Source organism: Salvelinus fontinalis, chromosome 2 (assembly GCF_029448725.1).
Source record: "Salvelinus fontinalis isolate EN_2023a chromosome 2, ASM2944872v1, whole genome shotgun sequence".
In the NCBI taxonomy this organism is placed as follows: Eukaryota; Metazoa; Chordata; class Actinopteri; order Salmoniformes; family Salmonidae; genus Salvelinus; species Salvelinus fontinalis.
Genome location: NC_074666.1, coordinates 6,218,196 through 6,362,374, shown reverse-complemented (window position 1 = coordinate 6,362,374; position 144,179 = coordinate 6,218,196). Strand labels below are relative to the sequence as shown.

At 44.0% G+C, this 144,179-nt stretch overlaps 4 protein-coding genes and 1 pseudogene across 12 annotated transcripts in view; 2 read left to right on the top strand and 3 right to left on the bottom strand.

The window, feature by feature from the left end:
- The window catches only part of LOC129810887 (GTP:AMP phosphotransferase AK3, mitochondrial-like), an 11,522-nt gene extending 4,067 nt beyond the window's left edge, over positions 1–7,455 (bottom strand). Inside the window, exons 1-2 of the mRNA XM_055861860.1 lie at positions 6,975–7,455; positions 3,589–3,708 (exon numbers count right to left, since the gene is read on the bottom strand). Of these exons, the coding sequence (XP_055717835.1) occupies positions 3,589–3,708; positions 6,975–7,122 (268 nt within the window). The 5' untranslated portion in view covers positions 7,123–7,455. The remainder of the gene's footprint in view (positions 1–3,588; positions 3,709–6,974) is intronic.
- An 8,191-nt stretch (positions 7,456–15,646) lies between these two features.
- LOC129810842 (uncharacterized) lies at positions 15,647–37,068 on the top strand. 8 transcript variants are annotated; one of them, XM_055861789.1, is made up of 5 exons: positions 15,647–16,900; positions 18,413–18,587; positions 32,973–33,038; positions 33,825–34,370; positions 35,053–37,068. In XM_055861789.1, the coding sequence occupies exons 2-4, from the start codon at positions 18,513–18,515 to the stop codon at positions 34,365–34,367; spliced, it is 684 nt and encodes a 227-aa protein (XP_055717764.1). In that variant the 5' UTR covers positions 15,647–16,900; positions 18,413–18,512; the 3' UTR covers positions 34,368–34,370; positions 35,053–37,068. The 8 variants fall into 8 exon arrangements, 4 of the variants coding, with proteins under 4 accessions (XP_055717764.1, XP_055717773.1, XP_055717755.1 ...); XR_008752792.1 differs by lacking the exon at positions 33,825–34,370 and having other exon boundaries at positions 15,942–16,900; XR_008752790.1 differs by lacking the exons at positions 32,973–33,038; positions 33,825–34,370; positions 35,053–37,068 and adding exons at positions 26,870–26,944; positions 27,061–27,160 and having other exon boundaries at positions 16,500–16,900.
- A 22,421-nt stretch (positions 37,069–59,489) lies between these two features.
- Positions 59,490–128,646, top strand: LOC129810819 (tyrosine-protein kinase JAK2-like). 2 transcript variants are annotated; one of them, XM_055861750.1, is made up of 24 exons: positions 59,491–59,770; positions 80,369–80,596; positions 100,343–100,466; positions 100,705–100,816; positions 104,305–104,450; positions 106,614–106,905; positions 107,198–107,317; positions 107,574–107,731; positions 109,738–109,849; positions 110,069–110,255; positions 112,816–112,940; positions 113,353–113,487; positions 113,707–113,794; positions 116,844–116,965; positions 117,510–117,648; positions 117,931–118,082; positions 118,588–118,738; positions 119,008–119,141; positions 121,586–121,775; positions 122,620–122,744; positions 123,582–123,754; positions 123,950–124,061; positions 124,915–125,028; positions 125,097–128,646. In XM_055861750.1, the coding sequence occupies exons 1-24, from the start codon at positions 59,710–59,712 to the stop codon at positions 125,202–125,204; spliced, it is 3,408 nt and encodes a 1,135-aa protein (XP_055717725.1). In that variant the 5' UTR covers positions 59,491–59,709; the 3' UTR covers positions 125,205–128,646. The 2 variants fall into 2 exon arrangements, with proteins under 2 accessions (XP_055717732.1, XP_055717725.1); XM_055861757.1 differs by lacking the exons at positions 123,950–124,061; positions 124,915–125,028; positions 125,097–128,646 and having other exon boundaries at positions 59,490–59,770; positions 122,620–122,806; positions 123,582–123,745.
- Positions 128,647–129,400: 754 nt separating this feature from the next.
- Positions 129,401–131,413, bottom strand: LOC129810832 (relaxin-3-like). Its single transcript, XM_055861770.1, has 2 exons — positions 131,037–131,413; positions 129,401–130,235 (listed from the first exon to the last, which is right to left on the bottom strand). Exons 1-2 carry the CDS (start codon positions 131,212–131,214, stop codon positions 129,886–129,888), a joined length of 528 nt encoding a protein of 175 aa, XP_055717745.1. The 5' UTR covers positions 131,215–131,413; the 3' UTR covers positions 129,401–129,885.
- A 2,545-nt stretch (positions 131,414–133,958) lies between these two features.
- On the bottom strand, positions 133,959–138,083 carry LOC129868585 (plasminogen receptor (KT)-like; annotated as a pseudogene).
- Between the last annotated feature and the right edge of the window lie 6,096 nt (positions 138,084–144,179).

Below are 144,179 nucleotides of genomic sequence, written 5' to 3'. Positions count from 1 at the left end.
CTTCTTCTCCAATATGTTTCAAGTTCTTTGGTGTCCACATCACCAACAAACTGTCACAAAACACACCAAGCCAGTCGTGAAAAGGGCACGACAACGCCTTTTCCCCCTCAGGAGACTGAAAAGATTTGTCATGGGTCCCCAGAACCTCAAAAAGTTCTACAGCTGCACCCTCTAGAGCATCCTGACCAGTTGCATCACCGCCTGGTATGGCAACTGCTCGGCATCCGACCGTAAGGCGCTACAGAGGGTAGTGCGTACAGCCCAGTACGTGACTGGGGCCAAGCTTCCTGCCATCCAGGACCTATATACTAGGCGGTGTCAGAGGAAGGCCCGAAAATGGTCAAAGACTCCAGTCAACTTAGACTGTTCTCTCTGCTACCGCAAGTCCAAAAGGCTCCTAAACAGCTTCTACCCCCAAGCTATGCGACTGCTGAACAATTATTAAAATGTTATTCGCTGTTAATTATCTATGCATAGTCACTTTACCCCTACTTGCAGTGCCTTCAGAAAGTATTCAGACCCCTTGACTTTTTCCACATTTTGTTACGTTACAGCCTTATTCTGAAATAGATTAGTTTTTTTTTTTATCCTCAGCAATATACAGAGGGTACTGTCACATGTGCTCCTTCTTTGGCCTCTAGGTCACCAAGCTGCTCGTTATGGCACACACCTGTCACCAGCGTTACACGCATAATGACACTCACCTGGACTCCATCATCTCCTTGATTACCTGTCCTATATATGTCACTCCCTTTGGTTTCTTCCCCAGTCGTCATTGTTGCTGTTTCATGTCGGTGCGCTGTTCGTGTTTCTTGTTTTGTTCATATATTTATTAAATGTAGTCACTCTCTGAACTTGCTTCCCGACTCTCAGAGTACATTGATACATTGCGTCTCTCTTCAACAGCACACTGGAGAGGCGCGCTGGGAATGAACAATAGCAATATTTTGCGGCCTTGCCTTTGTGGGCACTGCTTATCATAGGGCGGCATCAGCACTCACCTGAAAAGCCCATATGCCACTGGTTAAGAGAAAGGTGTGTCTTGGTCGGTTTAGCGACCACCTAATCCTGCTTAATGAGCAGGCCGTCCCTGGACACAGAGACATAAAAATGGTATCCAATAGTTCATCTGACTCTGGGGTACTAGATGAAGGGCCTCATTACCAAAATCCCAAAGTATCCATTTAACATGACGCATGCATGACTGTACTATTTGCCATTATCTCCCACTTTGACAGCTATTTTGAAATGGAAAAACACAAATTGATCTGATAGTGCATCCGCCTAGCATCACATATCAGTTGTGATATTAGTGGCCGAAGGTTATTTAAACCTTTAAAAGCAATTTTGATAAATAGTAGTTGTGAATAGTCTGGGTGGCTATTTGATTAATTGTTCAGCATTCTTATAGCTTGGGGGTAGAAGCTGTTCGGGAGCCTTTTGGACATAGACTTGGCGCTCCGGTACCTCTTGTCGTGCGTTAGCAGAGAGAACAGTCTATGACTTGAGTGACTAGAGTCTGACAATTTTTTCAGCCTTCCTCCTACCCCGGTCAACAGCCCTGCACCCCCCACAGCAACTTGCCCAAGTCTCCCTCATTTCTCCTTCACCCAAATCCAGATAGCCGATGTTCTGAAAGAGCTGCAAAATCTGGATCCCTACAAATCAGCCGGGCTAGACAATCTGGACCCTCTCTTTCTAAAAATTATCCGCTGCAATTGTTGCAACCCCTATTACTAGCCTGTTCAACCTCTCTTTCGTATCGTCTGAGATCCCCAAAGATTGCAAAGCTGCTGCGGTCATCCCCCTCTTCAAAGTGGGTGACACTCTAGACCCAAACTGTTACAGACCTATATCTATCTTAGCCTGCCTTTCTAAGGTCTTCGAAAGCCAAGTTAACAAACTGAACACAGACGATTTCGAATCCCACCGTACCTTCTCCGCTATGCAATCTGGTTTCCGAGCTGGTCATGGGTGCACCTCAGCCACGCTCAAGGTCCAAGACGATATCATAACCGCCATCGATAAGAGACAATACTGTGCAGCTGTATTCATCAACCTGGCCAAGGCTTTCGACTCTGTCAATCACCAAATTCTTATTGGCAGACTCAACAGCCTTGGTTTCTCAAATGACTGCCTCGCCTGGTTCACCAACTACTTCTCAGACAGAGTTCAGTGTGTCAAATCAGAGGGCCTGTTGTCCGGACCTCTGGCAGTCTCTATGGGGGTGCCACAGTGTTCAATTATTTTCTCTGTATACATCAATGATGTCGCTCTTGCTGCTTTCCCTTTGTAGTCTATAATAGTTTGCAAGCCATGCCACATCTGACAAGTGACAGAACCAGTGTAGTAGGATTCAATTTTAGTCCTGTATTGACGCTTTGCCTGTTTGATGGTTCGTCGGAGGGCATAGCGAGATTTCTTATATAGGTCCGGATTAGTGTCCCGCTCCTTGAAAGCGGCAGCTCTAGCCTTTAGCTCGGTGCAGATGTCGGCTGTAATCCATGACTTCTGGTTGGGATTTGTACATACAGTCACTGTGGGGATGCCGTCGTCAATACACTTAATGATGAAGCTGGTGACTGAGGTGGTCTTATAGCCAGCATCAGTTTGTGGTGGTAAATAGACGGCTATGAATGATATAGATGAGATCTCTCTTGGTAGAACTTATCATGAGGTAATCTACCTCAGACGAGCAATACCTAGAAACTTCTTTAACATTAGACATCGCGCACCAGCAGTTATTGACAAATAGACACACACCCCCGCTCCTCTTCTTACCAGACGTAGCTGCTTTGTCCAACCGATGCACGGAAAACCCAGCCAGCTCTATATTATCCATGTCGTTGTGCAGCCACAACTCAGTAAAACATAAGATATTACAGTTGTTTATGTCCCGTAGATAAGATAAGCTCGACCGTAGATCATCAAGTTTGTTTTCCAGTGATTTCACTTTGGCCAATAGAATCGTAATGGCAATTTACTCACTCGCCTACAAATCCTAACCACGCACCCCGAAAGAAGTATATCCTTTGTGTCGGACTCATTAAAGAAAAAATCTTTGTCCAGTTCGTGGTGAGTAATCGCTGTTCTGATGTCCAGAAGCTCTTTTCGGTCATAAGAGACGGTAGCAGCAAATTTATGTACAAAATAAGTTGCAAACAATGCAAAGAACATTTTTAAAAAATAGCACAGTTGGTTAGGAGCCCGTAAAACGACAGCCATCCCCTCCGGCACCATTATCAAGAATAGCTTAATGAGTGCAGGTGCTGTTTACTGTTCAAATAATGTAAATGTTTCTTAGAAACAAATCCAAAGCATATTCCTACTCACTTGAAGGTGTCTGGAGTGTACTGAATGCCTTTTTAAAACATATGCCTATTGCCTTGTCTATGTTGATGTGTCTAAATCTGAGTAATGGGTGGCCTGGCTGGTCTAGCGGTAATGCTGCAGCCTCCGACACACTTCATTGTTTAAGTCCGACCTATATTGCCCTTTGATACAACCTTTCTCTATCTTTCCCCATTGTCATCCTCCCTCTCGCTCTCTGTTGGCGTAATGCGTATGGTGCAGGTGCTTACTGCTTACCATCCAGCAGCCAGCTGCTCTGCTCTATGCTCCTCATCTCTGTCAGGATGAGACGGGAGATGACGTCATCAGGTACCAGCTGACCCTGATCGATGCATGACTTCATCAGAAGACCCAGCTCTGCAAGAATTCACGGTGGAACATAAAGATCAGAGCGGTCATCTTTAGTATTTAAACATGTACACATTATGCACTTCATCAGAAGACCCAGCTCTGCCGGGAGAGGAGATACACAGAGCAACATAAAGCTAAGACCCAGCTCTGCCAGGAGAGGAGATACACAGAGCAACATAAAGCTAAGACCCAGCTCTGCCAGGAGAGGAGATACACAGAGCAACATAAAGCTAAGACCCAGCTCTGCCAGGAGAGGAGATACACAGAGCAACATAAAGCTAAGACCCAGCTCTGCCAGGAGAGGAGATACACAGAGCAACATAAAGCTAAGACCCAGCTCTGCCAGGAGAGGAGATACACAGAGCAACATAAAGCTAAGACCCAGCTCTGCCAGGAGGGGAGATACACAGAGCAACATAAAGCGAAGACCCAGCTCTGCCAGGAGTGGATGCAGAATAACACAAGGATCAGAGCTGTGATCTTAGCTTTTTATTATCTCAGAAGACCCAGTTCTGAAAGGATAAGACACAAAGCTGTTATATTTTCCTGCTCTGCCAGAAGAAGAGATACAGGAACACAAAGAGCTCAGCTCTGTCATCTTTATTATGCATTCTCTAGTGAGAACATATTCTACCAGATCTTATCCTGTCCAGAATATAGTTTATATCTTATATAACATGTATATTAAAGACAAAAATATCCTGTATCTTTACCAAGTCAAGAAAAGACTGACAAAATCACCCCAATGGATTGCGATATGTACTCAAATAAACTATATTTCTGATAGGTTTATAAAAACTTTAGTAGATTATTTCCAGGACAGAATTATTTTTCTCCTTTCCCCTTAATTCAGGGGTTCTCAAAGTGGGGCCTGACGTATTTATTGTTTTCCTCTTTAGTTAACTAGGCAAGTCAGTTAAGAACAAAGTAGGTTAACTGCCTTGTTCAGGGGCAGAGCGACCATTTTTTTCCTTGGCAGTTTGGGGAATCGATCTAGCAACCTTCGGTTATTGGCCCAACGCTCTAACCACTGGGCTACCTGCCTCCCAAATTGCAGGAGGTCCCCGGCCAGGTCTCAAAATATATATATATTTTTTTATAATACTTTTCCATTTACATAATTATTTTAAATGAATATGACTAACAACAACTTAAAATGTTTTGGCCAAGCGATCTGTGGAATAAGTTTAAAGTGTAATAGAATACAATGTAATATTATGAATCCACAATTTATGGTCTAGGAGGCTCACATGAATATTGGTATCCACAGTACTCCACCAATTGTATCTTTTTAAACTGAATACTTCATGTATTCTCCCAAAATTATTATTATTATTATTTTTTTTTTACATAAATGCACTGTAATTTAAGCTTTAAATTAGCTTTGGGGGCTCCCGAGTGACGCAGCGGTCTAAGGCACAGCATCTCAGTGCTAGAGGCGTCACTACAGACACCCTGGTTCGATTCCGGGTTAGGCCGTCATTGTAAATAAGAATTTATTCTTTACTGACTTGCCTAGTTAAATAAAGGTTAAATAAAAAATAAAATAAATGATTAAAACTGCAAAGTTCTCTGCCTCATGTAAAAATGTGTAGAACTGCAGGAAATGAGCTTGGAAAGTACAAAATGTTCTCTCCAATGCAAAGAGGCGGGCCTTTAAAATGTTAATTCCCAGGGCCCGAGGGCAATGCACTGCCGAAGTCATAACTCCTTGTATGCTATTTTTTAAATCTCACTCGAGTTGTGTTCTGATTATGAGGGAGTCCTTGACCAGTTTGCTATCATAAAAGCGGTCACCGGCCCCAAAAAGGTTTGAGTCTGTCTGACTCCAACAGCAGAAAATAATTTCTGTAACAGTCGAGGGAGGAGGTTTTGCAGGCCTGGGCCATATAAGGAGCAGCATAGAATGCTAGCCTACTGTGCACAGTGGAGCTCATCTCAGGCTACAACAAAGAAGCTACACACCACACTGAAAAAAATACAGGCTTGCATTCTTTTAACTATTACATTCTTTGAGGACTTGGCACACAGCAAGCCATGTGCCTAGTGTGCACGTACTTTTAAAAAAAAGGTACTATTAAACTGATAACTAGATCACAGATTGTATGGGCAATAAAACTAAGTCTTTCGTCATGTTTTAAATGTGGGTGTTCTGAAAGAACTCTGTAGTCCTTTATGTGTTTCATATCATTCCAGTGTGGGGGGAAAATGAGCAAGGGGATGTGGGAACAAAGTCCTTGAAAGTCAGTGGTCTGCTATAGGCTACTCCTCCGTTTATGATGGTCCTCACATCTGATGGGACTTCAGTCAAGATAAGAGCTAGAGCAGTGTGATAACAAATTGCAGTTACATACCAGACCACATGACCTTCACTGTAAAAAGCTCAGGTGGCAGGTAGTTCAGATATCAGGTTACCTGTGCACAGGTCTACTATAGCTGTAGATCTGCTGTATAAATTGTTTCAAAATAAACTTTTTTTTTGTTGGAACAACTCTTCTTTCCACTCAATAATATGAGATCGGGGTCTTGTCAGCTCTCCAGTCAGGCTCGACCTTTTTGCAGCAAGATAAGAATATGATTGTGGAACTGGACTGAACTGTTTCTCTTATCATAGCCAGACCAGAAAAACACTTTTTTTGTTACTGCTGGGGAGAATTTTGTTTGCAAGGTATCGGTATATTACCATCTCTGTAATCTTTGAAGAAGAAAAAAATGATAATAATCTTGATCTTTCTCCCAAGTGGAGTCGGGTAATGGCCAACCACCATCGTCGTTTTCAAGACATCGCATGCTTCATTGCATCATCTTGTGGATAACAATTTGTTTATTCTGTTACATTTTGTGCATAACATCCAAAAGAATCTGAATGCATCCGATATTTTCATATTCATTTTAATTTGTGAATGATTATTTTTACAAGTATTAATATCACACATCTACAATTTATCCACTGGTTGAATCAACGTTGTTTTCCACGTAATTTCATTAAAATGACGTTGAACCAACGTGGAATAGACGTTGAATTGACGTCCGTGTCCAGTGGGTCTGAACATGGTAGCAACGTCTACGCTATCTAATGTGTCAACTGCTGCTGTTCATGCATGATAAAAAACCTAACACAAGCAAGTGGGAACAATCTGACTACTTCGAGAAAACTGACAAGGCTATGCATTACTTCAAATTCTGCTTATTTTCATCATCAGCCATATCAGCCATTTCCATTATCTGCTTTGTGTGGAGAGGTTAAGAACTGCACCATGGTCTAATCTTACCTGTTTGGGCTTTAATGTTGGCTCTCAAAAGGTCTCCACTTGAAAGATGCGTTAATCCGAAACGTTTTACTACGCGCCCCGACACTGTGCCCTTCCCTGAACCTGGAGGTCCCATGATAACCACCCGGAATATCCTTTGTAGAACCATTTTCCAATGTTATTGTTGTAATCAGCACGTCCTTCCCATGAAGCTGTAATTTGTGCGTTTAAACAAGAGAACTTCTGTTCGAGCGGAATTCTCCATGCACCCTTGATGGCCAAGTCTATCCACTGTGTGCAAAAGTGCAATCGCCTACTGTGGACGACTCCTGTAGCAGTTCTAGTTTGGCTCTTGAAATCAGCTCTTTTTCGAAGACCTTGAGGAGGAAGAAGTTCATAACGAGAAAACCGCTTCGTCTTGCTACTCCGTGAGGACGCTCGCATCCACACAGCCCCAATCTTAACGACGTCAGGAATAATAGCGCACTCTGGCGGATTTTGGGTCCGACATCCACCAAGACGTGCACTGTTTCGCCGGCTGCTTACCATCTCGCACGGTTTTATATCAGAATTAGACGTTAACCCATGTTTCTCAAAGGTCAAATTTCGAAGTTGTTCCATTGACTTGTATAACGGGTGACCTGGCTTGAATAGCCAGCCCACTATAGCCTATTTCCTGCCTTGTCCTTATTCCTTAATCAGTTCCAGTGATAATAAAGCACATTACATGAAGAAGAAGAAAAATATCATAGTAGGAAATGTGTCCTTTGCATCGTATAACACTCTTATGTAATTCGTATGGTGCTTGGGTTAAATAGAAAAGCGTGTTGGCAAGTGTTAATACTGCCTGGCTGGCTGCAATTGAATCGCTCATCAGATTTAAACTTCAAATACTGTACATTGGACCTGCTGAAACCAGGAAGGTGCGCAGTAGACGGACTATTGTCCGTTACAGAGCTGGCTGTAGTAGCCTAATCCCCATCACAATTTCCCAGATATCTGTGCATTTGGTGAAATACGAGTTTTTATTGCCTACTTTGTAGGAATTAAATTAATATTACCCTTTGCCCTAGAAATGCACCACGTTGTTTTCTGTTGTTTGGTGCTTTCTAAATAAGGATATGCTATGTTTTTTTTGTGTGGATTTATAGCCTTTTATTTAGACCAAAATAGTCGTAGGCCTATTGTTCTTTAGTCATAGTGTTCCTAGTTTAAATTTGTGTTGCTGTTCTGGTCCATTAGTGTTCTTTATTTTGTCATGTTTTGTGTGGACCCCAGGATGAATAGCTGCTGCTTCAGCTACTGAGGATCCGAATAAAAATCACAATAACATAAAATACCATTTGGAGAGATAATGGGTAGGTTCAAGCGATGACCATATGCTTCCCAGTAGAAACACTTCAGAAGAGTTCGTGCATAAATTTTGACGACCTTTTTTGACGTTTTTGTTCGTTTTGGACTTCGGTAAGGGTTTTTTCGGCTGTTCTGTCACACAACATTTTTTCTCATGGCAAACAGAAGTTCCGGAGCCGAAGTGTACGCCCCTTCGTCAATGATTGGTCAACTGTAGGTATTCTTCAATAAAGTCTTTGTTGTCATTCAACAATAGACAACTTGTTTTCATGTATGTGGGTATGTTTAAATCAGCGAATGAAGTCGGGGGAGATGCATCTATGACAGCCGGAAGTCAGGCACTGTAGCTGTTCTCCAACAGCAAAGATCAGATCAACATGGCAGTGTCAACATAGATCAAATCAAATAACATTTTATTGGTCACATACACATGGTTAGCAGATGTTATTGCGAGTGTAGCGAAATGCTTGTGCTTCTAGTTCTGACCGTGCAGTAATATCTAACAAGTAATCTAACAATTTCGCAACAACTACCTTATACACACAAGTGTAAAGGAATGAATAAGAATATGTACATATAAATATATGGATGAACGATGGCCGAACGGCATAGGCAAGATGCAGTAGATGGTATAGAGTACAGTATATATATATGAGATGAGTAATGTAGGGTATGTAAACATTATATAAAGTGGCATTGTTTAAAGTGGCTAGTGATACATTTATTACATCCAACGTTTAATTGTTGAAGTGGCTAGAGATTTGAGTCAGTATATTATATATACATTTAAATATTATTTTAAACAATTTAAATATAATACATAGAAATGTTGTGGGACTATAGTAGATGAGTAATCAATATTTTTTAGATTGAGTATTTATTGGGTGATTATGTTAGTATATTATGTATGTTTGTAATAGTGTGTTATATGTGAAAATGTGTTTGTATTATAAATTGTATTTTAATTTTTAAGGACTCTTGGAAGATTAGTCCAAATGGGAACTAAAAGAGATCCAAATCAAATCAAATCCCTACTACTGTCCCGTCGATGTGGATAGGGGGGTGGTTCCCTCTGCTGTTTCCTGAAGTGCACGATCATCTCCTTTGTTTTGTTGACGTTGAGTGTAAGGTTATTTTCCTGACACCACACTCCGAGGGCCCTCACCTCCTCCCTGTAGGCCGTCTCGTCGTTGTTGGTAATCAAGCCTACCACTGTAGTGTCGTCTGCAAACTTGATGATTGAGTTGGAGGCGTGCATGGCCACGCAGTTGTGGGTGAACAGGGAGTACAGGAGAGAGCTGAGAATGCACCCTTGTGGGACCCCAGTGTTGAGGATCAGCAGGCTGGAGATGTTGTTTCCTACCCTTACCACCTGGGGGGCGGCACGTCAGAAAGTCCAGGACCCAGTTGCACAGGGCGTGGTCGAGACCCAGGGTCTCGAGCTTAATGAGGAGTTTGCAGGGTACTATGGTGTTAAATGCTGAGCTGTAATCGATGAACAGCATTCTCACATAGGTATTCCTCTTGTCCAGATGGGTTAGGGCAGTGTGCAGTGTGATTGCGATTTCGTCTGTGGACCTATTGGGGCGGTAAGCAAATTGGAGTGGGTCTAGGGTGTCAGGTAGGGTGGAGGTGATATGGTCCTTGACTAGTCTCTGAAAGCACTTCATGATGACGGAAGTGAGTGCTACGGGGCGATAGTTGTTTAGCTCAGTTACCTTAGCTTTCTTGGGAACAGGAACAATGGTGGCCCTTTTGAAGCATGTGGGAACAGCAGACTGGGATAGGGATTGATTGAATATGTCCGTAAACATACCAGCCAGCTGGTCTGCGCATGCTCTGAGGACGCGGCTAGGGATGCCGTTTGGGCCGGCAGCCTTGCGAGGGTTAACACGTTTAAATATATGTTCCGCACTGCGTCCAGCAACAACATTGAAGAATATGCTGATTCGGTGAGCGAGTTCATTAGGAAGTGCATTGACGATGTCGTACCCACAGCAACGATTAAAACATTCCCAAACCAGAAACCGTGGATTGACGGCAGCATTCGCGTGAAACTGAAAGCGCGAACCACTGCTTTTAACCAGGGCAAGGTGACCGGAAACATGACCGAATACACACAGTGTAGCTATTCTCTCCGCAAAGCTATCAAACAGGCTAAGTCCCAGTACAGAGACAAAATTGAATCGCAATTCAACAGCTCAGACACAAGAGGTATGTGGCAGGGTCTACAGTCTATCACGGATTACAAAAAGAAAACCAGCCCCGTCGCGGACCAGGATGTCTTGCTCCCAGACAGGCTAAATACCTTTTTTGCCCGCTTTGAGGACAATACAGTGCCACTGACACGGCCCGCTACCAAAACCTGCGGGCTCTCCTTCACTGCAGCTGAGGTGAGTAAAACATTTAAACGTGTTAACCCTCGCAAGGCTGCAGGCCCAGACGGCATTCCCAGCCGCGTCCTCAGAGCATGCGCAGACCAGCTGGCTGGTGTGTTTACGGACATATTCAATCAATCCTTATCCCAGTCTGCTGTTCCCACATGCTTCAAGAGGGCCACCATTGTTCCTGTTCCCAAGAAAGCTAAGGTAACTGAGCTAAACGACTACCGCCCCGTAGCACTCACTTCCGTCATCATGAAGTGCTTTGAGAGACTAGTCAAGGACCATATCACCTCCACCCTACCGGACACCCTAGACCCACTCCAATTTGCTTACCGACCCAATAGGTCCACAGACGACGCAATCGCAACCACACTGCACACTGCCCTAACCCATCTGGACAAGAGGAATACCTATGTGAGAATGCTGTTCATCGACTACAGCTCAGCATTTAACACCATAGTACCCTCCAAACTCGTCATCAAGCTCGAGACCCTGGGTCTCGACCCCGCCCTGTGCAACTGGGTCCTGGACTTCCTGACGGGCCGCCCCCAGGTGGTGAGGGTAGGTAACAACATCTCCACCCCGCTGATCCTCAACACTGGGGCCCCACAAGGGTGCGTTCTGAGCCCTCTCCTGTACTCCCTGTTCACCCACGACTGCGTGGCCATGCACGCCTCCAACTCAATCATCAAGTTTGCGGACGACACTACAGTGGTAGGCTTGATTACCAACAACGACGAGACGGCCTACAGGGAGGAGGTGAGGGCCCTCGGAGTGTGGTGTCAGGAAAATAACCTCACACTCAACGTCAACAAAACAAAGGAGATGATTGTGGACTTCAGGAAACAGCAGAGGGAGCACCCCCCTATCCACATCGACGGGTCAGTAGTGGAGAAGGTGGAAAGTTTTAAGTTCCTCGGTGTACACATCACGGACAAACTGAATTGGTCCACCCACACAGACAGCGTGGTGAAGATGGCGCAGCAGCGCCTCTTCAACCTCAGGAGGCTGAAGAAATTCGGCTTGTCACCAAAAGCACTCACAAACTTCTACAGATGCACAATCGAGAGCATCCTGTCGGGCTGTATCACCGCCTGGTACGGCAACTGCTCCGCACACAACCGTAAGGCTCTCCAGAGGGTAGTGAGGTCGGCAGAACGCATCACCCGGGGCAAACTACCTGCCCTCCAGGACACCTACACCACCCGATGTCACAGGAAGGCCATAAAGATCATCAAGGACAACAACCACCCAAGCCACTGCCTGTTCACCCCGCTATCATCCAGAAGGCGAGGTCAGTACAGGTGCATCCAAGCAGGGACCGAGAGACTGAAAAACAGCTTCTATCTCAAGGCCATCAGACTGTTAAACAGCCACCACTAACATTTAGCGGCCGCTGCCAACATACTGACTCAACTCCAGCCACTTTAAAAATGGGAATTGATGGAAATTATGTAAAAATGTACCACCAGCCACTTTAAACAATGCCACCTAATATAATGTTTACATACCCTACATTACACATCTCTTATGTATATGTATATACTGTACTCTATATCATCTACTGCATCTTGCCATCTTATGTAATACATGGACCACTAGCCACTTTAAACTATGCCACTTTATGTTTACATACCCTACAGTACTCATCTCATAGGTATTTACCGTACTCTATACCATGTACTGCACCTTGCCTATGCCGTTCTGTACCATCACTCATTCATATATCTTTATGTACATATTCTTTATCCCTTTACACTTGCGTGTATAAGGTAGTAGTTGCGGAATTGTTAGGTTAGATTACTTGTTGTTATTACTGCATTGTCGGAACTAGAAGCACAAGCATTTCGCTACACTCGCATTAACATCTGCTAACCATGTGTATGTGACTAATAAAATTTGATTTGATTTGATTTGAAATGTTTTACTCACGTTGGCTGCGGTGAAGGAGAGCCCGCAGGTTTTGTTAGCGGGCCGTGTCGGTGGCAATGTATTGTCCTCAAAGCGAGCAAAGAAGTTGTTTAGTTTGTCTGGGAGCAAGACATCGGGGTCCGCGCCGGGGCTGGTTTTCTTTTGTAGTCCGTGATTGACTGTAGACTCTGCCACATACCTCTCGTGTCTGAGCCGTTGAATTGCGACTCTACTTTGTCTCTATACTGATACTTAGCTTGTTTGATTGCCTTGCGGAGGGAATAGCTACACTGTTTGTATTCGGTCATGTTTCAGGTCGCCTTGACTTGATTAAAAGCAGTGGTTAGCGCTTTCAGTTTTGCGCGAATGCTGCCATCAATCCACGGTTTCTGGTTGGGGAAGGTTTTAATAGTCGCCGTGGGTACAACATCACCGATGCACTTGCTAATAAACTCGCTCACCGAATCAGCGTATACATCAATGTTGTTGTCCGACTCTATCCGTGACATATCCCAGTCCACGTGATCGAGGCAATCTTGAAGCGTGAAATCAGATTGGTCGGACCAGCGTTGAACAGACCTGAGCACGGGCGTTTCCTGTTTTAGTTTCTGTCTATAGGCTGGGAGCAGCAAAATGGAGTCGTGGTCAGATTTGCCGAAAGGAGGGCGAGGGAGGGCTTTGTATGCGTCGCGGAAGTTAGAGTAACAATGATCCAGAATTTTGCCAGCCAGGGTCGCGCATTCGATATGCTGATAAAATTTAGGGAGCCTCGTTTTCAGATTAGCCTTGTTAAAATCCCCAGCCACAATAAATGCAGCCTCAGGATATGTGGTTTCCAGTTTACATAGAGTCCAATGAAGTTCTTTCAGGGCCGTCGAGGTGTCTGCTTGGGGGGGATATACACGACTGTGATTATAATCGAAGAGAATTCTCTTGGTAGATAATGCGGTCGGCATTTGATTGTAAGTAATTCTAGGTCAGGTGAACAACAGGACTTGTTCCGGTATGTTGTTATGATCACACCACGACTCGTTAAACATAAGCCATACACCCCCGCCCTTCTTTTTACCAGAGAGATGTTTGTTTCTGTTGGCGCGATGCGGGAAGAAACCAGATGCTATTGTTTATAAAACGTTTCTATAGGCTATCCCCATATCCCATACACACAAACTGAAAACATAACATGTGTTGGCTACAATTCATTGAGGTCTCAAATATCACTTTGATTTGTGTCCCCTGTAGCTAAAATGCAGCAAAGTTGGTTCCTGTTTCAGTCAAGTCTTTGGCCAGGTTCATGTGATTGGTAGACAAAAAAGTGCCTCATACAATAGTTCGCACAGTGGATGTGTCATAATAGCGGTAAAACCAGGTAATGGTTTCAATAGTTTTTTCACCATATATTTATATTTTAGAACTACTTCATATATGGTCTGTGATTCGTGTAGGCTTACCCTGGCGTGAGATTTTGATAACCGTGTAATTCTCTTTCAGACAAGGTGTCACGATCGTCATGGGAAGAAGTGGACCAAAGCACAGTGTGGTACGGATTCATTCTATTTATTTCTTTAATGAACACCAACAACAACAACAACAAAACAAATACGAATGTGACGTTCTGCAGGGCAAAATAACAACCAATGCAAAAATAAGAACCCACAAATGAAAGAGGGAAAAAGGACTGCCTAAGTATGATTCCCAATCAGAGACAACGATAGACAGCTGCCTCTGATTGGGAACCACACTCGGCCAAAAACAAAGAAATAGAAAACATACAAATGAAGAAACTAGAATGCCCACCCTAGTCACACCCTGGCCTAACTAAACCTATCGATGTTACATTGAACTGGGTGAATGGAATATGAATGACAGTCATCCAATATGCTGTAATAGAAATAAGGACATGCTCATGAAACATTTTCGCGTCCTCCCTGATCTTTTATCGGCACCGACCGCCACTGGTGTAGCTATTAAGTTAAGTTTGAGCGTCTTAGCAGTACAATGTGTTCTATGCAGCTGTCAACATTCTACAAGGATAAAGCCACTTAATCCATTATATAATCATTAACCAGTTTATCCCAGATACCAGACTTCGATGAGTGATAACTCAGTTCTAGAATGTTGCCATTGATGAGAATGAATCTAAAATATTCTATTGACATTCAGAATTGCCTTTGTTTAGACATCCAGCCTGTTTTGTAGTTTCATGACCAGAGACAAATCTTCAGAGGCACAGTATTTATTTATCCAGAGTGGTACATGAATTCACACTGTCTTGATTTATTGGATCCTTCCCACTATATGATTGATATGTCAAGTGATAAAATCCCAAATTATCAATTAAAAGTTTATGAAAACACTGCACTTGTCCTCATGTGAAAATGACAGTTTATTCAATATTCTATAGCTCTAATGTCACCAATCAAATCAAACTTTATTTATATAGCTCATTTCTTACAACGCACGCATTTCAAGGTGTTCAAAGTCATGCATTGAAAGGCATGAGGCACTTAATATCCTTCCTCTTGGCAGGTCTTTATAGGTGACCAGGGGATTCTCTCTACCACATGAAAATGCCTCCTTGGAGCTCATAAGTGTAGCCATGCAGCCTATTTTGGCAGTTCACAATATCGGCCGTACGTATGTGGAATGCTAGTGGAGGAAGCCAGCCGTGCACAACCAGTTGCAGTGAGTGGAGGACCTGTACCCGGCCGAAGACTACAACCCTCTGACCCGAGAGTCCACAGAGGAGGATCTTCAGTGTCTAAGGAACAGTCTCTGAGGCAGGTTTAGTGGAATGGCATGTCTCCTTAACCTGAGGCAGAACAACTGCTAACCTCCCTGTCTGTACTGGACATTGTTAAAAAACAAGGGCACTTGTGCTACAACCGGCCGTGGCCTTGAGTCCCATAGGACGGCGCACAATTGGCCCAGCGCCGTCTGGGTTGACCGGCAGGGCTTTACTTGGCTCATTGCGCTCTAGTGACTCCTTGTGGTGGGCCCCCCAAAAAATGGGGAGAAAAAGGGGGTAAAATACAATTTTGGGGCATGCAGGCATCTTGGCTGGCATGGCATTGTTGTTGGAGCAGCAGGCGGCTATACGGCAGGCAACAGTTGGACAGCACACCAACCCCAACTGGCACACCATGAGGAGAGGGAAGTTGACGGCCAGCATTTACGGCACAGTGGATGGTGTAAAAACGATTGGAACCCTTTCTGGGTGGTTTTACTGCTAGTTTTTATGGTTATAAGGACTCACACTGGGGTACTTAATGCAGGTGATGGCTGCATGGTGCAGTTTATGAGAAGCAACGGGAGCGACTTCATCAAAATCTGCATCCAGTTAACATATTTTGTGCTTTCAAGAGAACTGGGAACTCTGAAAAATAACTTGGTCAAATCCTGACATCAGTGATCTCCAGGTCATAAAGTCGGAGCTCTAGAAATATGCCCGCGTTTCTGACTTGGAATTCCGAGTTGAATGACCATTCAAAACGATTTCCCCAGTCTGAGCTTATTTTTTTTCAGAGTTGCCAGTTGTATTGAACGCAGTGAAGTCGGAAGTCAGAGATTTCCAAGTTCCCAGTTGTCTTGAACGCGGCCGTAGCCTAGTCGCAAGTGGGAAGATTTTTATAACCATAATGCAACACACTTTGAAGACTTGACAAAAGTGATCCGCTCGAACGCGCCCAATGATTTAGGCTACATAAATGAATGAACAATTGCTGATATTTTCTTACCCCTTGCACGGTCAACAGGTTTGTTAATATTGTGAGAAAGCATTTCGGTCACCGTGTGAGCAGCGTTGACGCTCTCTTACTGAACCTTGTGCGCTATGCAGTTTGATAAAGCCTGCCTATGGTCGTATAAAATAATGATAATAAAGAAGTGTTGGAGCGCCACCTGGAGAAATACTGCATCATCGTCTTGCTTTTGGGTTGTCAGTAGTTACCCCAGCCACGAAGTCAAAGGTGTATATCGTAAAAATGTATTAATACAAATAATAGTTTTCTGGTCTTAATTTAAGGTTAGGATTAGATTCGCAGTGTGGTTAGGGTTAAAGTCAGGGTTGGGTTTAAAGTCTTATTTTAAGAAAAATTTTAGAAGTTGGCGGGGGTCAGCCAATTGTGTTTTTGTGGTTGTGGTAACTAGTGACGACCGTCAACATGTGTGGAAATAACAACACGGCGAGCCTGAGGCTCACCTACGATGGTTGTAATCTTTTCAGACAAACACCACCAGTGTTATCAACGCTAACATGCAAAAGCATACGATCTAAAGAGGATAACCCAGGACTCAGAGGTAAGTGGGCTACAAAACATCGTCGCAGTATTACACGCTAGCTAGCTGTTACTACGCAGTTACAAGTTCATCCATGCCAGCACGCCCAAGTAGACTAAATTGTTGCTTGTTGGCACAAAAAACATAGAAATTAGTCAACCGGACAAGTTATTGAACAACATTTTATGCAGGATGAATAAAGAACATAATAATAAATATGTATGTGATCCTTTTTGATGACATGTCGTTTGTACTCTAGTTTATAATCTGTTTTGTTTGTGTCCAACCAAAGACTAACGATGTCAATGCTCTTTGGTAGAATATGCTTTTATCACCACATACACCTTTAATCCTGCAAATTAGCCCTTAGTTATTTGTAGACGCACAGTCAATTTAATGCTGCATATGCCATAGACAGGATGTGGTTGTCTCTGGGGTGGAGCTAAACCTTTATTGACTGATTGTAATGACTCTTATCTTCTAGATTTTGTAGCCAGCTTCATCAGGACCAAAATTGAAATCAAGTCATGAGAGGATGAATACAGTGTTGCCAACTCCTCCGTAAGGGAAGTAGCTATTGGCTGTCCTAAAAGTCGCTAAATGACGCCATCGCCAGATTTGCATAATTGGCCATGTGCATGTAATTGTGATGGACGCTGTAGGAATAATGTCGTGGGAGAGACAAAAAGTGAGTTAAAAACACCCTAAATATGTTTAGAACTGCAAATTAACTTCTGTCATTCCTGTTTTTTTAAATGTCACAATTCCATCTAAATGGACCAAAAAGAGACAATAGAAAAAAAATGTCAATAGCATTGTGAGAAAATTATGGTAACTAGTCTGGCCCTAATTCGTTTAAAAAATTTTTTTTAATGTAAGCCAAGCAACGGCTTCCCGCATGCGCGATTCATTTGCAGTCTGGACGCGAAGGAGTTAACATCTCCTGCTCTGACTGCTGTGTGAGTACTGGGCCGTCTGTGAGTGCTTTGGGACGGGGGTGGGGCCCACGGCAGCATATATAGCGACAGAGTCGCTAAATTGGCAACACTGTATGAATGGCTACAGCCAGTGCATATCACACCCCCCAAAGACTGATGTCATTGGTGTTGTTTGTACTCTGCAGCCACATGTATGTACATCAAACTGTCCATGGCAGTTCACACTTCAGTGTCACACACAGGCATGAACTCATCAGCCCTTCAAGGATAATTAACATATTGGTATTACTAAAACATGCATAATAATTAGTAGCCCTGTAATATTATTGATTATTCGTAATGATCTCTCCTTGTAACATGAATGTTGCCCTCCAGCTCTTGAATGTATTTTAAGTTGGGAAATGTTTCCAATCTATTTTGGAGGCCTTGGACCCCCTCACATTGTCATAGATGTTGAAACACAGCATTTGCAAGGCACATGCTAGTGTGGGTATAGTTGCGTCTGTGGACACAGATTAAGTTGAAGTGGAACCTCCCTGTTTCAAAAATGTTTCTCCCTACTGAACACAACCGTATCGTGATTCTGCCCCTGTAGGAACGTTGCTGTTCTACCAGCTAGGCCTGCTGTATGACGGCGTGGTGGAACATGACTTACACCCAGCGCTCTCTGGGATATTAACCTGGTTTCCCTGCTTATGCTGGCACCCTTCATGAAGCACCCTTTGAAGGCTGTGCTGAAGGGGGTCACCAACGATCCCATGGACTTCTCGGTGATACCATGTTCCTTTCCTACCTTAAGTACTTTGTGAAAACTGCTGGTGTAAAAATGTCTTTATAAATAGATATGACTGATTATATCTGCCTGCTGAAAGGATGATATTGGTTGTGTTCCAATTCTTCCCCCTTCTCTCAGAAGTGTGCGCTCGTAGAGAATCGGATTGCAGCTATTATTTTTGCTCTGTCCCGCAACGAGAAAATTGTTTAGAGATGATTCGTTGAGGAAACTTCTGTAGCCTGGTGTCCTTGATCAACCATATTTAAACTAAATTTGACCTTGAAGGCCTGATTCACGCAGTCTCTTCTGAACAGTTGATGTTGAGATGTGTCTGTTACTTGAACTCTGTGAAGCATTTATTTGGGCTGCAATTTCTGAGTCTGGTAACTCTAATGAACTTGTCCTCTGCAGCAGAGGTAACTCTGGGTCTTACATTCCTGTGGCAGTCCTCATGAGAGCCAGTTTCATCATTGTGCTTGATGGTTTTTGCGACTGCACTTGTAGAAACTTTCAAAGTTCTTGAAATGTTCCGGATTGACTGACCTTCATGTCTTAATGTAATGATGGACTGTCATTTCTCTTTGCTTATTTGAACTGCTGTTGCCATAATATGGACTTGGTCTTTTACTAAATAGGGCTATCTTCTGTATTCCAAATACAATGCTATTTCTCTGTAAACAAATTTAACAGACTTTCAGCATGCTTATAGAGAAGGGCACTCAACATGTACTACACTGACACAAATGACTGATGATTGGTTAAAATAAATTGATAATAAGAAGATTGTGGGAGCTGTACTGTTAGATTTCAGTGCAGCCTTTGACATCATTGACCATAACCTGTTGTTGAAAAAAACGTATGTGTTATGGCTTTTCAATCTCTGCGATATCGTGGATTCAGAGCTATCTATCTAATAGAACTCAAATGGTTTTCTTTAAGGGAAACTTCTCTGTCAAACATGTAAAGTGTGGTGTACCGCAGGGCAGCTCTCAAGGCACTCTACTCTTTTCTGTTTTTACCAATGACCTGCCACTGGCATTAAACAAAGCATGTGCGTCCTGTATGCTGATAATTCAACCATATACACATCAGCAACCACAGCTAAGGAAGTCACAGAAACTTTTAACAAATAATGTTTTGGAATGGATGGCCAGTAATAAACTGGTCCTGAACATCTCTTAAACTAAGAGCATTGTATTTGGTACAAATCATTCCCTAAGTTCTAGACCTCAGCTGAATCATCTGATAATGAATGGTGTGGCTGTTGAACAAATTAAGGAGACTAAATGATTTGGTGTTACCTTCGATTGTAAACTGTCATGGTCAAAACGTATAGATTAAATGGTTGTAAAGATGGGGAGAGGTCTGGCCGTAATGAAGAGATGCTCTGCTTTTTTGACACCACACTCCAAAAAGCAAGTTCTGCAGGCTCTAGTTTTATCTAATCTTGATTATTGTCCAGTCGTGTGGTCCAGTGCTGCAAAGAAAGACATAGTTAAGCTGCATCTGGCCCAGAACAGAGCTGCACATCTTGATCTATAGTGATCAGAGGGCTGATATAAATACTATGCATGGCAGTCTCTCTTAGCTAAGAGTTGAGAAGAGACTGACTGCATCACTTCTTCTTTTTATAAGAAATATTGTGTTAAATCCCAAATTGTTTGCTTTGTCAACTTACATACAGCTCTGACACACACATTTATCCCACCAGACATGCCACCAGGGGTCTTTTCACAATCCCCAAATCCAGAACGAATTCAAGAAAGCGTACGGTATTAAATAGAGCCCTTATTGCATGAACTTCCTTCCATCTCATATTACTCAAATAAAAATCAAACCTGGTTTCAAAAAACAGATCAAGCAACACCTCACGGCACAACGCCTCTCCCCTATTTGACCTAGATAGTTTATGTATGCATTGATATGTATGATACATGTGCCTTTCATTTTTTTTTAATGTAGTTCTGTCCTTGAGTTGTTTTTGTCTATTGATATTCTATATTATGTTTCATGTTTTGTGTGGAACCCAGGAAGAGTAGATGCCGCTTTTGCAACAGCTAATGGGGATCCTAATAAAATACAAAATTCCACTACCTTGTCACAACACAACTGATTGGCTCAAACACATTAAGAAGGAAAGAAATTCCACAAATGAACTTTTAACAAGGCACACATGTTAAATGCATTCCAGGTGACTACCTTGTGAAGCTGGTTGAGAGAATGCCAAGCGTGTGCAAAGCTGTCATCAAGTCAAAGGGTAGCTACTTTGAAGAATCTCAAATATAAAATATTTTGATTTGTTTAACAATTTTGGTTAATACATGATTCCATGTGTTATTTCATAGTTTTAATGACTTCACTATTATTCTACAATGTAGAAAATAGTAAAAAAATAATAGTTGAATAGGAATGAATAGTTTTTCCAAACTTTTGATTGGTACTGTAAGTATTCACACACCTGAGTCAATACATGTTAGATTCACCTTTGACATCAACAAAATCTGTGTGTCTTTTTGGGTAAGTCTCTAAGAGCTTTACACACCTGGATTGTACAATAGTTAAATACATTTTTAAAATGTCCCTTTTTAAAAAAAAAAGTTTAAGCTCAGTCAAGTTGGTTATTGATAATTGCTAAACAGCCAGTATTTCCATACATTTTGAAGTATATTTAAGTCAAAACTAACTAGGCTACTCAGTGTCATTCAATTTCGTCTTCGTAAGAAAATCCTGTGTATATTTCAATCAGTCAATCAAATGTATTATTAAGATCATTTTACATCAGCCAATGTCACAAAGTGCTATACAGAAACCCAGCCTAAAACCCCAAACAGCAAGCAATGCAGAAGCACGGTGGCTAGGAAAAGCTCCCTAGAAAGGCAGGAAACTAGGAAGAAACCTAGAGATGAACCAGGCTCTGAGGTGTGGCCAGTCCTCTTCTGGCTGTGCCGGGTGGAGATTATAACAGTACATGGCCAAGATTTTCAAACGTTTATAGATGGCCAGCAGGGTCAAATAATAATAATCACAGTGGTTGTAGAGGGTGCAACAGGTCTGTATCTCAGGAGTAAATGTCAGTTGGCGTTTCATAGCCGAGCATTCAGAGTTAGAAACAGCAGGTGTGGTAGAGAGAGAGAGTCAAAAACAACAGGTCCGGGACACGGTAGCATGTCCGGTGAACAGGTCATGATTCCATAGCCGCAGGCAGAACAGTTGAAACTGGAGCAGCAGCACGACCTGGTGGACTGGGGACAGCAAGGAGTCATCAGGCCAGGTAGTCCTGAGACATGGTCCTAGGGTCAGGTCCTCCGAGAGAAGAGAGAGAGAGAATTGGAGGGAGCATACTTAAATTCACACAGGACATCGGATAAGACAGGAGAAATACTCCAGATATAACAGACTGACCCTAGCCCCCCGACGCATAAACAATTGCAGCGAGACTGTGGCCACGTCCGACTATACCCCCAGACAGGGCCAACCGGGCAGGATATAACCCCACGCACTTTGCCAAAGCACAGCCAACCAGCACACCTATCTTCAACCACCAACTTACTACCCTGAGACAAGGCCGAGTATAGCCCACGAAGATCTCCCCCACGGCACGAACCCGAGGCGGGCGCCAACCAGGAAGATCATGTCAGTGACTCAACCCACTCATGTGACGCTCCCCTCCTAGGGACACCATGGAAGAGCACCAGTAATCCAGTGATTTGAGACAGAGAATCCCAGTGGAGAGAGGGGAACCGACCAGGCAGAGACAGCAAGGGTTGTTCATCGCTCCAGTGCCTTTCCGTTCACCTTCACACCCCTGGGCCAGACTACAGTCAATCATAGGACCTACTGACGAGATGAGTCTTCAATAAAGACTTAAAGGTCGAGACCGAGTCTGCGTCTCCATAAAAATGGAGCTCCATAGGAGAAAGCCCTGCCTCCAGCTGTTTGCTTAGAAATTCTAGCGACAATAAGGAGGCCTGCATCTTGTGACCGTAGCATACGTGTAGGTATGTACGGCAGGACCAAATCGAAAAGATGGATAGGAGCAAGCCCATGTAATGCTTTGTAGGTTGACAGTAAAACCTTCGTTTGATCCCTAGCCTTAACAGGAAGCCAGTGTAAAGAGGTTAGCACTGGAGTAATATTATTTTAAAAATCTGGTTCTCGTCAAGATTCTAGCAGGTCGATGTTTGGCCTTTTCAAGAGAGGCTTTATTACTGCCACTTTCAGTGAGTTTAGTACACATCCGGTAGATAGGGAGCCGTTTATTATGTTCAACATAGGAGGGCCAAGCATAAGAAGCAGCTCTTTAAGTAGTTTAGTTGGAATCATGTCCAGTATGCAGCTTAAAGGTTTAGAGGCCAAGACAATTTTCATCAATGTGTCAAGAGATAGATAAAAAACTTGAGTGTCTCCCTTGTTCCTAGGTCCTGGCAGTGTTGTGCAGACTCAGGACAACTGAGCTTTGGAGAAATACGCAGCTTTCTAATGATCATGATCTTTTCGTCAAAGAAGTTCACAAATTTATCACTGCTGAAGTGAAAGCCATCCTCTCTTGGGGAATGCTTCGTTTTAGTTAGCTTTGTGACAGTATCAAAAATAAATGTAGGATTGTTCTTATTTCCCTCAATTAAGTTGGAAAATAGGATGATCAAATAGCAGTGAGGGCTCTTCGATACTGCACGGTACTGTCTTTCCAAGCTAGTCGGAAGACTTCCAATTTGGTGTAGCGCCATTTCCGTTCCAATTTTCTGGAAGCTTGCTTCAGGGCTCGGGTATTTTCTGTATACCAGGGAGCTAGTTTCTTATGACAAATGTTTTTAGGGGTGCGGCTGCATCTAGAGTATTACGCAAGGTTAAATGTAGTTCCTCAGTTAGGTGGTTAACCGATTGTTTTACTCTGACGTCCTTGGGTAGGTGGAGGGAGTCTGGAAGGGCATCTAGGAATCTTTGGGTTGTGTAGTGGCTTCCTTTCCTCTTTACCATAGCCACTGCCCAAGCCTGAAGCGGGGTTGTTTCGGACGCATACAGTCCACACTCAATGTTTCCAAACGGCCAAACATTCAATGATATCCAGGGATATGGTGCAACAAAAATGTTTATTCTTCTTATCTAACAAAAAGGTATTCTCCAATCAACTTAAAGCAGAGATTACTTGAAATGCAAATACATAATATAATATGACCTGTCTGTCTGTATTTCTGTATGTATGTCTATATGCCTGTATGTCTGTATGGTCAAAAAACTATACCGCTCCCGCATCTAGCAAGGACTCCTCCCCCCAAAGGCCCAACTTCCTGCCTTTATACTAACACAATTAACACAGTAATTTTTCATCATATACATTAATATTTAATATATTTACACAAATGTACATGGAGCTCAGTATGTTCAGTCTTTTATACAAATATGCCCAAATCGTCTCTAACAGGTTGTCTGAGAATTTATAGCACGGCTTTTGAGGATCCTTGGTTGGGGTCTGAGCAGATTATTTGTTGTGATTTCAAACGTAATAAAATGGTGGTCCGATAGTCCAGGATTATGAGGAAAAACATTTAGATACACAATATTTATACCACGGGACAAAACTAGGTCCAGAGTATGACTGTGGCGGTGAGTAGGTCCGGAGACATGTTGGACAAAACCCACAATACGGGACTTGCTAAATGTACAGTAGCCCTTATCCAGCTATCCAGTTAGCTAAACACTCATTCAAATAACTCTGTGGGAAGCAGGGTGCCGTTTTGGAAGTTTACTTGAAACACATTGTGAAACTGTAACAAACACAAAAGTACATGTTTTCAGTTACAATAGTGTAGAGCGCATAATGTCTTCCACAATAACTGCACTAAATGTATGAAATTAGTAATAAGAGTACTCAATCTGAAGCCAAATATAAAATAAAGTTACTAGAATGCAACTGTATGCTTGATATTACTCAGCTAGATATCCCTATGGAGAAATAGCATTGAAGCTAATGCAAAGTAGCGAACAGCTAACTCAATTATTAATCTTTTACAGAAACATGAAAATTATGTGATAAACATTTATCTTGTGTTAATAAACAAATGTACTTACAGACATTGCATCATACAAAGTTTATAAAGATAGATTGTAACTACTCTCACATCTTATACATTGCTTTACTTCTGAAACTGCTTCCTGTCACATGACACAACAGGTAAATTCTAGACTGCTGAACTTAAACTGCCACTAGGGGGTGCTAAACAACTAACAGGTCCAGAACACCCACTGAGTCGATGATGGCTCCGAAAGCCTTTTGGAGTGGGTCTGTGTACTTTTCCATGTGAATATTAAAGTCACCAAAAATTTTAATATTATCTGCCATGACTACAAGGTCCAATAGGAATTCAGGGAACTCAGTGAAGAATGCTGTATACGGCCCAGGAGGCCTGTAAACTGTAGCCATAAAAAGTGATTGAATAGGCTGCATAGATTTCATGACTAGAAGCTCAAAAGACAAACGTAGTAATTTTTTGGTGTAAATTGAAATTTGGCATCGTAAATGTTAGCAACACCTCCGCCTTTGCGGGATGCACGGGGGATATGGTCACCAGTGTAACCAGGAGGAGAGGCCTCATTTAACACAGTAAATTCATCAGGCTTAAGCCATAGTTCAGTCAGGCCAATCACATCAAGATTATGATCAGTGATTAGTTCATTGACTATAACTGTCTTGGAAGTGAGGGATCTAACATTAATTAGCCCTATTTTGAGATGTGAGATATCACAATCTCTTTCAATAATGACAGGAATGGAGGAGGTCTTTAGTCCAGTGAGATTACTAAAGCGAACACCGCCATATTTAATTTTGCCCAACCTACATCGAGGCACAGACACGGTCTCAATGGTGATAGCTGAGCTGACTACACTGACTGTGCTAGTGGCAGTCTCCACTAAGCTGGCAGGCTGCACCCTATCTCTATTTGGCCTTGTGTTCTAGATTATTGTCCTGCTGAAAGGTGAATTTGTCTCCCAGTGTCTGTTGGAAAGCAGACTGAACCAGGTTTTCCTCTAGGATTTTGCCTGTGCTTAGCTCTATTCTGTTTCTTTGTATCCCCTAAAAATCCCTAGTCCTTTCCAATGACAAGCATACCCAAAACACGATGCACCCTCCACTATGCTTGGAAATATGAAGAGTGGTACTCAGTGATGTGGTGTGTTCGATTTGCCCCAAACATAACGCTTTGTATTCAGGACATAAAGTTAATTTATTTTTCAGTTTTACTTTAGAGCCTTATTTCGAACAGGACGCATGTTTTGTAATAATTTTTTTCCACACAGGCTTCCTTCTTTTCACTTTGTCAGTTAGGTTAGTATTGTGGTGTAACTACAATGTTGTTGATCCATCCTCAGTAACTGTTTTAAAGTCACTATTGGCCTCATGGTGAAATCCCTGAGCAGTTTCCGTTCTCTCCAGCGACTTAGTTAGGAAGGATGTCTGTATCTTTGTAGTAACTGATACACCATCCGAAGTGTAATTAATAACTTCACCATGCTCAAAGGGATATTCAATGTCTGCTTTTTTAATTTTTACCCATCTACCAATAGGTGCCTTTCTTTGCGAGGCATTGGAAAACCTCCCCGGTCTTTGTGGTTGAATCTGTGTTGGAAATTCACTGCTCGACTGACGGACATTACAGATTATTTTATGTGTGGGATAAAGAGATGAGATAGTCATTCAACAATCATTTTAAACACTATTATTGCACACAGAGTGAGTCCATGCAACTTATTATGTGACTTGTTAAGCACCTTTTTTTACTCCTGAACTTATTTAGGCGTTTCCATAACAAAGGGGTTGAATACTTATTGACTCGGGACATTTCAGCTTTACATTTTTTTTATTAATTTGTTAAAATGTCTCAACATAATTCCACTTTGACATTATGAGGTATTGTGTGTAGTCCAGTGACACAAAATATAAATCTAATACATGTTAAATTCAGGCTGTAACACAACAATGTGGAAAAAGTCATGGGGTGTGAATACTTTCTGAAGGCGCTGTAATGGCCAGGTCATAATCTAGCCTGGAAGAACCTGATCCCTGTGTTCATCATTCTATTTCACGTCACATTTTATGATATTTGAAGTGAAATAGAAAGGTGAACACAGAGATCAGGTTGGTTTCACCAGGCTGATCATAACCACCATTGATAATGTAATCAGTGCTGTGTGTGTGTGTGTGTGTGTGTGTGTGTGTGTCCAACCAGTATCTTTGATGGGGGGCCAGGAGCTGATCTATGCTGTTATTCCCATCAATAGGGCTCTGACAAAGACCTCACCTCCAGCCTCACCTCTTGCCTGCTCACCAATGGTCGTCGATGACAACAGAAATAGGTAGGTTTAGTCTGACCTGTTCAAATTTCAACATAGTACCTGTTTGTGTGTCAGATATGACCTATCCTAACTGCCTTTGGTAATAGAACAGTGACTGTGTGTGTATGCATTCACAGAAACATGTATGGAGCCAGCACATGGAGACAGGCGGACTTGATACTGATGTCTCTAAATGGAGAGAGACCTGGCACTCGGCATTAAAATTTTACTAGACAACTTTTACTTGTATTGTCTTTTTTTATTATTAAATTTATCAGTCAATATGAGGAGTGGGAAATCCTGTGTATTTGCACCAGGATCAGGGCACTCTTGTTGTATACAGGAAACCACACAGGAAGGTATGACCACTGACATGTTTGATAATGTAGCCCCATTACCACCAGACAGTTCTGGTAGACATTCCTGCAATCAGCATGCCAATTGCACACTCCCTTAACTTGAGACATCTGCGGCATTGTGTTGTGTAACAAAACTGCACATTTGAAGGGCATGTTATTGTCCCCCAGCACAAGGTGCACCTGTGTAATGCTCATGCTGTTTAATCAGCTTCTTGATATTCCACACCTGTCAGGTGGATGGATTATCTTAGTAAAGGACAAATACTCAATAACAGGGATATAAACATTTTTTTTAAAGGGATATATATATGCACAAAATCTGAGAGAAATAAGCTTTTTTTATGCATATGGACATTTCTGTGATCTTTTATTTCAACTCATGAAACATGGGACTTACATGTTGTGTTTATATTTTTGTTCAGTATAGTTTTACAATGCAGAAGAATGGCATTCGCAAACCTTAATGGAAGTGTGGAGGCCCATCAGAAAGATGTGTGGCTGAGGTTAACAAAATGTTCAGAGACAGAATAATTAGCAAGACTCCCCTAAACAGGCTGTTCAAGGGAAAATGCTAAGTTTCGAAACACTCAAACTAACCATCATTTAGTCATGACCTGTCTTGAGGGGGAACAGAAAGCAGAAGCGTTGGCCTCTTGTGAAAGAAGTGTGTGTTCACCTGAAAGATGTTATGGATGACATGGAAAAACTCTCTCACAGGGGAAATGCGATTTATGATTGAGGAATCTTCCCGCCTTGCCAGCCAACTTCACGAACGTGTGCAGAATGTGGAGGATCTGGTGTGTCTTGGGACCCAGTTTGAGAAGGACTGGAAGCCCCACCTCTAAACTCAACCTTGTTCCCTCATCCCGATATCCCAACAACTTTCCTGGGGCTAAACCGTCTCAACAGTTTGTGCCCAAGAACCAAGACAAGAGTCCAGTGATGTGCTGGAGGTGTAAGGTCCAACATCCTCCAGGTTCCTCCCTCTCTATGGCCAGCGTTAGGATACAGAAAAAGGTCAAAGGACAGAAGACCGACAGGCATGGGGGCTTCCATTCAATTGGGTCGGTCTCAATGCCATCCATGAAGCCTTCAGACCGCTAGCTGTCTTATTCCTATTCCTCAACAACTGTTGGTCCCCTTGACTGTTAGGAACTGGAGAAGGAAAGCCATAATGGACACAGGGTCAACTTACACCCTGATGCAGGAGCCTCTCTGGAGAAAGATGGTATTACTGCATGAGGAGCTTCGAACCTGGGTGGAAAGACCATTGTACTTGGCCGATGGAGAACCGACCAATCCCTAGGGCTGGATTGATATGGAGATAAAGCTGCATGATGAGATTATCACCCTTCCTGTGACTATTCCAGATCCGTGCCTTGCATTTGCTGTGGTCCTTGGCCTGAACTTTATGTTCTTCATTGGACTGACCAGTTCGATGTCAGAACCATCCCATTGGCTGCGCTCTGACCTTTTCAACCTGGAAATGCACTGATTTCAGGCTGAAGCGATGACTTTCCTCTACCGAACATCAATGTCATAGAGGAATCTCTGGCTGGAGCAACTATTTTCAGTCATCTGGATCTGAACAGCGGATATTGACAGGTGGCATGGATCCCGTCAGTCAGGACAAGACTGCCTTCGTCTGCCTGTTAAGCACTTGTTTACTCCTGAGTGTATTTAGGCTTGCAGTAACAAAGGAGTTGAACACTTATTGACTTGACATTTTCAGCTTTTAAATGTTTTATTAATTTGTAAACATAATTTCACTTTGACATTATGAGGTATAGTGTGTAGGTTAGTGACACAATTTCAATGGATTCCATTTTAAATTCCGGCTGTAACACAACAACATGTTGGAAAGGTCAAGTGGTGTGTATGAGTTACTGTGTCCAACACACTCCATCCACATCAAATCAAAGTTTATGTCACGTGCGCCGAATACAACAGGTGTAGACCTTACAGTGAAATGCTTACTTACAGGCTCTAACCAATAGTGCAACAAAATGTATTAGGTGAACAATAGGTAAGTAAAGAAATAAAACAACAGTAAAATGACAGGCTATATACAGTGGCAAGGCTATAAAAGTAGCAAGGCTACATACAGACACTGGTTAGTCAGGCGGATTGAGGTAGTATGTGGATATGGAGTTGGGGTTATGTTGGGTACCTACTGACCCCTTGCCACGTTAAATAAAAAAGACCCGAAAAACATTTATAATTTTATTTTATTTTATCAATGACATGAATTTCTAAATACATGTTTAGGGAAATACAGGCAGGCACCACGTTACTACAATACAAAACAGCTCAATCAATCAAGCATGATGGTCTTGTTAGTATAAAAGCAAATCTTGTTTTCTAAAAATAAAAAGTTTGAAAAGGTAGTGGAATGGGATTAGTGTGGTGTACGTGTGAAGATTACATTATTGTGGGAGCACCTCCTCCAAGAGTATGAATTAGGCTGTTTTGAGAATGTTTGAATCCTAAACAACCTGCCTACACATTGTTTGAAGTAACACAGCTACTGTAGTAGGTGAAAGCTGTGTGGTGGAAAACCTTGGTAGAGCATGGCTGCATGGCTGGAGTAGTATGGCTGGAGTAGTAGGCATTGTGGTGCTCATGTGAATTTCCTTCGTTTTCCCCCCGCTTCAGACCAATGCCTATTTCGCATTTTTATAATTAGAATTGAAAGTTAATTCACTGCATCTATTTGGTGATATGATAACGATGTGAATGTGATGCAGAACTCTCCTCTTTTAAGAGTCAAAATGCACTTTAATAAAAAAATTATTAAACTAGCTACTGAGTCTGACACCAATTTACTCCTGACTCCCACTGGTCACCCCCTTCATAAGAGCATGTGAGTCCAGTTATCCAGGAGAATTTGATGAATCATTTTGAATGCCCAGTATTGTTGTTCTCTTTTCTACTAAACGAGGCCCGTGGAGAGAGTCTGCTCATTGGCCGAGAGGAGGGAAGGAGAAGACTAGGCGATAGAGGAGTCACTGGGGTCTCCTGGGAATGGTTAATATTTGAAGCATATAAGGTTTATTTTTGAGGCCTCTGTGTGTTTGTTCAGTGGCTAATGAGTAGTACTGGCAGCAGGTCGGCAGGCGGGCAGCTAGCTTAGCGGTCGTAGTAAACCGGAGCTATGTTACCATCACTGCATTTAGGAGCGCCCGGTGAGGAGAGCTGATGTACGTAATGGTGGACTATTTATGTGAGTTATTTATCTGTTGAAAGTTGACTCAATTTAGTGGATTTAGCAAATTGTTAAATATGATATGAAGTATGTGAGCTTGAACTTTTCGGTTTGAAGTTATCTGACAGTATCTGGATGTTTGTTGTATGTCTCGTTGAAGACCGATTGCAAGTTTGTTACGTCCAGTAATTGGCCATATGTTACCTTATGGCACATGTCTCCTTGCGCTTCTGATGATTTTTCTATGCATGATGACAGACCAACATAGTGGAATACTTTTTTTTAAAGTTCATATTCCTTGTTGTTTAGAGACAACTACGCTTCTTGGGCAGGGGATTATACCACTCCCTTGGCATCCTTATTTCTTGGCAAAATTATTTATCAATGTAATGGCTTCCAATGTGAACTAATTCAATTTTACAATTTCACATCTGCCAGGTCAGGAGATGCCAAATATAATGGCAATGGCTTGAATTGAGAACAACACCCCCCCCCCCCCCCCCCCCCTTTCTTTCCACTCACTCATTGTAGTGTGTAATGTCTAGGTCACAGGGTCTGATCATTTGAAAGGCGAGAATGGCTGCAACTGAAAACATATTAGAGTTGTGGATTCTAGGCATTTCCCCTCAGGTCTCACCCAATGACAGTTGAGAACAGGGCCATGTTTAATGAGCATCCTCAAAAACCTCCTCACTCTAAAACTGATATTGTGTAGTGTTTGTTTACATGTATGGAAGCAGATGTCAGGGTTATTCATCTATGTTGATGGCTTTAGTGGAAAACCTGATATGATTCAATGATGAGTCTTGAGGTTCTAACCTAAGCATCCGTTTACAAGCCTCGTGACTGCAGTTGCTTAGTGTCCCATCAGGAGGTTTGTAGACTGGTTGAAGTGGGAGAGGGATACTTTGTCGTGAGAGAAGATCTCCTTATGCAATGTTACGGTTTGAAAATGTCCATTGTAAATGCTAGGTCTAGACTGTTTTTTTTGTAATATGATTTTCAATGTAGCTCTTATGTCTTGTTTCTGTTACGTTTTCATCAGGACACACCTTTCCTACATATTTGGTTCTGACAAAAAACTGAGTTTGGAATCCCAGTAGTCTCATGGAACACGGAATGACGTGAGACAATGTTGCCTTAGTTCTTAGATAAAGTGGTTAAGTAATTGAATCATATTCAAGCTGAAGACCAGATTTTAGGCATAAAGGCCACAGTCACTGACACTGCATGCTGACATGGCATGTGATGCACACAGCCAGACTACCCACCCTCTGTGTCTTCTAGACTACCCACCCTCTGTGTCTTCTAGACTACCCACCCTCTGTGTCTTCTAGACTACCCACCCTCTGTGTCTTCTAGACTACCCACCCTCTGTGTCTTCTAGACTACCCACCCTCTGTGTCTTCTAGACTACCCACCCTCTGTGTCTTCTAGACTACCCACCCTCTGTGTCTTCTAGACTACCCACCCTCTGTGTCTTCTAGACTACCCACCCTCTGTGTCTTCTAGACTACCCACCCTCTGTGTCTTCTAGACTACCCACCCTCTGTGTCTTCTAGACTACCCACCCTCTGTGTCTTCTAGACTACCCACCCTCTGTGTCTTCTAGACTACCCACCCTCTGTGTCTTCTAGACTACCCACCCTCTGTGTCTTCTAGACTACCCACCCTCTGTGTCTTCTAGACTACCCACCCTCTGTGTCTTTTAGACTACCCACCCTCTGTGTCTTTTAGACTACCCACCCTCTGTGTCTTTTAGACTACCCACCCTCTGTGTCTTTTAGACTACCCACCCTCTGTGTCTTTTAGACTACCCACCCTCTGTGTCTTTTAGACTACCCACCCTCTGTGTCTTTTAGACTACCCACCCTCTGTGTCTTTTAGACTACCCACCCTCTGTGTCTTTTAGACTACCCACCCTCTGTGTCTTTTAGACTACCCACCCTCTGTGTCTTTTAGACTACCCACCCTCTGTGTCTTTTAGACTACCCACCCTCTGTGTCTTTTAGACTACCCACCCTCTGTGTCTTTTAGACTACCCACCCTCTGTGTCTTTTAGACTACCCACCCTCTGTGTCTTTTAGACTACCCACCCTCTGTGTCTTTTAGACTACCCACCCTCTGTGTCTTTTAGACTACCCACCCTCTGTGTCTTTTAGACTACCCACCCTCTGTGTCTTCCAGACTAAAAACCTGAATACTGAAACCCTGTCTGTCTGGAAACCCTTTGAAAATGCAAATACTTCAATATCAGAGCTGCTATACTTGTTGTGTCACTAGCACTAATATTGTAAGTATTCCTAGTTGGGTTATGTCAATGTTGAATTTTGAATACCAGTATAACACTAAATGATCAGTCTAATCTGCTTGACCACAATGCCACATTTCACTTTGAGGACATCAAGTCGCTCCCCTTGTGACATTTGTGTTGTGCTGTTGTTTCTGATACACTGACACCCCACCACTTTACTCTGTCTTTCAGGTCGGCTGTATCGACTCAACCAATCAGAGCCTGGCACTCATGTACATGACCCTGGGCCAAGAACATGTATGTATTGTGTTGCACGGCCACCTCTCTCTCCAGACACGTACCTTTATTTGTATTTTTTTCACAGTCGGCTTGGCAGGACGTCCGATCCAAAGTTCTCTCCTGTAGCAGGAATTCCTATAACGGAAACTGCTGAAAGCATAACAAAAAAACGGGGACTAACTTGAAGGTGGAACGCAAACAAGTATATTTTCTGTCATTTCCGATAAACATTTGTTCGCATTTTTGTAGAATAATTTGTTTGTCGATTTGTGCAAAACATTTAGGGTGAATACTTTGGATTCTTCTACGAACTTCAAAATATTGTTTTAGTAAAATGTTATTTGTCACATGCACGGAAAACAACAGGTTCACCTTACAGTGAAATGCTTACTTACAACCCTTAACCAACAATGCCGTTTTACAAATGATTGAAAAATAACTAATATTTAAAGCACATTTTGTTTTAATTTTGAATTTAATTATCCCGCGAGAAAATTTTGAAATGTAATCTAACCAATTAATATCCCAATGTTAATAAGTTAAGACCAAGCCATAATGGTAAATAGCTTGTAACCTTCTGTTTAACATATCTACTTGAGTATTGGTGTGTTTCTACATATACTGTAAGTTGGTGTGTGTTTATATTTGTACTTAATATATAATAATATATGCCATTTAGCAGATGCTTTTATCTAATGCGTGCATACATTTCACGTACTGCTGGTCCAACTGAGTTACAGAGAGGACTATATGAATGTTGGTGTGTGTTTCTCCATGTGTTTACATTGTACCCCATGATACCAGTCAGCCAGGAGGCGGCTCATTCAGGAGCAGTCAGCCAGGAGGCGGCTCATTCAGGAGCAGTCAGCCAGGAGGCGGCTCATTCAGGAGCAGTCAGCCAGGAGGCGGCTCATTCAGGAGCAGTCAGCCAGGAGGCGGCTCATTCAGGAGCAGTCAGCCAGGAGGCGGCTCATTCAGGAGCAGTCAGCCAGGAGGCGGCTCATTCAGGAGCAGTCAGCCAGGAGGCGGCTCATTCAGGAGCAGTCAGCCAGGAGGCGGCTCATTCAGGAGCAGTCAGCCAGGAGGCGGCTCATTCAGGAGCAGTCAGCCAGGAGGCGGCTCATTCAGGAGCAGTCAGCCAGGAGGCGGCTCATTCAGGAGCAGTCAGCCAGGAGGCGGCTCATTCAGGAGCAGTCAGCCAGGAGGCGGCTCATTCAGGAGCAGTCAGCCAGGAGGCGGCTCATTCAGGAGCAGTCAGCCAGGAGGCGGCTCATTCAGGAGCAGTCAGCCAGGAGGCGGCTCATTCAGGAGCAGTGCGTCACTCCTCTATCAGACCTCCGACTATGAACTGTCCGTTTTCAGTTACATTTATATTTCTACGTGTGTGTGTTGACATTTTATACCTTGTAGTGTCTCATCAGGTGTCTCAATCAGGAGGACAGTGGGTTCATCAATCCTCTCGGAGTTAGACCTCAGACTATGAACTGTCCATTTTCAGTTATCATGGTACCGGTGCTGTGTGCCTGTCAAGTACAGTACTATGATAACTGAAGATTGGCAGTGCCATCGCAATGGTTCTCTGTGCAACCTTCTGAGGCAGCCAGGTCTAAAGCTCACTGGTTTCTTTCAATTCTGAGAATCAACATTCTAGAATCTACTATATGTATTATCAGTTTTCTGAATTCTCAGTAATGATGTTGTCCTAGAATTTCCCTGACGTGTATATTTTGTTGTCTATGGGGGATCATGGAGACCTTTGAGCTGCTATTTAGTTGTTTGAAGGTATCCCAAAGCACACACTGTCCTGGGTCATCTCTCTGACATCACACATGGGCAGAGGTCACAGTGCTTCTCAGTATTCCATTGTGTTTGACTTCCCCTCTGGCCTTCACAGCCTGTTTGTAGGATGCTCTCGTGTTTTGTATTTGACTGTGTTGTAAAATAACAAATAATCTGTTCGTGAGCTAGCCTGTTGCACTGCTTTATTTGAGTTGCCAAGCCACCCACCTGAAATTTTCTCACTCTCTCCCAGGTTTCACATACTCAGACACGACAGTCTTCTTCCAGATGAGGTTTAAGATGGAGACTCCGACATCATCAAATCTGTCGTTCTGCCCCTGAACAAGGCAGTTAAACCACTGTTCCTAGGCCGTCATTGAAAATAAGAATTTGTTCTTAACTGACTTGCCTAGTTAAATAAAGATAAAATGTAAAAAATCATCGGAGGACAAGAGAAAAGGAGGAGACCAAGTACCAATGACCTGTGTTGAGAGCCGGCTTTACCAACATCAGCAAATCAATATTTTTATACCAGAGTCGTTCTTGAATTGCGGTGGCGTTTGGGTATGGCGTAATTAAAAACAGCATTCTTTCTAGGTATGTATTTACCATTAGGATAACATTGTGCCACCAGTAGGAGTCGTAACACCAATGAGAATTTTGTTTTATTGAGGATTTTCTTAAATGGAGGCCACAGATGCTTAAATCTAAGGTCATTAACGCATAAAATAGTTGACTAAAGGGATATGATTAATAATTTGGCTCATAATGTTATTTCCCTTTTTAAATTGACTAACCCCAAGTGACACTGGATTTAGACACACCACATTATCAATGGAATCCTCAAATGTATGACATAATTTTAAAAAAAGTGTGATTAGCTAACAATTTTCTTTAATAGACCCCTCCCCCGATGCTTTCCGCTGGATGGAATGGTTGAGGTCCTTGTATATCTTTGTAATGCGTGGTTGTCAAGGCGGTAACACCAAGGAAATAAAACTGAGGGACAGATATAGTAGTAAAAAAAAAAAGTGTTTTAATAGCCTTTGTTTTTATTGATCTATACAATATATTAAATACCTTTTTCATTTTCTAACATTCAAAATAATATATAGCTCTAAATCCACAAAATGTCACTACAACTTCACACATCACTACTGGGACAAGCCAATGTGATTACTTATCCTAAGTACTTTATACTGCAAAACTTTCTGTTTTGTTTAATGGATTTGCATTACAGTAGCTAAGAGGTGGAGAAGTATGTCTATGATAAGGCGCTGCTCTACCTTCTTGACAGCACTGTCAACAAGGCAGGTCCTACAGGCCCTAGTTTTGTCGCACCTGGACTACTGTTCAGTCGTGTGGTCAGGTGCCACAAAGAAGGACTTAGGTAAATTGCAATTGGCTCAGAATACGGCAGCACGGCTGGCCCTTGGATGTACACGGGGAGCTAATATTAATCTCTCCTGGCTGAAAGTGGAGGAGGGATTGACTTCATCACTACTTTTATATATGAGAGGTATTGACATGTTGAATGCACCGAGCTGTCTGTCTAAACTACAGGCACACAGTTCTGATACCCATGCATACCCCACAAGGGGTCTCTTCACAGTCCCCAAGTCCAGAACAGACTATGGGAGACACACAGTACTGGTTCAGAACAGGGCAGCGCGGCTGGCCCTTGGATGTACACAGAGAGCTAATATTAATAATATGCATGTCAATCTCTCCTGGTTCAAAATGGAGGAGAGATTGACTTCATCACTGCTTGTATTTATGAGAGGTATTGACATGTTGAATGCACCAGGCTGTCTGTTTGAGCTACTGGCGCACAGCTCGGACACCCATGCATACCCCCACAAGACATGTCACAAGAGGTCTCTTCACAGTCCCCAAGTCCAGAACAGAATATGGAAAGCGCACAGTACTAAATAGAGCCATGACTACATGGAACTCTATTCCAAATCTCGTAACTCATGCAAGCACAAAAATTAGATACAAAAAAATATAATATTTTTTAAAATGTTTAAACACCTTATGGAACAGCGGGGACTGTGAATCAATACAAACACAGGAGCATAAACACACGATAGCATACGCACTATACAGTCACGCGCACATGGATTTTGTACTGTATATATGTGGTGGAGTAGGGGATCTGAGGGCACACAGTCTGTGAATGTATTGTTTTTACAATTGTATAAACTGCCTTAATTTTGCTGCCTTGGCAGCAGCTAATGGGGATCCATAATAAATACAAATTGTTTTATTATTGTCTAACTATTTGTCAGTTTTTCATGGTTGCAAAGGGACACATGCCACCACAATTCAAGAATGAACCATGTATGATTCTGTGGCACTCTCACCCGTGTCTCCGAGGCACTTTGGTATGCCAAGATACCTGTCTGTAGGCTATGTTGTTGGATTGTTCTGTCCTTGGTACCTGAGTGTTCTCTCTCTGACCCTCCTCCAAAATTGCATTGAGTTTTGTATCTTATTCGTACCTTAATGTGCCTTTCATTGCTGTTACTAATTGTGTTCATATCTATTTAGTTATGTTGCCGATAATGATCCTTCCAGTTTTCATCATCTGGATTCTCTCCTGCTATAGAACATTAAATGAACATCCCTCCGTAGGATCCATTTCAGTAATTCAGCAGGTTAAATAAATGTGTATGTGCATACCGTATGCCCTGGGATACTGTAATCAGGGTTCGTTTGGAGTCCCTTTCACTGACTCTCTGAGGTGCACACCCATGGTTAATATCAAATCAAATGTATTTATATAGCCCTTCTTACATCAGCTGATATCTCAAAGTGCTGTACAGAAAGCCAGCCTAAAACCCCAAACGGCAAGCAATGCAGGTGTAGAAGCACAATATGTATGTCTATGGTGCCTGCCCATGGTTAATATGTATGTCTATGGTGCCTGCCCATGGTTAATATGTATGTCTATGGTGCCTGCCCATGGTTAATATGTATGTCTATGGTGCCTGCCCATGGTTAATATGTATGTCTATGGTGCCTGCCCATGGTTAATATGTATGTCTATGGTGCCTGCCCAGGGTTAATATGTATGTCTATGGTGCCTGCCCAGGGTTAATATGTATGTCTATGGTCCCCGCCCAGGGTTAATATGCATGACTATGGTGCCCGCCCATAGTTAATATGTATGTCTATGGTGCCTGCCCATAGTTAATATGTATGTCTATGGTGCCTGCCCATGGTGACAGGCCGTCAGCTACAGTAGCTGTTCTACATAGCCAACAGTGCCCTGCAGCAGCATCAGAACGCCCCAGTGGCTCAGCAAAGGCCTCCCTCCACCTACTGCCCACGGACCTAACCTTTGATGTTTGCAGATCTGTATGGCGGAAGCATCACCTCTACACTGCTAATATCTATCCAGACCCTTCAGATCGGCAAACATGTCCACATTAGGGCCAAGGGGAAGGGGTAGGTAGAGATTGAATTGGGACCAACTGTAGTCGTCAATGTGCTGAAAGAAGAAACCTTGTATGCCTTCATTATCCTCACAGGGCTGCTTCAACAGCCACAGGGTGGCGCTAGCTATTTGTCTAACAGTCCTCTGGTACTGTACTGTGTAGTTGTATGTAAACATGTTAAGATATACAGTGGTATGGTATGAAACTGTAACCTATAGTTAGTTATATGTAACTAGCCATTTATAAAGTTTCTCTGATTTGTGAAAATATAAGTGTGTGATGTTAACACTTTTTTTGGTGATCTGGTCACTTAGTGTTTCTTTCACTGGGTAGGTTGTGATGTGAAATAGTTGAGGCTGACAGAGTGCCCATGTCACTTCATTTTTGCCTTGCAGCTCAACAGGAGACCATACTGGAAACAAGTCTTTTAATGTTTTAGGTTTAATTTATTTGTACCAAAGAAAATAAGTGATAAACTACAATACAGATAAAAACTAATAAATATAAAATGGTTTGCAGGTTGGAACCCCAAAGGCTGATATAAAAACCACACCACAACTACAGTTGAAGTTGGAAGTTTACATACACTTTAGCCAAATACATTTAAACTCAGTTTTTCACAATTCCTGACATTTAATCCTAGTAATAATTCCCTGTCTTAGGTCAGTTAGGATCACCACTTTATTTTAAGAATGTGAAATGTCAGAATAATAGTAGAGAGAATGATTTATTTCAGCTTTTATTTCTTTCATCACATTCCCAGTAGGTCAGAAGTTTACATACACTTAATTAGTATTTGGTAGCATTGCCTTAAAATTGTTTAACTTGGGTCAAACGTTTTGGGTAACCTTCCACAAGCTTCCCACAATAAGTTGGGTGAAATTTGGCCCATTCCTCCTGACAGAGCTGGTGTAACTGAGTCCGGTTTGTAGGCCTCCTTACTCGCACACACTTTTTCAGTTCTGCCCACAAATGTTCTATGGGATTGAGGTCAGGGCTTTGTGATGGCCACTCCAACACCTTGACTTTGTTGTCCTTAAGCCATTTTGCCACAACTTTGGAAGTATGCTTGGGGTCATTGTCCTTTTGGAAGACCCATTTTCGACCAAGCTTTAACTTCCTGACTGATGTCTTGAGATGTTGCTTCTATATATCCACATAATTTGTCTTCCTCATAATGCCATCTATTTTGTGAAGTGTACCAGTCCCTCCTGCAGCAAAGCACCCCCACAACATGATGCTGCCACCCCCGTGCTTCACGGTTGGGATGGTGTTCTTCGGCTTGCAAGCCTCCCACTTTTTCCTCCAAACATAACGATGGTCATTATGGCCAAACAGTCTTATCAGACCAGAGGATATTTCTCCAAAAAGTACGATCTTTGCCACCTATGTGGAGTTGTAAACTGTAATCTGGCTTTTTTTATGGCGGTTTTGGAGCAGTGGCTTCATCCTTGCTGAGCGTCCTTTCAGGTTAGGTCGATATAGGACTCATTTTACTGTGGATATAGATACTTTTGTACCTGTTTCCTCCAGCATCTTCACAAGGTCCTTTGCTGTTGTTCTGGGATTGATTTGCACTTTTCACACCAAAGTATTAAATAAAATAAGATGAATTGGTCTACGACGTTATGATGCTGAGCAGGATGTTGTAGCCTACTAATAGACTTATTCTCATTTAGACAAAAGTCCATCCTCTACCCTCTCCTCCGTGACTCGGAAACTGATAGCGATGTCAATTGGTTAGTAGGTAAACGGAAGAGTCCACCCCTCCTCGATAGCCACCTTTCATCGAGAATAGTCATGTGTATCATAAAGGAATCCTTCCCAGAAGTTAGTTCAGTTAGTCTGAGGAGAAAAGCATGCATGTGTTTAAAAACAACATGCTACTTTTTTTATTTTATCTATTAAATGTCTTGCGCAACAGATTCCATTTGTTTTTGTCATCCACCCCTGTAAATGTCATTCGCAAGTGGAGAAAGAAAGCCTACATTCCCTCTCCTCGATTATCTTTGACCTTTTTCAAAAGTAGGCGAGAGAGGACAAAGGAAATCACTGAAGCTGGAGACTTATACAGTTGAAGTCAGAAGTTTACATATGCTGTCGTGGAATACGCTGTTTACATACGCTGTTTACATACCCTGTCTTGGAACTTCTAATCAATAATGAGGGGAGACAAGGTCAATCACTAATCAGCATATTACTGTATGTAGGGTCAGTGCAAGATAGGGTCAGTGCAGATAGTTTGTGTAACCTTTAACTGACTATTTAGCAGTATTATGGCTATTGAGCAGTCTTATGGCTTAGGGGTAGAGGCTGTCTCAGAGCCTGTTGTTCCAAGAGCCGATGCTCCGATACTATTTGCCGGACAGAAGCAGAATGAACAGTCTATGGCTTGAGAGGCTGGAGTCTTTGGCAATGTTTTGGGCCTTCCTCTGACACAGCCTGGAGGTTCTGGATGACAGGGAGCTCGGCTCCAGTGATGTACTGGCCCGCCTGCACCACCCCCTGGGGTTGAGGGTGGTGCATTTGCCATACCAAGCGGTGATTCAATGAGTCAAGATGCACTTGATTGTGCAGGTTCAGAACTTTTTGAAGATCCGAGGGCCCATGCCAAATCTTTTCAGCCTCCTGAGAGGGAAAAGGTGCTGCCATGCCCTCTTCATGATTGTGCGATGTGTGTGGACAAGTCCTTAGTGATGTGGACGCAATGGAACTTGAAGCTCTCAACACCGCTCTACTACAGCCCCGTCAATGTGAATGGGGGGCTTGCTCTCCTCTCTTCTCCTATAGTCCATGATCAGCTCCTTGGTCTTACTGACGTTGAGGGAGAGGTTGTTGTCCTGGCACCACACTGCTAAGTCTCTGACCTCCTCCCTGTAGGCTGTCTCATCGGCATCTGTGATCAGGCCTACCACTGTTGTGTTGTCAGCAAACTTGATGAAGGTGTTGGAGTCGTGCGTGGCCACGCAGTCATGGGTGAACAGGGAGTACAGTAGGGGACTAAGCACACCCCCCTGAGGGGCCCCCGTGTTGAGGGTCAGCGTGGCGGAGGGGTTGTTGCCTACCCTCACCAGCTAGGGCTGGCACGTCAGGAAGTCCAGCATCCAGTTGCAGAGGGAGGTGTTCAGTCCCAGGGTTCCTGGCTTGGTGATGAGCTTGGAGGGGACTATGATGTTGAACACAGAGGTGTAGTCGATGAACATCATTCTTACATGCTTACTTCTCCTTTTGGGGCAGTGTGAAGTGCAATTGAGACTGTGCTTTCAAAGCACTTCATAATTACAGAAGTGAGTGCCACAGGTCCTCTGGTCCTGTATTGTGTGTTCTGTGTACTGTATTGTGCAGTTGTATGTAAACATGTTAGATATACAATAGTATGGTATACAGTGGCTTGCGAAAGTATTCAACCCCCTTTTGGCATTTTTCCTATTTTGTTGCCTTACAACCTGGAATTGAAATTGAATTTTTGGGGCTCTGTATCATTGAATTTACACAACATGCCTACGACTTTGAAGATGCAAAATATTTTCTATTGTGAAACAAACAAGAAAATAGACAAATTAACAGAAAACTTGAGCGCAAATAACTATTCACCTCCCAAATTCAATATTGTGTAGAGCCACCGTTTACAGCAATTACAGCTGCAAGTCTCTTGGGGTATGTCTCTATAAGCTTGGCACATCTAGCCACTGGGATTTTTGCCCCTTCAAGGCAAAACTGCTCCAGCTCCTTCAAGTTGGATGGGTTCCGCTGGTGTACAGCAGTCTTTAAGTCATACCACAGATTCTCAATTGGATTGAGGTCTGGGCTTTGACTAGGCCATTCCAAGACATTTAAATGTTTCCCCTTAAACCACTTTAGTGTTGCTTTAGCAGTATGCTTAGGGTCATTGTCCTGCTGGAAGTTGAACCTCTGTCCCATTCTCAAATCTTTGGAAGACTGAACAGGTTTCCCTCAAGAATTTCCCTGTATTTAGTGCCATCCATCGTTCCTTCAATTCTGACCAGTTTCCCAGTCCCTGTCGATGAAAAACATCCCCACAGCATGATGCTGCCACCAACATGCTTCACTGTGAGGATGGTGTTCTCGGGGTGATGAGAGGTATTGGGTTTGCGTCAGACATAGCGTTTTCCTTGATGGCCAAAAATCTAAATTTTTGTCTCATCTGACCAGAGTACCTTCTTCCAATTGTTTGGGGAGTCTCCCACATGCCTTTTGGCAAACACCAAATGTGTTTGCTTATTTTTTTCTTTAAGCAATGACTTTATTCTGGCCAGTTGTCACGCCCTGGTCTTAGTTATCTTTGTTTTCTTTATTATTTTAGTTAGGTCAGGGTGTGACATGGGGGTGGTATGTGTTTTGTATTGTCTAGGGGTTTGTATGTTTATGGGGCAATGTCTAGTCTAGGTGTATGTATGTCTATGATTGCCTAGATTGGTTCTCAATTAGAGACAGCTGTCTATCGTTGTCTCTGATTGGGAACCACATTTAGGCAGCCATATTCATTGGGTAGTTTGTGGGTTATTGTCTATGTCAGTTGCCTGTGTCTGCACTGTTTAGCTTTAGCGTCACGTTCGACGGTTTGTTGTTGTTTAGTTTGTCAAGTGTTCTTCGTTTCGTGTCATTAAACGTAGTATGTATTCACTTCACGCTGCGCCTTGGTCCTCCTCTCTTCCACCATACGACGATCGTGACACCAGTCTTCTGTAAAGCCCAGCTCTTTGGAGTGTACGGCTTAAAGTAGTCCTATGGCCAATACTCCAATCTTTGTTGCCTCTGATTAATGCCCTCTTTACCAGGTTTGTGAGTTTTGGTGGGCAGCCCTCTCCTGGCAGGTTTGTTGTCGTGCCATAATCTTAAATTTTTTTATAATGGATTTAATGGCGCTCCGTGGGATGTTCAAAGTTTCGGATATTGTTTTATAAACAAAACCCTGATCTGTACTTCTCCACAACTTTGTGCCTGACCTGTTTGTAGAGCTCCTTGCTCTTCATGATGCCGCTTGCTTGGTGGTTCCCATTGCTTAGTGGTGTTGCAGACTCTGGGGCCATTCAGAACAGGTGTATATATACTGAGATCATGTGACAGATCATGTGACACTTAGATTGCACACATTTGGACTTTATTTAAATAATTATGTGACTTCTGAAGGTAATTGGTTGCACCAGTTCTTATTTAGGGGCTTCATAGCAAAGGGGGTGCATACACTTACTTCCGGCGCGGACAAAGATGGCCGCATCGCTTCACGTTCTTAGGAAACTATGCAGTATTTCTTTTTTTTTATATGTTATTTCTTACATTGGTACCCCAGGTAATCTTAGGTTTTATTACATACAGTCGGGAGGAACTATTGGATATAAGAGCAACGTCAACTCACCATCATTACGACCAGAAATACGACTTTCCCGAAACGGATCCTCTGTTTTGCCCACCACCCAGGACAATGGATCGGATCCCAGCAGGCGAACCAAAACAACGATGCCGTAAAAGGGGCAGACGAAGCGGTCTTCTGGTCAGGCTCCAGAGACAGGCACATCGCGCACCACTCCCGAGCATACTACTCGCCAATGTCCAGTCTCTTGACAACAAGGTAGATTAAATCCTAGCAAGGGTAGCATTCCAGAGAGACATAAGAGACTGTCACGTTCTTTGCTTCACGGAAACATGGCTCACTCGAGACACGCTATCGGAGTCGGTACAGCCAGCTGGTTTCTTCACGCATCGCGCCGACAGAAACAAGCATCTTTCTGGTAAGAAGAGGGGCAGGGGGGTATGCCTTATGATTAACGAGATGTGGTGTGATCATAACAACATACAGGAACTCAAGTCCTTCTGTTCACCTGACTTAGAATTCCTCACAATCAAATGTCGACCGCATTATCTACCAAGAGAATTCTCTACAATAATAATCACAGCCGCATATATTCCCCCCCAAGCAGACACATCGATGGCCCTGAACGAACTTAATTTGACTCTATGTAAACTGGAAACCACATATCCTGAGGCTGCATTCATTGTAGTTGAGGATTTTAACAAGGCTAATCTGACAACAAGACTCCCTAAATTCTATCAGCATATCGATTGTGCTACCAGGGCTGGTAAAACCCTGGATCATTGTTATTCTAACTTACGTGACGCATACAATGCCCTCCCCCGCCCTCCTTTTGGAAAACCTGACCACGACTCCATTTTGTTGCTTCCTGCCTATAGACAGAGACTAAAACAGGTCTGTTCAACTCTGGTCCGACCAATCTAATTCCACGCTTCATGATTGCTTCGATCACGTGGACTGGGATATGTTCCGCATTGCGTCAAACAACAACATTGACGAATACGCTGATTCGGTGAGTGAGTATATTAGCAAGTGCATCGGCGATGTCCTACCCACAGCAAATATTAAAACATTCCCAAACCAGAAACCGTGGATTGATGGCAGCATTTGCGCAAAACTGAAAGCGCGAACCACTGCTTTTAATCAGGGCAAGGTGACCGGAAACATGACCGAATACAAACAGTGTAACTATTCCCTCCGCAAGGCAATCAAACAAGCTAAGCGTCAGTATAGAGACAAAGTAGAGTCAAAATTCAACGGCTCAGACACAAGAGGTATGTGGCAGGGTCTACAGTCAATCACGGACTACAAAAAGAAAACCAGCCCCGTCGCGGACCAGGATGTCTTGCTCCCAGACAGACTAAACAACTTCTTTGCTCGCTTTGAGGACAATACAGTGCTACTGACACGGCCCGCTACCAAAACCTGCGGACTCTCCTTTACTGCAGCCGACGTGAGTAAAACATTTAAACGTGTTAACCCTCGCAAGGCTGCAAGCCCAGACGGTATCCCCAGCCGCGTCCTCAGAGCATACGCAGACCAGCTGGCTGGTGTGTTTACAGACATATTCAATCAATCCTTATCCCAGTCTGCTGTTCCCACATGCTTCAAGAGGGCCACCATTGTTCCTGTTCCCAAGAAAGCTAAGGTAACTGAGCTAAACGACTACCGCCCCGTAGCACTCACTTCCGTCATCATGAAGTGCTTTGAGAGACTAGTCAAGGACCATATCACCTCCACCCTACCTGACACCCTAGACCCACTCCAATTTGCTTACCGCCCCAATAGGTCCACAGACGACGCAATCGCAACCACACTGCACACTGCCCTAACCCATCTGGACAAGAGGAATACCTATGTGAGAATGCTGTTCATCGACTACAGCTCAGCATTTAACACCATAGTACCCTCCAAACTTGTCATCAAGCTCGAGACCCTGGGTCTCGACCCCGCCCTGTGCAACTGGGTACGGGACTTCCTGACGGGCTGCCCCCAGGTGGTGAGGGTAGGAAACAACATCTCCAGCCTGCTGAGCCTCAACACTGGGGCCCCACAAGGGTGCGTTCTGAGCCCTCTCCTGTACTCCCTGTTCACCTACGACTGCGTGGCCATGCACGCCTCCAACTCAATCATCAAGTTTGCAGACGACACTACAGTGGTAGGCTTGATTACCAACAACGACGAGACGGCCTACAGGGAAGAGGTGAAGGCCCTCGAAGTGTGGTGTCAGGAAAATAACCTAACACTCAACGTCAACAAAACAAAGGAGATGATCGTGGACTTCAGGAAACAGCAGAGGGAGCCACCCCCCTATCCACATCGACGGGACAGTAGTGGAGAGGGTAGTAAGTTTTAAGTTCCTCGGCGTACACATCACGGACAAACTGAATTGGTCCACCCACACAGACAGCGTGGTGAAGATGGCGCAGCAGCGCCTCTTCAACCTCAGGAGGCTGAAGAAATTTGGCTTGTCACCAAAAGCACTCACAAACTTCTACAGATGCACAATCGAGAGCATCCTGTTGGGCTGTATCACCGCCTGGTACGGCAACTGCTCCGCCCACAACCATAAGGCTCTCCAGAGGGTAGTGAGGTCTGCACAACGCATCACCGGGGGATAACTACCTGCCCTCCAGGACTCCTACACCACTCGATGTCACAGGAAGGCCATAAAGATCATCAAGGACAACAACCACCCGAGCCACTGCCTGTTCACCCCGCTATCATCCAGAAGGCGAGGTCAGTACAGGTGCATCAAAGCGGGGACCGAGAGACTGAAAAACAGCTTCTATCTCAAGGCCATCAGACTGTTAAACATCCACCACTAACATTGTGTGGCTGCTGCCAACATACTGACTCAACTCCAGCCACTTTAATAATGGAAAAATTGATGTAATAAATGTATCACTAGCACCTTTAAACAATGCCACTTAATATAATGTTTACATACCCTACATTACTCATCTCATATGTATATACTATACTCTATACCATCTACTGCATCTTGCCATCTTTATGTAATACATGTATCACTAGCCACTTTAAACAATGCCACTTTTATATGTTTACATACCCTACATTACTCATCTCATATGTATATACTGTACTCGATACCATCTACTGCATCTTGCCTATGCCGTTCTGTACCATCGCTCATTCATATATCTTTATGTACATATTCTTCATCCCTTTACACTTGTGTGTATAAGGTAGCTGTTGTGAAATTGTTAGGTTAGATTACTCGTTGGTTATTACTGCATTGTCGGAACTAAAAGCACAAGCATTTCGCTACACTCGCATTAACATCTGCTAACCATGTGTATGTGACAAATAAAATTGGATCTGATTTGATTTGACATATGCACCCACCACTTTTCCCTTATTTTTTTTATTATAATAGAGTTATTATTTTAATTTCACTTCACCAATTTGGACTATTTTGTGTATGTCCATTACATGAAATCCAAATAAAAATCTATTTAATTCCCAGGTTGTAATACAACAAAATAGGAAAAACGCCAAGGGGTATGAATACTTATGCAAGGCACTGTATGAAAATAACCTATAGTTATAGATCCAGAATTTAAACAACGAAGACGGATAATCATTTCGACTGCGTGAATGGATTTTGCTATGTCGTCCACAAGATTGAATTCATGAACAGAGACGGTGTCCGCGTGGAGAGGAGGGGCTGTAACAGTATACGTGTGCTAGCGGTTTTCAAAGTAAAAGCTGTGTGACTCTGAACTTACCTGACCATCGCTCCAGCTAGCTTTCGCCAGGTGGGTTCTAATAAGGGTTACCAACAAGTAATGTTAGCTGCTTCCTTCAATGCTTGGTGGCTTTACTGACAGACAACACATGGAGCTTATATTAAAAGCCACCATTGAGCTAAAGGCTAAAGCTAGCTAGCTGGGTCATGTCTACTATGCAGTGCCTTTTGGACGTCATAACTTTTGGGGGAAAAGTACATCTTAGAAAAAAACAAAAAAATTGTATTCCATCAGAAAAAGGAAATGATTGACTTTCAGAAAAACATATTGGTCAAGCTCAGGCCTTTTTTTTTAGGTGCGTTTTCCAACCTGTTAGGTGCATAATTCTAACATGGTGGAACCTAACAGGGTGGACATTTGGAGCCTAAATTAGCCATAGCTCTGTGAGTGAGCAACATTGTTGAACACTTGAACAGGATTTTTACTTCCCTATCAAACATATTTGAAATGTGGTTGATTTTTCTCTATAATTAAGCATAGCAGGGTGGAAATGTATGAGTGGGACATACAGACTAACAACATGAAACATGGAAGAACAGATAAAGCTAAGTGTTTACATTTATTTACCTTTTGCACTATTGTTTTCCCACCAAAGAAATGATGACACTTCCTGAATGTGGTGTCATTGTAGGAAGGGGTTGTTTTCTTAAATGAAGAATTACAACACTTCCTGAATGTGGTGTCATTGTAGGAAGGGGTTGTTTTCTTAAATGAAGAATTACAACACTTCCTGAATGTGGTGTCATTGTAGGAAAGGGTTGTTTTCTTAAATGGAGAATTACAACACTTCCTGAATGTGGTGTCATTGTAGGAAGGGGTTATTTTCTTAAATGGAGAATTAAAACAAACTAACAGGGTGGAAAGGGATATTAGGAACACACAGAACATCTTAAATACAATTATAATAACTCAAATAAAAATGTTTTTAAGGTAAATGACACCTGAGATTATATTTCCACATTTTACACTAAATAAGAACTGATATTTCCTGGGGACAGAAAAGGCAACGCATTGTAAGAATGACCCAGCTAACTAGCTATCATACCAAACAAGTGTAGGTGTAGGTAGGTGTCTGTCTGTCTGTCTGTCTGTCTGTCTGTCTCTGTCTGTCTGTCTGTCTGTCTGTCTGTCTGTCTGTCTGTCTGTCTGTCTGTCTGTCTGTCTGTCTGGATGGATGGATGGATGGATGGATGGATGGATGATGTGCAAGGATGGTTCAAGACTATCCAGCCCAGCTAACACGGCTTGTCATACCAAGTTGTGACCATCACCCTCTCTCTGCCATCCGGTGAGTATGAATGAATTATTATCAATTGTCTTTATGGTGTAGGTAGCTAGCTGTGGGTGCTCATTCCCTCCAGCTAATAATGGCAGAGATTAAAGGAATTAAGATGGATTAGTCAATTGTTCAATCATTCAATTATTCTCAATGGTAATTAGTGAGTGTAGGTGAGTATATCTGTAGAGAAATAGGTGGGCATAATGAGTTTTCCTGCATATGGCCAGCATTACACCTGCACCACTGGGTGAGATTGAAGCTCGCAGTGTTGACAGTGACACTACACATATAGGCAGGCACAACACGGCTGCCCTTCCATGCCTTGCATGGCTCTGTATATACTAGAGTATCATGACATGCCCCTCTGTTTTTTTCTGGGGAGGGACAGGGACAGTGTGTAATGTGCAATTAACTAAATGTACTTTGTATTTCACTCTCTGTGTGTAGAATCTTAATTCTCCATAGAGACGCTGGATGCAGAGTTCCAGTCCCTTACAATACCTCACATGTTCAGTGGAGAAGAACATCCACAAACACAATTGCATTTTATCGATGACAATTTCAAAGCACAAACATACCATGACGAGATCCTGAGACACATTGTGAGTCCCATTGTATTTTAAAGATATCTGTGACCAACAGATGCATATCTGTATTCCCAGTCATGTGAAATCCATAGATTAGGGCCTAACGAATCTATTTCAATTGACTGATTTCCTCATATGAACTGTGTCATGACTGACCACGAGAATCCAAATAGGTCAGATCAGGTTTGCAATGAATAACTTCAATCAGAACCCCTTTCACCCGTAGAGGGGGGACGAAAGAACTAGTGGAGCTTGACTCTCACGTCCTGTTGTAAATCAACAGAGAAGATCCAGGCCTGTGCTCTCCAAATTCACCAAAGGATTGTGCTTTGTCTCAAGACTTTTTCCTGCTAAAACTCTAATACATTCAAAAGCGAATACTGGATCAATATTTCTAACGTAGAGCTTGGGGAATGGTCAGAGGCAATCTATTGAACACTAATGTCATTTTATTTGTTATTTTGTGATTTCATAAAAAATGTTACAATGGAAATACTGTAACTTGGAAAGTATACTGTTAGGTGAGAATTGTCGGTTAATTGAATGATTAGAATATTCCGCCCTGAAACATATAATTGTATGGAAGTGATTAGAATGTATAATATTATAATCAATAAATGTGTAGTCTAGTCAGAATTAGGGTAAAGACAATATGTCTTTATGGTTCGCTACTCTGGCACCCCAATGGTGGAACAAACTCCCTCACGACGCCAGGACAACGGAGTCAATCACCACCTTCCGGAGACACCTGAAACCCCACCTCTTTAAGGAATACCTAGGATAGGATAAAGCAATCCTTCTGACCCCCCCCCCCCCCCCCCCCCCTTAAAAGATTTAGATCCACTATTGTAAAGTGGCTGTTCCACTGGATGTCATAAGGTGAATGCACCAATTTGTAAGTCGCTCTGGATAAGAGCGTCTGCTACATTTTATTTTATTTATTTTTCCGTTATTTTACCAGGTAAGTTGACTGAGAACACGTTCTCATTTGCAGCAACGACCTGGGGAATAGTTACAGGGGAGAGGAGGGGGATGAATGAGCCAATTGTAAAGTGGGGATTATTAGGTGACCATGATGGTTTGAGGGCCAGATTGGGAATTTAGCCAGGACACCGGGGTTAACACCCCTACTCTTACGATAAGTGCCATGGGATCTTTAATGACCTCAGAGAGTCAGGACACCCGTTTAACGTCCCATCCGAAAGACGGCACCCTACACAGGGCAGTGTCCCCAATCACTGCCCTGGGGCATTGGGATATTTTTTAGACCAGAGGAAAGAGTGCCTCCTACTGGCCCTCCAACACCACTTCCAGCAGCATCTGGTCTCCCATCCAGGGCCTGACCAGGACCAACCCTGCTTAGCTTCAGAAGCAAGCCAGTAGTGGTATGCAGGGTGGTATGCTGCTGACTTAAATGTAAATGTAAATGTATTATAAACACAGACTGTCTGAGCTTGGTGCCGACCTGACTAGAGATTTGGGAGAGAACATGGAGTGTGTCTCAAGGACAAGGTCACTAATCTCTGGCGGCTGGGTAGCAGGACATGTGTATGCGTCTGTTTGTATGTATGTATGTATGTGTGTGTGTGTGTGTGCGTCTGTTTGTATGTGTGTGTGTGTGTGTGTGTGTGTGTGTGTGTGTGTGTGTGTGTGTGTGTGTGTGTGTGTGTGTGTGTGTGTGTGTGTGTGTGTGTGTGTGTGTGTGTGTGTGTGTGTGTGTGTGTGTGTGTGCGCGTGCGTATGGTTGTGTGAATGTGTGGGCGTGAGAAGTCAGTATGAAATGAATTGTTTTGTATTCCTGACTTTAGAACGTTCTCTGAATAAACCTTTTTGACTATCTATTGTAGCTGGGCCTCCGTCTGTTTCATTCGACCAGGATCTTACCAATTCTGGTTGGCAGACTGAGTAATATAATTAAATTGGGTTATGTACCTGGAGAACAAAATTATCTTATCATATACCCACTACATAAACTAAGCAAAAAAAGAAACGTCCCTTTTTCAGGACCCTGTTTTTCAAAGATAATTTGTAAAAATCCAAATAACTTCACAGATCTTCATTTTAAAGGGTTTAAACACTGTTTCCCATGATTGTTCAAGGAACCACAAACAATTAATTAACATTCACCTGTGGAATGGTCATTAAGACACTAATAGCTTACAGACGGTAGGCAATTAAGGTCACAGTTATGAAAACGTAGGACACTAAAGAGGCCTTTCTACTGACTCTGAAAAACACCAAAAGAAAGATGCCCAGGGTCCCTGCTCATCTGCATGAACATGCCTTAGGCATGCTGCAAGGAGGCATGAGGACTGCAGATGTGGCCAGGGCAATAAATTGCAATGTCCGTACTGTGAGACGTCTAAGACAGCGCTACAGGGAGACAGGATGGACAGCTGATCGCCCTCGCAGTGGCAGACCACGTGTAACAACACCTGCACAGGATCGTACATCCGAACATCACACCTGCGGGACAGGTACAGAATGGCAGCAGCAACTGCCCGAGTTACACCAGGAACGCACAATCCCTCCATCAGTGCTCAGACTGTCCGCAATAAGCTGAGAGAGGCTGGACTGAGGGCTTGTAGGCCTGTTGTAAGGCAGGTCCTCATCAGACATCACTGGCAACAACGTCGCCTATGGTCACAAACCCACCGTTGCTGGACCAGACAGGACTGGCAAAAAGTGCTCTTCACTGACGAGTCGCGGTTTTGTCTCACCAGGGGTGATGGTCGGATTTGCGTTTATCGTCGAAGGAATGAGCGTTACACCGAGGCCTGTACTCTGGAGCGGGATCGAGGTGGAGGTGGAGCGTCCGTCATGGTCTGGGGCGGTGTGTCACAGCATCATCGGACTGAGCTTGTTGTCATTGCAGGCAATCTCAACGCTGTGCGTTACAGGGAAGACATCCTCCTCCCTCATGTGGTACCTTTCCTGCAGGCTCATCCTGACATGACCCTCCAGCATGACAATGCCACCAGCCATACTGCTCGTTCTGTGCGTGATTTCCTGCAAGACAGAAATGTCAGTGTTCTGCCATGGCCAGCGAAGAGCCCGGATCTAAATCCCATTGTCCAGTTCTGGCATTTAGGTCACCACAGACTACATTTACATAACATTTAAGTCATTTAGCAGACGCTCTTATCCGGAGCGACTTACAAATTGGTGCATTCACCTAATGATATCCAGTGGAACAACAGCTTTACAATAGTGCATCTAAATCTTTTAAGGGGGGGGATTGAAGGATTACTTTATCCTATCCTAGGTATCCCTTAAAGAGGTGGGGTTTCAGGTGTTTCCGGAAGGTGGTGATTGACTCCGCTGACCTGGCGTCGTGAGGGAGTTTGTTCCACCATTGGGGTGCCAGAGCAGCGAACAGTTTTGACTGGGCTGAGCGGGAACTGTACTTCCTCAGAGGTAGGGAGGCGAGCAGGCCAGAGGTGGATGAACGCAGTGCCCTTGTTTGGGTGTAGGGCCTGATCAGAGCCTGAAGGTACGGAGGTGCCGTTCCCCTCACAGCTCCGTAGGCAAGCACCATGGTCTTGTAGCGGATGCGAGCTTCAACTGGAAGCCAGTGGAGAGAGTGGAGGAGCGGGGTGACGTGAGAGAACTTGGGAAGGTTGAACACCAGACGGGCTGCGGCGTTCTGGATGAGTGGTAGGGGTTTAATGGCACAGGCAGGGAGCCCAGCCAACAGCGAGTTGCAGTAATCCAGACGGGAGATGACAAGTGCCTGGATTAGGACCTGCGCCGCTTCCTGTGTGAGGCAGGGTCGTACTCTACGAATGTTGTAGAGCATGAACCTACAGGAATGGGACACCGCCTTGATGTTAGTTGAGAACGACAGGGTGTTGTCCAGGATCACGCCAAGGTTCTTAGCGCTCTGGGAGGAGGACACAATGGAGATGTCAACCGTGATGGCGAGATCATGGAACGGGCAGTCCTTCCCCGGGAGGAAGAGCAGCTCCGTCTTGCCGAGGTTCAGCTTGAGGTGGTGATCCGTCATCCACACTGATATGTCTGCCAGACATGCAGAGATGCGATTCGCCACCTGGTTATCAGAAGGGGGAAAGGAGAAGATTAATTGTGTGTCGTCTGCATAGAAATGATTGGAGAGACCATGTGAGGATATGACAGAGCCAAGTGACTTGGTGTATAGCGAGAATGGGAGAGGGCCTAGAACAGAGCCCTGGGGGACACCAGTGGTGAGAGCACGTGGTGCGGAGACAGATTCTCGCCACGCCACCTGGTAGGAGCGACCTGTCAGGTAGGACGCAATCCAAGCGTGGGCCGCGCCGGAGATGCCCAAATCGGAGAGAGGGTGGAGAGGAGGATCTAATGGTTCACAGTATATGTCCCTGGGCCTGGAAATGATTAATTTCCCCCTCCAGGATGGAGAAGCTGTCATCAGTAAAGTATGGGGATTCTAGTGGGGGGATATAGGTAGCACACAGGGGGACATTTTTCTCTGTTGAGATAATTTCCTTTTTAATTAGTAGACACATGTAAAATGTTCCTGTTTTGATTAATTTAATAGAGTGAGTTAGGTCTGCTTCATACCAAATTAGCATACACCCCGAGTCCCTTCCTTGTTTCACATCTGGCAGTTTGGTGGATGGGACTACCAGCTCTCTGTAACCTAGAGAGCAACCAGTGGATCCATCTCCTCCATACCATGTTTATTGTAGGATGACAATGTATGTATTTCTAATTTCTTTGGTGAAGTCCAGGTTCCTGCTCTTTAGGCCAAAGGCAGATGACCTCAGTCCTGGGATATTCCAGGATGAGATAGTGAAGGCTTTGTGTTCCATAAAGTGTCATATGTTGTTAGTCGTGTGGATTATCTCCACAGTAAGTGTGAGCAGAGCCTGCTAAGCATCTGATACATGTCTCTCTCTCTCTCTTGTTCCAAAATATCACGTTTCAGTCTGTTCTTTGCATAGATTACAGCTAGAGTCCTTAATTGAAACAATAACAAAGCGCACACCAAACCTCTGTTTTGGTAAAAGGCTGAGGGATGGGCCTGGAGAAATGTAGCCACTCTCAAATTCATAGCGAGAGCTATGGATGCAAGGACTGATCATCCATGATATCAAAATTATAGTTTTAACCATGTTTTATACAGTCTTTGTTTACTTTTACGTTGTTTACAAACATTTGTGTAAGAACAGCATATATTTCGGGTTCTGGTGGAGTATGACAGTTGAACTAAGCTCACAATGCTTTTATAAGTTATATTCCTCAAGAATAAATGGGTCAATATCATTAATTTATAAGTCCAAAATGTTATGTAGCAATGAAGGATTCTAGCTTTAAGGTATACGTCAAAGAATTGGATTTGGTCCAAGATGTGAGGACAAACACACCTTTGCTTACCTGCCATTACTTGCTTACAGTGTATGTGTGTGTGTATGTGTATGTGTATGTGTATGTGTGTGTGTGTGTGTTTGTGTGTGTGTGTGTGCGTTTGTGTGTGTGTGTGTGTGTGTGTGTGCGTTTGTGTGTGTGTGTGTGTGTGTGTGTGTGTGTGTGTGTGTGTGTGTGTGTGTGTGTGTGTGTGTCTCCATCCCATCATTCATTCTAAGCCTATGATGAATAATGCCTCATTGAGCCAAGCATGTCTGGGCTGGATGGGTCTAGTCCACCAATGAATTCAAATGGGAAATGGCACAGTAGTACACTGTAGTCCTTGTCAGTCCACAGGGCATATAACTGACTACTGCTGGGAAGAGTGTGGAAATAGGAGGAGAGAGTAGACGCCATATGGAAACTATTATGACGTTGGTTTCACAATCTGGCTCTGATACACACACACACACACACACACACACACACACACACACACACACACACACACACACACACACACACACACACACACACACACACACACACCATTTTGACACTGGTTAATCGGTCCACAATCTGGCAAAGCTGTCTTCACGTGTTTGGTTACATGTCGGGGGAAAAACCACACACCAGAACAACCCAGTAGCAACACGAAGGAATCTCTTTCATCCTTATGTTCACCTTGGTGTGCTGACTGGGAACAGTCTCTGCTGTGATCAAAATAAACTTAATCAAACGTGTGGGGGAAGGTTGGTGTTGATGTGAGTTAGAGAGTCAAAATGGTGTGTTGTCATGACACCCACCAGTGTGCTGAAGGCTGGTATCACTGAGGTGTTGGTTGTCTCTCTGGATAGACCATATTCAGTTTGACATGTCATTCAGGATTCAGGATAGTGTTTTATAGTGTGTGTAGTAGGGGTTATATTGTGTGTTGGGGTGGAATTAGTGTGGACGCGTGGGACATGATGTTGTTTCCATAGAGTTCACAAAGTTAAATCATTTGAATTGAAGGATTTGACTAGAATCTAGGATTCCCAGAAGTACTTTCTCCCCCAATGTGAAGCTGATAGTTTGTGAAGCCGTGCGTGGGAGTGAGGTCGGTTGCATATCAGACAGTGTGTTATTGTGCTTTGGCCGCTTGTGTAGTATGAGTGTGATGGTGCTATGAAGTATATCGTTCCTTATGAAAAATGATGATGTATATTGTTCCTTATGATAAATGATGAGGTATATTGTTCCTTATGATAAATGATGAGGTATATTGTTCCTTATGATAAATGATGAAGTATATTGTTCCTTATGATAAATGATGAGGTATATTGTTCCTTATGATAAATGATGAGGTATATTGTTCCTTATGATAAATGATGAAGTATATTGTTCCTTATGATAAATGATGAGGTATATTGTTCCTTATGATAAATGATGAGGTATATTGTTCCTTATGATAAATGATGAGGTAAAGAGTGCCACAATATAAAACAATTTAGGTCCCTTACGATGCATAACCATTTGCCCTCACATTAAGGTGCTACACAAACAAACCACCTATTTTTCCTGTAACAAATCCAACAACAAATGTAAGCATGGTCTTTGATCTATTTGTGCCAGATAGATAACGTCTATGTATAGCTTACTCCCATGGTAACATGGCATGACAACAATCATACAGTAGGACTTGACAAAATAGCATAAACAGATCTGGGATCAGGCTAGCAAAATGTTGATTCTCTGTACGGTTCCATTCCGTCCCCTGGACTACACACTAGCTCAGTGGTACTCATTGCGTGGCCCGCAGGCCGCATGCGGCCCACGATCCCTTAATTTGTGGCTCGCGGTGATTTTCCTGTTTTCCATTCATAATACAATTTCAATTCAATGTGTTTAATGCAGGCCTGAATTACTTCATTGAATATATCTATTGTTCCCTGGATGGCAGATAGATGGCAGTATAGCGCAGATGTTGAACAGAAAGGCCTAAATAGAACATTTGCCGAAATAGAATGCAACTGCTCAGCTACAGCGACCGACCGACACATATCGGTTTGCTACTAGCTCATTTTGCAGTTTGGTCACATGGATCGATCTATTGTAAAAAATAAACGGAAATCTATTGACAATGAAAATGAGGGGGAAGAGCTGGAGAACAACATGACAGCTGTGAACGAACAACCACTGGAGAACCAGGAAAATCACAAAGATGGAGGCGGGGAAATGCAGCTAGCTAATGTAGCTAACATGGTTCTGGTGGCTAAGAAAAGAATACGGACGATTCAAGCACACAGAATGTTCCAAGAGAAATGGACAGACAAGTATTTTTTTGTACTGCATGATAGAACTAGCTCACTTTGTTTTATTTGCCAGAAGACAGTCACTTGTTCTAAACAAGCAAATTTAGAGCGACATTTCCAGTCACACCCTGCCTACTTTGACAAAACATATCCACCACAAAGCAACCTCAGAAACAACAAAATAGCTCAACTCAAAAGGACAACAACAAATGATGGACAGATCTAGCACTGTTGCAGAGAAAACCACGGAGGCAACATATGAGATTGCTTGGATACATGTGAGAAACAAGAAGGCCTTCACAGACGCGGAGATTGTCAAATAATGTTTTTTGGCCTCAAACAAAATATTGTATGCTGATTTCACAAACAAGGAAGCTATATTTTAAAGCAAATTAAGGGACTGCAACTCTCAGACTCAACCATGACAAGACGCATAAAAAACGTTGGTGAGGACATCAGTAAGCAACTGATTACTGACATATCCCTGGTGCCCTGTTTTAGTATTGCGCTTACGCTTGATGTAAGTGACATTGCCCAATTATGTGTTTGCATCAGATTCCCTCAAAACGAGTCGTTCAGAGAGGAACTTTTATGTTTACTGCCCCTTCAAGGACAAACATGAGGAGAGGATATTCTGAAAGCCCTTGTTACATTTTTTAAATCTGCCATCTGTGTGCCTTACGGCACCCCAAACATGCGAGGGAAGGAGAAGGGGCTGATGAGAAAGAGGATATTCCCGAATTTGTTACGTTTCATTGTATCATTCATCAGGAAGCACTTGTGGCTAAATTCAAAGACTGTGACTTACAGAATGTGATGCAGCAAGTGGTGCGCCTGGTGAAAATTATTATTGCGAGGGCACTGAATAACCGGCAATTCTGCCAGTTGCTGGAGGAATACCAGACAGAATCCAGCAACTTGATATTTCACAATGAGGTGAGATGGTTGTCTTGTGGCAGAGATTTGGTAAGATTTCTCTCTCTCCTCCCTCAATTCCGTGAATTTTTTGCAAGCAAGGGGAGAGCAGCCAGAGCCGGATAATCCACAGTGGATATTAAAGCTGACTTTTTAAGCTGACATCACCTGCCACCCGAACACAGTGAATCTCCAGCTCCAAGGAAAAGCTAAAACTCTGGGAAAAATGCTGCATTTGGTCACACTATTTCAAAATAAAATCACCACACCTGACAGTTTGTTTCCAAAAACTTAGTGCAGTCACCACATCCAACCCAGACATACAGCAACATTTCAGCTATGATGCTTTTGTGCGTGTGTTGGATGAGTTGAAGTTGGGAGTTTGAGTCAAAATTCAAGGATATCATGGAGTACAAGGAGTTTTTCAACTTCATTGAGAACCTCTTTCATGTGCCAGTGTCATCTCTGACCGCAGTCATCACAGCCCTCTGTCCTGACCGTGCTGGAATAGAGAGTGAGATAGTGGAGCTGCTACATTTTGAACAATGAACATTGTGAAACAAAAACAGAGAAACAGACTGACCAATGCACACCTGGATTACCTCACAAGGATAGCAACAACAGACTATACATTTTGAATGAATTCAGTCAAGGAGCAGAAAGGACATTTTCGCTCACCCAACTACTGAGGTAACCCTTAATATCAATCAAATCTAATTAATTTATAAAGCCCTTTTACATCTGTCACAAAGTGCTATACAGAAAACCAGCCTAAAACCCCAAACAGCAAGCAATGCAGAAGCACGGTGGCTAGGAAAAACTCCCTAGAAAGGCAGGAACCTAGGAAGAAACCTAGAGATGAACCAGGCTCTGAGGGGTGGCCAGTCCTCTTCTGCCTGTGCCGGGTGGAGATTATAACAGTACATGGCCAAGATGTTCAAACGTTCATAGATGACCAGCAGGGTCAAATAATAATCACAGTGGTTGTAGAGGGTGCAACAGGTCAGCATTTCAGGAGTAAATGTCAGTTGGCTTTTCATTGCCGAGCATTCAGAGTTAGAGACAGCAGGTGTGGTAGAGAGAGAGAAGGGACAAGGTAGCACATCCGGTGAACAGGTCAGGGTTCCATAGCCGCAGGCAGAACAGTTGAAACTGGAGCAGCAGCACGACCTGGTGGACTGGGGACAGCAAGGAGTCATCAGGCCAGGTAGTCCTGAGGCATGTTCCCAGGGCTCAGGTCCTCCGAGAGGGGAGGGAGATAGAGGGACCTTACTTAAATTCACACAGGACACCGGATAAGACGGGAGAAATACTCCAGATATAACAGACTGACCCTAGCCCCTGACAGAAACTATTACATGTGACGTAGCCTATTTGATGTGTGTATGTATATATTTGTGATGTGCTGTACGTCAAATCAATTGCATGTGCTCGATATTTGCTCTCAATTGATAATATTGGAAGAAAAAGTACAACAAATTAAAGATATGTGCAGCCCTCTGAATGATTCTCTCAACCCAAAGTGGCCTCCTTAAAACAAAATAGTGAGTAACACTGCACTAGCTAGTCATTACACATAACAAGTTCCACTCAAAAGTCCAGCAGTCTGAGCTGTAGCCACACATATTGCACCCTACCGTTTCCCCTCCCTCCATTTCTCCACAACAGTTTTCCAATGAAGTTTGCAATGACATTTCCACTTAAAATCGTCCTCTCCTCCTCTGAACAGTCGTCACTTCCGGTTCTCGTTGCACGAGCAGTCGGTGTCTTCCAATGATCACTCTATTGCGGCATTGCCTTGTCAGTTAGTTGAATATTACAATCGAGGTATAGACACGTTTAATGCCTTACTGGCTTTTAATGAATGTGACACGAAGGAGCCGAAATGGATGGTGAAGCACGCGGACTGTAACTTTAGCGGTCTTGATTTCTGCAAAACTCATGTCATTCGGAACAGCGACAACCACGACATTCAAAACGGTAACTGTTGGGCAACATTCACGTAAGTAGCCGTACAGCTGCTGTCAATCGCTTATCGGTTAACTAGATAAATTAGCTGACCAGCTAGCTAGTTTAGTCCTCTTCACTTGCTACAAAGAGAACTGTACAGCAGGGTGGTTAACATTAGCAAGTGAGGCTGTTTTCAGTAAAAAAATTAAGGAATTAAGTAATTCAAGGGGATTTTATTTTCTATTTCCTTCAGTGATTCACTGTGACACAGTCAGTCTCAGAGCACGAACTGTAGACAAGCACAAAGTGCCTCCTACACACTTGTCAGTTTTCAAGCAGAGGCGCAACATCCCGATACTTCTGGGGAAACGCGTTGCGAAACTGACAGACATTGGCTGGGTTTCCCAAAAGTATCGTTGTACTAAGATCAACCATTGAAACTAGAGACAATCTTAGTACTACGATGCTTTTGGGAAACCCAGCCCAGGGGTGTATTCATTACTGAAACCGTTTTAAGAACCAAACGAAGAGTCACCTCACTGAGGTATAATAAGAACTGGAGAATGTTTCCAAGATGTCCAACCATTGTTTAAGGTAATCTACTCAGGTTTGCATACGCGGATTCACGGACAGTCAATATCTGTGATGCATCTGATTTACAGTGCATTCGGGAAAGTATTCATACCCCTTGACTTTTTCCACGTTACAGCCTTATTCTAAAATGTATTAAATCGTTTTTCTCCAATCTACACACCCACATTGATTAAGCTAAAACAGTTTTAGAACTTTTTGCAAATGTATTTAAAAAAAAAAAAAAAAAAATCACATTTACATAAGTATTCAGACCCTTTACTCAGTTTGAAGCACCTTTTGGTAGCTATTAAATTCTTGTGTATGACACTACAAGCTTTGCACACCTGTATTTGGGGAGTTTCTCCCATTCTTCTCTGCAGATCCTCTCAAGCTCTGTCAAGTTAGATGGGGAGCATTGCTGCACAGATATTTTCAGGTCTCCAGAGATTTTCAATCCGGTTCAAGTCCGGGCTGTGGCTGGGCCATTTCAAGGACATTGAGACTTGTCCCGAAGCCACTCCTGCGTTGTCTTGGCTGTGTGCTTAGGGTCGTTGTCCTGTTGAAAGGTGAACCTTCACCCCAGTCTGAGGTCCTGAGTGCAGGTTTTCATCAAGGAACTCTCAGTACTTTGCACAGTTCATCTTTTCCTTCCTTGATCCTGACTAGTCTCCCAGTCCCTGCTGCTGAAAAATATCCCCACAGCATGACACTGCCAACACCATGCTTCACCGTAGGGATGGTGCCAGGTTTCCTCCAGACATGATGCTTGGCATTCAGGCCAAATAGTTAAATCTAGGTATCATCAGACGAAATAATATTGTCTCTCATGGTCTGAGAGTCTTTAGGTGCCTTTTGGCAAAATCCAAGTGGGCTGTTGTGAGTTTTACTGAGGAGTGGCTTCCGTCTGGCGACTCTACCATAAAGGCCTGATTGGTGAAGTGCTGCAGAGATGGTTGTCCTTCTGGAAGGTTCTCCCATCTCCAGAGGAACTCTGGAGCTCTGTCAGTCACCTCCCTGACCAAGGCCCTTCTCCCCCGATTGCTCAGTTTGGCTGGGCAGCCAGCTCTAGGAAGAGTCTTGGTGTTTTGTAACTTCTTCCATTTAAGATTGATGGAGGCCACTGTGTTCTTGGGGACCTTCAATGCTGCAGAAATGTCCCTAGATCTGTACCTTGACACAATCATGTCTCAGAGCTCTACAGAAAATTCCTTCGACCTCATGGCTTCGTTTTTGCTCTGACATGCACTGTCAACTGTGGGACCTTATCTAGACAGGCGTGTGCCTTTCCAAATCATGTCCAATCAATTGAATTTACCACAGGTGGACTCCAATCAAGCTGTAGAAACATCTCAAGGATGATCAATGGAAACAGGATGCACCTGAGCTCAATGTTGAGTCTCATAGCAAGGGTTCTGAATACTTATTTAAATAAGGTATTTCTGTTTTTTATTTTTAAAACATTTGCAAACATTTCTAAAAACCTATTTTTCGCTTTTGTCATTATCGGGTATTGTGTGTAGATTGATGGGGGAAAAAATGAATTATATCCATTTTCGAATAAGGTTGTAACGTGTTCTGTCTGGAACATGAAGTCAAGAGCTCTACTGGCTGGCTACTGAGTAGCAACCTAGAGGTGCCAAAAGCCCTGAGCCTGGTTTCCTAAAAGCATCTTAAATATGCGCTATGCAGAACCGCCATTTACTAAAATTCTAGTAGTCCGCTTAATTTCTGATTGTGACAAAACAGGCAATTTTAGTGTAGAGAATCATTGTACAATCTAAACCGCTGTGACATCTTTTCCATAACCCCAAATATTGTATTTTCAGCTGTTTAAAGCTGGTGTACAAAACCGAAGTAAAATAAATTAAACTTTAGAACAGGAAGCATAGGACAGATCTACCTCTTCTAAGACTTGTGTTTAATGAGATGGACATACAGTACCAGTTAAAAGTTTGAACACCTAACATTCAAGGGTTTTTCTTTATTTTTACTATTTTATACATTGTAGAATAATAGAGAAGACATCAAAACTATGAAACAACACATGGAATCATGTAGTAACCAAAAAAGTGTTAAACAAATCAAAAAATATTTTATATTCCAGATTCTTCAAAGTAGCCACCCTTTGGCTTGATGACAGCTTTGCACACTCTTGGCATTCTCTCAACCAGCTTCATGAGGAGTCACCTAGAATGCATTTCAATTAACAGATGTGCCTTGTTAATTTGTGGAATTTCTTACCTTCTTAATGCGTTTGAGCCAATCAGCTGTGTTGTGACAAGGTAGAGGTGGTTTACAGACGATTGCCCTACTTGGTAAAAGACAAAGTCCATATTATGGCAAGAACAGCTCAAATAAGCTGAGAAAAACGACAGTCTATCATTACTTTAAGATATGAAGGTCAGTCAATCTGGAAAATGTCAAGAACTTTGAAAATTTCTTCAAGTGCAGTTGCAAAAACTATCAAGTGCTATGATGAAACTGGCTCTCATGAGGACTGCCACAGGAATGTAAGACCCAGAGTTACCTCTACTGTAGAGGATAAGTTCATTAGAGTTACCAGCTTCAGAAATTGCAGCCCAAATAAATACTTCACAGAGTTCAAGTAACAGACACATCTCAACATCAACTGTTCAGAGGAGACTGCGTGAATCAGGCCTTCATGGTCGAATTCCTGCAAAGAAACCACAACTAAAGGACACCAATAATAAGAAGAGACTTGCTTGAGCCAAGAAACACGAGCAATGGACATTAGACCTGTGGAAATGTGTTCTTTGGTTTGATTTTTGGTTCCAACCGCCGTGGTGTAGGTGAACGGATGATTTCCGCATGTGTGGTTCCCACCGTGAAGCGTGGGGGTGCTTTGCTGATGACGCCATCTGTGATTTTATTTAGAATTCAAGGCACACTTAACCAATATGGATACCACAGCATTCTGCAGCAATACGCCATCCCATCTGGTTTGGGCTTAGTCCCACTATCATTTGTTTTTCAACAAGACAATGACCCAACCCACCTTCAGGCTGTGTAAGAGCTATTTGACCTAGAAGGAGAGTGATGGAGATGCATCAGGTGACCTGGCCTTCACAATCACCTGACCTCAACCCAATTGAGATGGTTTGGGATGAGTTGGATTGCAGACTGAGGTAAAAACAGCCAACAAGTGTTCAGCATATGTGGGAACTCCAAGACTGTTGGAAAAGCATTCCAGGTGAAGCTGGTTGAGAGTGTGCAAAGCTGTCGTCAAGGCAAACATTGGCTACTTTCAAGAATATCAAATATAAAAAAACTGTAACATTTTTTTTTGGTTAATACATGATTCCATATGTGTTATTTCATAGTTTTGATGTCCTCACTACTAGCCAAATTGTATCTATGATCGTATGCTACCCATTCGTTTTTTTATATGTTCTATTTGTATCTGTAAATTAACAAATGATATCAAGCCACACCCGGCCATGATTACAGACACCTGTGTATCCTTTGACACTATATAAACTAGTGGCCCGCAGTGTTTGTCATTATACCCTGATGAAGACAGCTTGTTTGTCGAAACGTTGGTTATTAGGTAATTAAATTATTGCATCTGAGCTCCTAGAGTGTGAGACTCTCCTTTTTCTTTTTCAAGTGTTCTACTCCGCTAGCCAGCACCTCACCTAAACAGGTGTTCTACTCCGCTAGCCAGCACCTCACCTAAACAGGTGTTCTACTCCGCTAGCCAGCACCTCACCTAAACAGGCGTTCTACTCCGCTAGCCAGCACCTCACCTAAACAGGTGTTCTACTCCGCTAGCCAGCACCTCACCTAAACAGGTGTTCTACTCCGCTAGCCAGCACCTCACCTAAACAGGTGTTCTACACCGCTAGCCAGCACCTCACCTAAACAGGCGTTCTACTCCGCTAGCCAGCACCTCACCTAAACAGGCGTTCTACTCCGCTAGCCAGCACCTCACCTAAACAGGCGTTCTACTCCGCTAGCCAGCACCTCACCTAAACAGGTGTTCTACTCCGCTAGCCAGCACCTCACCTAAACAGGTGTTTCTTTCGCCTCCAGATGCACCTGTGTAATGATCATGCTTTTTTTTATCAGCTTCATGATATGCCACACCAGTCAGGTGGATGGATTCTCTTGGCAAAGGAGAAATGCTCACTAACATGGATGTAAATAATGTGTTTACAACATTTTGAGAGAAATAAGCTCTTTGTGTGTATGGGGAAAATTTGGTGATGTTTTATTTCAGCTCTCATGAAACACGGGACCAACACTTTACCTGTTGCCTTTATATTTTTGTTCAGAGTATTTGCAGCTTTCAGTTTCTATGCAAGTATGATGATCAAGTGTCCACTCATTGGTCACTTCTCCCCTATACAGCACACAATACAACTAGTTGAGTGCCAGTCCTTCGTTTCTCTCACAGGACATCTGATTGGCTTTGTTGGCTTGCGTCAGCCAGCATAGAGGACCCACAGTATTTGTTGGATGAAACAAACTGACTTAGCTGTGTGAGAGGATTATCCCAGGTAGCAGACCTGACAACCACAGGTCAACTCGGAGCTGCTGTCTCTTGCATGGCAGAAGTAGCCTAATCAGTACAAGTCTCAAAGCCCCTTATCCCACATCCCTTGCCTGAAAACTAACATGATGTCAATGTTCCTCTGCCATAATGCAGCATTATGGGGCTTCCCCTCACCTTGCCCCTATAGCTTCCTGTGTATAGTGCCCACAAATTCAAATCTTGACCTCCAAGCCATTTCCACTGTTTTTTTTTTTTCAGTCTTCCCCTCTTCTCATGGACTGGTGGGTTCAATTCATTATCAGGTAGAACAGAACCAGCAGTAGTCTGGATGTCGTAGGGTAAGATCTGAATACCCCTGGCTGGTATGGTAGTTATACCGAGCCACCGCTCAACCTAACCATGGAACATTCTGTCAATGTTTCTCTGCCATAATGCCTTGTGATTGACCTGATTGTGGAGTTGGTTGGGGGCCTTGCGAGTTGCTACCACCTCACCCTACAGCAGCCTGTGAAGAAGGGTGTTTGAGCAGCTTCCTCGTTGTCGTGCGCTGCCTGTCATCTTTACACAAGCGTTTGCGTCTTTACAACATCCTGCTCATGAATTCCGTGTCCAGTGGTAGTACTCTGTGAATATGCCTCGGATGCAGTGCATGAGGCTCCTTTTGACATTAGGTCGGTGACGGGACCGAGGACGGGAGCATTTGTAAGAGTTGTAGACCCATTAGAGTCGATATAGCAAGCCATGTGACATCAAGGCAGGGCAGCCTACAGGACATAGTCTGGCTACAGGGATAGTGGTTGACCCCAGTTTCCCCCAAAGCCCTGATAAGCCTGGAACAAGTAGGCTAACTCTCTCTGCCTGCGGGCCGATAACAGCAAAACACCATTGACAAACTAGGGGTATGTACAGAGTTGTGTGTTGCCATATTGTGTGTGTGTGTGTGTGATCTAAACAAGTGAGGGGGTTGGTAGTTTAGAGGATTTATCAGGGAGAACCCCATGCAGCATGTTTTGTATTGTTTCACCAAAACAGAGACTGCGGAGGGAACACTGAGCTAACCTAATTGACATTGGTGTGGAGATTGCAGAGGGAACACTGAGCGAACCTAATTGACATTGGTGTGGAGACTGCGGAGGGAACACTGAGCTAACCTAATTGACATTGGTGTGGAGACTGCGGAGGGAACACTGAGCTAGCCTAATTGACATTGGCGTTGAGACTGCGGAGGGAACACTGAGCTAGCCTAATTGACATTGGCGTGGAGACTGCGGAGGGAACACTGAGCTAGCCTAATTGACATTGGCGTGGAGACTGCGGAGGGAACACTGAGCTAGCCTAATTGACATTGGCGTGGAGACTGCGGAGGGAACACTGAGCTAGCCTAATTGACATTGGCGTGGAGACTGCGGAGGGAACACTGAGCTAGCCTAATTGACATTGGCGTGGAGACTGCGGAGGGAACACTGAGCTAGCCTAATTGACATTGGCGTGGAGACTGCGGAGGGAACACTGAGCTAACCTAATTGACATTGGCGTGGAGACTGCGGAGGGAACACTGAGCTAGCCTAATTGACATTGGCGTGGCTGCCCCAAATGTCACCCTATTCCCAATAGGGCTCTTGTCAAAAAGTAGTGTGCTATATAGGGAATAGGGTGCTATTTGGGGACACCCTTTGATTAACTCCACCCACCTTTAGGAGTTCAAACAGCTGTAGAAATATAGATTTTAGACTAGCTCAGTTGATGACGTATGAGACTGAACAACAACCGTGTGAAGTGGCGTCAGTTCACTTTTCAATGTTGCTTAACATAGAGGAAGGGCATGTTCAGCTCTTTCTGGGCTACTGTCTATGTGACGGGAGCTGTGCATTCTGGACCTTTTTAAGAGAGGCGTAGGAGTTCTAATAGAGGAAGTGTCAAAGTGCTGCGTAAATAGTCACATTAAGGTTAAGGCAGTCTGTTTACATGCCAACCTTATGTTCACGTTTTTCTTTCTCTCCTGCCGTCGTCGGTCTGTTGTCGGTCTGCAGGGACACCACAGTGCAAAAGTGAAGCACAATAACAAGCTGTGGTGTGACGCAGAGGACCCTGAAACATGTTTATGTGGACCTTGTTTAGCCTGTGTGTGGTTTGCATCTTTATGGTTATGAAACATAATGGCAGCAAGCATAATGGCAGCAAGCATAATGGCAGCAAGCATAATGGCAGCAAGCATAATGGCAGCAAGCATAATGGCAGCAAGCATAATGGCAGTAAGCACCTGAGTGCAATGAGTTTGATTTATTTAGCCAGGATAGTCAGTAACAATTGCCACTGTTTTCCAGGGAGTCCTGGGTTCCAATGAAAACATACAGATCATATAACATGTGTATAGATATGATCACAGCATACCCAGTAAGTAACTACAGTTAAAAACACACAGAACCTACCCAGGAGCACACAGAACCTGCCCAGGAGCACACGGAACCTGCCCAGGAGCACACGGAACCTGCCCAGGAGCACACGGAACCTGCCCAGGAGCACACGGAACCTGCCCAGGAGCACACGGAACCTGCCCAGGAGCACACGGAACCTGCCCAGGAGCACACGGAACCTGCCCAGGAGCACACGGAACCTGCCCAGGAGCATGTAGTCATCATCTTGACAGAAGAAGGCAGTGTAGCCTAGTTTCGCTGTACCAATTTAAAGATTTATCACTAGCCTTAATTTGTCAAAGTTGCATATCATGGAAACCCTTGAATACTTTCTGAAATGTATATATATTTTATAGGAGTGCCAATATCTGGGTTGGAGGCAAGGGAGCCTAGCTTCTTATGGCAATGCTAACATGAAGACTGGCAGTTAGGTTTACAACGCTACACACACTGGGCTGCAGTAGCACTGCAAATGAGTTGCCTACCTCTCCTCTGTGTGCTGAGATATATATATATTTTTGACCTAGGATACAGCATGTGTTGACAGCAGTAAAACTATTTAGGCCTACTTATTCAAACCATATGACCTCTTCTCATGTATAGCATGTGTACCCTTGGACTTTGTGTCAGTGCACACATAGGTAGCAAGGTAGACTGAAAGTGCACTGTAGGCTTACAGCATGCTAAGATCAAATATGAGCAGATCATTTTCTGGTTGCATAGTCTATGTCATTCATACATTAGTCCTATACATGAACTGCACACAGTCTGTTGAGATCAGCATTTCAGATGTGCTTCCATATCGGTTCATTCATACTTCAAGTTTATTTCAGGTCATTTCATTCTGGACCATTCAAGATCCGTCACATCATTAGTCTGGCCACACAACGGTACACCAATACAGGCTGAAGTTTTGTGGGCAAGTTTGAGAATCTAAGTTTTGGGTCTATAGGGCAAGGTCCTCTTTGAGAAAGACAATTGAGCTACACTGTTTGAAACCAGGGGTTGTGTATCAAGCGTCTCAGAGTAGGAGTGTTGAAGATGCTTCATGTACTGTAGGTAGGAGGCCCTTTTTTTAATATGTCCTGGGTCACGTACTGTAAGAGGTTTGGCAGCAATGTTATGTGATGTGTGGTGATGTCTCTTATGGGCGATTTACCACGGTAATAGTGACCCTGAGACATGAAAATGCTAAGTTTGGTAACAGAATGACGATTTGCGCTGTTTGTGCCGTCATTCGTTTATCTAACTTTGCATCCGCACTGTTCTTCAAGTAAATGTGTTCTGGTAAAATGTTCCGTGAAAATTGTACTAAAGTAGTCCTTGTGCATGGAGTTGTATGGTTTGTTTAACTTTGCTATCATTGGTATTTGTTTGACATGCATTTTAAAGTGAAAAAATCTGAGTCTTGGGGGTGTTCCTCAAAATGCATACTACTGTCCGAGCACAGGAGGGTCGGAGGATGAGTCCAAATCAAAGTATGTGAAACAGAGCACGGAGGGACACTTCTCTGATGTGGAATCCTTTTGTACATGTTTTGAAGAATGCATAGATGCAAGCTTCAATGGAAATCAATGGCGGACATTATTTGAGCTGAAGCGAGAGAAAATAAACTCTGACTTCAGAATGAAATATTGCCCATTCACATAACATATTTTGCTTGACTACTATATTTTATCTTGATACGTTAACAAATACGTACTGTGTTAATTTTGGCAGGTTTACCTGTCTACAATACCCACTGTAGTGTGTGACGATCGCAAGCCCATAGTAACTCAATTGGGCGAACTGGCTAGCTACTATTGTTAGCCAGCTAAATGGCCACAAAGAATTGGTAGCTAGCTAGCTAGCTAGCTACGCACAAAGAATTGACATCTACCTTGTTAAACATTTAGTTTGAGGTAATTTCTGCCTGTTAAGCAATCTGGTTTGCTAGATTATTATGATTCGCATATAGCTAGTTGATTATTATTAAGTAAAACATTTGCTTTGTCTATATCTTGTTTGGTCTCTATTGTTGTCAATGTCCTGACTGGAAGAAGGTTCAGCGTGAGGTAATACAGTAGGTGGGAGTGCTGCTCAGCGTGAGGTAATACAGTAGGGGGAGTGCTGCTCAGCGTGAGGTAATACAGTAAGGGGACTGCTGCTCAGCGTGAGGTAATACAGTAGGGGGAGTGCTACTCAGCGTGAGGTAATACAGTAGGGGGAGTGCTGCTCAGCGTGAGGTAATACAGTAGGGGGAGTGCTGCTCAGCGTGAGGTAATACAGTAGGGGGAGTGCTGCTCAGCGTGAGGTAATACAGTAAGGGGACTGCTGCTCAGCGTGAGGTAATACAGTAAGGGGGAGTGCTGCTCTGCGTGAGGTAATACAGTAGGGGGAGTGCTGCTCAGCGTGAGGTAATACAGTAGGGGGGAGTGCTGCTCAGCGTGAGGTAATACAGTATGGGGGAGTGCTGCTCAGCTTGAGGTAATACAGTAGGGGGGAGTGCTGCTCAGCGTGAGGTAATACAGTAAGGGGAGTGCTGCTCAGCGTGAGGTAATACAGTAGGGGGGAGTGCTGCTCAGCGTGAGGTAATACAGTAGGGGGAGTGCTGCGCAGCGTGAGGTAATACAGTAGGGGGAGTGCTGCTCAGCATGAGGTAATACAGTAGGGGGAGTGCTGCTCAGCGTGAGGTAATACAGTAGGGGGGAGTGCTGCTCAGCGTGAGGTAATACAGTAGGGGGAGTGCTGCTCAGCGTGAGGTAATACAGTAGGGGGGAGTGCTGCTCAGCGTGAGGTAATACAGTAGGGGGAGTGCTGCTCAGCGTGAGGTAATACAGTAGGGGGAGTGCTGCTCAGCGTGAGGTAATACAGTAGGGGGGAGTGCTGCTCAGCGTGAGGTAATACAGTAGGGGGAGTGCTGCTCAGCGTGAGGTAATACAGTAGGGGGGAGTGCTGCTCAGCGTGAGGTAATACAGTAGGGGGGAGTGCTGCTCAGCGTGAGGTAATACAGTAGGGGGAGTGCTGCTCAGCGTGAGGTAATACAGTAGGGGGGAGTGCTGCTCAGCGTGAGGTAATACAGTAGGGGGGAGTGCTGCTCAGCGTGAGGTAATACAGTAGGGGGGAGTGCTGCTCAGCGTGAGGTAATACAGTAGGGGGAGTGCTGCTCAGCGTGAGGTAATACAGTAGGGGGGAGTGCTGCTCAGCGTGAGGTAATACAGTAGGGGGGAGTGCTGCTCAGCGTGAGGTAATACAGTAGGGGGGAGTGCTGCTCAGCGTGAGGTAATACAGTAGGGGGGAGTGCTGCTCAGCGTGAGGTAATACAGTAGGGGGGAGTGCTGCTCAGCGTGAGGTAATACAGTAGGGGGAGTGCTTATCAAATGGAAGGTTTTATATGTTCTCCACACTCTCGTCCTCATGAACGTAATCAAGAAAAAGTCATCGGAGAATGCACTCGGAGCATAAGAGTGTGAAGCACAGTAGTATGCATATTGAGAAGCACGCTCGGTGTCGAACTGTTAATGTGGAATTGCCCTTGTATAACTGTATTTATTTAAGTACAACATATAACCTACTGTATATATACTCACTGTTGTTCCCATGTCATACCTGGTTACGATGGGGGTAGACATCTATCTGTTGTGTAAAGGTAGCAATTTGCACATTTCTTTACAGTTGCAGTGACCAGTTAGATGTTTCACATGGTGGAACAAAGATGATACAAAAATACAATTTTAAGATCCTGTAATTACACCAACAATTCTGATATCCATAATGTATAATAACCATACTTTTATAATAAGATGTATTGATAAACAGTGATACAAAAGCAATCCGAGAGAGAGAGGAGATGAGGCAGAGTATATGATCCACCAACTATATCAGAGCGATGATGCAAGCCTACCGTTTGACATGATTACACTGTCCCTCTGGTGCTGTTACTCATGCTATTTCCCAGTACTTTTCTATCCTTCAGCTTTAGGCTGACGACCGCTTACCTATGAATCATCAGGTTTCAATCTGAGGTAGGTGGTGGTCGCTGACTCAGCAAAGCAGCATCAATCTTGCTACCTGCAGATAATTGTTTGCTTCCCAACATGGCATCTAGAAGTCATCGAGCAAATCCCGATGAGATGCCACTACAGTAAATCAATAAGGAATGCAAACAGTACACCCTAATTAGGCTACATTTTAGTTTCTAGAACATTCCCTGGACTTTAAAAAAAATATATATTATTTTTTTTAATTCCGATTTCTATCTTATATCCGCCTGAGGCTGTTTGCTCTTGCTCATGTCGATGGTGTAGGATAGGCGTAATGTGCTTTCCTGGCTCGCTATTTATCACAGATTAGGCCTAATTCCAGACGGCTGCTGATGCTAAATGGGCTTGTCAGGCCTCCCCAGCAGTACCATCTGAGCTCTGCCAGTCGAGGCCAGCTCACATGGGCCTGTCCCCTGTACTGTTCTGTACGAATCCCAGCTAGCCACCCTCAAATCAGGCCTGTCGCTGAACAAAGACTCCAGAACAAGACCCTTAGCTCCAGACATATTGTAGTTTGCCATCCCAAGAGTAGCACTGTCAGCTTAGATGTGATTACTGTACCCTCCCCTGCATTTAACCCATTAATTGTAGCAGGAAGACGAATGTACGACTCTTTCTGGTTGCGATTGGCCTTAATGTGGTATAGACGCCCGCCTATACCACAGACGGACACCATTTTTACAGGAATGTTGGTATGATGACTTGTTCCTCATACATGCTAGTATTTTGACCCCCCCCCCCCCCCACACCTCTTTTACACTGCTGCTACTCTGTTATCATCTATGCATAGTCACTTTAATAACCCCACCTCCACTCTATACCTCAACTAACCGGTGCCCCCACACATTGACTCTGTACCTGTATATATTCTCGCTATTATTATTTTACTGCTGCTCTTTTATTACTTGTTACTTATATTTCTTATTCATAAAAAAAAAAGAAAATGTAACTGCATTGTTGGTTTTGGGCTTGTGAGTAAGTATTTCACTCTAAGGTGAAATGTTGTATTCGGCGCATGTGACTAATAACATTGGATTTGATTTAATCTAATGCTTTCAGAACACCCTGGACATGAGTCAACTTTGACCTTTTGTTTTCAGAACATCACCCGTCTCTAGCTGCTAACTCTGATTGAGGAACAAAATATTGAATGGAAAAAGAGTTAATCGATTCAACAGTCTGCAGGCGTAACACTTGCATAGACAGTGATTCACATCCCTATCAACAAGGCAGGTCCTACAAGCCCTAGTTTTGTCGCAACTTCAAATCAAAATCAAATCAAGTTTATTTTATATAGCCCTTCGTACATCAGCTAATATCTCGAAGTGCTGTACAGAAACCCAGCCTAAAACCCCAAACGGCAAGCAATGCAGGTGTAGAAGCACCTTGATTACTGTTCAGTCGTGTGGTCAGGTGCCACAAAGGACTTAGGTAAATTGCAATTGGCTCAGAATACGGCAGCACGGCTGGCCCTTGGATGTACACGGGGAGCTAATATTAATCTCTCCTGGCTGAAAGTGGAGGAGGGATTGACTTCATCACTACTTTTATATATGAGAGGTATTGACATGTTGAATGCACCAAGCTGTCTGTCTAAACTACTGGCACACAGTTCTGACACCCATGCATACCCCGCAAGAGGTCTCTTCACAGTCCCCAAGTCCAGAACAGACTATGGGAGGCGCACAGTACTACATAGAGCCATGACTACATGGAACTCTATTCCATATCAAGTAACTCATGCCAGCAGTAAAATTAGATTTAAAAAACACCTTATGGAACAGCAGGGACTGTGAAGCAACACAAACATTGGCACAGATACGCACACACACACACACACACACACACACACACACACACACACACACACACACACACACACGATAACATACGCACCATACATACACATGGATTTAGTACTGTAGATATGTGGTAGTGGTGGAGTAGGGGCCTGAGGGCACACAGTGTGTTGTGAAATCTGTGAATATATTGTAATGTTTTAAAATTGTATAACTATCTTAATTTTGCTGGACCCCAGGAAGAGTTGCCTTGGCAGCATCTAATGGGGATCTGTAATAAATACAAATATTGACATTGCAGGGATTTTGCCGTCATTGTTATCTTTGTGTGCAAAGTCCAAAACATTGAGAGAATTTCAATAATTTGTGATGGACAAACATTTTCCAGTGTAAACGTAAGACTAAAACCAGAGAGAAAGTATGTAGAACAAGATAATGGACCTATAAACAGTGCCTTCGGAAGTATTCAGACCCCTTGACTTTGTCCACATTTTGTTACGTTTACCTTATTCTAAAATTGATTAAATTGTTTTATCATTCATCAATCTATACACAATACCCTACAATGACAAACAAAAACAGGTTATATTAGAGATTTTTGCAAAAAAATAATAACCCGGAACTATCACATTTACATAAGCACTCAGAACCTTTTACTCAGTACTTTGGTCTTCTTGGGTATGACGCTACAAGCTTGGCACACCTGTATTTGGGGAATTTCTCCCATTCTTCTCTGCAGATCCTCTCAAGCTCGGTCAGGTTGGATGGGGAGCGTCGCTGCCCAGCTATTTTCAGGTCTCTCCAGAGATGTTCAATCGGGTTCAAGTCCGGGCTCTGGCTGGGCCACTCAAGGACATTCAAAGACTTGTCCCGAAGCCACTCCTGTGTTGTCTTGGCTGTGTGCTTAGGGTCATTGTCCTGTTGAAAGGTGAACCTTCACCCCAGTCTGTGGTGCTGAGCGCAGGTTTTCATCAATGATCTCTCTGTACTTAGCTCCGTTCATCTTTCCCTCAATCCTGACTAGTCTCCCAGTCCCTGCCACTGAAAAACATCCCCACAGCATGATGCTGCCACCACCATGCTTCACCATAGGGATGGTGCCAGGTTTCTTCCAGAAGTGACGCTTGGCATTCAGGCCAAAGAGTTCAATCTAGGTTTCATCAGACCAGAGAATCTTGTTGTAGATACATTTCAAGGATGATCAAAGGAAACAGGATGCACCTGAGCTCAATTTTGAGTCTCATTGCAATGGGTCTGAATAATTAAGGTTTTTCTGTTTTTTATTTTCAATAAATGTGCACAAATTTCTAAACCTGTTTTCGCTTTTTCATTATGGGGTATTGTTTTAGATTGATGAGAATTCGTTTTTATTTGATTCATTTTAGAATAAGGCTGTAAAGTAACATGGAAAAATTCAAAGGGTCTGAGTACTTTCCGTGTGTGTGTGCATATGCATACAGTTGAAGTCGGAAGTTTACAAACACTTAGGTTGGAGTCATTAAAACTCGTTTTTCAACCACTCCACAAATTTCTTGTTAACAAACTATAGTTTTGGCAAGTCGGTTAGGACACCTACTTTGAGCATGACAAGTAATTTATTATTATTATTTTTTTTTTAATAAGTTTACATACACTAAGTTGACTGTGTCTTAAGCAGCCAGGAAAATTCCAGAAAAGGATGTCATGGCTTTAGAAGCTTTTGATAGGCTGATTGACATCATTTGAGTCAATTGGAGGTGTACCTGAGGATGTATTTCAAGGCCTACCTTCAAACTCAGTGCATCTTTGCTTGACATCATGAGAAAATCAAAAGAAATCAGCCAAGAACTCAGAAAATAAATTGTAGCCCTCCACAAGTCTGTTTCATCCTTGGGAGCAATTTCCAAATGCCTGAAGGTACCACGTTCATCTGTATAAACAATAGTATGCAAGTATAACACCATGGTACCACGCAGCCGTCATACAGCTCAGGAAGGAGACGCGTTCTGTCTCCTGGAGATGAACGTACTTTGGTACGAAATGTGCAAATCAATCCCAGAACAACAGCAAAGGACTGGAGGAAACAGGTACAAAAGTATCTATATCCACAACTAGGCAAGTCAGTTAAGAACAAATTCTTATTTTCAATGACGGGCTAGGAACAGTGGGTTAACTGCCTTGTTCAGGGGCAGAACTGCAGATTTTTACCTTGTCGGCTCGGGGATTCGATCTTGCAACCTTTCGGTTATTAGTCCAACGGTCTAACCACTAGGCTACCTGACGCCCCATATCAACATAACTTGAAAGGCTGCTCAGCAAGGAAGAAGCCACTGCTCCAAAACCGCTATAAAAAAGCCAGACTAAGTTTTGCAACTGCACATGGGGACAAAGATCGTACTTTTTGGAGAAATGTCCTCTGGTCTGATTTAAAAAAAAAAAAATAGAACTGTTGGCCATAATGACCATCGTTATGTTTGGAGGAAAAAGGGGGAAGCTCGCAAGCCGAAGAACACATTTACATTTAAGTCATTTAGCAGACGCTCTTATCCAGAGCGACTTACAAATTGGTGCATTCACCTTATGACATCCAGTGGAACAGCCACTTTACAATAGTGCATCTAAATCTTTTAAGGGGGGGGGGGCAGAAGGATTGCTTTATCCTAGGTATTCCTTGAAGAGGTGGGGTTTCAGGTGTCTCCGGAAGGTGGTGATTGACTCCGCTGTCCTGGCGTCGTGAGGGAGTTTGTTCCACCATTGGGGTGCCAGAGCAGCGAACAGTTTTGACTGGGCTGAGCGGGAACTGTACTTCCTCAGTGGTAGGGAGGCGAGCAGGCCAGAGGTGGATGAACGCAGTGCCCTTGTTTGGGTGTAGGGCCTGATCAGAGCCTGAAGGTACTGAGGTGCCGTTCCCCTCACAGCTCCGTAGGCAAGCACCATGGTCTTGTAGCGGATGCGAGCTTCAACTGGAAGCCAGTGGAGAGAGCGGAGGAGCGGGGTGACGTGAGAGAACTTGGGAAGGTTGAACACCAGACGGGCTGCGGCGTTCTGGATGAGTTGTAGGGGTTTGATGGCACAGGCAGGGAGCCCAGCCAACAGCGAGTTGCAGTAATCCAGACGGGAGATGACAAGTGCCTGGATTAGGACCTGCGCCGCTTCCTGTGTGAGGCAGGGTCGTACTCTGCGGATGTTGTAGAGCATGAACCTACAGGAACGGGCCACCGCCTTGATGTTAGTTGAGAACGACAGGGTGTTGTCCAGGATCACGCCAAGGTTCTTAGCGCTCTGGGAGGAGGACACAATGGAGTTGTCAACCGTGATGGCGAGATCATGGAACGGGCAGTCCTTCCCCGGGAGGAAGAGCAGCTCCGTCTTGCCGAGGTTCAGCTTGAGGTGGTGAGCCGTCATCCACACTGATATGTCTGCCAGACATGCAGAGATGCGATTCGCCACCTGGTCATCAGAAGGGGGAAAGGAGAAGATTAACTGTGTGTCGTCTGCATAGCAATGATAGGAGAGACCATGTGAGGTTATGACAGAGCCAAGTGACTTGGTGTATAGCGAGAATAGGAGAGGGCCTAGAACAGAGCCCTGGGGGACACCAGTGGTGAGAGCGCGTGGTGAGGAGACAGATTCTCGCCACGCCACCTGGTAGGAGTGACCTGTCAGGTAGGACGCAATCCAAGCGTGGGCCGCGCCGGAGATGCCCAACTCGGAGAGGGTGGAGAGGAGGATCTGATGGTTCACAGTTTTGAAGGCAGCCGATAGGTCTAGAAGGATGAGAGCAGAGGAGAGAGAGTTAGCTTTAGCAGTGTGTAGCGCCTCCGTGATACAGAGAAGAGCAGTCTCAGTTGAGTGACTAGTCTTGAAACCTGACTGATTTGGATCAAGAAGGTCATTCTGAGAGAGATAGCAGGAGAGCTGGCCAAGGACGGCACGTTCAAGAGTTTTGGAGAGAAAAGAAAGAAGGGATACTGGTCTGTAGTTGTTGACATCGGAGGGGTCGAGTGTAGGTTTTTTCAGAAGAGGTGCAACTCTCGCTCTCTTGAAGACGGAAGGGACGTAGCCAGCGGTCAAGGATGAGTTGATGAGCGAGGTGAGGTGAGGGAGAAGGTCTCCAGAAATGGTCTGGAGAAGAGAGGAGGGGATAGGGTCAAGCGGGCAGGTTGTTGGGCGGCCGGCCGTCACAAGACGCGAGATTTCATCTGGAGAGAGAGGGGAGAAAGAGGTCAAAGCACAGGGTAGGGCAGTGTGAGCAGAACCAGCGGTGTCGTTTGACTTAGCAAACGAGGATCGGATGTCGTCGACCTTCTTTTCAAAATGGTTGACGAAGTCGTCTGCAGAGAGGGAGGAGGGGGGGGGGGAGGGGGAGGAGGATTCAGGAGGGAGGAGAAGGTGGCAAAGAGCTTCCTAGGGTTAGAGGCAGATGCTTGGAATTTAGAGTGGTAGAAAGTGGCTTTAGCAGCAGAGACAGAAGAGGAAAATGTAGAGAGGAGGGAGTGAAAGGATGCCAGGTCCGCAGGGAGGCGAGTTTTCCTCCATTTCCGCTCGGCTGCCCGGAGCCCTGTTCTGTGAGCTCGCAATGAGTCGTCGAGCCACGGAGCGGGAGGGGAGGACCGAGCCGGCCTGGAGGATAGGGGACATAGAGAGTCAAAGGATGCAGAAAGGGAGGAGAGGAGGGTTGAGGAGGCAGAATCAGGAGATAGGTTGGAGAAGGTTTGGGCAGAGGGAAGAGATGATAGGATGGAAGAGGAGAGAGTAGCGGGGGAGAGAGAGCGAAGGTTGGGACGGCGCGATACCATCCGAGTAGGGGCAGTGTGGGAAGTGTTGGATGAGAGCGAGAGGGAAAAGGATACAAGGTAGTGGTCGGAGACTTGGAGGGGAGTTGCAATGAGGTTAGTGGAAGAACAGCATCTAGTAAAGATGAGGTCAAGCGTATTGCCTGCCTTGTGAGTAGGGGGGGAAGGTGAGAGGGTGAGGTCAAAAGAGGAGAGGAGTGGAAAGAAAGAGGCAGAGAGGAATGAGTCAAAGGTAGACATGGGGAGGTTAAAGTCACCCAGAACTGTGAGAGGTGAGCCGTCCTCAGGAAAGGAGCTTATCAAGGCATCAAGCTCATTGATGAACTCTCCAAGGGAACCTGGAGGGCGATAAATGATAAGGATGTTAAGCTTGAAAGGGCTGGTAACTGTGACAGCATGGAATTCAAAGGAGGCGATAGACAGATGGGTAAGGGGAGAAAGAGAGAATGACCACTTGGGAGAGATGAGGATCCCGGTGCCACCACCCCGCTGACCAGAAGCTCTCGGGGTGTGCGAGAACACGTGGGCAGACGAAGAGAGAGCAGTAGGAGTAGCAGTGTTATCTGTGGTGAGCCATGTTTCCGTCAGTGCCAAGAAGTCGAGGGACTGGAGGGACGCATAGGCTGAGATGAGCTCTGCCTTGTTGGCCGCGGATCGGCAGTTCCAGAGGCTACCGGAGACCTGGAACTCCACGTGGGTCGTGCGGGCTGGGACCACCAGGTTAGGGTGGGCGCGGCCACGCGGTGTGAAGCGTTTGTATGGTCTGTGCAGAGAGGAGAGAACAGGGATAGACAGACACATAGTTGACAGGCTACAGAAGAGGCTACACTAAAGCAAAGGAGATTAGAATGACAAGTGGGCTACACGTCACGAATGTTCAGAAAGTTAAGCTTACGTTGCAAAAATAAAAAAATAAAATAAAATATCTGATTGACTAAAATGATATAGTACTGCTGGCTGGTGAAGTAGCCTGGCTAGCAGTGGCTGCATTGTTGAAAGTGAAGCTGGCTAGGTGACCTCGACAATTTCTCAAAATTTCTCAAAACTACACAATTATCATGGATACAAGGACAGCAAAGACAACTAGCTAACACTACGCTAATCAAGTCGTTCCGTTGTAATGTAAGTTTCTACAGTGCTGCTATTCGGTAGAAGTTGGCTAGCTAGCAGTGTTAGCTAGCAGTGTTGGCTAGGTAGGAGGACGGCAGCGCGGCAGGCGAAAATAGCTGGCTAGCTAACCGATAATTACTCAAAGCTACACAATTATCTTAGATACAAAGATAGGAAAGAAAACTATGTAGCTAGCTAACACTACACAAATCAAGTCGTTCCGTTGTAATGTAATCGTTTCTACAGTGCTGCTAATCGGTGGCTAGCTGGCTAGCTAGCAGGGTTGACTACGTTACGTTACGTTAGGACGAGAATACCTGGCTAGCGAACCTCAGTGAACCTCGATAACTACACAATTATCTTTGATACAAAGACGGCTATGTAGCCAGCTAAGTAGCTAGCTAAGATCAAACAAATCAAAGATAGCAAAGACAACTGTGTAGCCAGCTAACACTACACTAATCAAGTCGTTCCGTTGTAATGCACTCGTTTCTACAATGCTGCTATTCGGTGGCAAGCTGGCTAGCTAGCAGTGTTGGCTACGTTGCGTTACGTTAGGACGAAAATAGCTGGCTAGCGAACCTCAATAACTACACAATTATGTTTGATACAAAGACGGCTATGTAGCTAGCTAAGATCAAACAAATCAAACCGTTGTACTGTAATGAAAATGAAAATCAGACCGTTGTACTATAATGAAATGTAATGAAAAGTTATACTACTATTCGGTAGACGGTGGACGTTTGCTAGCTGGCTAGCTGCTGGGCAGATAGCAGTGTGGACTACGATAGACGACGAAATACGATAATTACGCAATTACACAGACGGCTATGTAGCTAGCTAAGAAGCTAAGAAGAAATTGCTAAGGTTGGACAAATTAAACCGTTGTACTATAATGAAATGTAATGAAAAGTTATACTACCTGCAGAGCGAATGCAAATGCGACCGCTCGCTCCAAACCGGATGCAGCGACCCGGACAGCTAATGAAACTGGATTATTTATTTTTGTAATAAAGCCTTTTTGTGTGGAAAAACTCATTCTGATTGGCTTAAAAATGTGTTTACATCGCCAAGATGGGAGTGCTCTAAAATCTAGCCGCGTCGACGGCCGGTGTGACTGTGCCGTTTGCCACACCCCCTGCCAAGCCCACCACCTAAGTCCCTTTTGGATCCAGAAAAACCCCTAGTCTTTAAGTTCTATTCTCAGCATAGGCCATAACGAACTGTCAACAATGCAGAGCAGTTCATGTTTATAGTTCACTAATGACACGCGTCGTAATCATGACACTCAACTGACTGCTGACTCTCCCCTCTGCCCCTCCCCCACCACCTCTTTATCGCTCCCCGTATTCTCTTTATCCTCCCTCCTCCTCCCCTCTACACTGCATTTATCTCCCTTTCCTGCTATGTCTTCCCCTCTCCATCTCTCAATGGATTGCAGTGATGGACATGGAGTCTGCAGTATGTCCCTCGTCCAATCAGAACGGCTGCATCCTGAACCCACTTCCTGTCTCCGAGATCAAACAGGAACAGGAAGTAGCTCCACCCCCCTGTCTGAGGGTGCACCTGTACCACCTGGGCCAGGGCGGAGCCAACAGCCAAGACCTCACCTACCCGGCAGGGGACTATGTGGCTGAGGAGCTGTGCATCGACGCGGCCAAGGCATGCGGTGAGTGAGCCAGTGCTCAATGTTTTTCTGCTCTAAAGGAGATTATTTAATAAAGCATGAACAATGTTGAGTGGAACTAAAGCCATAAACAAGGACTGACACATACTGCATCGTGTTAGTAGTGCTTAGTTTGGGAACGAGATAATAGACTTGCTATTTCCCCCTCAGTGCTTGTTTGAGGTATTAAAGTGTGGGCAGGTTTATGAGACTTTGCCGTTTTGTTCACTGTGCTCCCCTGTCTCTGACTTTAAATCTCTGGCCTTTAACCAAAACACTTCAGCGCTTGTTTCGTTAGCCTTAACATTTGGCTAAAACACTTTAGTGATTGTTTCGTTAGCCTTAACATTTGGCTAAAACACTTTAGTGATTGTTTCGTTAGCCTTAACATTTGGCTAAAACACTTTAGTGATTGTTTCGTTAGCCTTAACATTTGGCTAAAACACTTTAGTGATTGTTTCGTTAGCCTTAACGTTTGGCTAAAACACTTTAGTGATTGTTTCTAGTGTCGATAGACTGTGAGTGGTTCAGGTTTGTGCCAGATTCATTTAAAATGCTTAGGCCACAGCATAGGCCTACACCAGTAGCCAAACACACACACACACACACACACCTTTCCCACCCTTTTCCTTGTTTGTAACTGCTGTTGACACAACAGGGCCCAGAAACCACTGCCCGCAGGCTTCAGGGGCCTGTCTGCTTGGTGATCCAGATCCACACACACCAGGGTTTGCGTTAGGGAAATGTGACACCGGACAACGTGACTGGGAAGAATTTAATTTTACCGGCCATTTGAGAAATGTACCGGACTCGTATGCATTGTGTGTGTTGCCCATTAGGGTGTCTACCCACGGTGGCCAGACTACAGATCCCATTTAGGTTATGGTAATGTATCTTAACGGAACATGCAACTCCTGTAATGAAACATGAAATAGCATGTCATTTTCAAACATTTGACAAAATGCAATTTGCAGGAACATGCCATTCAAAGCAGCACACCACTCTCTCTCTCTCTCTCTCTCTACCGCACCTGCTATTTCGACCTCTGAATGCCCAGCTATGAAAAGCCAAGTGACATTTACGCCTGGTGTACTGACCTGTTGCACCCTCTACAACCACTGTGATTATTATTTGACCCTGCTGGTCATTATGAACGTTTGAACATCTTGGAGAACAATCTGGCCTTAATGGCCATGTGTTGTTATGATATCCACCCGGCACAGCCAGAAGGGGACTGGCCACCCCTCAGAGCCTGGTTCCTCTCTAGGTTTCTTTCTAGGGAGTTTTTCCTAGCCACCGTGCTTCTGCATTGCTTGCTGTTTGGGGTTTTAGGCTGGGTTTCTGTATAGCACTTTGTGACTTCTGTTGATGTAAAAAGGGCCTTATAAATACATCTAATTGAAATTTGATTCCATATGTGACAGAGATAAATCTCTGTTAGAATCTTAGAAAGAAGGACTCTAAAAATGAAACAACTAGGATGGGTTGCTAATATGACTAGGATGGGTTGCTAATATGACTAGGATGGGTTGCTAATATGACTAGTGTAACAGTAGGACTTTACGGCGTCCCCTCGCCCCGACACGGGCGCGAACCTGGGACCCTCTGCACACATCAACAACGGTTGCCCACGAAGCGTCGTTACCCATCGCTCCACAAAAGCCGCGGCCCTTGCAGAGCAAGGGGCAACCCTACTTAAAGTCTCAGAGCAAGTGACGTAACTGATTGAAATGCTACTAGCGCGTACCCGCTAACTAGCTAGCCATTTCACATCCGTTACACTAGGATGGGTTGCTAATATGACTAGGATGGGTTGCTAATATGACTAGGATGGGTTGCTAATATGACTAGGATGGGTTGCTAATATGACTAGGATGGGTTGCTAATATGACTAGGATGGGTTGCTAATATGACTAGGATGGGTTGCTAATATGACTAGGATGGGTTGCTAATATGACTAGGATGGGTTGCTAATATGACTAGGATGGGTTGCTAATATGACTAGGATGGGTTGCTAATATGACTAGGATGGGTTGCTAATATGACTAGGATGGGTTGCTAATATGACTAGGATGGGTTGCTAATATGACTAGGATGGGTTGCTAATATGACTAGGATGGGTTGCTAATATGACTAGGATGGGTTGCTAATATGACTAGGGTTGTGCCTTTTGGCTTCTGCACAACGAAAGAAAGTTGATATGAAAACCAATGGAACAGGAGAGGAATGTCTCATGAGGAAGTCTTTCATAGGCGGCATGTCTGATTAGGCCCTAAAGTAAAAAATATATTTATATAATTACTCCTTTCTATACAGAAATAAATAAAATCATCCAAAATACTTCACCAGAGAGCATCACTTGGCCACAGAGAAATGGAGAATGATTAGCATCTTTACAGAATGAGCTGTGGACTGTTTGACATCACAGGCTCGTAGGCCTGTGTCTGTTTGTGAAGCCCACATGGCAGTAGGCCTGGCTGATAAGCTGTCAGTGAAAAGCATTCTAAAATATATTTGAAGATGGTGTCTTGAGTATCATTTTAAATGTTGATATAAGAAGGGGAGGGGTGTGGCGAAGATATAGGCACGTCTCTCAGCTCTCCAGAATGCGCTCAGCTGTCTCCCGTCACTTCTTGCGCATTCATTGTTTCATGTGAATTGTTTGTCCTTTGTTTGTTTATTTTTTATCAATTCCCCATTACATATGTAACCAGTAGTAAATGTACTGTTAATCCCTGTCATTTGGTTACATACATTTATGTTAATGCATTAGTCATTTACTGTTCTCATTCTCGCAGTGGAAACGGTGTTTGCCGAGTTCACAACCTGCTACACTTGTGAGAAATCAGTTTTGATTTATTTCAGAACCAAGTTTTGTAAAAAAAAAAAAAAAAAAAAAAAAAAAAAATTTGTTTGGAGGGCTCCATGTGAGCAATGAGCATGTGTCTGGTTTCTCTGTCCTGTTAATATTGAGGGAGCGCACACGCCTGAGCACACGCCTGAGCACACGCCTCAGCACACGCCTGAGCACATGTAGAACGCATTGAATGCATTGATGACTAATGCATTGAGGGAAAGATTGTTGGAAAGATTTATAAAATACTGTGAAGAACTATTATCATTTGCAATGGATGTAAAAAAAAAAAAAAAAAAGACATCGTTGACTTACTGTGTGAGCTGAAGAAAACATTTTTGAGAAGTTCAGCTTATTAGTGGTGGAAGTGGTGAGTTAAGACCATCAGAAAATCGGACATCCCAAAATGGGCACTTTCCTACATTTGCTCCCAGCAGACTAGTTACTTCTAGTAACGGGCTGCCATGTGCCTCAGTAAAAGGCACATGGCAGCCCGCTTGGAGTTTGCCAAAAGGCACCTAAAGACTCTCAGACCATGAGAAACAAGATTCTCTGGTTTAACTATTTGGCCTGAATGCCAAGCGTCACGTCTGGAGGAAACCTGGCACCATCCCTACGGTGAAGCATTGTGGTGGCAGCATCATGCTGTGGTGATGTTTTTCGGCGGCAGGGACTGGGAGACTAGTCAGGATCGAGGGAAAGATGAACGGAGCAAAGTACAGAGAGAACCTTGATGAAAACCTGCTTCAGAGTGCTCAGGACATCAGACTGGTTGTTGTCCTGTTGGAACTTTCCCATAGCACACAGCCAAGACAATGCAGGTGTGGCTTCGGGACAAGTCTTTGAATGTCCTTGAATGGCCCAGCCAGAGCCTGAACTTGAATCCGATCGAACATCTGTGGAGAGACCTGATAATAGCTGTGCAGCAACGCTTCCCATCCAACCTGACAGAGCTTGAGAGGATCTGCAGAGAAGAATGGGAGAAACTCTCCAAATACAGGTGTGCCAAGCTTGTAGCATCATACCCAAGAAGACTCAAGGCTGTAATCGCTGCCAAAGGTGCTTCAACAAAGTACTGAGTAAAGGGTCTCAATACTTATGTAAATGTGATATTTTTATTTTATAAATTAACAATTTCTAAAAACCTGCTTTTGCTTTGCCGTTATGACGTATTGTGTCTAGATTGATGAACAAAATAATTGTATCATTTTTAGAATTAGGTTGTAACCTAACAAAATGTGGAAAAAGTCAAGGGGTCTGAATACTTCCCAAAGGCACTGTTTATACTTATTCTCAAAAATAACTTTTCCCAGCCATGAAAGCTGCCAGAGCGCGTGGGGACATTGCTTACATCCGTTATGACACTCATTGTCCACCCTCCCTCCCAGAAGCCTGGAAGGGATAAGAGAGCCAAGCCAGAGTTCCTGATAAGCTACCCAGGAAAGGCCTGAAAATAGACCATATTATTATAGGTAGCCATAGAAATAAGGTTCATGAAATCAATAACATCAGACAACATTCATATATTAGCCATTTCTGAGATTCACTTAGATAATTCATTTGAAACAACAGTAGCAATACAAGGATAACATCTATATAAGAGACAGGAACGCTTATGGGGCAGGTGTTGCTGTATATATTCAGAGCCATAACCCTGTAATGCTTAGAGAAGATGTTATGTCAAGTGTTATTGAAGTGTTGTGGTTGCAGGTTCACCTGGCACATCTAAAGCCTTTTCTTTTGGGGTGTTGCTATAGGCCAGATAGTGCTAGCAGTCAGTATCTTAATAATGTGTGAAATGCTTGATAGTGTATGTGATGTAAAGAGGTCTACTTTCATGGGGACCTGAATATTGACTGGTTTTCATCAAGTTGTCCACTCAAGAGGAAGCTTCTCACTGTAACCAGTGCCTGTAATCTGGTTCAGGTTATTAATCAACCTACCAGGGTGTTTACAAACACTACAGGAACAAGATCATGTACTGTTTAGATCACATGTTGACTAATACTGTAGAACTTTGTTCTAAAGCTGTATCTGTACCCATTGGATGCAGTGATCACAATAGAGTGGCTTTATCCAGGAAAGCCAAAGTTTCAACAGCTGGGCCTAAAATAGTGTACAAGAGATAATATAAGATATTTTGCTGTGACTTATGTAGATGATGTTAAAAACATGTAGGTTCGATGTGATTTAATAAGGAGCCTCCAGACGCTGCTCTTGATGAATTTATGAAATTGCTTCTTCCAATTATTGAAAAACATGCACCTGCATAGAAACTGACTGTTAGAACTGTTAAGGCTCCTTGGATTGATGAGCAATTTAAAATCTGTATGGTTGAAAAATGAAATGAGGCAAAAGTCTGGCTGCACATCTGTCTGGCTGACTTACTGCAAATTGAGAGATTGTGACTAAATTCAACCGAAAGAAGAAACTGTATTGTGAAACCAAGATCAATGATACATTTGAGTACTTTTTAAATGAAATTATGGCCAGAAAGACATTCAACTCCATCTTTCATCGAATCAGATGGCTTATTCATCACAAAAACATTTGATGTTGAAAATCATTTTTATGATTACTTCATTGGCAAAGTGCGCAAACTTAGGCAGGAAATGCCAACAATGAACAGTGAGACATCGTATTTATGCATAAAAAAAGAAATAATGAAAGAAAAGCATTGCAAGTTTAAATTCTGTAAAGTATTGTGGGAAAGGTGGAAAAATGATTGTTATGGATCAGTAATGACAAACCTCCTGGCATTGACAACTTAGATGGAAAGCTACTGAGGAAGGTAGATATCTGTCATATCTTTAATCTGAGTCTAGAGGAAAGTCTGTCCTCAGGCCTGGAGGGAAGCCAAAGTAATTCCGCTACCCAAGAGTGGTAAAGTGGCCTTTACTGGTTCTAACAGCAGACATTTCAGCTTGCTGCCAGCTCTTAGCAAACTGTTGGGGAAAAAAGTGTGTTTCTCTGTAAACAAATTAGTAACAGACTTTCAGCATGCTTTTAGAGAAGGACACTCAACATGTGACACATTGACACAAACGACTGATGATTGGTTAAAAGAAATAGATTGTGGGATCTGTACTGTTAGATTTCAGTGCAACTTTTGATATTATTGACCATAACCTGTTGTTGAAAACACTCATGTGTTATGGCATTTCAACCTCTGTCAGTGTTGGGGTTCGTTTCCTTGTTCCTTGTCAATCATTGGCTCATTGGTGAACTAGCATTGTGACTATCTTTTAATTAAATAATTAAAAAACCTTTTATTAATGCAATTGCAGACAGAAGTTGACAACAGGAACATGACGCATGTTTCTGAGTAAGTTCTGCAAAATAGGAAAAGTCCCAAGTTGTTTTTATTAAACCCCAAGTCCAGCCTTAGTGATGTCACTGCCTAAGTCATTACCTTTACCTCATGAGACCAAAACTATGCCTACACAACACTAAAAGCCTTGTTTATATAGCTATCTAAAAGCTTAGCAGTAAATGTCCAAGTTGATTTATAGTGGAATGTCTAACTAGTCTCATATCTCTTATGCTCCCCTGCAGAGTTCTGTCTTCAGTCACACATTTCTCAAGACAGTTTCTTCATGAGAGGCAGAGAGCCTAGAAAAGTACTGTGGAACAATATTAAACCTCATAATGTGTATATATATTGTTAATCTGTAGTCTAGGACCCTATAAATGTAGTCGGGGAGGGGTCTTATAACACCTCCCCTTCTATTAATACAACATAAGCATAATCAATTATTATAATACATCAAACATTTGGTTCAGCCCCTATCACGACCCCTAGGTGAACCCCCTTCAATAGCGTGGATTCAGAGATATATTTCTAATAGAACTTAAAGGGATTTCTTTTAATGGAAGCTTTTCTAGGTAAAGTGTGGTGTACCGCAGGGCAGTTTTTTAGGCCCTGTACTCTTTTCTATTTTTACCCATGACCTGTCACTGGCATTAAACAAAGCATGTGTGTCCATGTATGCTGATTCAGCCACGTACGTATCAGCAACCACAACTAATGAAGTCACTGAAACCCTTAACAAAGACTTCCAGTCTGTTTTGGAATGGGTGGCTAGTAATAAACTGGTCCTGAACATCTCTAAAACTAAGAGCATTGAAATTTGGTACCTATCATTCCCTAAGTTCTAGACCTCAGCTGAATCTGGAAATGTTATGGTGTGACAAGTTGAAGAGAATAAATGACTTGGTGTTACCTTTAGATTGTAAACTGTCATGGTAAAAACATATAGATTCAATGGTTGTTAAGATGGTGACAGGTCTGTCCGTAATAAAAAGAAGCTCTGCTTTTTTGACACCACACTCCTAAAAGCAAGTCCTGCAGGCTCAAGTTTTGTCTAATCTTGATTATTGTCCAGTCGTGTGGTTGAGTGCTGCAAGGAAAGACCTAGTTAAGCTGCAGCTGGCTAAGAGTTGAGGAGAGACTGACTGCATCACTTCGTCTTTTTGTAAGAAACAATGTATTGAAAATCCCAAATTGTTTGCGTAGTCAACGTACACACAGCTCTGACACATATACACACACACACGCACTTAGCCGACCATACATGCCACCAGGGGTCTTTTCACAGTCCTCAAATCCAGAACAAATTCAATAAAGGGTACAGTATTATATAGAGCCATTACTGCATGGAACTCCTTTTCCATACCATATTGTTCAAATTAAGAGCAAACCTGGTTTCAAAAAACAGATAAAGCAACACCTCACGGCACAACGCCTCTCCCCTATTTGACCTAGATAGTTTGTGTATGTATTGATATGTAGGCTACGTGTGCCTTTAAAATAATTGATGTAGTTCTGTTCTTGTCTTTTAATGTTCTGTATTATGTTTCATGTTTTGTGTGGACCCCAGGAAGAGTAGCTGCTGCTTTTGCAACAGCTAATGGGAATCCTAATAAAATAGAAAAAAATACCCAAAAGTACATTTTAATTGCTAAAATATACCTAAGTATCAAAAGTAAAAGTATAAATTACTTCAAATCAGACAGCACAATTTTTTCTTACCAGATAGCCAGGGGCACACTCCAACACTGACATAATTTACAAACATAGCATGTGTGTTAGGTGAATCCGCCAGGCCAGAGGCAATAGGGATGACCAGGGATGTTCTCTTGATAAGTGTGTAAATTGGACAATTTTCCTGTCCTGCTAAGTATTCGAAATGTAACTACTACTTCTGGGTGTCAAGGAAAATGTATGGAGTAATAAGTACATTATTTTCTTTAGGAATGTAGTGATGTAAAAGTTGTCCCAAATATAAAAAGTAAATTACAGATACCTCTAAAAAACGAGTTAAGTAAAAAATACTTTGAAGTACTACTTAAGTACTTTACACAACTGAGCAGAGATCCCCCTCAAAATAAGCTCTGTATGCCTGTGATAGTTGTGTTGTATAAATAAGAAAATACACACACGCCAATTTTAATTACATTAAAATATGCAAATTAACCTACAGGCCGATAAGCATGTCGGGTAAAAGTATTTCCATCAATGAATAAAAAACATTATTTTGCAATGGGATTGTTTTTTTCCCCGGTCAATTTGGCTGGCAACAAATTTTTTTTATCGGGGGCGGGGGGGGGAAAGGCCAAAAGCAAGCAATTACCGGCTAACTGAAACTCTGACGCTGACACAAACATCTGGGTGGATGACAGTCACCACCAGTGGAGGCTGGTGGGAGGAGCTATAGGAGGACTGTCTTGTAAAGGCTGGAATGGAGTCAAATTGTGGTTTCAATATGCTTGATGTGTTTATCGTTGTGTTTATTCCATTCCAGCCATTACAATGAGCCTGTCTTCCTATAGCTTCACACCAACCTCCTCTGAAAACCACATACCAACACGTCCATGTCCTGTGACTGCTGTTGACACCAAAGGGCCCAGACTCCACCGCTCATCCAAATCCACACAACGCCCATATCACAGACTGGCCCCAGCCTCCATCAGAACCAACATTGGCTCTGAACACAAGACTAGTGTCCGGCCTGACATTAGGGTCTTGGTGTGATTCTGGACAACACCCAGTCATTCTCTGCAAACATCAAGGCATTGACTCTCTCCTACAGGTTTATACTCTACAACACCACTACCTTTCCTCACACAGAAAGCGGAGCAGGTCCTAATCCAGACAAATTAAACAACTTCTTTGCTCGCTTTGAGGATAATAAATACAGTGCCACTGACACCCGCTTTCCAAAACCTGCGGGCTCTCCTTCTCCGTGGCCAACGTGAGTAAAATATTTAAACGTGCGAACATGCGCAGAGCAGCTGGCTGGAGTGTTTACGGACATATTCAACCAATCCCTATCCCAGTCTGGTGTGTTTACGGACATATTCAACCAATCCCTATCCCAGTCTGTTGTCCCCACATGCTTCAAGATGGCCACCATTGTTCCTGTTCCCAAGAAAGCTTAGGTAACTGAACTAAATGACTATCGCCCTATTGCACTCACTTTTGTCATCATGAAGTGCTTTGAGAGACTAGTCAAAGACCATATCACCTCCACCCTACCTGATAACCTAGACCCACTCCAATTTGCTTACCACCCCAATAGGTCCTCTGACGATGCAATCGTCATCACACTACACACTGCCCTATCCCATCTGGACAAGAGGAATACCTATGTAAGAATGTTTTATTTATTTTTATTTTACCGTTATTTTACCAGGTAAGTTGACTGAGAACACGTTCTCATTTGCAGCAACGACCTGGGGAATAGTTACAGGGGAGAGGAGGGGGATGAATGAGCCAATTGTAAACTGGGGATTATTAGGTGACCATGATGGTTTGAGGGCCAGATTGGGAATTTAGCCAGGACACCGGCTTACTCTTACGATAAGTGCCATGGGATCTTTGATGACCTCAGAGAGTCAGGACACCCGTTTAACGTCCCATCCGAAAGACGGCACCCTACACAGGGCAGTGTCCCCAATCACTGCCCTGGGGCATTGGGATATTTTTTAGACCAGAGGAAAGAGTGCCTCCTACTGGCCCTCCAACACCACTGTTGTTCATTGACTACAGCTCAGCATTTAACACCATAGTACCCTCAACTCGTCATCAAGCTCGAGACCCTGGGTCTCGACCCCGCCCTGTGCAACTGGGTCCTGTACTTTCTGACGGGCCGCCCCCTGGTGGTGAAGGTAGGAAACATCTCCACCCCGCTGATCCTCAACACTGGGGCCCCACAAGGGTGCGTTCTCAGCCCTCTTCTGTACAGTGCCTTGCAAAAGTATTCATCCCCCTTGGTGTTTTCCTATTGTGTTGCATTACAACCTGTAATTTTAAATCGATTTTTATTTGGATTTCATGTAATGGACATAGATAAAATATTCCAAATTGGTGAAGTGAAATGAAAAAAATAACTTGTTTGGGAAAAAAAATAAAAAAAATAAATGAAAAGTAGTGTGTGCATGTATTCACCCCCTTTGCTATGAAGCCCCTAAATAAAGATCTGGTGCAAGCAATTACCTTCAGAAGTCACATAATTAGTTAGATTGCACACAGGTGGACTTTATTTAAGTGTCACATGATCTCGGTATATATACACTTGTTATGAAAGGCCCAAGAGTCTGCAACACCACTAAGCAAGGGGCACCACCAAGCAAGTGGCACCATGAAGACCAAGGAGCTCTCCAAACAGGTGAGGGACAAAATTGTGGAGAAGTACAGATCAGGGTTGAGTTATAAAAAAAAAAAAAATCTGAAACTTTTAACATCTCACGGATGGCACCACAACAAACCTGCCAAGAGAGGGCCGCCCACCAAAACTCACGGACCAGGCAAGGAGTGCATTAATCAGAGAGGCAACAAAGAGACCAAAGATAACCCTGAAGGAGCTGCAAAGCTTGACAGTGGAGATTGGAGTATCTGTCCATAGGACCACTTTAAGCCATACACTCCACAGAGCTGGGCTTTACAGAAGAGTGGACAGAAAAAAAGCCATTGTATGAAGAAAAAAATGTGGGAGACTCCCCAAACATATGGAAGAAGGTACTCTGGTCAGATAAAATTAAGCTTTTTGTCCATCAAGGAAAATGTCTGGTGCCAACCCAACACCTCTCATCACCCCGAGAACAACATCCCCACATTGAAGCATGGTGGTGGCAGCATCATGGAGAAATGGACAATGACCCCAAGCATACTTCCAAAGTTGTGGCAAAATGGCTTAAGGACAACAAAGTCAGGGTATTGGAGTGGCCATCATAAAGCCCTGATCTCAATCCCATAGAAAATCCGTGGGCAGAACTGAAAAAGTGTGTGCGAGCAAGGAGGCCTACAAACCTGACTCAGTTACACCAGCTCTGTCAGGAGGAATGGGCCAAAATTCACCCAACTTATTGTGGGAGCTTGTGGAAGGCTACCTGACTCGTTTGACCAAGTTAAACAATTTAAAGGCAATGCTACCAAATAATAATTGGATGGATGTGACCTTCTGACCCACTGGGAATGTGATGAAAGAAATAAAAGCTGAAAAATCATTCTCTCTACTATTATTCTGACATTTCACATTCTTAAAATAAAGTGGTGATCCTAACTGACCTAAGACAGGGAATTGTTACTAGGATTAAATGTCAGTAATATAAATGTATTTGGCTGAGGTGTATGTAAACTTCTGACTTTGTCTGTCTCTGTCAGTCTGTCTTAAACCATCTTCAGTCTTCTCCCAGTAGAGAAAGCACATAATCCTTACGTTCTAACCTGCCATAATTTAGTGCACACGAGGTCATTCATCTTATGTAGGCAGCGCGCGCTCTGAAGCGAGTGGGATTGCCTGGCTACGTGACCTTACCATTAGTTGTTTTGATAACAGCGAAAATCCATGGAATACGTTGATCAAATCCAGGCATCCTAAATTAGAAAACTTTTGAAAATTAAAGTTAGCTCTATTAGACCGCATTTGTAGTTTTAATTTCTTTCAACAGGCTACATTTCTCTTGAAGCAAGCAGAAAATGGGTGTAAACATGGCGTTGTAGCCAGACGAATACATTAAAAGACAATATTCAACCTATCAGAAACACTATGCTCACAACCTGAATCTACTAAATGGTGTCACTGGTGGATTTTGTTTGACTTTTGGAATATATTGCTGAATAGACTGTTTTTACCAGGCGTGAATTACGGACTCAACACACATAGTTGATGCGCTAGAGAAATGTATACTGCAAACTTTCACCCACTTCATTTTTAGATAAGAAAATATCACCCTATCTTTGTTTCAACCATCCATTCAAATAATTTCTGTATCAGTCCACCTTTTGTCATATCTGCACACAGCAGGTATTCCATTATATGGGGTAAAGCCTAAATTGCAGTTGATTGCCAGTGATCATCATTCATCATGTAGACAAATGCTAGGCCTATATATAATCATTAGGTGACTTTAAAGGAGTAGGTCATTGGATGCAAACCATAGTCTAAGTATGTTATACCTTTTGCCTTGTATAAATTACATGATGACAATCGCTTGCTTGCCATACTAGTCTGTACAACAATGGCAATTATCTGCAACCAAGCTTGAGGGACAATGTTGATTGACAGGTGGAATGATGTACAATGAGGGTTTCAAGGTTGAAGTGGAAGGCGGGATCAGATCGGCACAGCATTGTCCAATGAGGTTGTGAGGTGAGGCTAAGCACAGGAGTTTAAAAAAAATTATCTTTGTGCATTCTACAGAGGCTCGAGAACAATGACGTGATGACGAAGTACACAACTGTTGGCGACCACTTTTGGCTCGTGAGCGCTACTTTCAGAACTATTGGCTGAAAAGTATACAAAAGTACTGGAGAATCTCTTTGACATGAATGCACTATAACTGCAAGTCTGCTAAATGACTAGAATGTAAAAAAAAAAATAAAAAAAAAAATACATACAAAAATTGCCCGTAGAGACGATCTCCTGCCCTACAGGGCCTAAAGTACATCACGTTTGCTCTTATTTCCCACACAACAAACATCAAAACAAGCCCTAACCCATAAAAGTCAACCTTTTCAGCCCAGACAGAAGCACAGGGAAGAGGTTTCAATGAGGAGGGATTGTAATCCACACAAATATCTCCTCTGACCTCTTTTTCACGAGCACAGTCTCTCAGCTTGACTTCTCTTTTTCACGAGCACAGTCTCTCAGCTTTACTTCTCTTTTTCACGAGCACAGTCTCTCAGCTTTACTTCTCTTTTTCACGAGCACAGTCTCTCAGCTTGACTTCTCTTGAGGGTTTTGTGTAACTACAACTCAGGTCATTGTTTACTGCAGACGCGGTTCCTCATTTTGTCTTGACATAGACGGCGCCGTTGTACGTCATCAAGCGGTAAATGTAAACTGAGGTTGTGGGTGTGATGCGTACTGGATATGGGACACTGCAACACCCGTCCAATTTAAGATGTAGACGCATAGAATGTCTGGCAATGGCAAGCGAAGAGGCGATTTGGGATTCCACACGTGTGTAACCAGCCTAGCCACTGTGGCAGTAAATCCAGCTTCATATCCCCCTGATTTAGACCTGTTTTGTGACTAGGGTAATCTGGGCCTGGAGAGGCTGTAAGCAAATTCATTAGACTCATTATTTGATAAAGTAATTATTTGATTAGTCTGACTAACGCAGCAGTATTTGAGCATTGTGCTTCTTGCCAAGGTAGTGTGCAATGTTTGGCGGTAGGTAGCGAGTGGTGTACAGTCACCTGAGTTGAAGCATAGTCTGCTCTTACGTTAGAGCAGAACCAGCCTACTTAGACCCATCTCTCCTTGATCAGTCTTAATGTCATTTTAAGCAGTTATACAGTTGTGGTGGTGGTTGTTTAACTAGATGTCCAACAGTCGGCGTATTTTTAGCTTTAAAACCTATTTGACACCTCCACTTGCAGAGGTCAGCTCATCTGTGCAAGAGGACAAATGTGTCAAACTGCTATCTGTTTGGCCCGGTTTACAGAGTACGCAAAAAAATTACTTATTTTCATTCCAAATTACCCTTTTTCAATTTTACTTCAAAGTGTAAACATTGTTCTGTATCTGGTAGTTTAATCTGTAAAGTGTAAATATGCATCGACACGTAGTTTAAGGAGAATATATTCTTAGTCCTAATCCGGAAAAGCCTTGATAGCAGTTTTGCTTGAATTTGGCTTGAAGCCACAGTCATGAAGTGTAGTTATGTTGAATATAGCCTACCCCTGACCTGGATGTTCATACACACTGACCTCAGCAGGCTGTTGACTTGTTGATTTTTAGTTCTCTATGTCTCTATCTCTCTCAAACACACCCCAGAAGGTCTCTGATATGCACCCTGCAGCACTCTCTCTCGCACTCTCTCTCTTTTTCATTTACTCTCTCGCTTTCATTTACTCTCTCTTTCATTTACTCATTTACTTTCATTTTCTTGCTCTCTCTCTCTGGCTCTCGCTCTCTCTCTGGCTCTCTCTCTGGCTCTCTCTCTGGCTCTCTCTCTGGCTCTCTCTCTGGCTCTCTCTCTGGCTCTCTCTCTGGCTCTCTCTCTGGCTCTCTCTCTGGCTCTCTCTGGCTCTCTCTCTGGCTCTCTCTCTGGCTCTGGCTCTCTCTCTCTCTCTGGCTCTCTCTCTGGCTCTCTCTCTCTCTCTGGCTCTCTCTCTGGCTCTCTCTCTCTCTCTGGCTCTCTCTCTGGCTCTGGCTCTCGCTCTGGCTCTCTCTCTCGCTCTGGCTCTCTCTCTCTCTCTCGCTCTCTCTCTGGCTCTCGCTCTCTCTCTGTCTCTCTCTCTCTCTCTGGCTCTCTCTCTCTCTCTGGCTCTCTCTCTCTCTCTGGCTCTCTCTCTCTCTCTGGCTCTCTCTCTCTCTCTGGCTCTCTCTCTCTCTCTCTGGCTCTCTCTCTCTCTCTCTGGCTCTCTCTCTCTCTCTCTGGCTCTCTCTCTCTCTCTCTGGCTCTCTCTCTCTCTCTCTGGCTCTCTCTCTCTCTCTCTGGCTCTCTCTCTCTCTCTCTGGCTCTCTCTCTCTCTCTCTGGCTCTCTGGCTAGCTCTCTCTCTGGCTCTCTGGCTAGCTCTCTCTCTGGCTCTCTCTCTCTCTCCTCTCTCTCTCCTCTCTCTCTCTCTCTCTCTCTCTCTCTCTCTCTCTCTCTCTCTCTCTCTGGCTCTCGCTCTCTCTCTCTCTGGCTCTCGCTCTCTCTCTGTGTCCACCTATTCCTTCTGACGGTTAACTACTCCACACTGCAGTGTAGACCAACATGCTTGAGTGATTATGTTGCCATGTCAGAGTTATTATGTTACGAAGTTTAGAGAGACAGTGACGTTATTCTGAGCACCTAAGGGAGAAGGTGACAACCATATAATTAGGTCTAGTAGAATGGGAAAAGCTCCTCAGACCACAGAAATTTGACGGATACACTCAATCTAGTACTTTTGTTTATATGGGGACAGTCAGCCCTCTGATGGCTGGTGTTGTTGACTTGTATTCTATTCTTCCTCTGCTCCCCCAGGCTTCCTTATCGTAGTCTCCCCCGACAGGCAGAAAGTGGGGCTGGCTAGCTAACAACCTTACTAACCTCCACTATGCAATACGCTCGCCTAGGCTTCTCTTCCTCTTGTCACACGGCACTCTATTCTCACTTCCGGTTTCTCATCTACTGTCTGTCACACTCTCGTCTCATAGACGTTGTTGTTTTTGAGGACTTGGCCCAAAGGGGTATACTACTATTTAAACTAGATCTAGTCAGGGTTTTCTAAAACTGTCCAGCTCCCAGCTCAGGTTTCATGTCCGCCTGCCGCTAACTCTAGCAGGCTTGTAACTGCACAATGCTAGTCGAACGCCAAACTCTTCATTGAGATAATGTTGAAACATCAATCCATGGGCGAGTCAATGGCACATTTCGTCCCATCTTTGGGGGGCCGAAATAAAAATGAAAGAAAAGTTGCAAATAGGGATGGGCTTTTGACATGTTTTACTGTTAGGAGTACTCCCATGATTAAAAAAAGAACTAGGGAAAAATGTGTGCATCTATATGCCAAAAGTGCGCAACTGTAGAACAGAATATTTCTCCAAATTAACAAAGTGACCAGTGTGAAGTGATGCACGTCTCCTGTCTGGAACCGTTATTATCAAACCGTGATCATTTAAAACGGAGCGACATTTTTTCAGGGTTACAAACCAAAATGTCTCTTTTCGATATATACAGATGTTTGATTTAGTTTATTCTGCATGTTCTTGGGCATTTTCAAAATGGAAGAACAATTCCACATTAAACACTGCATGAGGATGAATTACGGACACGGCATCTGTTTGGTGAGTAGGTCTAGGCATAATAATTCTGACAAACATACACTATTTGTCTTTATCAAACTAATGCATATTTTCAGTGTGGAACCTGTCTATGATTAGGGGGGGGGTTATAGGCTAGGCTAACCAATACTACTAAATGGCACTAGCAGTTCGCAAAGTAGGGTCGTCACTAGTTACCACAGCCAGTTACCACAGAGTCATGTCTTCAGTGTAAAACTAACAATGATTCAATAATTTTTGGCTTCTGGCAATACTATAATGTTCAAAAGTTATTGGCAGTGCTAGAAAGCTGGCTGTCAGAAGTTTTACAATGTAAGATTACTTTTAATCTGTCTGTGCATGTTTCAAGACATGGCATTTGGGTGTGCGGTGAGATACCCAATGGGTTGGACAATATTATTTTTGTCACTTACACAGAGTATACCAAACATTAGGAAAAACCTTCCTAATATTACGTTGCTTCCCCCTTTTTGCCCACAGAACAGCCTAAATTCGTCAGGGCATGGCCTCTGCAAGGTGTCAAAAGCGTTCCACAGGGATGCTGGCCCATGTTGACTCCAGTGCTTCCCACAGTTGTGTCAAGTTGGCTGGATGTCCTTTGGGACACAAAGGCGGAGGTACCGTTTTTGCGGCTCCTGCAGCGGTCTAAGGCACTGCATCTCAGTGCTAGAGGCGTCACTACAGACACCCTGGTTCGAATTCAGGCTGTATCACAACCAGCCGTGATTGGTAGTCCCATAGGCCGGTGCACAATTGGCCCAGTGTCGTCCGGGTTTGGCCCGGTTTAGGCCGCCATTTGTAAATAAGAATTTGTTCTTAACTGACTTGCCTTTAAATAAAGGTTTAAATAGAAAATAGAAATGTAATGTAACAATGAAATACCATCTTCAGTGTGCTTATCAATGCACAAGCAACTTTCCCCTCCACTCCGAGCGATACAATAATTATATTAAGTAGTACACAAGTTTTACTGTGAAGGTTCAAATGCCTTCGGTCATTACTAGATGTGTAATATGACAGGTATTTTAACATACTTTTTTTTTTAAACACACACCATCCGAGAACATCAGAGTTGACCGAAGTTAACTCAAATTAAATGTTATTTGTCACATGCGCCGACGACAAGTGTAGACCTTACAGTGAAATGCTTACGTACAAGCTTTTAACCATCAATGCAGTTTTAAGAAAATCCCTAAAAAAGTAAGAGATAAGACCTAACAAATAATTAAAGAGCAGCAGCAAATAACAATAGTGGGGTTATATACAGGGGGTACCGGTACAGTGTCAATGTGCAAGGGGCACCGGTATTGAGGTAATTATGTACATGTAGGTAGAGTTATTAAACTGGCTATGCATAGATAATAACAGAGTAGCAGCAGTGGGCGGGGGACCCATGCAAATAGTCTGGGTAGCCATTTGATTAGATGTTCAGGAGTCTTAAGGCTTTGGGGTAGAAGCTGTTAAGAAGCCTCTTGGACCTGGACTTGGTGCTCCGGTACCGCTTGCGGTGCTGTAGCAGAGAGAACAGTCTGACTAGGGTGGCTGGAGTCTTTGACAATTTTTAGGGCCTTCCTCTGACACCGCCTGGTATAGAGGTTCTGGGTGGCAGGAAGCTTGGCCCCAGTGATGTACTGGGCTGTATGCACTACCTTCTGTAGTGACTTGCGGTCGGAGGCCAAGCAGTTGCCATACCAGGCAGTGATGCAACCCGTCAGGATGCTCTCGATGGTGCAGCTGTCAAACCTTTTTGAGGATCTGAGGACCCATGCCAAAACTTTTCTGTCTCCTGAGGGGGAATAGGTTTTGTTGTGCCCTCTTCACGACTGTCTTAGTGTGTTTGGACCATGTTAGTTTGTTGGTGATGTGGACGCCAAGGAACTTGAAGCTCTCAACCTGCTCCACTACAGCCCCATCGATGAGAATGGGGGCGTGCTTGGTCCTCCTTTTCCTGTAGTCCACGATCATCATCTTTGTCTTGATCACGTTGAGGGAGAGGTTGTTGTCCTTGCACCACACGGTCAGGTCTCTGACCTCCTTCCTATTGGCTGTCTCATCGTTGTCGGTGATCAGGTCTGTTGTGTCGTCTGCAAACTTAATGATGGTGTTGGAGTCGTGCCTGGCCATGCAGTCATGAGTGAACAGGGAGTACAGGAAGGGACTGAGCACGCACCCCTGGGGAGCTCCAGTGTTGAGGATCAGCGTGGCAGATGTGTTGCTACCTACCCTCACCACCTGGGGGCGGCCCGTCAGGAAGTCCAGGATCCAGTTGCAGAGGGAGGTGTTTAGTCCCAGGATCCTTAGCTTAGTGATGAGCTTTGAGGGTACTATGGTGTTGAATGCTGAGCTGTAGTCAATGAATAGCATTCTCACATAGTGGACACATTGCAGCCCGAAGCTATAGGCCTACATACGTGGGAAAAACATACATCTATTTATAACTTTAAAGCTGTTGAAATGGCTAGTGTGTTTAATGCTCCTGAAATGGCAAGTTTTTACATCATTTTACAATGTTATTTCCATGCTGAGAAGAGTGACATTTCATACAGTAGGTGCCTTTTGGCCAGTTAATCAGATTTCACTCCCAGAGCCCAGACCAGAGCACAGCTAAGGCTGATTTCCCTTCCAGAACCCAGACCGGAGCAGCAGATTTCACTCCCAGATTCCAGACTAGAGCACAACTGACTGATTCCCAATACTATCCACTAAAATGTCTCGCCTCAAGCTTAAAATCCTAAACTCTAAACCCTCACAACCCCAACCCTCTTACAGGGACCAGTTGACCATAACCACCTGTGTGTTTGTGCATGAGTAGGAGTGCTGATCTAGGATTGGCTTTGCCTTAAAGGTCATAATGAGGAATGCTTTTCCAACAGTCTTGAAGGAGTTCCCACATATGCTAAGCACTTGTTGGCTGCTTTTCCTTCACTCAGCGGTCCAACTCATCTCAATTGGGTTGAGGTCAGTGGATTGTGGAAGCCATATCATCTGATGCAGCACTCCATCAGTCTCCTTCTTGGTCAAATAGCCCTTACACAGCCTGGGGGTGTGTTTTGGGTTGTTGTTCTGTTGAAAAACAAATGATAGTCCCACTAAGGCCAAACAAGATGGGATGAGGTATCGCTGCAGAATGCTGTGGTGGTCATGCTGGCTAAGTATGCCTTGAATTCTAAATAAATCAGACTGTGTCACCAGCAAAGCACCATCACACCACCTCCTCCATGCTTCACGGTGGGAAGTACACTTGCAGAGGTCATCTGTTCACCTACTTTGCATCTCACAAAGACATGGCGGTTGTAACCAAAAATCTCAAATTTGGGCAAAGGGACAGATTTCCACCGATCTAATGTCCATTGCTCTGCCTCCCATTTCTGTAGGGTGAGACACCCCCTGGACAGAACGCTAGTCTATCGCAGGGCCTTACCCCTAATCCATATCCTAAATACTGAAGTTCCAAGCATAGAGGCATCAGGTTCCTGTTTTGGAGTCTTTGGTATGACTTGACGGGGGATCAAATCCCCCAACCTTCCAATCCCAGGGCTGACACACTAACCACCAGGATACATATGGCTCTGCTTATCCCTATGGATGTGTTTGGTGTTCATGTTGTTATTCTGTTCTCTCCTGTCTCCCAGGCCTTTCACCGTTGTATTGCAGCCTGTTTGGCCTGATGAGGGAGAGCGACCGCATGTGGTTCCCACCCAATCACATCCTCAAACTCGACCAATCAGCAAATGACAGTCTCCTCTTCAGAGTGAGGTAGGATGTGGCGTGTGGTCAGGGGTCTAGATTTTATTTTTCTGTTGAAAAGGAAACAATTAGATTGACTATTAAAAATATTAAGGAATTAAAGTGTGAAATATGCAATGACGTTTAATTAAAGTATCATTGTACGGTAATAGTATTAGACACATTGTGCTTGTGTCTTCTATATAGTCCTCTTTATCTTCTCTCCTCTTCCTGTTTCTTCTCCCTTTCTGCGTCGTCGTCCCCCCAGGTACTACTTCCCTGGCTGGTATGGAGACTCCTGTTCCCACCGCTATGGGGTCAACAAGGGAATGGACAGCCCGGTGTTAGACGATACCGTCATGTCCTACCTCTTCGCTCAGGTTAGTCTTGGGCTATATTTTTTACCAGGAGAGTTTTCTCAGTCTGGTAGTGTGAAATTCAAGAGTGTAGGCGTGCTGATCTAGGATCAGCTTTGCCTTAAAGATCTTTTTTTATTTATTTTTTTATTTCACCTTTTATTTAACCAGGTAGGCAAGTTGAGAACAAGTTCTCATTTACATGAGCACTTCTACTCTGAGTTGCTTTGTAAATATGTGCTCTATTCTGACATGTATGCTACAGACTCCCCTAAAATGGCCTACCTGTAAAGCCACCTTTCAGTAACCTGAAGTATTAAGTAACCTCATCCCCGGGCTCAATTGCTACAGAGAGAGAGCCAGCTGGTGAGACCATAATTCCAAGCAAAATCAATATTAGGGGCGACTGGTTTCTATAAACCAATCAGCGAAGCTGTAAAGTCTGTGTGGTGTAAATAACTGCCTAATCTACCCGTGTGTGTCCGTGTGTGTGTGTGTCCGTGTGTGTGTGTCTGTGTGTGTGTCCGTACAAATGCTGAAGAAAAGGGGAAGCAGTGTTGGGAGGGTGAGAGGCAGTGGTGAAAGCTGTGGCTGGTAGGGTGTGTTTTTGTGTGTACGTGCGTGTGTTTTAGAATGTCTGTGTGGACTGTGGTGTCCTTTTCAGTTTTTATCTTCACATTCACATTGTCACAAAACACACTGGGTGTGAGAGATTACCCTGTATACGTTAGTTACTATGCAAGGTCCTGCTGTCGTTTTAAAGAGAAAGCCACAATTGCTACATCTATTGATTCTTGAAGAGTATAACTTATAAATGCCTTTATGAGCTTAGTTCAACTGTAATACCCCATCAGCACCTGAAATACAAGCTTGTTTTACTTCAATATTTGTAAAGATTGAAAATGTAAACAAACTATGATGTTGATATTTTAAATGGTCAGTCCTTGCATCAATACCTCCGTTTATGAATTTAAGAGTGGTTACATTTCTCCAGGCCCGTCCCTCAGCTTTTTACCAAAACAGAGGCTGGGGGAGGATCCCTTTAGTTTATTGTTTCAACAGTAGATGGCCCCTTTAAGTCTGTATTTTAGAGAAATGGAGGCCCTGGGTTGCTGTGAGGAAAACGGTGTTGACTTTATTCCACAGTTCTGAGAACTGAGGGACCTTGTTTCCATGTAAAAAAATTAATTGTTTTCTTTAGTTTCTATTCTTGGAAATGTGGGTTATGTTCCTCAAGACATTCTTTCTGCTGATGTGTTGTTTGTATAGCCGAGGCCGATGTCTACTGTGGTTTCACTTGATGTTTATCCACAGAGAGAATAGAAGTTCAACTGGACTGGCCATAGTTCTAGAGCACACACAACACACTAAGATCCCTATCGCTTTTGGTGCAGCACAAAAGTTGTTGAGCAAAACAATGGAAGAGGGTGTGTAATACTTCCGGTGTAGCTTGTGGAAACATGGCTTTGTGTATCCCACATACCATGTCAGGCTGTTATTTGCTGTAACTAGAAAAGTGGTGGTGCAGTCAGGAAGACGAGGGATGCAGAGATGCAGGGTGCACGTGTTTGAGATGGACAACATTGCAGTCGGAATCACTGAACTGTAAATCACCTTGCGTCTTAAATAGCTTAACTAATCATTATGTAATGAAGTGGTTGTGCCTGCATCCTGCCTTGGTTAAATGGATCTCCTCAAACACAGGCAGTCTTTTCTCCCCAGTTAGGTTGTAACCCTGCCTGTGGGGACCTCTTCCTTAGCCAGCATGAACAGACAAAGTGTGCGTCCCAAATGGCACCCTATTCCCAATATAGTGCACTACTTTAGACCACGGCCCATAGGGCTCTGGTGCACTACTTTAGACCACGGCCCATTAGGGCTCTGGTGCAATACTTTAGACCACGGCCCATAGGGCTCTGGTGCAATACTTTAGACCACGGCCCATAGGGCTCTGGTGCACTACTTTAGACCACGGGCCATAGGGCTCTGGTGCACTACTTTAGACCACGGGCCATAGGGCTCTGGTGCACTACTTTAGACCACGGGCCATAGGGCTCTGGTGCACTACTTTAGACCACGGGCCATAGGGCTCTGGTGCACTACTTTAGACCACGGGCCATAGGGCTCTGGTGCACTACTTTAGACCACGGGCCATAGGGCTCTGGTGCACTACTTTAGACCACGGGCCATAGGGCTCTGGTGCACTACTTTAGACCATGGGCCATAGGGCTCTGGTGCACTACTTTAGACCTCGGCCCATAGGGCTCTGGTGCACTACTTTAGACCACGGCCCATAGGGCTCTTGTGCACTACTTTAGACCACGGGCCATAGGGCTCTGGTGCACTACTTTAGACCACGGCCCATTAGGGCTCTGGTGCACTACTTTAGACCACGGGCCATAGGGCTCTGGTGCACTACTTTAGACCACGGGCCATAGGGCTCTGGTGCACTACTTTCGACCACGGGCCATAGGGCTCTGGTGCACTACTTTAGACCACGGGCCATAGGGCTCTGGTCAAAAGTAGTGCAGAAAATGTAGTCTGGAAAACCCGACCATAGGCAACACGGGGACTAAGGTCTAGTTTCAACACTATATGTAGTCTGGAAAACCCGACCATAGGCAACACGGGGACTAAGGTCTAGTTTAAAAAAAATAACCTCAGAGATCTCCATCTTGCTATTGCAGTGATTCAGTTATACTGTACGTAGGCATTGATGTAGGGACATGGTTCCTCTATTCCACCAGTGCATCATTGATCTGAGACCGTAGTCACTGTGTTGCCGAAGGTCCCATTTGTTTAGGGTGACACTTGGGGCATGCCACAGAGACAGAGGCATGCCACAGAGACAGAGGCATGCCACAGAGACAGAGGCATGCCACAGAGACAGAGGCATGCCACAGAGACAGAGGCATGCCACAGAGACAGAGGCATGCCACAGAGACAGAGGCATGCCACAGAGACAGAGGCATGCCACAGAGACAGAGGCATGCCACAGAGACAGAGGCATGCCACAGAGACAGAGGCATGCCACAGAGACAGGGGCATGCCACAGAGACAGGGGCATGCCACAGAAACAGGGGCATGCCACAGAGACAGGGGCATGCCACAGAGACAGGGGCATGCCACAGAGACAGGGGCATGCCACAGAGACAGGGGCATGCCACAGAGACAGGGGCATGCCACAGAGACAGGGGCATGCCACAGAGACAGGGGCATGCCACAGAGACAGGGGCATGCCACAGAGACAGGGGCATGCCACAGAGACAGGGGCATGCCACAGAGACAGGGGCATGCCACAGATAGTGGTGTATAACAACTGCTTCATGCCTTACCCCTAACATATCACATGTCTGTTGTCTGCCAGTCTGCTGTGGCTGTCTGTCATATGTTAATGTTACCAACCCTCCTACTCTCTCTCTCCCTACTCTCTCTCCCTCCCTCGTTTGCCTTGTTTGTTTTCACCTTATGGTACGTCTATCCACTACATCTCCCTCCCTCCCTCCTCTCAGTGGCGTAGTGACTTTGTGCATAGCTGGGTGATTATCCCAGTGAACCATGAGGCCCAGGAGGAGTGTCTTGGCATGGCTGTGTTGGACATGATGAGGATGGCTCAGGAGAGTAGCCAGTCCCCTGTGGACATCTATAACGACACCAGGTGAGTAGGCTGGTAGGAGGAAGATGGAGCACGTTGAACCTAGAAGAAACTGTCAGAGCTGAAACCGTTTGGTCACAATGTGTACACACCGGTCAAACCAGGTGCAGAGCCTTCCCTGCGGTCACTAAAGAAGGGATGTTAACCCTGGGCGGTGTCCTGTCTAACATCCAAACCTACCAGTTGTTTTATTGTCCTGGCCACCTAATCATCCCTAGATCCCCTTCAACCCCTGACTTGTACTGTTCATACACTTCACAATCACAGTTCAATAAAAATCATGTTTTGGCATATGATATTGTAGTGGGCAATAATATCTGATATGTGTACACTACCGGTCAAAAGTTTTAGAACACCTGCTCATTCAAGGGTTTTTCTTTATTTTTACTATTTTCTACATTCTAGAATAACAGTGAAGACATCAAAACTATGAAATAACACGTATGGAATCATGTAGTAACAAAAAAAGTGTTAAACAAATCACCTCACTCCAACCCCGCCTCACTCCACTCCACCCACACCTCACTCCACTCCACCCACACCTCACTCCACTCCACCCACACCTCACTCCACTCCACCCCCGCCTCACTCCACTCCACCCACACCTCACTCCACTCCACCCACACCTCACTCCACTCCACCCACACCTCACTCCACTCCACCCCCGCCTCACTCCACTCCACCCCCGCCTCACTCCACTCCACCCCCGCCTCACTCCACTTCACCCACACCTCAATCAACTCCAACCCCGCCTCACTCCACTCCACCCACACCTCACTCCACTCCACCCCCGCCTCACTCCACTCTAACCCCGCCGCACTCCACTCCACCCACACATCACTCCACTCAACCCCCGGGGCTCACTCCACTCCACCCACACCTTACTCCATTCCACCCACACCTCACTCCACTCACGCCTCACTCCACCCACACCTCACTCCACTACACCCAAACCTCACTCCACTCCACCCACGCCTCACTCCACTCCACCCACGCCTCACTCCACGCCTCACTCCACTCCACCCCCGCCTCACTCTACTCCACCCCCGCCTCACTCTACTCCACCCACACCTCACTCCACTCCACCCACACCTCACTCCACTCCACCCACACCTCACTCCACTCAACCCACACCTCACTCCACTCCACCCACACCTCACTCCACTCAACCCCCGTCTCACTTCACTCCACCCACACCTCACTCCACTCCACCCACACCTCACTCCACTCAACCCCCGTCTCACTCCACTCCACCCACACCTCACTCCACTCCACCCACACCTCGCTCCACTCCACCCACACCTCACTCCACTCAACCCCCGTCTCACTTCACTCCACCCACACCTCACTCCACTCCACCCCCGTCTCACTCCACTCCACCAACGTCTCACTCCACTCCACCCACACCTCACTCCACTCCACCCACACCTTACTCCACCCCCGCCTCACTCTAATCCACCCCCGCCTCACTCTAATCCACCCCCGCCTCACTCTAATCCACCCCCGCCTTACTCCACCCCACATCACTCCACCCCACATCACTACACCCCACCTCACTACACCCCACCTCACTACACCCCACTCCACCCCACATCACCACACCTCACTCCACCCCACATCACCACACCTCCCTCCACCCCGCCTCACATCACCACGCCTCACTAATCCACCCCCGCCTCACTCTAATCCACCCCCGCCTCACTCTGATCCACCCCCGCCTCACTCTGATCCACCCCCGCCTCACTCTGATCCACCCCCGCCTCACTCTAATCCACCCCCGCCTCACTCTAATCCACCCCCGCCTCACTCTAATCCACCCCCGCCTCACTCTAATCCACCCCCGCCTCACCACGCCTCACTTTAATCCGCCCCACTCTAATCCACCACCGCCTCACTCTAATCCACCCCCGCCTCACTCTAATCCACCCCCGCCTCACTCTAATCCACCCCACATCACCACGCCTCACTCTAATCCGCCCCACATCACCAAACCTCACTCTAATCCATCCCCGCCTCACCACACCTCACTCCAATCCACCCCGCCCATGTTCTTAAAACCTGTATTGTGTTTGTTGTATCACATAATTCAGCTCTTTGCTGCTATTGATACTAGTATGTAATGGACCCAATTGTAACTAAACCAATTCTTTCACCTTCCCTCCCTAGCTATAAGTCGTTCCTGCCCAAGAATATGCGTGCCCATATCCAAGAGTACCACTTTGTGACCCGGAAGAGGATCCGCCATCGCTTCAGGAAGTTCATCCATCAGTTCAGCCAGTGTAAAGCCACGGCTCGTGACCTCAAGCTCAAATACCTGGTGAACCTGGAGACGCTGCACCCAGCCTTCTACTCGGAGTGCTTCCGTGTCACTGAGTCCTTGGAAGGAGAGGTCACCATCGTCGTCACAGGAAACAACGGCATCCAGTGGTCCCGGGAGGAGGATAAGGAGGCAAACAAGGTAGGGGGAGAAGTGGCGCTCTCTTCTCTCTTCTTCTTTCACTCTCTCTTCCTTTTTATTCTTGTTCCTTGTTCTCCTCGTCTGTTTCTTTCCTATTTTTCCTTCTCGTCTTCTCCTTTTATCTTTCTATTTTCTGAAAGCACATATGACCTGTTGAGACAACCACAAAGGGGCTAGAGTTAGTCATGTGTTCAAATAGTCTCCTGTAATAATGTCAGAGTCAGAGAAAGGATGTTTGAAACGGTTGTTCATTCAGGATGGCTGCTACTACTCTTACTCTCTCTCTCTATAGGGTATCCAGACGTACTGTGATTTCCCTGAAGTTATTGACATCAGCATCAAACAAGCCAACAAGGATGGCTCTATCGAGAGTCGCATCGTCACCATCAACAGACAGGACAGTCAGACTCTGGTACGAGGACTCTGCTAACCTCAACTCAGACAGGGACAAGGACATCATTTGTGTCTGAAATGACAAGCTATTTCCAATATAGTGTACTACTTTTGAGCAGGGCCATAGGGCCAAGTGCACTTTGTAGGGGAACAGTGTGACATTTTAGACCAGCTGTTATGTTAGATCAGAACAGGAACATTTCTCATGTGTTATGTGTAACAGAGGACTGATCCATCCCTCCTCTTATCCTCCTCCATCTCTCTCTGCTACACAGGAGCTGGAGTTCCGTTCCCTGTCGGAGGCTCTGTCCTTTGTGTCTTTGGTGGATGGCTACTACCGGCTCATAGCAGACGCTCACCACTTCCTGTGTAAAGAGGTGGCGCCCCCAAGGCTGCTGGAGGCCATTCAGAATTACTGCCATGGTCCAGTCTCGTAAGTCTAGACTAGGCACATATACTGTACAAACACAGGAACATCCACACCCACACAGGGGTGAACTAGGGGTGTGCGGCTCAGCAGGTTTGTTCACCCTCCCGAAAATGGCTAATAACCCATCCGCAACCACCCGATCTATATGTGATAACTTGTCTATAATTAGCTTCTCTTCTGTCATTACGTTGCCCTAGAACACTAAATAAACTCTTTAGGCGTCCGCATGCTTCCCATGCGAAACAGTTCGGTAGAGTTTGTGTATATATTATAACATTTTAGGAAGTTTTTGTTTGTTTTGACTTCGGGTAGTGTTTTTTTCGGTTGTTCGGGAACACATTTTTCTGGAGGCTGAATTTCAGAGCTGAAGTCTACGTCCCTTCGTCGGTGATTGGTCAACAGTAGGGATTCTTCAATAAGTTATTTGTTGTCATTCAACGAGAGACGACTCGTTTTCATGCACATCTTTTCATTTGAGAAATACTGCACCAAACGTCGGAGTTAGATGTAAAAAGTGCGCAATTAAGCTCTCTTCGGCAAAAACTTTGAAGTTAATGACAGATTGCTTGAGTTATCGTAGATTAATTCTGACTATTTTGAGGAAGTGTATACTGGCTACGGTGTTTCAAAATAGACAAACAGTACTATTGGCGCTTTTTAAAAGTTTTTCAAGGGAAGGTCTTTTAAGGGAGTATGCGAGCACACTTGTTCGGCTAGCCAACTTCGTAAACGTCACCAACGTGTTTCTGATTTAGATTTCAGCTTGGATGCATATTTAATGTGGTTGAAATACTATCAGCTTTTATGATGCTGATAAATATAGCACCTCTACAGACGGTATCTAACTGATCATTCACATTCTCTCAAGATACTGAAATAAATATATCATATTTCTCCACTCCTGTTCCCCTGTCAAAATGTAGCCTACATTTGGTGTATCGTTTTAGTGCAAGAAATGCAAAGAAAGAGGACAAGTAAGGCAGCTGGTACGTTGCAATAAACTGTAGTGAACTATTAACGGAATATATTTACAAAATAACGTGGAGCGGACCGCATAGAACATCAGGACGCACAACTGCAAGGCGTTTCCACTCAGGCAGTGCAAGAAAAGCTTCATTCAACGAGAGTTAATGTTAAGGCTCTGTGAGAGGTTATAGACCTACAGTCAGTGTCCAGATTTCAGTGTCCATTTTATTCATCTGAACAGTAGGCTACAGTTCCCTTGACGTGCCATAGGCCTATTTTAATTTCGATCTTGTGACTGTTGAATGTGTATAGCGCCTCACAATCACCACACAACACTGTCATCATCCTCTTTTACCACTTCACCTAATCTTTCCCAAACGTGACTTTCTGGTCCTCCCTTCTCTTTATTTTCAACTCTACATTTCACAGCTTTTCTCTTATTGAAGTCAACTCCAACATGGTTTTTTTTGCTTCCATGGATCTACGTTAACTTTTTCTGTCCGTTCCCAAAAGCATTTGGTGATTAGTGTGTAGGCTATTTTGACGATTGGCGTGTAGGCTATTTGGCGTGTAGGCTATTTGGCGATTGGCGTGTAGGCTATTTGGCGTGTAGTCTATTTGGCGTGTAGTCTATTTGGCGTGTAGTCTATTTGGCGTGTAGTCTATTTGGCGTGTAGTCTATTTGGCGTGTAGGCTATTTGGCGTGTAGGCTATTTGGCGTGTAGGCTATTTGGCGATTGGTGTGTAGGCTGATTGGCGAACGTACAGTTAGGCTCTAAAGTTTTGGCTTACGCACTAATGACAGATAATCTAAAATAATTTAATGTAGCCTATAGATATAAATTGCACAGTTATGCATTTTTAAAGGCATTGTTTTCTGTTTTTATTCAACCCGGCCTTCATCCACTTGAAATGTCATGACCCTAAACCCGTTTGTCCCGCGGATATAACCCTGTCAACCCGCTCATCACTAACTTGCACATATATACGCACGCACAGTACGACCATGACTGACCATATCTGTCCTGTCTCTCTATCCTCAGGATGGACTTTGCTATCAGTAAGCTGCGGCGGTCTGGGAATCACAAGGGTCTGTACATCCTCCGTAGCAGCCCTAAGGACTACAACAAATACTTCCTGTCTTTTGTAGTGGGCGTGAGTATAATACCGTACAGGTTGTTGAAAGACATGGTGCTAAGTGTGTTTAGTCCAGACCCTTCAATGTTTCCAGATCTGAAAGGGTCTGGATTGGTATGGGGGCGTACTGGTGTAGCTTTCACCGAATTGCTAACGCGTTACAAATCTACAAAGTTTGAAGGGTAAGGACCAATGGGGAAGTGGGAGGGTGCATATCTGATCTGTGTCCCCCTGCAGTGTGACAGCCTAGTTGAGTACAAGCACTGCCAGATAGTGAAGACAGACCAGGGAGACTACGTCCTCTCTGGGGCCAAGAAGATGTTTGGTTCTCTGAGGGAGCTGCTCCACCGCTACCAGAAAGAAGCTCTGCGCTCTGACGGACACATCTTCCAGTTCACCAAGTGCTGCCCGCCTAAAGCTAAAGGTGAGGAGGTCAGGGAATACGGGTCATAGCTGTGTTTTGTGACTAAAACAATATCATAAACTGTGGGCTGACGTCAGCTCTCCAGCCACACTCAACACTAAGTCTATATTCTCACAGTAGTTTGATTAACAATGATGTTGTGTTGTTGCCATGTTGTGTTGCTACCATGCTGTGTTGTCATGTTGTGTTGCTACCATGCTGTGTTGTCATGTTGTTGCTACCATGCTGCCATGCTGTGTTGCCATGTTGTGTTGCTACCATGCTTGTGTTGTTGTGTTGCTACCATGCTGTGTTGTCATGTGGTGTTGCTACCATGCTGTGTTGCTACCATGCTGTGTTGCTACCATGCTGTGTTGCTACCATGCTGTGTTGCTACCATGTTGTGTTGCTACCATGCTGTGTTGTCATGTGGTGTTGCTACCATGCTGTGTTGTCATGTGGTGTTGCTACCATGCTGTGTTGCTACCATGCTGTGTTGTCATGTGGTGTTGCTACCATGCTGTGTTATGTGTTGCTACCATGCTGTGTTATGTGTTGCTACCATGCTGTGTTATGTGTTGCTACCATGCTGTGTTGTTGTGTTGCTACCATGCTGTGTTGCTGCCATGCTGTGTTGTGTTGCTGCCATGCTGTGTTGTCATGTTGTGTTGCTACCATGCTGTGATGTTGTGTTGCTACCATGCTGTGTTGTTGTGTTGCTACCATGCTGTGTTGTTGTGTTGCTGCCATGCTGTGTTGCCATGTTGTGTTGCTGCCATGCTGTGTTGTTGTGTTGCTACCATGCTGTGTTGTTGTGTTGCTGCCATGCTGTGTTGTCATGTTGTGTTGCTGCCATGCTGTGTTGTCATGTTGTGTTGCTAACATGCTGTTGTGTTGTGTTGCTACCATGCTGTGTTGTCATGTTGTGTTGCTACCATGCTGTGATGTTGTGTTGTGTTGCTACCATGCTGTGATGTTGTGTTGTGTTGCTACCATGCTGTGTTGTCATGTTGTGTTGCTGCCATGCTGTGTTGCTGCCATGCTGTGTTGCTGCCATGCTGTGTTGCTGCCATGCTGTGTTGCTGCCATGCTGTGTTGCTGCCATGCTGTGTTGCTGCCATGTTGTGTTGCTGCCATGCTGTGTTGCTGCCATGTTGTGTTGCTACCATGCTGTGTTGTCATGTTGTGTTGCTACCATGCTGTGTTGTCATGTTGTGTTGCTACCATGCTGTGATGTTGTGTTGCTACCATGCTGTGTTGTGTTGCTGCCATGCTGTGTTGTTGTGTTGCTGCCATGCTGTGTTGTTGTGTTGCTGCCATGCTGTGTTGTTGTGTTGCTGCCATGCTGTGTTGCTACCATGCTGTGATGTTGTGTTGTGTTGCTACCATGCTGTGTTGTCATGTTGTGTTGCTGCCATGCTGTGTTGTTGTGTTGTGTTGCTGCCATGCTGTGTTGTCATGTTGTGTTGCTACCATGCTGTGATGTTGTGTTGCTGCCATGCTGTGTTGTCATGTTGTGTTGCTGCCATGCTGTGTTGTTGTGTTGCTACCATGCTGTGTTGTTGTGTTGCTACCATGCTGTGTTGTTGTGTTGCTACCATGCTGTGTTGTCATGTTGTGTTGCTACCATGCTGTGATGTTGTGTTGCTACCATGCTGTGTTGTTGTGTTGCTACCATGCTGTGTTGTCATGTTGTGTTGCTGCCATGCTGTGTTGTTGCTGCCATGCTGTGTTGTCATGTTGTGTTGCTACCATGCTGTGTTGTCATGTTGTGTTGCTGCCATGCTGTGTGGTCTTAGGTCTCTCTTTATGTAGTGTTGTCTCTCTTGTCGTGATGTGTGTGTTGTCCTATATTTTTATTTCATGTACTTTTAATCCCAGCCCCCGTCCCCATCAGGAGGCCGTTTGATAGGCCGTCATTGTAAATAAGAATTTGTTCTCAACTGACTTGCCTAGTTAAATAAAGGTCAACTAAATAAAAAGAATGCACTAAAAAGGAGACGTGGCACAAGTATTGTAGTTCTTGCTCTTGTGAAACGATCATCCTCTCGGTCATAACGTTCAAAAGGGTTTATTTTGGTCACGTATGTTCACCATGATGTTCAATTTCTTTGTCTATAGTCAAACACAACAGAAACACTTGGACAAGGCCTGTGAGCTGCGTCGACCCCACGTCACACGTACTGTACATAACATTGTTGTCACGTACAGGACCAGTCAAAAGTTTGGACACACCTACTCATTGAAGTGTTTTTATTTAATTTTTTACTATTTTCTACATTGTATAATAATAGTGAAGACATCAACACTATGAAATAACACACATGGAATCATGTAGTAACCAAAACCGTGTTAAACAAATCAAAATATATTTGAGATTTTGCCAAGTAGCCACCCTTTGCCTTGATGACAGCTTTGCACACTCTGTTCAGGGTGTACCTGAACTTTTCCAACTTGTTTTTGTTTAGCGTTTAAAACCTTTTTTGCTGCGGTATGCCCTAATGAATACGACCTATAAAGAGTACTAGATGTACTGCTAACTCACTTAGCGTCCTCGTCTCTGTGTTCCCTGTATCTGCAGACAAGTCTAACCTGTTGGTGTGCCGCAGTAACCAGGGTGCTGAGGTCCCCCCGTCCCCATCTCTGCACAGACACAACATCAGCCAGATGGTCTTTCACAAGATACGCAAGGAGGATCTTGTCATCGTAAGATTACCTCTCTGTCACTCACTCTCCTTCTTCACCCATGACTGAAAGGTCAGTTAACATCAATTCCTATTATGGGTGTAATGACCTCTTTCACCTGTGACCTCTTTTACCTGTGACACGGTCACATACACCTGCATGTACCTGCAGACGTTGCCACTCACACACATGATAGAGGACTTCAATCAGAGACTGAATGGTCACTCCTTAACTGGTTCAGGTGAAATGGTGGCATGAGATCTCAACTATGACATGATATGAATAATGTAGATTAATAAAATATAAAATATACATAGAAATAAACACTCACAAATACAATTGAAATAAGGGGCGGATGTGTTGGCATCATCACAACATGTTTGGGATGACCAGGGGAGAGGATCTCAGACCCGGTGTTCCCTGTGTGTTACAGAAAGACAGTCTGGGTCAGGGGACGTTTACGAAGATCTTCTGTGGCGTGAGGAAGGAGCTGGGAGACTACGGAGAGATTCACCAGATGGATGTCATTGTTAAGATCCTGGATAAGGCTCACCGAAACTACTCCGAGGTTGGTCGAGAACCTCTCCTCAACTCCAGCCAACAACATGTAGTGTTAAGGAGATGGACTTGGAGTCTTTTTGCATTAGTTCTTGAAAGGGATATGACTCTTCCATTGCAGTCATTTTATTTAGCACAATGTTTTGCCAATTAATGTGTTCATTTTCTATGTTTGCTTACATTTCCTACGATACAATATTTAACTCTGTCTGACTGCTCTTCTCTCCAGTCGTTCTTTGAAGCCGCCAGTATGATGAGCCAGCTATCCCATAAGCACCTGCTCCTCACCTATGGCGTGTGTGTCTGCGGAGAGGAGAGTAAGTGACATTACTAAACTAAATTATACCTCTCACTGTTTTACCTCTGTTAGCCTCCCTCTGTCTCCATCCCAACCTTGGCCTCTGTTAGCCTCCCTCTGTCTCCATCCCAACCTTGGCCTCTGTTAGCCTCCCTCTGTTTCCATCCCAACCTTGGCCTCTGTTAGCCTCCCTCTGTCTCCATCCCAACCTTGGCCTCTGTTAGCCTCCCTCTGTCTCCATCCCAACCTTTACCTCTGTTAGCCTACCTCTGTCTCCATCCCAACCTTGGCCTCTGTCTCCATCCCAACCTTGGCCTCTGTTAGCCTCCGTCTGTCTCCATCCCAACCTTGGCCTCTGTTAGCCTACCTCTGTCTCCATCCCAACCTTGGCCTCTGTTAGCCTCCCTCTGTCTCCATCCCAACCTTTACCTCTGTTAGCCTCCCTCTGTCTCCATCCCAACCTTGGCCTCTGTTAGCCTCCCTCTGTCTCCATCCCAACCTTTACCTCTGTTAGCCTCCCTCTGTCTCCATCCCAACCTTGGCCTCTGTTAGCCTCCCTCTGTCTCCATCCCAACCTTTACCTCTGTTAGCCTCCCTCTGTCTCCATCCCAACCTTGGCCTCTGTTAGCCTCCCTCTGTCTCCATCCCAACCTTTACCTCTGTTAGCCTCCCTCTGTCTCCATCCCAACCTTGGCCTCTGTTAGCCTCCCTCTGTCTCCATCCCAACCTTGGCCTCTGTTAGCCTCCCTCTGTCTCCATCCCAACCTTTACCTCTGTTAGCCTCCCTCTGTCTCCATCCCAACCTTGGCCTCTGTTAGCCTCCCTCTGTCTCCATCCCAACCTTTACCTCTGTTAGCCTCCCTCTGTCTCCATCCCAACCTTGGCCTCTGTTAGCCTCCCTCTGTCTCCATCCCAACCTTTACCTCTGTTAGCCTCCCTCTGTCTCCATCCCAACCTTGGCCTCTGTTAGCCTCCCTCTGTCTCCATCCCAATCTTGGCCTCTGTTAGCCTACCTCTGTCTCCATCCCAACCTTTACCTCTGTTAGCCTACCTCTGTCTCCATCCCAACCTTGGCCTATGCTCCATGGGTCAATGGGCCTAAGCCAGCGTTTCCCAAACTCGTTCCTGGGTCCTACTCTAGTGGTTCAAATAATCAAAGCTTGATGATGAGTTGATTGTTTGAATCAGCTGTGTAGTTTTAGGGCAACAACCAAAACGCGCACCGCTTGGGTTCTCCAGGACCGAGTTCTGGAAACGATGGTCTAAGCTAACCGCTAGCCGACTCTTCTTACCACCCTATCCCTCAGGGTTCTGACCTTCTCTCCCCCCGAACTCTACCTCCCTGCCCTCGCTACAAAACTGTTGTCTGTCTCTGTCTGTCTCTGTCTGTCTCTGTCTCTGTCTGTCTCTGTCTGTGTCTGTGTCTGTGTCTGTCTGTGTCTGTCTCTGTGTCTGTCTCTGTCTGTCTCTGTGTCTGTCTCTGTGTCTGTCTCTGTGTCTGTCTCTGTGTCTGTCTCTGTGTCTGTCTCTGTGTCTGTCTCTGTGTCTGTCTCTGTGTCTGTCTCTGTGTCTGTCTCTGTGTCTGTCTCTGTGTCTGTCTGCGTCTCTGTCTGTCTGCGTCTCTGTCTGTTTGTCTGTCTCTGTGTCTGTCTGCGTCTCTGTCTGTTTGTCTGTCTCTGTGTCTGTCTGTCTCTGTGTCTGTCTGTCTCTGTGTCTGTCTGTCTCTGTGTCTGTCTGTCTCTGTGTCTGTCTGTCTCTGTGTCTGTCTGTCTCTGTGTCTGTCTGTCTCTGTGTCTGTCTGTCTCTGTCTCTGTCTGTCTCTGTCTGTCTCTGTCTGTCTCTGTCTGTCTGTCTGTCTCTGTCTGTCTGTCTCTGTCTGTCTGTCTCTGTCTCTGTGTCTGTCTCTGTGTCTGTCTCTGTGTCTGTCTCTGTGTCTGTCTCTGTGTCTGTTTCTGTGTCTGTTTCTGTGTCTGTCTCTGTGTCTGTCTCTGTGTCTGTGTCTGTGTCTGTCTCTGTGTCTGTCTCTGTGTCTGTCTGCGTCTCTGTCTGTCTGCGTCTCTGTCTGTCTGCGTCTCTGTCTGCCTGTCTGTCTGTCTGTCTCTGTGTCTGTCTGTCTCTGTGTCTGTCTGTCTCTGTGTCTGTCTGTCTCTGTGTCTGTCTGTCTCTGTGTCTGTCTGTCTCTGTGTCTGTCTGTCTCTGTGTCTGTCTGTCTCTGTGTCTGTGTCTGTCTGTGTCTGTGTCTGTCTGTGTCTGTCTGTGTCTGTGTCTGTCTGTGTGTGTCTGTGTCTGTCTGTGTCTGTCTCTGTCTGTGTCTGTGTCTGTCTGTGTCTGTGTCTGTCTGTGTCTGTGTCTGTCTGTCTGTCTGTGTCTGTCTCTCTCTCTGTCTGTGTCTGTCTCTCTCTCTGTCTGTCTCTCTGTCTGTCTTTGTTTTTAGCAATGGGATAGGGGCCTATTCCTAGTTAAGTCCAACTGTGGGGGATGTGGATTAAACACAGCAGTTCATTAGGGCATTCAACAGAACACGGAAATTAACGTTTCTTATTGGACAAGTCCAGGTAGTCCCTCCCCCGTTTCAGGTAGTTTTCTTCAGTTTGTAGCCTAATGAACACGACTCTGACCACATGACTTGTGCTTTCTGGGTAACATCAGGGCCAGCATCGGTCTGGAATAAAATCCTTTTTGTAACGGTAGCTGTGCCTGCTGTGACCTGTGCCTGCTGAACTGGCCGAGGCTCTAGGTTAATCCTATGTTATGTAAGGACTGGAGCAGCCAGCTGTTGTATGAAGTGCCTGCTCAGCATATGAAGTAGGCTTCGCTCTATATATCACTATGCCTGGTTTTAAAGGTGTGTGTGTGTGTGTGTGATCCAGCACTCAAGTGGATCAATGAAGATTGATTTGATACAGTATGAATAAGAATATCCATGTGGATTGAGATTGGATGCTTTTACCCACCAGTCCTTATTGACCTGAGAAGTGGCTCATCAAAACAGTAATGGCAGTTATAATCCCTTTATTTGATGTGCCTCACTGGTCCAGCTGTGATTTGTGGAATTCTAACCCTTTCAGACATGATGGTGCAGGAGTATGGGAAGCTTGGCTCTCTGGATACATACCTAAAGAAGAGCTCTGTGAACATCACCTGGAAGCTAGAGGTGGCCAAGCAGCTGGCCTGGGCTATGCATTACCTGGTAAGACCAATCCATCAATTAACCAATTACCTAGTAAGACACCCTAATCATAATAATCTGGAAGAAACTCCATAAGGCCCCACACGGTTCACTGACTGGATGCACTCCCTGAGCAGTAAATGGTTTAGGAAAGAAGCCGTCTGCTATGTGTCCTGGGTGGTCTGGTGGTCAGCGTTGCGGCCTACGTCTCGTATACCACCGTTTTGATGGGTTCAAATCTGACCCGCTGTCTCTGGCTGCGTTTACACAGGCAGCCCAATTCTGATCTTTTTCCACCAATTGATCTTTTGGCCAATCAGATCAGCTCTTTCGCCAATAAACCGGCAATCGATCGGAATGGGTTGCCTGTGTTAAAGCAGCCTATGTGATGCACTCCCCCCCCCCCCCCCCCCCCCCTATCTTTCCCACTTTCTCTCTCCTCTCTGTCCAGTAAAACATATTCAATACCACTGCATCTGCTAAGTGGCAGATATCTCGCTGTAATGGTGTAACGTTTGTGTTCAATCTGCCACTAATCAGTCCGCCATGTTCAATTGAATAACAGGAGGATAAGAACCTGGTGCATGGGAATGTATGTGCCAAGAATGTCCTGTTGATCCGAGAGGAGGACAGGAAGACTGGGAACCCCCCCTTCATCAAACTGAGTGACCCTGGAATCAGCATCACTGTGCTGCCCAAAGATGGTGAGTACCAGCCCTTGTATTACTTAGTACAAAGAGATACTAAGAAATTGTACTTTACTGAACTTTTGCACGTTGTTTTACAATACTATGTGGCTTGGTTACGCAGCAACACATGGTGTTTTGGGGGGTTTGTTCCTAATGTTTTGTACACTACCAGCTTAAAGCGTACAACGCACAAACAAACAAGAACAGTAGCTCAGGAAGTCAGGAAGGGAGTATATTTAATGTCTGTGTGCTCTATGTATTCCCATCCCATTGTCCTGCCCTCCACTGCCCCTCCAGTCCTTGTGGAGCGCATCCCCTGGATACCTCCAGAGTGTTTAGAGGAGGACAGACATCTGACTCTGGCTACAGATAAGTGGGCCTTCGGCACCACTCTGTGGGAGATCTGTAGTGGAGGAGACAGACCACTCGGCACACTGGACTCCTCCAAGGTAAGGATTGCTGGAGGTGCAATTAACAGTTTTATTCATGGAAAAATGTATATATATATATATATAAATAATTATATTGATATATAATTCTAATACCATTTAATTTAGTTAGTAATGGTAAGCCTTGTGCGAGCCAGAATGGTCTATAGGGCAGGAGTCCATCTCCTCTGTATCATTGTCGTTATAGCTCCACTGTAAATTACAGCCAGGTATCAAGGTGGTTTTTACAAGCAGGAAATCAAATCAATTTAAGTGGAAGATGTCCAACCTGAGGGTTTTGTGCCTCAGTTTACTGGTATGTTACAGTATGTTATTTTTAGAGAGACATAGTTGATGTACTGTTCTCTTGTCTGGACACTGGGACTAAAACTGTCTTCCGACATGGTCTTCATCAGGTTCTTTGTCTTTGTCTTGTTAACAAACATTATCCAACTGTCATGCACAGCATAATCATCTATTAGAGTTCCTGTGTTTATAGTTGATGTAGTCTTATTGTCCTCTGTAGAAACGACTGTTCTATGAGGACCACCACCAGCTGCCTGCGCCGAAGTGGACAGAGCTGGCCAACCTGATCAACAGCTGTATGGACTATGAGCCGTCCAACAGACCCTCCTTCAGAGCCGTCATCAGAGACCTCAACAGCCTGTTCACTCCTGGTCGGTTGTCTCCTCTCTTTCTAGTGCTCTCTGCAGACTGACAAACATCTCCTTCTAGTCATTTCACTGATACTGGTCCAGTGGCTCAGTGTGTTAAACCATGGCACTGCCAACGTCAGTTTCATTCTCGCATGGATTGCAACATATATTGAATGTAGGCTATAGGTCACTGTCAGTGTTGACAGTTCTATGACACTTTTGGGTAAAAATGTGTGAATGTTTTGGTTTATTTCCAGAAGGTGTTGATTGTGTTCTGTCTCCTGCTGCAGACTATGAGTTGCTGGTGGAGAGTGACATGGTGCCCAACAGGACCAGAGGGTTTGGGTTCCCAGGGGCCTTTGAGAACCAAAACCCTGCTCAGTTTGAAGAGAGACATCTCATCTTCCTCAAGCAGCTGGGCAAGGTTAGACAACACACACGCCACCACTCTGTCCCTCACTCACTCTCTGTCTTTCACTCACTCTCTGTCTCTCACTCACTCTCTGTCTCTCACTCACTCTCTGTCTCTCACTCACTCTCTGTCTCTCACTCACTCACTCTCTGTCTCTCACTCACTCACTCTCTGTCTCTCACTCACTCACTCTCTGTCTCTCACTCACTCACTCTGTCTCTCACTCACTCACTCTCTGTCTCTCACTCACTCACTCTCTGTCTCTCACTCACTCACTCTCTGTCACTCACCCACTCACTCTCTGTCACTCACTCACTCATTCTCTGTCTGTCACTCACTCACTCTCTGTCTCTCACTCACTCACTCACTCTCTCTGTCTCTCACTCACTCACTCTCTCTGTCTCTCACTCACTCACTCTCTCTGTCTCTCACTCACTCACTCTCTCTGTCTCTCACTCACTCACTCTCTCTGTCTCTCACTCACTCACTCTCTCTGTCTCTCACTCACTCACTCTCTCTGTCTCTCACTCACTCACTCTCTCTGTCTCTCACTCACTCACTCTCTCTGTCTCTCACTCACTCACTCTCTCTGTCTCTCACTCACTCACTCTCTCTGTCTCTCACTCACTCACTCTCTCTGTCTCTCACTCACTCACTCTCTCTGTCTCTCACTCACTCACTCTCTCTGTCTCTCACTCACTCACTCTCTCTGTCTCACTCACTCACTCACTCTCTCTGTCTCACTCACTCACTCACTCTCTCTCACTCACTCACTCACTCTCTCACTCACTCTCTCTGTCTCACTCACTCACTCACTCTCTCTGTCTCTCACTCACTCACTCACTCTCTCTGTCTCTCACTCACTCACTCTCTCTCTCTGTCTCTCACTCACTCACTCACTCACTCTCTCTGTCTCTCACTCACTCACTCACTCTCTCTGTCTCTCACTCACTCACTCACTCTCTGTCTCTCACTCACTCACTCACTCTCTCTGTCTCTCACTCACTCACTCACTCTCTCTGTCTCTCACTCACTCACTCACTCTCTCTGTCTCTCACTCACTCACTCACTCTCTCTGTCTCTCACTCACTCACTCACTCTCTCTGTCTCTCACTCACTCACTCACTCTCTCTGTCTCTCACTCACTCACTCACTCACTCTCTCTGTCTCTCACTCACTCACTCACTCACTCTCTCTGTCTCTCACTCACTCACTCACTCTCTCTGTCTCTCACTCACTCACTCACTCTCTCTGTCTCTCACTCACTCACTCTCTCTGTCTCTCACTCACTCACTCACTCTCTCTGTCTCTCACTCACTCACTCACTCTCTCTGTCTCTCACTCACTCACTCACTCTCTCTGTCTCTCACTCACTCACTCACTCTCTCTGTCTCTCACTCACTCACTCACTCTCTCTGTCTCTCACTCACTCACTCACTCTCTCTGTCTCTCACTCACTCACTCACTCTCTCTGTCTCTCACTCACTCACTCACTCTCTCTGTCTCTCACTCACTCACTCACTCTCTCTGTCTCTCACTCACTCACTCACTCTCTCTGTCTCTCACTCACTCACTCACTCTCTCTGTCTCTCACTCACTCACTCACTCTCTCTGTCTCTCACTCACTCACTCACTCTCTCTGTCTCTCTCTCTGTCTCACTCACTCACTCACTCTCTCTGTCTCTCTCTCTGTCTCACTCACTCACTCACTCACTCTCTCTCTCTGTCTCTCACTCACTCACTCACTCACTCACTCACTCACTCTCTCTGTCTCTCACTCACTCACTCATTCACTCACTCTCTCTGTCTCTCACTCACTCACTCTCTCACTCTCTCTCTGTCACTCTGTCTGTCACTCACTCTCTCACTCTCTCTCTGTCACTCTGTCTGTCACTCACTCTGTCTCAATTCAAGGCGCTTAATTGGCATGGGAAACATATGTTAACATTGCCAAAGCAAGTGAAGTAGATAATAAACAAAAGTGGAATAAACAATACAAATTAACAGTAAACATTACACTCACAGAAGTTCCTGAATAAAGACATTACAAATGTCATATTATGTATATATACAGTGTTGTAATGACATACAAATGGTTAAAGTACAAATGGGAAAATAAATAAACATAAATATAGGTTGTATTTACAATGGTGTTTTTGATTCACTGGTTGACCTTTTCTTGTGACAACAGGTCACACATCTTGCTGCTGTGATGTCACACTGTGGTATTTCACCCAGTAGATATGAAGTCTCTCTCGCTCTCTCACTCTCTGTCTCTCTCTCTGTCTCTCTCTCTCTCTCTCTCTGCCGCTATTTTTCTCTCTTCGCTCCATCTGCACATTTTACTCTAACTCCCTCTCTCTCTCTCTCTCTCCCCTCTCTCTCTCTCTCTCTCTCTCCCCTCTCTCTCTCTCTCCCTCTCCCCTCTCTCTCTCCCTCTCCCCTCTCTCTCTCAGGGTAACTTTGGCAGTGTGGAGATGTGTCGGTATGACCCTCTGCAGGATAACACGGGGGAGGTTGTGGCAGTCAAGAAGCTGCAGCACAGCACAGCAGAACACCTCCGAGACTTTGAACGGGAGATAGAGATCCTCAAGTCTCTTCAGCATGAAAACATCGTCAAGTACAAGGGAGTGTGTTACAGCGCTGGTGAGATTTACCATCATCATAACTACAGTAACTTAAATCACCAAGGCAGGAGATCAGTGCATCTTTCACCTAAAATTACAAACCCAAATCTAACTGCCTGTAGCTCAGGACTTGAACCAAGGATATGCATTTTCTCAATATCATTTGAAAGGAAACACTTTGAAACAGCCGATCCCATAGAGGTTGAATCACCAAGGCAGGAGATCAGTGCAGCGTGTCTATTTTGTGAAAGACAGGCCAGGGTCGTGTTTAGAAGCGCAGAGGTTTTCAAACCTTTTCCTCTGGGACCTCCAGATGTTTCACAATGTTATTGTAGCCCTGGACTGATTTACCTAATCAGGGGCTTGATAATTAGCTGACCAGTTCAATCAAGAACGGCTGAGGGTCCCTGAAGGGAGGGACCCTCAGTGTACACTGTAACAAGACATTTTGCAGGGTAAAACAAACATCTGTTCTTATTGAACAAGTTCAGACTGTAGCTCTCCATAAAAATAAAAATAAACGGAGTAAGACCCTGATCTCCTCTTCCTCTGTTGGGTTCCTCTCTGACCCTCTGTTCTGTGCCTGTCTCTCCTCTTCCTCTGTTGGGTTCCTCTCTGACCCTCTGTTCTGTGCCTGTCTCTCCTCTTCCTCTGTTCTGTGCCTGTCTCTCCTCTTCCTCTGTTGGGTTCCTCTCTGACCCTCTGTTCTGTGCCTGTCTCTCCTCTTCCTCTGTTGGGTTCCTCTCTGACCCTCTGTTCTGTGCCTGTCTCTCCTCTTCCTCTGTTGGGTTCCTCTCTGACCCTCTGTTCTGTGCCTGTCTCTCCTCTTCCTCTGTTGGGTGCCTGTCTGCTACTCTTCCTAGGCCGGAGGAATCTGCGTCTCATCATGGAGTACCTCCCCTACGGCAGTCTGAGGGACTACCTCATCAAAAACAAGGACCGCTTTGACTACAAGAAGCTCCTGCACTACGCCTCACAGATCTGCAAGGTACACTACTTCTCTACTCCTGTAATGCTCTACTCCTGCACTACGCCTCACAGATCTGCAAGGTACACTACTCCTCTACTCCTGTAATACTGTACTCCTGTAATACTGTGCTCCTCTACTCCTGTAATACTGTACTCCTGTAATACTGTACTCCTCTACTCCTGTAATACTGTACTCCTCTACTCCTGTAATACTCTACTCCTCTACTCCTGTAATACTCTACTCCTGTAATACTCTACTCCTGTACTCCTCTACTCCTGTAATACTCTACTCCTCTACTCCTGTAATAATGTACTCCTTTAATACTCTACTCCTGTAATACTGTACTCCTGTACTCTCTACTCCTGTAATACTGTACTCCTGTAATACTGTAATGCTCTACTCCTCTAATGCTCTACTCCTGTAATACTGTAATGCTCTACTCCTCTAATGCTCTACTCCTGTAATACTCTACTCCTGTAATGCTCTACTCCTGTACTCCTGTAATCTTGTAATGCTGTACTCCTGTAATGCTGTACTCCTCTACTGTAATACTGTACCCCTGTAATACTGTACCCCTGTAATACTGTAAAAACAGCTGTACGGAGATGGTATGTTATACCATCAATCAATCAAATGATGATGATAATTGATGTTATGTCATCACTGCTGCTCATCATTACTGAGGTCAAAAGAAACCGGCAGAAAGAAATCCCTTACAATGAATTGAACCATCAGTTAATATCTATTTTATCAATATCTATTTGAGAGGTATGTATATAGATATATTGTTGAGGGATGTGGAGCATCCTTGAGGTTTCCATGGTAAAACAACAGCCTTACGGAGGTGTTCTGTAGGGCATGGACTACCTGGCGACCAAACGCTACATCCACCGCGACTTGGCCACGCGTAACATCCTGGTAGAGAGTGAGCTGAGGGTGAAGATAGGAGACTTTGGCCTTACCAAGGTCCTGCCTCAGGACAAGGACTACTACACTGTCAGAGAGCCGGGCGAGAGCCCCATCTTCTGGTGAGAAAAGATACCACAACATCTCTCAGCAGGCAGAGGGGAGAATCATACGTTTGTTTCCCTCCAACATCTCTTAGTCTTTTGAATGAGTCAGCTTTTTTTTTTTTTTCTGATTTTAAAGTAATCTGGCTTTTTCTGACACAATCCTCTATCTGTTTATTTAGTTTGTGTTTATTTGACTTTGTTGTGTTGAAGGTATGCCCCGGAGTCTCTGACAGAGAGTAAGTTTTCAGTGGGCTCTGACGTGTGGAGCTTTGGAGTGGTCCTCTATGAGCTGTTCAGTGACAAGAACTGCAGTCCTCCGGCAGTACGTATCTTCTCCTCCTCTTCCACCTCACACTTTCACTTTTCATCTGTAATGCTTTGATGACTCCTCTGTATCAGTCAACCTTTCTCTCTTTGACTCCTCTGTATCAGTCAACCTTTCTCTCTTTGACTCCTCTGTATCAGTCAACCTTTCTCTCTTTGACTCCTCTGTATCAGTCAACCTTTCTCTCTTTGATGCCTCTGTGTCTGTCAACCTTTCTCTCTTTGATGCCTCCTCTGTGTCTGTCAACCTTTCTCTCTTTGATGACTCCTCTGTGTCAGTCAACCTTTTTCTCTTTGATGACTCCTCTGTGTCAGTCAACCTTTCTCTCTTTGATGCCTCCTCTGTATCAGTCAACCTTTCTCTCTTTGATGCCTCCTCTGTGTCTGTCAACCTTTCTCTCTTTGATGCCTCCTCTGGCTCTGTCAACCTTTCTCTCTTTGATGCCTCCTCTGGCTCTGTCAACCTTTCTCTCTTTGATGCCTCCTCTGTCGCTGTCAACCTTTCTCTCTTTGATGCCTCCTCTGTCTCTGTCAACCTTTCTCTCTTTGATGCTGCTTACTGTGGAAAGAGCTTGAATAACACTTGTTAGTCATAATTAGGTCTATTGAGACTTTCTTATCCCATTGTGGTCTCTGTACAAGGTTAATAGATAATTCCACTAATGCATTTCTCTTTGCAAATTTGATTAGTTTACCTGCCATCCTTAAACTGTGTGCTGTAATTAACACAGCTCTTACCGCCACTTACAACTCTCCCCCTACTCCTCTTCCCTCCTTCTCCTTCCCCCTCACTCTCCTCCCCCTATTTCTCATCCTGCTCCTTTCTCCTCCCCCCTCCTCCTCCTCTCCAGGCGTTCATGGATAAGATGGGCCGTGACAAGCAGGGTCAGATGATAGTATATCACCTCATAGATCTCCTGAAGAGAGGATACAGACTGCCTGCTCCCCAGGGATGTCCTGAGGAGGTAAGTGTCTCTAATTTAGTGTCCCTCTGATTGCAACGTAACCTTAAGCCTCCCTCTGTACCCCTCAGATCCAGCACATGATGACCGAGTGCTGGAACAATGACCCAGCCCTGCGGCCCACTTTCAAGAAGTTAGCCCAGACCGTGGACTTGTTCCGGGACAGTAAGGAGGGCTGAGGAACCCTTCCTGGAGGTCTCTGCTGGATGGGACCTGGCCCAGCCCACACCGATCACCTGGGTTGTATTCATTAGGCACCAAACGGACTGAAAGGGATTACCTGGACTTGTCCAATAAGAAACGCTCGGTTTCCTTTTCTGTTGCAAAGCGTTTTGCTACGGTGTGCCCTAATGAAAACATCCCTGACGACGCCTCAACTCTAAAAGACGACGACAATGAAGTCGCCTGACCCAACCGTCTTCTGGAGCATTACCAATGGCATTTTGGGACAAAGTCTCAAAAACTGTCTACTTTGTGTTCAAACCTACCCACTTTTTCAGGGATTCTGCGGATCTCTGAAATTACCATATGCTGTTACTTTGTTGCCATAATTTCTCCATTTGGAGATGTTTTCACTGTTTGACTTCTGTCAGGGTCTCAGACTCTCTCCAGCACAGAACACCCAGCTGTTGATGATGTGTTAACAGAGACACAGAACACCCAGCTGTTGATGATGTGTTAACAGCAACACAGAACACCCAGCTGTTGATGATGTGTTAACAGAGACACAGAACACCCAGCTGTTGATGATGTGTTAACAGAGACACAGAACACCCAGCTGTTGATGATGTGTTAACGGCAACACAGAACACCCAGCTGTTGATGATGTGTTAACGGCAACACAGAACACCCAGCTGTTGATGATGTGTTAACGGCAACACAGAACACCCAGCTGTTGATGATGTGTTAACGGCAACACAGAACACCCAGCTGTTGATGATGTGTTGACGGCAACACAGAACACCCAGCTGTTGATGATGTGTTAACGGCAACACAGAACACCCAGCTGTTGATGATGTGTTAACAGCAACACAGAACACCCAGCTGTTGATGATGTGTTAACGGCAACACAGAACACCCAGCTGTTGATGATGTGTTAACAGAGACACAGAACACCCAGCTGTTGATGATGTGTTAACGGCAACACAGAACACCCAGCTGTTGATGATGTGTTAACGGCAACACAGAACACCCAGCTGTTGATGATGTGTTAACGGCAACACAGAACACCCAGCTGTTGATGATGTGTTAACGGCAACACAGAACACCCAGCTGTTGATGATGTGTTGACGGCAACACAGAACACCCAGCTGTTGATGATGTGTTAACGGCAACACAGAACACCCAGCTGTTGATGATGTGTTAACAGCAACACAGAACACCCAGCTGTTGATGATGTGTTAACGGCAACACAGAACACCCAGCTGTTGATGATGTGTTGACGGCAACACAGAACACCCAGCTGTTGATGATGTGTTAACAGCGACACAGAACACCCAGCTGTTGATGATGTGTTAACAGCGACACAGAACACCCAGCTGTTGATGATGTGTTAACAGCAACACAGAACACCCAGCTGTTGATGATGTGTTAACGGCAACACAGAAGGCACGTGAGAGAAAGCAACACAGAAGATGTACTGTACAGTTAGTAAAGGATGTTCAACTGCCTTCTTCCTTTAACTCAAGTGGATTATGTCAAACCACATTTCTCTTTTTCACCTAAGGGAAGAACTAATAAAGCAATACTGCTTTTAGAGACACAAAGATGTGGGAGAAAAGGGTGATGAAAAAACAATGAAAGGAGATGTCTGACAAAGGGTGCAACCTTTATTTAATTTTTCTCTAAGCTCCCACCTACTTATCGTCGTACCCTGAAATCTTGGGCTATTGCAAAGTAACATGCAAAAGGAATTGTTGACTTATGTGCTTCCCCTTTTTATAATATTCCGTAACTTGACGAGTCTAGGATGCTGTGCACTGCCAGTTGGAAAATAATATCTTCATTATAGTGTTGCTACATAGCAATATTTGGAATGAGACTGACTAAATGGTGTAGGTGAAAGCATCAACAGACTAAATGGTGTAGGTGAAAGCATCAACAGACTAAATGGTGTAGGTGAAAGCATCAACAGACTAAATGGTGTAGGTGAAAGCATCAACAGACTAAATGGTGTAGGTGAAAGCATCAACAGACTAAATGGTGTAGGTGAAAGCATCAACAGACTAAATGGTGTAGGTGAAAGCATCAACAGACTAAATGGTGTAGGTGAAAGCATCAACAGACTAAATGGTGTAGGTGAAAGCATCAACAGACTAAATGGTGTAGGTGAAAGCATCAACAGACGAGAAGTGCAGAGACGAGGTGGAATTTCAGTTCATGGACAGTTTAAGTAAGTATGCAGGTAGCCTAGCGGTTAGAGTAAACGGTCTCTGGTTCGAATATCCAAGCCGACAAGGTGAAAAATCTGTCCATGTGCACATGAGCCAAGTACTTAATTTACTCCAGGGGTGTTGTACTACTGTGGTTGACCCTGTAAAACAGCACATTTCACTACACCTATCTGGTGTGTGACAAAACACAGTGCCCCCCGTGACAAAACACATAGTACCCCCCTGTGACCTGTCCATAGAGATGCAATGTAATGCTGTCTTTAATTCTGTCAGAGTGACTCTATGATCTGTAACTGTAAAGCAGCAACGTGGGCTGACAGGCTTTGTTTGTCCCACTACTCTATTGTAATAATGGAGTTTAATCCAGCGATCATCAACTAGATCCAGAAGCAGGACGATATGGTTTTTTTCTTGAGCGGATGGTCAGAGGGTTGGAACATAATTACAAATAATTTGTGAACAGCAAATTGACCGCAAGAAGCACAAACAGATGATTGTCTAAAACATAATCATTTCAAACATTTTTTATATTTGTATACGATCACATTGTGTCTCTATTATGTATGGGAATACTTGGGAACAGATTTCTTACATAAAAATCACTTGTAGCTGATTTCCTGATATTTTTGTACTGTCTTTCATGTCCAACAATAAACTCCACACACCCCAATTGTTTTAAACATTTTTGCTCAGAACTTGGGGAGCCAAATAACCACCCGTGGTCCAAATTTGGCCCACGGGCCGCCCGTTGGGGTACACTGGTTTAATCTGTCTGCTTGTTTGTTTCTGGCTACTTTTTATTGAATGTTACGGTAGCTGTGCTGACAGTCATACATGATGCTGTCATGTCAAGGTCAGTGTTTTGTGTGAACATGTTTTTTTCATTTAAAAAATCATAACATGATCACGAAGAAGTGGGAAGTGTCTTTTTTTTTTTAACTAGTTTTTTGTATATATACAAGCCAGTATTTCCCTGTGTTTGCGTGTTGAATGTAAATCTGCTGTTGTTAAATATGAATAATAATCCGTAGACTAAATTGATTGTAAACTGTCAGCTATTTTATATCAAAGCAGTCAATGTTATTGCAGAACTGGTCAGAAATGGCTTTTGTTGCTTTTGGTAACCTTCATGTTTTTTATTTATAAGAGAGCCACTATTAAAGTTGATCTGCAATGTTATTTGGTTGTAGTCATCCTGTTTTTCCTCACATTAAACATATTAGATTGATCAGTGGCTCGTCTCTGTTATAACGTCTCCGTCCACACTGTACAGTCGGCTCTCAAATATCATTTACATATGGTAAAGATGCTCCCAGCTCCTCCTGAGAGAAACACAGTGAAGATGCTCCCAGCTCCTCCTGAGAGAAACACAGTGAAGATGCTCCCAGCTCCTCCTGAGAGAAACACAGTGAAGATGCTCCCAGCTCCTCCTGAGAGAAACACAGTGAAGATGCTCCCAGCTCCTCCTGAGAGAAACACAGTGAAGATGCTCGCAGCTCCTCCTGAGAGAAATACAGTGAAGATGCTCGCAGCTCCTCCTGAGAGAAACACAGTGAAGATGCTCGCAGCTCCTCCTGAGAGAAACACAGTGAAGATGCTCGCAGCTCCTCCTGAGAGAGACATGTCTCCTCAATGCCTTGACTGAGCTTGTCAATTACAGGTAAAATACAGGCAATGGTCTATCATGATCGCTTTGAGACTAATGGGGTTGAATCATGAGTTGACCAGCTTTGAGGTCTTTCACAGGTACACCTTGGTAGTGGTGGTAAGTGTAACCGATGTTCTGTAGAAGCGTTGTAGTCATTGCAGTGACCATGATTATGACTGATGGATTAGTGTTTTAACTCTGGTAGAATGCACATATGAAATCATTCATGTTTATTAGAATAATACATCTTTCTGTGCAATAGCATTATATAACTAGCACATTTTTTTGGAGCTTTTCCATTGAGTGGATGAGACATTTTGACATGGACAAGATGTGATTTCCAAAAGATACTTTATATTGATATTTGATTAGTTTAACATACACAACATATTTTCTCAGTATTGTAATGGGGTATTTGTGGTGGGTTGTTAGGGGAGATACATGTCATTCAAACTATTTTATTTCTCAGGGAAGTACAATGATGCTCTTGCTTCAGTAGCAAAGTCATTAATTTAATGAGACACAATTTGAGCAATAATTAAAATGAAATGTAAACTATTTTCCTTTCACATTATACATAAAAGTATACAAAGCCATTTTAAAGTTCCCCCATCAACAACCCAAACCTTGTGATTGTCTTGGAACACTGAAATGAAAACTTAAAACTGCTGTCTCTCACACCCAGTCCAGCAACACAGAGAGAAGGTGGAGCTCTCCTCACCCTGTACGAGAAAGGAGAATTTGATCAACGTTCTCCGTTCTGCACAGGGGGAGCTCCCTCAGCCAGTGTCCACCACCTCTGTTCTGCCCCAGTCTCACTCAGCACAGATGCCCAATGTCATTCTTAGTGCAGCCCTGGTTACAACACATGCCAGCTAAGCCCAGGGAAAAGTTCCTCTTTTGTCTGTCGCGGCGTGGCCAGTTGACGCTCGGGTTCTTGGCCACTCCTCCCAGCACAGAAGCCTGGTTCTGAAGCCCCTCGCTGGGGTTGACATCAACCATTGACCCCCTATGGTCTCCCACTCCGCCCAAGATTGAGAGGAGGTCTGCCAGGGAGGATGAAGATAGCTGGAGAGGGTGGTCTGCTGCCTGGTCTTGACCATGTCCGTGAGGCCAGTTGATTCTGCTGCCCTCCGTGACATCACTGTAGGAACCAGGCTGGAAGGGATCTGGAAGGAGTCAGAGCAGAGGGAGTGGTACAGTTAGTGTTGACACCTGTTTTATCTTGATACATTTTGGGGGGGATTAAGATCTCCGCTGCATAGACTGTAATGTGAATACCGGTACACAAACTCTAAAGTGAATAAATAAAATGCGGGAAAATCCCTCCAATACTAAATGAGTTGGGTTCTTTTTTTAAACTTTTCCCACCATGTGTCAAGACACCCTAACAATTAATTTAAGTGAAAATCAGAGGTCCTATAATGTTTCTACATGGCTAGCAATCTCTCTCAGAAACCATGCTGAGTGCCTTGCAGACCTACCTGGCTAAATAAATTGAAAGAGCTCTGAACAGCCGTTGAATAGGAAATTACAAATTAGCCTAAATGACAACAATTAACCTATGATTGCATTTCAATTAGGCTACTTCTCAGTAATCAGGGTAACATATTCTTTGAGGCGAAAGTAGGGTACGCTCATTTTCCAATCAAAGAGCTGTCTGTGGTGCTGAAGTGGGATTATCAAGCAGATTACGTTTCTTCGGCGTTCTCGGGCAAAATACTACTTCCAAAAATGTGACTTTTGAAACAACTTTGATTTAAGAATATAGCTACTGTTTTAACTTTAACACAATGGAAATTAATAATGTAGCTCATGATAAAGTTTTTTTAAAGTCTGCTTTCAAAAACGTTCGCATGAAAGTAACAAGATTATACAGCAGCTGCGAATAAAAGTCAGTTTTACCAGTTCAACATGACCGACGAGTGTTTGCATTTAGAAGACTGTAAATTATGTTTTAGCAGACGTACCCAAGTCTTCATCTAAGGATCGTTTCCAACGGGACCCGCCGCACGTGAAGATAACGGCTCTTATAAACTCTCTGCCGCACAGTTTCACCCCGTAGTCTCGTGATAGGCTTTGAGCGCTCGCACACAAGAACAAACTACCAACACACACAAGGATAAGAGTAGTAAGCTTTAGAGGCATTTTCAGTTAAAGAAGTAGAGCTGGTTTCGTTGTAGAGAAACTGAAGTCGCCCTAGCGTGCGGTTCTGGTGCAAGTGTGAAGAGTTTCTTTAGATGCCGTTGCTACTCTATCAGTCAACGTGTTCTGTCAATGTAGACGTCAGTAGGATATCATGAAGTGACTCTCTCTCTCGCTACCATTTGCTGCTTCTTATAGTCTCTACCCCTCACTATCTTGTGTGCCTGTCATGATACCCTACTCTCCATACACATCAACCTGATGCCAACTCCCCTTCCTCCCCAACATGCTCGCTCACACACGCACACACATACCATGCAAGCGCGTACATTGCACACACCCACGCACGTGTGCATTCTCTCTCACACACGCACGCACACACTTAGATGCGTAATAATTAATGACCTCATATTTTTAGTTTTTCAGTATTCCCAGTATAATTTTTCATATGGCAGAATTACAGTGAAATATCTGTGTTTGGGTTTGGTGTGGTTCTAGAGAAACAGCTCAGAGCTAAACACCTGAGACTGGCTCCAATCAAATCTTAATCTACAATAAACAACCTGTGTTGTAAATGATGACAGGCTAATAACTGTGTGTGTGTGTGTGTGTGTGTGTGTGTGTGTGTGTGTGTGTGTGTGTGTGTGTGTGTGTGTGTGTGTGTGTGTGTGTGTGTGTGTGTGTGTGTGTGTGTGTGTGTGTGTGTGTGTGTGTGTGTGTGTAGATGGTACTATGACAGCAGAAAATTAATAATTTCTGTGGAAATGAATGGATCCGATTTTTTTCTCTATTTGAGAAAGTAAACTTTGTCAAGAGAAATATCAGACCATCGTCTTTTATTCAAGTTAGGAAAAGTATCATCAGCAGTAATATGATGTACATATCGTCACACAATGTGACATCAGTATTGAAAAACAAATGTTCCATGAATAGGTTGTCTTAAGTCTCTGTTTATGTAGTGTTGTGGTGTCTCTCTTGTTGTGATGTGTGTTTTGTCCTATATTATTTTATTTTAATCCCAGCCCCCATCCCCGCAGGAGGCCTTTTGCCTTTTGGTAGGCCGTCATTGTAAATAAGAATTTGTTCTTGACTGACTTGCCTAGTTAAATAAAGGTTAAATGAAATTGTTTAAATATAAATTCACGTCACCAAATAATTGATTAAAACTGTTTTGCCATGAAAGTCTACAGTAGCCTCAACAGCACTCTGTAGGGTAGCACCATGGTGTAGCCGGAGGACAGCTAGCTTTTGTTCTCCTCTGGGAACATTGACTTCAGTACAAAACCTAGGAGGCTCACCCCCTTCCATAGACTTACACAGTAATTATGACAACTTCCGGAGGACGTCCTCCAACCTATCAGAGCTCTTGCAGCATGAACTGACATGTTGTCCACCCAATCAAAGGATCAGAGAATTAATCTAGTTCTGAAAGCATAATCTACAGCTATCTAGCACTGCTGTGCATAAAATGTGTTGTGTATTTGACTGAAATAGTGAGAAAGACAATAGTTGAACAGTTTTTAACAAATTGATTTCTTCAAAAATGAAGGAGAAGTAAGAGAGGAAGATAATTTGTCATTTTATTTAACTTTCAGTTTGACTTAGTTAGCTAACAAATGCAGCTAGCTAGTTAAGCATACTCAAACACCCTGCTCAAACAGAGGGATGCTATGTTAGCTATCTGGCTATGACTATCCAACACAACACTGTAACTCTTCCAAGTCAAGGTAAGCTTTCGGTTTAACAAATGTATTGCCACAGGGGCCTGCTGATGTAACTGCTAAACTGCTTACTGACTATACACTTTAATGTTACTGCATGATTGTAGCGGGCTTACTAACGCATTAGTTCTAGTATTTGTGTTGACTATGCCGTTATTTCAACTAATATGGTGACAAAGATGTAGGCTGTGTAGCAGTTATGATATGGTTTGGCTTGGAAAGGTCACATACGCCTGGCTACATACAGCTGATGTGTTGTGCATTGAAGTCCACAAACGAAGGGAAAAGGTGAGAGGGGGAGAGCGCATAGATGTGATGAGGAAAACAACGTGGCTGCTATGAAAGTAAACTGAGTTTACGCGTGATTAGGGCTGTATATGAAAAACTTTTCTTGAACGGGAGCAAACGTAGCGAAACAGGGATAAACATACTTGAATTTGTCCAATAGAAACTCTCGTTTGCAACTGTTGGAATAATGATTACACCCTAGATCAGCTAGATGCAGGCAAGAGTGAGCATGGCGGTATTGAATGTGTCACTGTCTATCCATGTGTACTGTCTGTCACGTCAAACCTCTCGACCCGTGTGCACATAAGTTGTAAACTTCCATTCATAGGCTAGGTTGTAGCAACCTTATGATGGGTATATAGAAAATTAGAATACCATGTTGTAGCCTAAACCTATCAATGTTACTGTACATAGAACTAGGTGAATGGAATATAAATGACAGTCATACAATATCCTGTAATCGAAATAAGGCCATGTTCATGAAGAAAAAAATATTCTCCTCCCTCATCATAAACGGCATGACTGACACTGATTCTAAACGCAACATAACTGAGGCGAAGACTTGATGAACATTGATCTTGGGGACAGAGGAGCGTCACTCACTGACTTCCAGGAGTGGAGATCAGAGGTGTGAATAACCCTGAACAACCCTGAACAACACCCACACATGGCAGGAGGTGTTAGTTGATCTCTGTGACTGTCTAATGTACCTCTATCCCAGGCAGGACAGTGTCTGTGTCATTTCTCAAAGAGGGAGCTCAGGGAGCTCTTCTTGCCTTCTCAATGCTCACGAAGACGGGCTCACCACTTGGAAGGTCCAATCGGTCGTGCTCTGAGACCATGATGCTCTCTGCCTCATCTGAGGACACACACAGACAGAAAGTGACATCAATCAGAGCAAAGAGCAAAGAAAAAAGAAAACAAGCAAAGAAAAGCAAAGAAAACAAGCAAGCAAAGAAAAAGATAAGGAAAATGTGTATTTTGCTTTCAACGAGGATACTGATATTAAAATGAATATGTGGTGGTCTGGCCCGAGTAATGTTGAAATTACAGCTGCCATACTGTAGCAACTGACTACAATAATATTGTTTTCTCACGTTCAATTTAGGCTGAGGCTGCATTTCCGACGCTAACCGCTCCCCTGGAAGCCATTTCCCCAGAGCAAAACATCTGTATCACGTTCTGCATGTTTCTTTACCTCTACTTTACGCACACATTTTTGTGCTCACCCTCCCTTCACATTTCTCACTGTCAATCGTGAATGACAATTCTTCAAGTTGCCAACCATTTCATCTCAATCAGTTACATGGGAATATGCATTTAGATCTCGAGTTAAGTACAGTGTTGTTTTGCATTATGTACACTGGGCGAATTTTAGAGCAGATGGTGTTGACAAACTGTATCATACCTGTGTTTTGTTTCATTCAAAGCACATATTTTTCCTAGAGTCGCGCGCTGTTGTGTTCTGGCCGCATGAGAGAAACATGCGACCATTCGCACAATCATCCCAAAAATGTCATAAGAAATTAGGTGGTGTTTTTCGTTTTATAGTTACGTTGTACTATGCTATTATGTTCGGTTCAGTTATGTAGAATACTATCGTTAGTATTGTGATCTTGCAGACATTGATTCAGCTTTGATCTAACTTTATTAAACAAGCGCCATTCAGTACCCTGTTCTCTGGGCAGCCGAGCGAATTGAGCAGAACCTGTGCGTAAACTATAGAATCGCGAAAATGCGAAGAAGTTTAGCATTTTTTGCTATCGGGAACCGACTTCCAGGGAATTGAGAAACGCAGCCACTCTGTTAAATGTATCCATTCAATGACGTTTGAGGACTGGTATGCCTAGCAAGGTTTCTGGTTGTCAGAATGAAAATCAAACTATTTCTGCTTGAGGTGGTTTTAGTCTTGAAATTGGGAGATTTTAATTCCCATTTGTTCAAATCTTTTGGTGACATCACCATTATAGAAGTGATTGTGAGCTAAAATAGACGGAACTAATACCATTTCCCCAACACTGAGCTGAGCCTAGCTGTACTGCGTTGGTCTGGTTACGCATCCAGCATAATTTCTGGAACCTTGCTGGAAAGGACAATGTGAAAATATAATATCGGAGTGTACACAGTACGTTTCAGGTCAGCTGTCAGTACACGTGGTAAAGAGAGAAGTATGTACTCCCCATGTGGTAGATAAGCGTTCCATACGCCATGTCCATCTGATAGGCCCGAACGAAGCTGAGAGGAATGACGGGGACAGAAAGCCAGCTTCCTCTTCTTAATAGCACTGCTCACGTGGGGATAGAGGTACATTAGACAGTCACAGAGATCAACTAACACCTAAAACAATCATTCAAAGCGTAAAACCAAACCAAAGATTTGTGCATGGCTGGGGCACACATTTAGCCTATATTATCAACATGGCCAAGGTGTTGGCATCCAAAGACAGAGATTTTTATATTGATTTTTTATTTCACCTTTATTTAACCAGGTAGGCTAGTTGAGAACAAGTTCTGAGTTACAACTACGACCTGGCCAAGATAAAGCAAAGCAGTTCGACACTTACAACAACACAGAGTTACACATGGAATAAACAAACATACAGTCAAAAATACAGTAGATAACAAAACACTTATAACAATCATGATTTGCTTAAAAACAATTTGTTTTATTTATTTTAAAATCACACTACCTAGCATCACTCATAACATTATGGGCGAGGGCAACGTATTTATATGTTTGTTATGACGAAGATGTACATGTGACTATTAAACACTTTGAATCTGAAGCTAATGAACCACAACCTGTATGTGAATAGCAGGTAATGAACTGCGTACACACATCACACTGCTGTAAATAAAACAGTGGTTTGGCTTTAAAGATCCACTGCACTTCACACAAATCAGTTACCCTCTAACCCTTTAGATCAGTGAGCATCTCACACCTAACAGGTAGGAAATATAGTCACTCAGCTCGTCAAGCAATGGCAACAGCAGTGGTCGGTCCTAGGTACGTTTCAGAACATCCAACCATCTGTTATCACTGAAGCTTCCTGCTATCCAGGACCTCTATAGCAGGCGGTGTCAGAGGAATGCCCTAAAAATTGTCAAAGACTCCAGCCACCCTAGTCATAGACTGTTCTCTCGCCAAGTCTAGGTCCAAGAGGCTTCTAAACAGCTTCTACCCCCAAGCCATAAGACTCCTTAACATCTAATCAAATGGCTACCCAGACTATTCGCATTGCCCCCCCCCCCCCCCCCCCCCCCCCCCCCTTTTACACCGCTGGCACTCTCTGTTGCTAACATCTATACATAGTCACTTTAATAACTCTACCTACATGTATCAGGTATGAAGGTAAGACCCAGATGCAGACAACGTTGAATGAAGAATGGTTTAATAATCCAACAGGGGCAGGCAATAGACAGGTCAAGGCAGGCAGGGGTCAGTAAACCAGAGGTGGGGCAACCGTACCGAACTGCAGGCAGGCTCAGGGTCAGGGTAGGCAGAGGTCAATAATCCAAAGGTGGGGCAAAGGTACAGGTTGGCAGGCAGGCTCAGGGTAGGCAGTGGTCAGGCAGGCGGGCTCAGAGCCAGGACAGGCAAGGGTCAAAACCAGGAGGGCGAGAAAAAGAGAGACTGGGAAAAACAGGAGCTGAGACATAAAAACGCTGGTTGACTTGACAAACAAGACGAACTGGCAATGGACAAACAGAGAACACAGGTATAAATACACAGGGGATAATGGGGAAGATGGGTGACACCTGGAGGGGGGAGGAGACAATCACAAAGACAGGTGAACAGATCAGGGTGTGACAACATGTACATATTACCTCAATTACCTCAACTAAATGGTTCCCCCGCACATTGCCTCTGTACCGGTACCCCCTGTATATAGTCTCGCTATTGTTATTTTACTGCTGCTCTTTAATTACGTGTTACTTTTTATTTCTTATTCATATTTTCTTTTTAAGTAATCAACGTACCTATTGTCTTCAACGAATGTGACTAATACAATTTGATTTGATTTAATTTGAAGTGTATAACAGCAGCACAACAGTGTCATCATATTGTCATCAACAATATCCCTTTCATGATATATGGCATGTTATGTCATGTTTATGACAGCATTGTGACACTTATGACATACAGTTCAAACAAAGTGTTACCTCATCTTTTTTGTCCATCTCATCTTCATTAGTCTCTTTATTAACTAAACATACATTTTGCAATGTTATAGTTGTATTAAAACATTATCAATCATCTATCTCTAACTATTGAAGAAAACTGGCTTAATTTAAACTAAAATGATGTTGGCCTAGAACCCACCCGATGGTGAGGCCTAGTTAACTCTGTGGAGAACCCACCCGATGGTGAGGCCTAGTTAACTCTATGGAGAACACACCCGATGGTGAGGCCTAGTTAACTCTGTGGACGACCCACCCGATAGTGAGGCCTAGTTAACTCTATAGAGAACCCACCTGATGGTGAGGCCTAGTTAACTCTATAGAGAACCCACCTGATGGTGAGGCCTAGTTAACTCTATGGAGAACCCACCTGATGGTGAGGCCTAGTTAACTCTATGGAGAACCCACCTGATGGTGAGGCCTAGTTAACTCTATGGAGAACCCACCTGATGGTGAGGCCTAGTTAACTCTATGGAGAACCCACCTGATGGTGAGGCCTAGTTAACTCTATGGAGAACCCACCTGATGGTGAGGCCTAGTTAACTCTATGGAGAACCCACCTGATGGTGAGGCCTAGTGTGGCCAGGCTGAAGAAGTATTTGAGGAACTCCCTGGACCAGGCTATCTGCATAGCCATTTGCCTCTCTCTCATCTGGTTCTGCATCAGGGTCTGTCTCTCCATCCGTGCAGGGCAGGAAGGACAGAAACGTACTCAGTCAGAGCTCAGAGAACACATCCCAACGTGCAAAACTGGTTGCAATGATGCTATTATGACGTCTTTTATGACGTTATACCAAGTAAAAGGACGTTTTGTTGACGTCTTTTTAGCAACCAGAAAAATACACATTTTTGGTTGTAATCTCATTATCTGCTGCTAAACTCTGATCTCAAGGCGCATACCCTATAAATGAATAGACTATAGCTAATATACATTTCTTCGACACAAAATAGCAGAATGTATTTGTTGTTTCAAGAGATGTGAGTGTGAAATGAATGAAAGGAACAAAGAGAGGTGGAGAAACACGTATGAACACCCTTGAACACCAGGCTCTACTGGTGCGACTTCCTCCGTGGGGCATCGTGCCTCCCTGACAATAGACGTAAGAAGAGGGTGATAGGTAGGGGTCAGAGGAGGGAGGAGACATATTGATACTCTAGTGACGCAGGACTGGGAGAGTGGAGCGGAACCTGCGGCCATCACATCCTGGCTTGCATTGAACTGTGAGTCACTCAATCTAGTTATCATGGCCATCATTATCATGACAATTAAATTATGAGACTGTGGGACGGGACACTAAGACTAAGTGCATCTGTCCTTCAAGATATGACAAAGCCTCAGACCTTCAGGGTGGATGAGAAAGGTTGCTATTTCACCTTCTGTCACCTCAGTGAATATTAAAACCGATTAACCGCATTCTCTAAAAACGGCTGTAAATATTACAGATCCGGCCTTTAAATGCAGTCCCCTCACATCCTTTGAAGGCAGTCAGACCCTTTGATTCAGTGCTGAGACACACGCACTGATGACTGACCAGGGTCTCGGGATCACTTGACCCCTAGCGCCATCACACTCTTATTCCTAGGTGAACTCTTAGTCGTGTCAAGTAGGCTTTTTTTCTACGTTGTTTCCCGTTTACTGCAAAGACGTTCACCGTCCACTATACTATCCACTATCCACATTATCATTAGGAGAAGAGAAGAGAGAATGCATGGCATTTTGTATGACAGTTCTTTATTCCCTAAAAGTCATGTCAAAAGATGCAATTTTCTTTATGAAATATGTAGATAGATCGTAAGGCTCGTGGTTGATTAGGTTGGGAAAAATATGATTCAAATGACATTTAAATACGGCAGTGTAAAAGGGACGTAAATTATAGTGTGTCATGTGAGGATGATTTTCGTGACAATTATCATTGGTCATTTGTGGCAATACATTAAATATTCTAACAGTAAGTGGCTGAAAACAGAAGGAGTGGGAGACAACATCAAAAATATAAAATGAATATATATAAATAATGTATGCCATTTAGCAGACACTTTTATCCAAAGAGTCATACGTGCATACATTTTAGGTACAGTGGTCCCGGGAATCGAACGCACTGTCTTGCTGTTGTTAGCGACATGCTCTACCAACTCATCATCTGAGTACAAAGTACAATGTAATGTATTGACTCCAGACAATTGAATGTAAATGGTATTCAATCAACAAAAATGCAAATGTCAATGTACCTACAACTATAATTACTGCAACTCTTCAAACAACAAAAATAAACACTCTGAAGGAAGTGTCTGGTGTTTCTGAAAGACAAGGGGTGGAGCCAGACTGATTGGCTCGTTCTGTGACTTGTTAGTCATCATTAGGCAATTGATTATACAAGCCAGCATGTCACAAAAACTTTAAACCAATAAAAACCTTTCACCTTAAGGAGAAGTGCTAAGATGTGGTGATTAGAGAAGACCACTTGGGTTTTCTTGGGAGTACTACAACTTCTTTGGTATTAAAGCATCAGGCATGTGGCCATTCAGTGACACCTTAACATTAGCTTAAAGAAATCATTGGGAAAACATAAAAATCAGGAGCTATTGTTGTGTATTAGTGACTGCAGAGTTCTCCTCAAATACTCTGCTGGAGCTGAGTATGGCTGGATGTTTGACTCAGAGATTTTACAATTTTTAAACACATGTAACTGCCATTTCCTGCAATCTAGAGCAAAACTGTCCTTAAATGATAACAAATAATAATATATATTTTTTAAATTGAAACTTATTTTTTTAATAGTTGCTCAGCCAGTCCACAAGGTGGCGTAGCGCCCTCTTACCTTCCTTTGGGGAGAACCCTGAAGTGTATATCCTGCAGAATGGGTTTAAAAAGGACTACTATTTGTAATCATTCAAATACTTGTGAGCGTTTGCTATAGCCTGCCTGTAGTGCCAGATGGGCGGGGTTTGCACTTTTGCGATTATTCTACTGGTTCCATAGTTCAATTAAGCACAGATAAAGTATTTGAAATTATTTCAATTAGTATTTGAGACCAGGTCTGATATACTGGTCTTCAAGAGGGGGTTGGTGGGGCCATGGGGGTTCTATGTTATCCTCATTTTCAAGGGTGATGAGGGCACATGACCAATCAACCGTGAAAGCCATTGTATCCTCAGGGAGCTGGGATTAGCATCATGTCTTCCCTGAGTGCTGTTAACTCCATTAACTAAGTGCTGTTAACTCCATTAACTGAGTGCTGTTAACTCCATTAACTGAGTGCTGTTAACTCCATTAACTGAGTGCTGTTAACTCCATTAACTGAGTGCTGTTAACTCCATTAACTGAGTGCTGTTAACTCCATTAACTGAGTGCTGTTAACTCCATTAACTGAGTGCTGTTAACGCCATTAACTGGGTGCTGTTAACTCCATTAACTGAGTGCTGTTAACTCAGAGAGTTGCTGCTGCTCCACATATTTTTTTCGAGATGGCAACATGAATGGAGCATATGGAGGTGATGGTGTAGTGACGTGAGTGGGAGAGAGCTCATTGGTGGATCTGTCCCGAATATATCCCCTCCCACGTCCAGTCAGGAGGCCTCTCCCTGGGCCGGGTCACAGAGGGGGAAGTGAAGAGTAATCCAGTGGTAGTGTCCAAAAATGACATCCTATTCCGTATATAGTGTACTACTTTTGTCCAGGGCCCATAGGGCTCTGATCAAAAGAAGTGCACTCGTTAGGCAATCGTGTGCCATTTGGAACGCATGGTGTCTTTGGTCGGGGAGTGGCATAGAGGACGGCAGGACTCCCTCCTACCATCAGACAGCTAGGGAATTCTCATCTGCAGTAATTTCAATGGGTCTGACACGTTAGACCGTATGGCCACCAGACATCGATTTAAGCCTATGCCACCAATGGCACCGTGTCATCAAACCGGAGATGGCTTTTAAGGAAGCATCATTTTGTTCATAGAAGAAAAAAAAGCAAACATCACAGATCTGTTGGAGAAAATATGTGCAGTTAAGATATATAGTATAGTGTATTTTAAAGGCTTATACCTTCAGTGGAGTGTGTAATGTATTTCTATTAGGTCCTCGTAAGGTAGTGCCCCCATTTAACTGTTTATCTACCTCGTAGGAGGTCACAAGAGCATTCTGGCAGATAGGAAAGATTCCTTTCAATGTGTACCACATTGGATAACATTGGGGTCTCTGACTAAGGCATTAGGCCAACGTCTGAATCTCTGCAACTAAGACATATCAAGACCCTTTACCTTCGCCAACTCAGGCCTTAACTGCAAAATCATGCTCAAATGGAGTTGGACGTCACCAAGAGACACAGTTCTTAAAGTCTGCTCTGACTCCTCAGGAAGGGGTGACTCGGCGGGAGAGAGGTGGGCTGAGGAGAGTCGAGGGACAACAGAGGAGTAATATGGAGGTGACAAAGGTGACAAAGGGGAATGGGCGCTGAACTGTGTGGAGGAAGTTCACTGACATTTCCTAAAGGCCGTGTGGAATGATGTCCTTTACTGAGCAGTAAATCAAATGGAAAACTCAAGACAGGACCCTCTCAAATAATCAAAACTGGCCTCAACCAATGAGACAACTTTTATTTTAGTGTGTTGAGTCTTAAGAGCTCTAACTTTTGATTGCTATATGGTTTTATCATCTCATATTTCGTCATACACAGGTAAACAATATGAGTTTTGTGAAAAAGACAGTGGTGGGGGGGCATCAATGACTAGGCCTATCTTAAATGACAGACTAATCATGATGTAAGTGTAATACTCATCTATTCTATTTCACATTCCTCAGAACATCAGGATCCACATCCCTATAATTTGTAGGCTATATTTAATTCATATTTTGAAAGTGGATGAATTAAAAATGTCATAAGTTTCAATCACGTACGATGTACCCATACAAACTGACCATCTCCATTTAATCATCAAGTCATGGACAATAACTTCAAACGTTGTAAGATTCCACTACAATGAGCAATGACGTTGTTGAGCATGCGGTCCAATTCAGGCGAGCGGCGAGCAAACAGTCATTTACTTTGATATGACTTGAAAAGACACTCATCCTCCGCCTGACATGCAATCGGTTTGAAATCCTAACGCAGGAGAGAGGGAGAATTCATAGACTTCATACACCACATATCCTTTTAAATTGCCAGGTCGAGTCCATCTATTACCATTCCAAGTGTCAGATAGTAACTTACATAGAGAAGAAGATGGTAACAGTGCAGTAATGTTCTGTTTCTAGGCGATCGATTTTGTCCACAAAATGCCTTTTTTCATTTTTTTTTCTTATTCTACAGTCGTATTAAGGTTACCACAGTATTAGACACATGATAACACAATGGGGTCGGTTAGAGATGTACCCACCACATTTTACAATGATGATGATGGTGATGTGGTACACGTGCTTCTACACCTGCATTCTAGCTGTTTGGGGTTTTAGGCTGGGTTTCTGTACAGCACTTCGAGATATTATCTGATGTACGAAGGGCTATATAAAATAAAATTGATTGATTGATTGATTGATGGTAAATTGTGCATTACACATGAAAAACTTCTGAAGAACATGTGCTCTGCTGATGTACCCTGCTGTCACATCTCACAAGGACAGTTAGGAGGTGCCATACTTGTGGTCAACAAATGCCATTGAATGTCTTAATCTTCACGAAAACCTGTTTGTTTAAAAAAAAATCTGATATACAAAAATAATTATAAAGTACATGCATTTACTTCTGAGTCTGAGCAAATTGTACATTACACACTTATACAGAACATGTAGTCTCAGCTGTCATGAAGTCACAATGACATACAGAATTACTATATGTAATTATATGGTTAAAGATGCCATACTTGTGGTAAACATCATAGAATACCTGAATTCCCTCAAAAAATCTGCTGGAAATATATATACATATATTTGTCTCAGTCTGAGTAATCCAAATGACCTTAACCAGAGCATGATGCTGAAGCCCCAATGTCAATCAGGAAAGCTTGGGATCAATCAACCAATCATCATTAGTCATTATTTATTACATTTGCAGAGGTAAAAGTGGGGAGAAAGTGGGGGAAAACAGAACAATATTTTACAGTAATAAGTCTGTCACCCCCTATGGGCTATTGTCTGATAATGACATTGGTCTGCCACAACCACAGATCACAGGTGCCGATTGCCTCGCAGGCAAAAAATAAATCAAAACGTATTGGGCCACAATATGGAGAAAAAAAGCTTTTGGTCAAAGCTTGTCGCAAAAAAGCCACCCCTTTTTAACGATTCCAATCAAATCTGTTTTACACCCCGCTTCAGCTCGCCCCGAGCAAACGGAAGCACCTCACTCCATCTTCAAGACGGTGTTACTGTGTTACTGAGATATTTTAGAATCTAGGGGAAAATACTGAGCATCAATAAAATGTGTGTTACCCAGTGGGCAAAAATCGTTTAAATGACGTCTTTACAACCAGAAACCAGGCAAAAATGGTTTTGAAGACGTCATTGGTCATTTCAGCTATTGTAATGTCATAATGCTGTAATTTCAACAAGTTCTGCCCAGTTTTACAGCTGAAACTTCTATCCTTTTCCTCCTCCAAGAAACAGATAATGGCCACACATTGTATAGGTTTATACAGGAATCTTTGTTATGGCTTTTGCAAATGTGCAGACAGACATAACAGACCAGGGATGTCATCACTTTAGGCCTTATACACTTTTCTAATGTCAAAAATGGGGAAATCATTAGTAATACTGGTTGAGTATGTCAAATCCTCTAACTAAATAACACCAT

What these genes read in the sequence shown, in the direction of transcription:
- LOC129810842 (XM_055861780.1), top strand. Translation starts at nt 30,481, where the DNA reads ATGTACGTAATGGTGGACTATTTAT. An exon ending in CGTAATGGTGGACTATTTAT is followed by an intron (nt 30,506 to 32,972) that starts GTGAGTTATTTA and finishes TCTGTCTTTCAG; the next exon opens with GTCGGCTGTATCGACTCAAC. An exon ending in TGACCCTGGGCCAAGAACAT is followed by an intron (nt 33,039 to 33,824) that starts GTATGTATTGTG and finishes CCATGATACCAG; the next exon opens with TCAGCCAGGAGGCGGCTCAT.
- LOC129810819 (XM_055861750.1), top strand. Translation starts at nt 59,710, where the DNA reads ATGTCATTCGGAACAGCGACAACCACGACATTCAAAACGGTAACTGTT. An exon ending in GTGTGTCTGCGGAGAGGAGA is followed by an intron (nt 113,795 to 116,843) that starts GTAAGTGACATT and finishes TAACCCTTTCAG; the next exon opens with ACATGATGGTGCAGGAGTAT. An exon ending in CAACAGCCTGTTCACTCCTG is followed by an intron (nt 118,739 to 119,007) that starts GTCGGTTGTCTC and finishes CTCCTGCTGCAG; the next exon opens with ACTATGAGTTGCTGGTGGAG.
- LOC129810832 (XM_055861770.1), bottom strand. Translation starts at nt 131,214, where the DNA reads ATGCCTCTAAAGCTTACTACTCTTATCCTTGTGTGTGTTGGTAGTTTG. An exon ending in ATCCTTAGATGAAGACTTGG is followed by an intron (nt 130,236 to 131,036) that starts GTACGTCTGCTA and finishes GACTCCTTCCAG; the next exon opens with ATCCCTTCCAGCCTGGTTCC.